Below are 144,179 nucleotides of genomic sequence, written 5' to 3'. Positions count from 1 at the left end.
CTAGGCCCAATTCAGAACTGTGAAAATAGCTCCACCAACTATTTACTGAACTACATAGAATTAATGACAAGTCCTAATCCCATTATCAAAAGGCCATAATGTTGACAGAACATAAGGTAAGGAATATGACTGACACAAATACATGGACTGAAGAGAATCACTCACTATTGCTCAAAGGTTTTTGTTATTGTTGTTGTTTATTTTGTTTTGTGTTCCAGGAAAAGCAGAAGAGGGAATTTTTTTAAACTGTATTCTCTATGCTCCTACAGCACTCTGGGTTGATCTCTAGTATAGCACTGGCCTCACTAATCTCTAAGTTGTATCTATTGACCTGCCTAACCCATTTGATTTTAAGCTATTTTAGAGTAAGAACATTTAGAACTTTGAATCCACAGGACTGACAATACAAGAGGCACTCAATAAATGTTTTGTCCAAAAAAATGAAATGAGTTCTTAAAGTGATTACCTAGTATCATGTTACGTGTTGTTCTATCAATGCAAAACAAAGAAATACATATGCACACACTCGTTTTTGAAGGTCTACCTAAAACATGATCATCCTTCAACCAGGCTATAACTCCACAGGAGCTTAGGAAATGCTCATTGAGGGTCATCTTCTTTTGTGCCTACATCAGACCTCAGAAGAAAGTGTTATTTCATGGTTTCTAAAATACTTATTTGTGAATAGTATTAATAACTATGCAAATGAAAAGTATTCCATTTAACCACTTAAATCAAGAGCAAAAGAAAGAACACCTAATGCAAAAGAAGACCTCTCCCCTTTTAAAGGGTCACTGTCTTAAGGGCTGATAACTCCCTAAGTATCTTTGACTAACTTGAAAAGTCAAGTCAATAGAACCATCTGGATTAGGCAGACTTCTGAAAGCTGGAATTAGGTGAAAGATAATAGTATTTCAAATATCTCTCACCAGGATTGTAAGCACCAGTAAGGAGGTAAGGAAGGGTGCCAGATGGTTAGCTCCTAGCACCTACAGCTTCAGGCTTAGTAGCCAGGGGTGTACAGTTACCTTATATTAACACCCACGTATTGACAGGTGCCAGCGATATGTACACGATAGCGATTCTGGGGTGACACATCCAGCTGTAAGGACTGCTATATTATCAACATATCTCAAAAGGCTGAATGGAAGGGGAGAAAAATCGAAGAGGGAGAGAATGGCTAAAAATGGGGAATGGAAAAGAGCAGTTGAATTATTAGAATATTTCCCTGGGAGGCTATTTTGAATTTTGATGAACTGCCGCTTTCCTACACCACACCAAAAAACTATACATAGTTAGAAAGGAGTGTTCTTGTTGGAAGAGGAGGGGATCCTATCAGTTCCCGCCCTCAGGCAGCAAAAGCTCCGCTCTACATAATTACTCCAACCCCAGCGCAGTACCCAGAAGTGAGGAAAGAGCAAAGGATCAGCAGCTCCTCCACTCCCTTTCTCGAGGGGGAGGGGTTCACGCTCCTTGTGTTCCCCCGACCCCCAAAAGTCGCGGGAGAAAGAGGGTGTGGAGGGAATTCGAGGTCTCCGCGCACTCTCCGGCTGTGGAGGATGTGGAGAAAGAAGGCTCTTACCTGGCTAACAGCGGTCTTTTCTCTGCGCTGCTACCAGCCCTGCTACGGGTCCCTGGCGCTTTGCCTTGCGCACCTGTCGCGACCCAGCTGCAACACCTACAGCTCCCTGCGGCCCCGCCCCGGTCCGGCTCAGAGCCCCGCCCAAGACCCCGCCCACCGGCTCGGGGGCGCGCACGTCAGACCGTCTCCCGCGCGACCTCGTGGTGAGCGTGCGCGCCGCCGGCTGCGTGCTCCTCCTCACGGCTGCTCGCGTTGCTCTGCGGTGCGTCGTCGGCGTGGTGAGGGGCGTGGCTGCTTTTTCCATGCACCGTGTCTCGCTCTTTGTTCTTTGAGGGTTTGACGCACTTGCACGACCTAGAGCTCTGTGCTTCTGTACTTTGGCTTTAACCCGCTGACTCAGAGCTTTTACAGTTTGACTCAAGAGCGACTAGGAGGTTTGTCCTAGGTTCAAGTGTAGGCCAGTCACCAACCAGGTTCCTGGTGCTTTTGGGGTAAGTTCTGTTGTGCAGGGAGGGTGTTCTAGAGGAGGCCGTGGCGTGTAGTGGAAAGAGCTATAAATTCGTCCTGGCTCCACCGCTTGAAGTTCAAGTCGCCTCACCTCACTAGAGCAGAGCTTCTTCACGTAAATGAAGGGGTTGTACAAGGGCAGATCTCCAAGTTCTCCAACAGCTCTAGCCGTTATCATTCCTTCATTTAGAGCTGTGCTCTAAAGGTTTAGCGTACGTCGGGAGGCCTAGCACTTGGCCATCCTGCCCGCACATTGTGCCCCAGGTACGTGTGGCTGCATGAGGGCCCTTCGAGAATGTCCTTTCCTTTTTCTGCGCCCCACCTGTAGTAAGGTTTCAAACCACAAGTTTTCTTAAGCTTTTCAGAATTCATGTAGGTCGATAAACACTATGCGGGGCTCGTGGTAGTAAACACCTGTATTTACACTTTCTAAAGCAGTTAACGAAGATTTCTAATAAATTTCCAATGGCAGATGATGGATAGACCAATCAGTTGTTTTCTTATTCCTTCAGATACCCAGCCCAGGCTAGGTATTCTGAATAGGTATCAAGCATCAAGATTCATATTCCCGTGCTGCCTGACAGTTTTGTTAGAGACTTCTGGCAAATATATAGGATGGTACTGCAGAAAATGCATTCTATTACCTGTGGAGTTCCCCTAGTATATATCACTCCCCCCCCCCGCTTTTTTTTAAACAAGGTTAATAAAGGCCCTTATTCTCTGCTAAGAAGATTAAGAAGCCAAACCGGGGTTAGAAATTTGGACCTAGATTTGAATCTTGACTCAGCCACTTGTCAGGCAAATTACTCCTTGCTCTCCTGGCCTCTTGAAAGTAGAGCTAATAGTACACCACAGTTGGCTTTTACCAGTTTGCAAGGCTGATTGCTATTTTGGGGGGGGATTTTATGAGCTAGTTGTTAAGCATAACCACTGTTAAAATCAAATTACATAAATTAACAAATATGTTCAAAACAGGTAATAAATACTTAAAACATCACTTTTTAAAACTTCATTTTACTAATTATTCTTAAGGTTGTCTATCGTATCTGTAGGATGGAAATACTATATTATGTTGTATGTGTTTCTGCCCAACTCTGTTCATGTTTGTATGTTTGTCACATATGTAGCATGAAATTGGCTGCAATAGGAGTATTTACACCATGGAAATTGGCAAATTCTACAAACCAGGGCTTGGTTTATTGTTGATTTTCTAGACCAAGTGTTTGCAATTTTTTCTGTAAATAGCCGATTAGTAAATATTTAAGGCCTTCTAGTACATATGGTCTTTGTCACAACCGCTCAACTCTTACATTAAAAGTGCGCATGGCTATGTTCTAATAAAGCTGTATTTATAAAAACAGGCAGTAGGGTAGTGGAGAAAATATTAATAATGCAGAACTAAACTTAACAGTGTATCACATCTGTGGCCTTGACATTGTGAGTAGCACAAAAGGTTAAGGAAGTATTGTTCCAGTATTCAAAACTGTTATCCAGTTCAGTAAAGAAGTTGCTCATGTCACTGACATATGAATGAAGCTCCAACAGTGAAGTTCACTGTTTTGCTTTTTTCTTACTACTTAATTAAACAAAAATATCACTCAGCATCCTTATCCAAACTACACTTCTCTGGCAGTGATGTGAGCATCTTTTTTGCTGAATCAAATCATAATCAAGAATTTTTTCTTTTTAGGATTAATCATTATACTATTACAGTTGGGTCTTACTGTAGAACATAATCAAGAATTTATTCATAGTCTGATTTTGTGAGATATTGTTGGAAAAATAATTAAAACTGATAGTAGATATTTAAGAAACAACAAGTCACACTGAAGGTATAGGTAAATACCGAAAAGCACAGTTAGTATTTTAGTTTAAAATTCATGCTAAAGACTCCACTAAAACACAAAGTCTGTTGTGTTTCTATACAGTAGCAGTGAACTATCAGAAAGAGAAATGAAGAAAACAATCCCATTTACAACTGCATCAAAAAGAATAAAATACTTAGGAATAAATTTAATCAGGAAGGTGAAAAACCTATATATTGAAAACTATAAGACAGGGGTTTCCCTGGTGGTGCAGTGGTTGAGAATCTGCCTGCCGATGCAGGGGTCATAGGTTCGTGCCCCGGTCTGGGAAGATCCCACATGCCACCGAGCAACTGGGCCCATGAGCCACAACTACTGAGCCTGTGCGTCTGGAGCCTGTGCTCTGCAACGAGAGGCCGCGACAGTGAGAGGCCTGTGCACCGCGATGAAGAGTGGCCCCCACTTGCCACAAGTAGAGAAAGCCCTCGCACAGAAACGAAGACCCAACACAGCCATAAATAAACAAACAAACAAATAAATAATTTTTTAAAAACTATAAGACATTAATGAAAGAAATGGAAGAAGACACAGATAAATGGAAAAATATTCCATGCTCATGGATTGGAAGAATCAATATTGTTAAAATGTCCATACCACCCAAAGCAATCTACAGATTCAGTGCAATTCTTATCAAAATCCCAATGGCATTTTTCAAAGGAATAGAAATAATCCAAAATTTGAATGGAATCAAACAAAACAAAACAAAACAAAACAAAAAACAAACAAAAAACCTGAATAGCCAAAGCAATCTTGAGAAAGAAGAACAAAGCTGGAGACATCACACTCCCTGACTTTATATTATAAAGCTATTGTAATTAAAACAGTATGGTATTGGCCTCAAAACAGATACATAGATCAGTGGAACAGAATAGAAAGCCCAGAAATAAACCCATGCATATATGGTCAATTAACATATGACAAAGTTACCAAGAATATGTAATGGGGAAAGGATAGTCTCTTCAATAAATGGTGTTGGGGAAGTTGTCTTACACCATAAACAAAAATTAGCTCAAAGGGATTAAAGACTGGAATGTAAAACCTGAAACCATAAAACTACTAGAAGGAAAAATGCAGGCAGTAAGCTCCTTGACATAGGTCTGGTGATGATTTTTTGAATCTGATACCAAAAGCAAAAATAAATAAGTGGGACTGTATCATCCTAAAAAGCTTCTGCACAGCAAAGGAGACCATCAACAAAATGAAAAGGCAACATACTGAATGGGAGATAATATCTGATAAGGATGTAATATCCAAAGTCTATAAAGATACAACTCATACAGCTCAATAGCAAAGAAAAAATCCAATTAAAAAACGGTAGAAGATTTGAATAGACATTTTTCAGTAGAAGACGTACAGAAGGTAAACAGGTACATGAAAAGATGCTCAACAGCGTTAATCATCAGGGAAGTGCAAATCAAAACCGCAATGAGATATCGAAAGCTCACACCTGTCAGAATGTCTGTTATCAAAAAGACAAGAAATAACAAGTATTGGTGAGGATGTGGAGAAAAGGGAACCCTTGTACATTGCTGGTGGGAATGTAAATTGGTGCAGCCACTGTGGAAAACAGTATGAAGATTCCTCAAAAAATTAAAACTAGACTTACTGTATATTACAGCAATTCTACTTCGGAGTATTTTTCCAAAGAAAATGAAAACACTCAAAAAGACATATGCACCCCCATGTTTATTGCAGCATTATTTACAAAAACCAAGATATGGAAACAGCCTAGGTGTCTATCAATTGATGGATGGATAAAGAAAATGTGGTATATATACAATGGAATATTACGCACCCATGAGAAAGAATGACATCTTGCCATTTGTGAAAAGATGGATTGAACTTGAGGGCATTATGCTAAGTGAAATAATACAGAAAAAGACAAATACTGTATGATCTCTCTTACATGTGGATCTTTAAGAAAAAAAAACGAAAAAACAAGTTCATAGATATAGAGAGCAGATTAATGGTTGCCAGAGGCGGGAATGGGGGACAAATGGGTAAAGAGAGTCAAAAGGTTAAAAAAAAATTGATGTAAAACAGGCATATATATGCATATTTATATATACACATATTTTTATATATACTAATGTATATGACATAGGTATATAATATATAAACACAGATGCGTACCTATTATTTCTAAAATAATGGAAACAAAATATCACTTTCTAAATCTTTTAGATGAAACCAAATAGTAGCATATTCTTAGAAGTTTGCATTAAAAAAATTAATATCCAAAGCTAAGAATACCATCTGTGACTTATTTTTACCCAGCTCTACATTTATAAGCAGGGTACAAAATATTGGTTTAGCTAATTACAATGTAGTAAAAAATTTTAATTAAAAAATAAAATTTATGCTATTTCTAAAATCATATTAAAATTATTTTAAAAAATTTTGTTAACCCCCAAGTAGTATTGTGAATTTTACTAACTTAAGATTATTTTCAGATTCAGATCCTTAAAATGCCAAAGTAACTGGGTTACTTATTAAGTTTTTTAAATCTGATGAAGTTTAAAATAGACACAGAAAATGATAGGAGTGAAAATTGTGGGATACCTAAGCTAATGGAAAAAAATTTCAAAGTTGTTGAACAACTGGTCATTGAAGAAACACCATCATGGTTAGCAAAGGAAGTAGATAACCTTGTGCTTCCAGATTGTTGGAATGAAAAGACAAGTGTTTATGTTTTCAGAGCAGTACAAATTGCTTGAAATAAAAGAATATAAACTAGTATGTAAGGATTGTTTGATATTTTAGCGTTAGGGAGGGAGAGCAGAAAAGCATGTTCATATGTCCAAGGAATGGAGGGCATATGGAGTAACCCCAAATGGTACTAATAAAACTACTAGGCACACTTTTCTAAAAAAAAAAAAAATTAGGGAATATGATTTTCCTAAAGACTGCACTAAAATTCACAATTTGTTAAAAGAATCAACTAATGACTCAGTTTCCAATTTAGTGTATAAACTAAATAATAAAAATATTGATACTATCATAGATGTTTTTAATACTCTTCACAGTTTAGTAAAACATAGTAGGCCTTTATCTGATAGTGAGGGCGGCAATAAAGTTGAAAGAGGAAAATGGAATAGACACAGACAATTGTTTACATGCAACAAGAACAGCAGACCATATTGCAAAAGAAATTATGTGAAGATATTTAAGAATATTATAGAAGAGAATGCCAAATAGGTACTATAATTGATCAAGCATCCATACGTTTGAAGAAAAGAACCTAGTGATTTATCTCCAGTGCACAGTTGAATCAGTTTCTGTATTGGTAATGGTATTTGTTGCTGTGTCAGCCACAACAGAGTGTATTTCTTTTTTTTTTTATTTATTTATTTATTTATTTTTTTGCTTTACGCGGGCCCCTCACTGTTGTGGCCTCTCCCTTTGCAGAGCACAGGCTCTGGACGCACAGGCTCAGCGGCCATGGCTCACGGGCCCAGACGCTCCGCGGCATGTGGGATCTTCCCGGATCGGGGCACGAACCCGTGTCCCCTGCATCGGCAGGCGGACTCTCAACCACTGCGCCACCAGGGAAGCCCCCAGAGTGTATTTCTAATACATTATTGTCTACTTAACGTGATTGTGGCCTTGATAATATTTGAAAGCAAACTTAATTGCATTTTGTTCTAATGGTGCTTGTACAATAGTGGAAAGGAAGTCTGGAATAGCTGCAAATTTGTTATAAAATTTTCCTGAAGCCATTATTTGGCACTAAGTCATCAATTGCAATTCAGTATTTGAAACAGAAGTCAACTTTTAAAAATATTCTGGATAAAATTTATTCTATTTATCACCAATCTAACAAAAATAAAATTGATTGGAAACTGTAGCTAAAGAACTTGAAATTGAGATTATGAAAACTGCTCTATAACACCACATTGTAAATCAACTACAGTTTAAAAAAAAAACTGATCTAGTACTGAGATTGAGATGGGTGGCACGTAGTTTACAAACTGCCACTGCTGTATGTCAGGCATATACTTCATCATATATGCATTTTTCTCATTCTTTTTATTCTGGTTTGGCAAAGAGATTAGCTAAGATTAATTTCTTACAAGACCTTGTTTGTTTGTTTGATTTTTTTTGAATTTTATTTTATTATTTTTTTATACAGCAAGTTCTTATTTGTTATCTATTTTATACATATTAGTGTATACATGTCAATCCCAATCTCCCAATTCATCACACCACCATCCCCACCACCCCCACTTTCCCCCCTTGGTGTCTATACGTCTGTTCTCTACATCTTTGTCTCTATTTCTGCCCTGCAAGCCGGTTCATCTGTACCATTTTTCTAGGTTCCATATATACGCATTAATATACGATATTTGTTTTTCTCTTTCTGACTTACTTCACTCTGTATGACAGACTCTAGGTCCATCCACCTCACTACAAATAACTCAGTTTCATTTCTTTTTATGGCTGAGTAATATTCCACTGTATATATGTGCCACATCTTCTTTATCCATTCATCTGTCGATGGGCATTTAGGTTGCTTCCATGATCTGGCTATTGTAAATTGGGGTGCATGTGTCTTTTTGAATTATGGTTTTCTCTGGGTATATGCCCAGTAGTGGGATTGTTGGGTCATATGGTGATTCTATTTTTAGTTTTTTAAGGAACCTCCATACTGTTCTCCATAGTGACTGTATCAATTTACATTCCCACCAACAGTGCAAGAGGGATCCCTTTTCTCCACACTCTCTCCAGCATTTGTTGTTTGTAGATTTTCTGATGATGCCCATTCTAACTGGTGTGAGGTGATACCTCATTGTAGTTTTGATTTGGATTTCTCTAATAATTAGTGATGTTGAGCAGCTTTTCATGCACCTCTTGGCCATCTGTATGTCTTCTTTGGAGAAATGACAAGACCTTGTTTTTTAAATTTTATTTTTGGCTGCATTGGGTCTTCGTTGCTGTGTGTGGGCTTTCTCTAGTTGCGGCGAGCAGGGCTACTCTTTGTTGCAGTGTGTGGACTTCTCATTGTGGTGGCTTTTGTTGTGGAGCATGGACTCTAGGCGCACAGGCTTCAGTAGTTGTGACACGTGAGCTCAGTAGTTGTGGCTCATGGGCTCTAGAGTGCAGGCTCAGTAGTTGTAGGCTTAGTTGCTCCGCGGCATGTGGGATCTTCCTGGACCAGGGCTTGAACCTGTGTCCCCTGCATTGGCAGGCGGATTCTTAACCACTGCACCACCAGGGAAGACCTTGTTTTAATGATTGATATTCTTTGAGATTTTTCATTACTTTCAATTGCATTGCAATGAAGATCAACTACTATTCAGAAAGTTAAAAAAAATTAAATGCATCATAAAAGCTTTAGAAAATTTAAAATTCGTATTAGAAAGCATGACTCTCATGTCAGAGATTTAAGTCAGATAAGTTTAAAGACATTCCATTTATTTTTTTCAACTTTTTTTTTTTTTTTTTTTTGCTGCACTTCATGGCCTGTGGGATCCTAGTTCCCCCACCAGGAATCGAACCCACACCCCCTGCACTGGAAGCACAGAGCCTTAACCACTGGACCACCAGGCAAGTCCCAAGACATTCCGTTTAATAAAAATAAGTTTGAAGCTCTGCCTAGAAGTGTGTTACTAAAAAGTAATGAATTTATGTCTTTTATTAGAAACAAAGCATTTTGAATTATTTTGATTTATTAGAACCATCTCCTTGGCCTTGTGAGGAACTAACTTCACCATGGATTGCTGGTGGGGGAAAATTGTATTATTTAAGTGAAATTTTAAACATGAAATTTTCAGGGATTTGTAGATAATAATGTAGAATTAAACAATGTTACAATCCCTGCAGCTATTCAAAAAGCTAAAAAAAAACCCACTATTGCAATCAATAGTGATAAAGCTGAAAAAAAGCTTCATTTTAATGAATTTGTATGAGGTGAGAAATGGTAGTTCAGTAGTAGGTCATGTATCAAATTTAATGACAAGAAATTTATTGGGAAAAGAGTTAGCAGATTGGGATCATCAAATGATGGTTATACCATGACCCTTTGCTTTCCTCCTGTATTGGGTCCTTCATTTCTTCACTCCTGATTTCTCAACATTTGCACCATTGACATTATTTATTCTTTATTGTGAGGGACTGTCCATATCCATATGTGTAAGTAATTCATTTTTAAATGCTTTGAAGCATTCCATTGAAACATATATCACTGCTGGATATTTACATTATTTCCATTTTTTCACTTTATAAACAATGTTAAGAGGACATCCTTGTACTTATATGCTAGAATTGCTAGGTATATGCCTCCAGTCTATCCTTCCATCTATAGTGTGAGATCTCACTTATCTATATCCTTGCCAAAAGTTGGTATTATCAGACTTAAATCTTTGCCAGTTTGATGGGTATGGAATGACAGTATCATTGGTTTAATTTGTACTTGTCTAATTGATAACAAGAATAAATATGTTTTTTCATGCTTATTGGCCATTTGAATTTCTTTGCTGTGAATTGCTTATTCAAACCCTTTGTTCATTTTCCTCCTAGTTCATTTGCTGTGGTTATTTTTCTATAGTTCCCCCTGGCACTTGTGCATTGGTGTATGTATTTTCCATTGCATAAATACAATCTTTATCTTGTTTCCCTTAACTTCATTCAACTTCTTCTAAGTAAAAGTCATTCATTTTTTCATTCAATAAATATTTATTGAGTGCCTATAATATGCTAGGTACAGTGCCAAGCACTGGGGAATTCACTGGAGAACAAGACGGTGATTCAGTGGGTTAGGGTTAGTAAATAAATTAATAGAATACTTTAGTTAAGTATGTGATTGGGAAAAATATAGGAGGCTGTTATAGCCCTTAGAAAGGTTTGGGACTCAAAAGTCTTCCTAGTGGAATTTATGTCTAAACTGAATGGTAAATAAGAAATAGCAAGGCAGAGGGTTGTGTGTGTTTGATTGGTTCACTGGAAGGATAGATAGATTGGATGGGATCAACTGGGGAGAATAAAGCATGGTTGGGGTATGCTTTCTTTAAAAATGGGGAAATTTTCAGTATAGCTTAACCCTAGAGTATAGGAAGTAGTCACCTATGAAACCAGAAAGGTAAGCAGGGGCCAGATTTTACAGGGCATTGGAAGACATGTTAAGGAGTTTGAACTCCACTGTAGGAGAACTGGGGAGCCATTAAACATTGTGCCTTAAAGTACAGATTACCTACATCAGAATCACCTACAAGTCGTAATAAAATTACCCACTCCTATACTCTACCCCAAACCTACTGAACCAAAATCACTGGGGTAGGGATTTCCCTGCAGTCCAGTTGTTAGGACTCCGCGCTTCCACTGCAGTGGGCATGGGTTCGATCCCTGGTCAGGAAACTAAGATCCTGCATGCCATGGGGCCCGGCCAAAGAAATAAAAATAATAAAAATTTAAAATCATTAGGGTAAAGTTCCCAAATCTATGTTTGTTTGTTTGTTTGTTAACAACAATGCCAAGTAATTTCTTAGGCATATTGAAGTTTGTACAGTAAAGTATTTGAGCCCAGGGAATGATATGATCAGATGTGTATTTGGTTGTAACATGAAGAACAGTTTAGAAGGTGGCAAAACTGGAGGCTAGGAGACCCATTAGGTGACTGTTGGAATAATCTAGGTAAGAGAAGTTGATGACCTGAACTAGATTGGGATTGGAGTTGGAGAAAAGTAGCTGAACGAGAGAGATGTGAATGTCAGATTATTTGGAAGATGAATTGTCAAGACTTGATGGTTTGCTTGGATATGGAGGTAACTTATGCAGCTGCATGAATGCTGGTGCTATTTCCTGATCTGGAGAGAATGCAGGAAAACTAGCAAGTTCCTTATGGTAGTGGTGGAAGAGTAGAAAGGAGAAACCAAGTTCAACTGTGGGCCTGTTAATTTTAACGGAGGAACACAACATTGTAAAGCAACTATACTCCAATAAAAATTAATTAAAAAAATTTAATGGGGGACTTAAAAGGAGAGATATCCAGTAGGCAACTAGAGGACAGCTCAATAGTCGCTAAGAGAAATATCTGGCTGTAAGATACAGCTATAGCAGAGGCAGATTTGCTGTGAAGCTGATGAAGTTACTCCAGGTCTCTTTTGCAAAGTCTCCTTTCAAGGCTCTGCGACAGGCGCTAAGAATTCTATATTTGAAGAGCTATATTAATTTTCTTAAGTTGTGTGAACTTAATTTTTTAATTTCCCAATTGTGTAAGCTTTAGGCCTCAGAAAACCTTGGATCTGTTTCTGAGCTATATAGGTCAAAATTATCAGTATACACATGGTAATGAAGTACCCTGAGAAGATGAGATTGCCTAAGGAGAATGTATAGAGTAAAAAACAACAGAGATCTTAATATGTTACACATTGTTTTCCAGGAATAACTATTATTTTAAATTAGGTATAGAGAAAAATCAGGGGAAAAAAATCTTAAAAAACAATGTAAAAAGAGTTTGTAGTCGTATGATACACTATGATTTAATTGAACTTAAAAGCTTTATATATTTAAAGTATTATATAAATTTGCCTTTTTGGGTAGGCCCATAAAGAATCATTTTGATAACTGTGAATGAAAAAATTAAACTCTCAAGAGTATTTTTTTTCTAAATCTTAAAAGAAGGATGAAGATTTAAGTTAAGAAATATTGTGGTTCTTATCTAAATACTTTTAGAATCAGATAAATACTATATAATGTGTAATAGATCATATATATATCACATATAATATTGGTTTGGCCAAAGAGTTTATTCAATTTTTTCCATAAGATGGCTCTAGTAGCACTTAATTGTCTTTAACTTCATTCGAAACAATTTTGTTAGATTGTATTGTGACAGCTGTCATATCAGCGTGCATTTTAAAAAAAACATCAAAATGGGTGAATTTTTGTGGAGCTATTTTAACATTGAAGATGGAAGAAAAAAGCAATATTTTTGGCATATTGTGCTTTATTATTTCAAGAAAGGTCAAAATGCAACTGAAATGCAAAAAAAAAAGGTTTGTGCAGTGTATGGAGAAGGTGCTGTGACTGATCGAATGTGTCAAAAGTGGTTTGCAAAGTTCCGTGCTGGAGATTTCTCACTGGATGATGCTCCACGGTCGGGTGGACCAGTTTAAGTTGATAGCGATCAAATCGAGACATTAATTGAGAACAGTCAACTTTAAACCATGCGGGAGATAGCTGACATACTCAAAATATCCAAATCAAGCATTGAAAATCATTTGCACCAGCTTGGTTATCGCTTTGATGTTTGGGTTCCACGTAAGTTAAGCGAAAAAAACCTTCTTGGCCGTATTTCCTCATGCGACTGTCAACTGAAGTGTAATGAAAATGTTCCGTTTTTAAAACAAATTGTGACGGGCGATGACAAGTGGATACTGTACAATAATGTGGAACGAAAGAGATCGTGGGGCAAGTGAAATGAACCACCACCAACCACACCAAAGGCCTGTCTTTATTCAAAGAAGGTGATGTTGTGTATATGGTGGGATTGGAAGGGAGTCCTCTATTATGAGCTCCTTCTGGAAAACTGAACAATTAATTCCAACAAGAGCTGCTCCCAATTAGACCAACTGAAAACAGCCCTTGGCGAAAATCGTCTGGAATTAGTCAACAGAAAACACATAATCTTCCATCAGGATAACGCAAAACCGCATGTTTCTTTGATGACCAGGCAAAAACGGTTACAGCTTGGCTGGGAAGTTCTGATTCATCCACCGTATTCACCAGACATTGCACCTTCGGAATTCCATTTATTTTGGTCTTTACAAAATTCTCTTAATGGAAAAAAATTCAATTCCCTGGAAGACTATAAAAGACAGTTCTTTGCTCAAAATGATAAAAAGTTTTGGGAAGATGGAATTATGAAGTTGCCTGAAAAATGGCAGAAGGTAGTGGAACAAAAGGGTGAACACGTTGTTCAACAAAGTTCTTGGTGAGGGACTTCCCTGGTGATCCAGTGGTTAAGACTCTGCGCTTCCACTGTAGGGGGCCTGGGTTCAATCCCTGGTCGGGGAACTAGATCCTGCATGCATGCCACAACTAAGAGTTTGCATGCCCAACTAAAGATCCTGCATGCCGCAACTAAAAGATCCCAGGTGCTGCAACTAAGACCCGGTGCAGTCTAAATAAATATTTTAAAAAATAATAAAGTTCTTGGTGAAAATGAAAAATGTGCCTTTCATTTTTACTTGAAAACTGAAGGCACTTTTTTGCCAACCCAATATATAGATAAGTGTATCATTTACTCTTCGCCTCAAAAAAAATCTATTCTAGTTCAATCAATGGCCTTCTCCTCTTCATTCTTAAAAATTGTCAAGGAAAGGAAATCTTTATAAATTTATTTATTTAATTTATTTTTGGTTGCATTGGGTCTTTGTTGCTGTGCGCAGGCTTTCTCTAGTTTTGGAGAGTGGGGGCTACTCTTCGTTGCAGTGCGTGTGCTTCTCATTGAGGTGGCTTCTCGTTGTGGAGCACGGGCTCTAGGTGCGCGGGCTCAGTAGTTATGGCTCGCGGGCTCTAGAATGCAGGCTCAGTAGTTGTGACGCACGGGCTTAGTTGCTCCGCGGCATGTGGGATCTTCCCGGACCAGGGATCGAACCCATGTCGCCTGTATTGACAGGCGGATTTTAACCACTGTGCCACCAGGGAAGTCCCAGGAAAGGAAATCTTCAATAATGTCTCATGATCAGAAATCCCTTATGTCTAATCTAAATCTCTGATTCTCATGCAGGAAGAGGACCATTTTTTAAAAATCAGCTTTATTGGGCTTCCCTGGTAGCACAGCGGTTGAGAGTCCACCTGCCGATGCAGGGGACACGGGTTCGTGCCCCGGTCCGGGAAGATCCCACATGCCGCGGAGTGGCTAGACCCGTGAGCCATGGCCGCTGAGCCTGCGCGTCTGGAGCCTGTGCTCTGCAATGGGAGAGGCCACAACAGTGAGAGGCCCGCGAACGCACCCCCCCAAAAAAAATCAGCTTTATTGAGGTATGTCTTACATACATTAAAATTCATCAGTTTTAAGTGTACATTTCATTGTGTTTTTGACAAATGTGTACAGCAGTGCAACCACCATGACAATCCAGATATATAATATTTCTGTCACCCTCAAATGGTCCCTGTGCCCCTTTGCCATCAGTCCCCCCCACAGTCTCTCACCCCTGCCCCAGGCAACCACTGATCTGTTTTCTGTCATTGCAATTTTGGCTTCACCAGAATTTCATATAAATGTTTATAGTCTTTTGTGTCCATCTCTGGCTTCTTTCACGTAACACAATGCTTTTGAGATTATCCATGTTGTATCAGTAGTTCATTCCTTTTTAATGCTAAGTAGTATATTCCATTGTATGGATATATCAAAATTTATTGATTCACCAGTTGATGGACATTTCAGTTGTTTCTAGTTGGGGGCTATTATGAATAAAGCTGCTATGAATGTTTACATACCAGTTATATACCAGTTCATATTGACATCTGTTTTCATTTCTCTTGGGCAAATACTCAGGAGTAGGATTGCTTAGGAGTGAGTTGCATTGCAATGTGCATTTAACTTTTTAAAAAACTGCCAGACTTTTCCAAAGTGAATGTAATATTTTGCATTCCCACCAGCAATGTGTGAGTTCTAGTTGCTCCCATTCTCTGCTGCACTTAGTATAGTTAGTCTTTTTAATTACAGTGATTCTAGTGGGTGTAGTGATATCTCGTGGTTAATTTGCATTTCCCTAATAACTAATGATGTGAATCTTTTCATGTGCTTATTTGCATTTCATATATCTTTGTTGGTGGAGTATCTGTTCAAATCTTTTGCCCATTTATTAATTGGATTATTTGTCTTATTGAGTTGTAAAAATTATTTATATATTCTGGATACAAGTCTTTTATCAGATACATGCTTTGAAAGTATTTTCTCCCAGTCTGTGGCTTATTTCTTTTTCTTTTTTAAAAAATTAATTAATTAATTTATTTTTGGCTGCGTTAGGTCTTCGTTGCTGCCCGCGGGCTTTCTCTAGTTGTGGTGAGCAGGAGCCACTCTTCATTGCAGTGCACGGGCTTCTCATTGCGGTGGTTTCTCTTGTTGTGGAGCACGGGCTCTAGGCACTTGGGCTCAGTAGTTGTGGCTCTCAGGCTCTAGAACACAGGCTCAGTAATTGTGGTGCACGGGCTTAGTTGCTCCACGGCATGTGGGATCTTCCCAGACCAGGGAATGAACCTGTGTCCCCTGCACTGGCAGGTGGATGCTTAACCACTGCACCATCAGGGAAGTCCACTGTGGCTTATTTCTTAATTTTTCTTAAGTGTCTTTCAAAAAGCAGAAGATTTTTTTTCTTTTTGGTTTTTTTTTTTACATGTCATACCGTTTATTTTTTAATTGAAATATTGTTGATTTACAATATTATATAAGTTGCAGGTATACAACATAGTGATTCATGATTTTTAAAGGTTATACTCCATTTATAGTTATTATAAAATATTGGCTATATTACCTGTGCTGTACAATATATCCCTGTAGCTTATTTATTTTATACACAGTAGTTTTTAGCTCTTAATCCCCTACCCCTATCCTTCCCCTCTCTGCTTCCCTCTTCCCACTGGTAACCACTAGTTTGTTCTCTCTGAGTCTGTTTCTTTTTTTGTTATATTCACTAGTTTGTTTTATTTCTTAGATTCCACATATAAGTGGTAACATAAAGTATTTGTCTTTCTCTGTCTGACTTATTTCACTAAGCATAATAACTTCTAAGTCCATACATGTTGTTGCAAATCGTGAAATTTCATTCTTTGTTATGGCTGAGTAGTATTCCATTATATATATATATATATATATATATATATATATATATATATACACACACACCACATCTTCTTTATCTGTTCATCTGTTAATGGACACTTAGTTTGCTTCCATATTTTGGTTATCGTAAATAATGCTGCTATGAATGTTGGGGTGCATGTATCTTTTCAAATTAGTATTTTTGTTTTCTTTAGATATATACGAGAAGTGGAATTGCTGGATAATATGGTAGTTCTATTTTTAGTTTTTTGAGGCACCTCCATACTGTTTTCCACAGTGGCTGTACCAATTTACATTCCCACCAACAGTGCAAGAGGGTTCCCTTTTCTCTACATCCTCACCAACATTTGTTATTTGTGGTCTTTTTGATAATAGCCATTCTGACAGGTGTGAGGTTATATCTCATTGTGGCTTTGATTTGCATTTCTCTGATGATTAGTGATGTTGAGCATCTTTTCATGTGCTATTGTTCATCTGTATGTCTTCTTTGGAAAAATGTGTATTCAGGCCTCCTGCCCATTTTTGGATCAAGTTGTTTTTTTTTTTTGATGTTGAATTGTATAAGCTGTTTATATATTTTGGGCATTATCCCCTTATCAGTCATATCAGTTACAAATATTTTCTCCCATTCAGTAGGTTGTCTTTCATTTTGCTGATGGTTTCCTTTGCTGTGCAAAAGCTTTTAAGTTTAATTAGGTCCCATTTGTTTATTTTTGCTCTTGTTTCCTTTGCCTTAGGAGATAGATCCAAAAAAATATTGCTGTGATTTATGCCAAAGACTGTTCTGCCTGTTTTCTTCCAGAAGTTTTATAATTCCTGGTCTTACGTTTAGGTCTTTAATCCATTTTGAATTTATTTTTGTATATGGTTTGAGAAAATGTTCTAATTTCATTCTTTTACTTGTACCTGTCCAGTTTTTCCAGCATCACCTATTAAAGAGACTGTCTTTTTTCCACTGTATATTCCCAGACAAAAAGAAATAAAAGGAATCCAAACTGGAAAGGAAGAAATAAAACTGTCACTGTTCACAGGCAGCATGATACTATACATAGAAAATCCTAAAGATGCCACCAAAAAACTACCAGAGTTCACCAATGAATTTGGTAAAGTTGCAGAATACAAAATTAATATACAGAAATCTGTTGCATTTCTATGCAGTAACAACGAACTATCAGAAGGAGAAATTAAGGAAACAATTCCATTTATAATTGCATCAAAAAGAATAAAATAGATAGAATAAACCTACCTAATGAGGTAAAAGTCCTGGACTAAGAAAACTGTAAGACACTGATGAAAGAAATTGCAGATGACACAAACAGATGGAAAGATATACTGTGTTCATGGATTGGAAGAATTAATATTGTTAAAACGACCATATTACTTGAGGCAATCTACAGATTCAGCGCAATCCCTGTCAAAATACCAATGGCATTTTTCACAGAACTAGAAAAAATAATTTAAAAATTTGTATAGAAACACAAAAGACCTGAAAAAGTCAAAACAATCTTGACAAAAAAGCACAGAGCTGGAGGTATCACGGTCTCTGACTTCAGACTATACTACAAAAAGCAGAAGTTTTAAGTTTTGATAAAGTGCAGTTTATCAGCTTTTTTCTTTTGTGGCTTTGTGCTTTTTGAATTCTATCTAAGAAATCTTGTCTAGTCCAAGGTCACAAAGATTTTTGTCTATGTTTTGTAGTTTTAGAAATTTTATAGTTTCATCTCTTACCTATTCTTTTATGATTCATTTCAAGTTAATTTTTTGGTATATGGTGTGAGGTAAGGGTGAAGGTTTTTCCACACGGATATCTAGATGTTCCAGCACCATTTGTTGAAAAGGTTATCCTTTCCCCCATTCAATTATTTTGGCCCTTTTGTTGAAAATTAAATGAATATATTTGTGTTGGTCTATTTTTGGACATTCTATTATATTCCATTTAACTGTATGTCTATTATAATCTTTTAGTAATGAAAATAATTTATTTTACTTTGGTGGAAAATATTCTCAAGTTATTCTTAGATATTATGAGAAAGGGCTGAATCCTATACATGTGAAAAATTTTCATTCTCCCAAAACACCTATTACTCTAACTGGAAATGTATATGTGTACTAAAGGATTTTCCCATAAGTAATTCCTAGGATAGTAAGTTATTGTAGGGAAGATACATTTTTTTTATGTAATAGACATAATTAGGCATTTTTTGTTTGCTTATAGCTTTATTTTCTCAGAATGTAAAAAAGAGAGTAAAGTAAACTCTTGTCATGTGGAAATCTTTAAAATAACCAAAACTATGTTCTGTTAAGAAAAAAATGAAAAAATATTGAAAATTTCAAAGAATAAAGCAGAATAAACCTGTTCTTTGGGAATAATAGCAACATAAATACTACAAATCAAGGAAGGGGATTTCCTGACTTCTGCTTCCAAGCAGTTCCAATAAATGAAGGAGGAAGTTATTTTCCTTTTTTAAAAAACTTATTGTTGGCAGGATTAGTGTACTTCCTTTCACTCTTTTAGGACTTTAAATACATTTACACTAATGTTACTGAACTTCATAAACCTTTGGGATTTTTGTCAGATTCTTAGTTTGCAGAGTCTTAAATTGTTTCAGTAAAAAGTCACTTTGTTAAAAAAAAAGTCACTCTGTTGTGGAAAAGTCCAGAGCGAGCGAGATGCTGCATTACCAAGAGGGACAGAAACACTCAAACATTAACAATTGACTTGGAGGGTCCCTTGCTCTTGTGAAATAAGCATAGGCTTTGGAACCAGAATACATTTGCATTTAATCTCTTTGACTTCTTAACATGAGTTGGGGGTGGGGGCAAGTTTCCTAACTTCTTTAAGTCTCAGCTTCATCATTGGCAATAATAATACTTGGTTGACCCTGTTGTCATGAGGATTAAATTAAATGACCTAGTACTCTGCTTAGCATATACTACACGTTCAGTAAATATCAAATCCCTTTCCCTCTTCTCCCAGTCCTTCCTCATATAGGTTGAGAAGTTTTCTGGAGGTAAATTGTATACCCCACATCAGAAGCTGATCTGTTTGTTCTTCCTTATTTTTTTGGTAACAAACTGATAGAAGTTTGAAAATTACTGGGGAACAGGAGAACAGATGAGCTCAGGGATCAGACTCTAGGATAAGAAACTAGTTCAGCAGGAAGTTTGCACTGTCAGCCCCTTAAGGATCATATGCTCAAGGTGTCCAATCCCATCTCACATGTTTAATACCTCAAATGTCACTTGATGGTAGAAGACTCTCTAGGGAATTCTGCGAGAACAGTACCCAGCTGTACTGGAAAGCTGACCTGAGAGCACCTTTTAGTCTTTCTCTATCCTTCTTTGTCCTAATGTAATTTAATTATGTCCTCTCTTGCTTCAGCTTTTAAATTCAAAGACACTTATTATTAGAGTTTGTTACCTTAAATTACCAGATTCTGGCCCTCGTCATCTCCTCCCACCTTTATCCTATGAAAGAGACAGTGGCACTGCCTAATTTAAGTTGCTTCTGGTTCCTCTTCCCTGCTTCCCCACACACCTGCCCTTTTACAATTAATTTCATTTCTAAAGGCAGGAAAAAACTTTTCAAAATGCCCAGGTATTTATTGTGAAGACCTCCATATCCCTATTAGCAAACAACAGATCCTCAATTATGTGTGCGGATATCTTAATGTACTTTTTTTGGGATATTGCATAAAAATTATCAATTTTTATTTCGAGAATATCTTTCAAAACTCAAAACACTCTCAATCAGTTAGACTGATTACACTAACTTACTGTTATGTCTGTATCACTATTCCAATTCTAATGAAGAACAAAATGAAGATTAGACTTTCTGTATTGTTTACTCACTTTATTAGACCTTGAGAATATAAAAAGTACAAGATTTGGACTTCATACTTAAGTCATAGGGAAGGCAAGCTAAGATTAGAATTCAAAGGCCCTAATTCTGTTTTCTGGCATGTACAGAAATTCTATTGTATAGTGCATTGGATTTATCTCAAGCATAAAAATATGCAGAGCTCTTCCTCTGATTCTATATATAAGATATATTCATATATATGTACATATATTTAACTTAGACTGTAACACCTATCAAATAATATTTCACTAATTGGTTGACTTCCAAAAGCTCATTCTTTTCTTTGCTCCTTTTATTCATGCATAGATTTGAGCCTGCTCAGATATATATACAAACTTTTTTACACTTTCTGTTACAATGTCACTCAGATGTAGCAACATCATGAGTAAGAAAAACACTCAGTCATTAAACACTCTTTTCTGGAAACAGTTCTTGTTAGAAGAAATAAGTAAAGGTCTTTATGTTTAAGCTATTGCTACATGGATATTCCGGTATGTGCTGCTGAAAGCACCATTGAAGAAATTCAGTCTATAGTTAAAGCATCTGACCTAGATAGGTGTTCTTCCAGATTTTCAAAAACTAGATCATTTAAATCTTATGTAAACATTTCAAGAAATAGAAAAAGTAGAAATACTCTCCAGCTCTTTCCATAAGACCATGATAGCCTTGACACCAAAACAAGACAAGGAGAGAAAGAAAAAGGCCAATCTTATAAAAATTCTAAATAAATTATTAGTAAATTGAATCTAGCAGTGAAGATCATTTCCAACATTAAAATGTTACAAGAATTCTCTCTAAAACCAGGAACAAGATAAGAATATCTACTATATACCACTTCTAATGAGTAGTTTATAGAAAGTCCTAGACAGTCCTTATTAGTCCCATAAGTCAAGGAAAAGAAATAAGAGATAGGAATAAATCTAACTGTGTATTAGATATGGAGAAATTTTAAATTTTATTGAAAACATTAAAGAAGCTATAAATGAATAGAGAAATATCCCATGTTCATGTGTAGGAGGACTCAATGTCAAAAAGATACTCATTTTTGGGACTTCCCTGGTGGTCCAGTGGGTAAGAATCCATGCTCCCAATGCAGGGGACCCAGGTTCCATCCCTGGTCAGGGAACTAGATCCTGCATGCATGCCGCAAGTAAGAAGCCTGCATGCCACAACTAAAGATCCCGAATGCAGCAACGAAGATCCTGAGTGCTGCAACGAAGACCCGGGGCAGCCAGGAATAAATATTTTTTTAAAAGATACTCATTTTTCAAAATTTATAAATTCAATGCAATCCAATCAAAATCTCAACAGTATTTTTCTAGGAACTTCACAAGCTGATTCTAAAAGTTATAGTAGTTAATACACAATATGGTATTATTGGTGCTAAGATTGGTAAATCAATGAAACAATATAGGGCCTAATAACAGATTCCTGCCTATAAGGATTAATTTGATATATGATTAAAGATGACATTTCAGATCACTGGCTGATGAGGTAGTCAATAAAGAGTGTTGGGATAATTGACTTCATATGGAAAAATAGGAAGTAGTATCCTATTCACCTCAAAATAAATTCCAGGTTCAGTAAAGTTCTAATATAAACAGCACTACAAAGCAGAGAATAGAAGGATTTGGAGCTGAGAGACAGTAACTCAATAATTGTTACGTACATCCCACCTGGTACCAGTTGGTACCAGTACATTCCATCTCTCACCTAGATCATGGCATGCACAACTTCATTAGCCAGTTTCCCTATGTCTTGTCTTCTTTCTTGTCCTCCCCAGTCCATTCTCTATACCAATAGAGTATGTGCTCTAAAATGAAAATTTTATTGTTACTCCCCAGCTTAAATTCCATTCATGGCTTCTCATTATCAGTATAAAATCTAAAACCCTCAACATGGCCTGATGCCCGCTTATATCTTTTTTTTTTTTTTTTGCCTGCTTATATCTTTAGCCTCATCTCTTAGTTCTCTACCTTCACTCTCACTTCCCTGCAGGGTAGGTCCCAGCTCTTCTGACCTTCTTTAGTTCTTTAAGTACAATACTCTATCTGGCCTCTGGATCTTCTCATGACATTCTCTTGAACTTGGAATACTTTTTCTTACCCTATTTCACTTGATTAAATCTTCTTTCTCCTTCAGTCCCATCCTAGGAGTCATTCCTCAGGAAAACTTCCTCTGACACACCAAATTTAGATTAAGCATCCCTTCTAAAATATCCCTTATTAACCTGTAAATTTACCCATTATTATTGCATTTATCAAACCGTATGGTAAATGCTTATTTGTTCCCTTACTACTTTCTTCCAATTCATGAAAGCAGGGATTATTTATCTAATTGATCACCAGTGCTTAGCACATAGGTGTATAGGCATTCAAATACTTATTAAATGAATGATCTCAAATATAATTTCCTCATTCTTTTTCTTTTGCCCTTACCTGTCCATAATATGGCTGGCTTTGAAGTGTATACATTTTGATTATTATATTTATCAAAAAATGTTATTTCTAGGGAATTCCCTAGAGGTCCAGTGGTTTGGACTGTGTGTTTCCACTACAGGGGGCACAGGTTCGATCCCTGGTCTGGAACTAAGATCCCGCATGCTGCAGAGAGTGCAGCCAAAAAACAAAAAATAAAAATAAAAAAATGTTATTTCTAGTAATGTTTTCATGATAGCTGAATCCACTAACACATGGGTCAGCAAACTATTTCTATAAAGGGCCAGTTAGTAAATATGTTAGACTCTGTGGGCCACATACAGTCTCTGTTACTTCTCCTCCTTCCTCTTTTTCTTTTACCTTTAAAATTCTTTAAACATGTAAAAACTATTTTAGCTTGTGAACTATACAAAATAGGCCATGGGCCAGATTTGGATCACACGTTATAGGTTGCCAACCCTTGCATTAAAACATACAATTTGAGTTCTGTAGATTTTGTTAAAATTAACTCAGCCAATTGTCATTCACTGTTTATTGTAACCTGATGATTTAGATTGAATATTTACTGTTGCCACTTTAGAAGTTGGAAATTGAAGCAAAGAGAGATTAGATGACTTACCTAAGATCTTACTCTCTGTGTAGTAGACCTCAAACATGTTATTCTCTTGTATCATATGTGTCTTAAATTGGTCCTAAAAATATTCTGCCTTTGTAAATAAACTGGGAAAAGTGGAGTAAAAGGAACTAAAAGTTTTAGTTATTGTAATGGTCAAATATTATTAACATTTTCTAGATCCTAACATTGAAGGAACACCCTAGAACTTGGTCCACTGGGTAAGAGGATGTTGAGGAATATTGTGTGATTAAAGCATGCTGGAATAAATACGTAATGATGCCTTCCCAAGGAGTGAGAAAAGGTCAGCAATCTCATCCAGGCCATAACCTTATGGGAACTGACCTTATCTAGAAGGCAAACTATTTATCCCAATCATTTAAATGTGATGGAAGTTTGTGATAATTGAATTCTGGCAGTTGGTTCTAAATAGTGATCTACAGATTTTTTACCCCAAGAGAAGTCCCAGATGTGTTCAATTTATTTCCTTTCATTGGGAGATTATTTTCATTAGATTTATTAGAGAAGTATAGAATTGTGTTTTAGGGTTGCTTGATTGATTTTGCTTTTTAAGTATGAGTGCCAGGATCTTTAGTAAGCCAGAGTTTTTAAGTAGAAGATGAATTAGAACTATGAACTCCAATTAGCTCATTTACCTAGAAGAATTGGAAGCCAGGGCTTTCGTTTCAGCACTCTTGTAATTATAGATTAGTACTTAAAGACTGACCATATTTCTTTATCTTGATTTCTATTAGGTTACTCATTTGTTGAACAGCTAAACTAGATAGAAAAGAAAGGGAGAAAAGAGATGGTCCTTCCGTAACTTCCCTGGGGGCACAGTGGATAAGACTCAGCACTCCCAATGCAGTGGGCCCTGGTTTGATCCCTGGTCAGGGAGCTAGATCTCACTATGCCTGCCACAAATAAGGAGCCTGTGAGCTTCACCTTCACAACCAAATAAATAAATAAAGATACTAAGGAGATGGTCCTTCATAAGTAGCTTTTATCCTAGTGGGAGATACTGGAGATAATCACAGCTTGTATACAAGAAAGACTTTATACTTATCCTCTCATTTTGTCCTCTGCTTGAGGCTCTTGATCAAGGCAAAGCCCTTTAAACTCACACAGGACCAGGTCCAAAATCTTAAATTGCACTATCCTTAAAAGGTATTTGCCTTCCAAACAAGTCAGATAATGGAGCTTCCCATTAGTGAGTCATGCTGACCAAACATAGTTTCTGTGTTTTTCTTGCCATAACCTTTTAATCTTCCCTTTCTTTCTTCCCTATGCCTATTGAATGACTACTGTGAATGCAAGACTCAAAAGTTAGCAAGTTCTTGCGCACAGTATTTTCATGATTTAAGACATTTCCGTGATCTAGGCATTGACAGCAGACTATATATTCAAAGAACAATTTTTTATTTTAGTAGAAAAACAAATTTTTACTTTTGGTACACCATCTGTGGTGGTTTTAAAACATAATTCACAATTTCTTTGATATTCCTCCCTTCAAAATGTAGGGCCCCTCCCCTGAACATGGATAGTACTTAGGGACTTGCTTCAAATGAATAGAATGTGGCAGAAATGACAGTGTGGTATTTTTGAGACTAGGTCATAAAATGGCATTGTGGCTTCATCCTTTCTGTCTCTCTTGGGTCATTGGTTCTGGGAGAAGCCAGCTACCATGTCCTAAGGATACACAAGAGACTCTGTGGAGAGATCCATATGACTTCAGCCAACAACTACTGAGTGAGCCAATTTGAAAGCAGGTCCTCCAGCCCTAGTCAGGCCTTCAGATGACTGCAGCCCCAGGCAACATCTTAACTGCAGCCTCATGAGAGACCTTGATCCAGACCCAGCCAGCTAAACTGCTTCTGAACTCCTGACCCACAAAAATTGTGAGATAACATGTGTGTTGTTTTAAGCCACTAAATTTTGGAGGTACTTTGTTATTCAGCAATAGAGAACTGACATACCATCATGTAATATTTTGTAGTAAAAGTTTTGATAAACCTTTTATCTGTCTTATAGATAAGCCAACCAACATTGTTTTTAGTTCTCCTAAATTCTTACTTTTTGTTATTATTTCTTTGGACTTTCTTGGACAGAGAGATAGGCATTAAAGTCGTTATTAGCATTATTAGCATTTTTCTGTCTTATTTCTCCAAATTTCTCCTGTAGTTGCTACTTTACAAAAATTGTTGCTGTATTATTTGTTGCATAGATATTTGTGACTATTATATCTTCATAGTGAATTGTAGCTTTTAGCACTATGAAGTGTCCTTCTTTTTCTCATTTGATGCTTTTTTGCTTGAATGTTACCTTGTCTGGTATTAAGATTATAACCCTTGCTTTTTAAAATTTGCCTTTACCCAGTACATCTTTGTTTATTCTTTTTTTTTCTTTTATAAATTTATTTATTTACTTTTGGCTGTGTTGGGTCTTCGTTGCTGCACACGGGCTTTCTCTGGTTGTGGCGAGCAGGGGCTACTCTTCATTGCGGTGCGCTGGCTTCTTACTGCAGTGGCTTCTCTTGTTATGGAGCACGGGCTCTAGGCTCACGGGCTTCAGTAGTTGCGGCACATGGGCTCAGTAGTTGTGGATTGCGGGATCTAGAGCATAGGCTCAGTAGTTGTGGAGCACAGTCTTAGTTGCTCCATGGCATGTGGGATCTTCCCCAACCAGGGCTCGAACCCATGTCCCCTGCATTGGCAGGCGGATTCTTAACCATTTCACCACCAGGGAAGTCCCTCTTTGTTCATTCTTTTAAGCTCTCTTATAACAGCCCAGAATTAGGTTCTATTTTGTGAGTCAATCTGAAAATCTTTTTCTTCTTATAAGTGATTTAAGCCCATATATATATGTGTGTGTAAGCCCATATGTATATATGTGTGTGTATACACACACACACACACACACACACAACTGCTATGTTTGATCTCAATTATGTCATCTTTATAAATACAAAACAATTTATGGTCTTCCAGAAAACTGTGTTCAGTTTTCTTTGCTCTTTGCTTTATTTGTATGTTTTTCTCTTGATATTTAGGAAAATTTGTGGTTTTTGTTCTAATGATTTCCTTTATACCAGTACTCATATAATACCTTGGTCCTCTTTTTCTTTACACATTGACTATTAGTTTCCTGCTTGGAGCAATAATGAATGAACTTGAAACCACCTTCTCTTTCCTGTGTGCCCTCCACCATCCAATTTTAGTTAATAATGTTACTTTTCTTAATGTTTATTTTTGTCCTCCTAAATATGTTATGGTTTATAATATTCAGTAGTTGGCTTTAAATGACATTCTTTAACTCCCACTTTTAAATTTTTAGACAATCAGTGAGATTATTCTACTCTTTTCTCTCTCTGCCATCTCTCATTTTTTTTTAGTTATGACTATATTGTCAGAGCATATAAAATTTATATACTATTCTTATTCCCACCTTTGTTTTAGTCTTAGATATATAGCTAAATATATAATCTCTTTGTTTCACCATTCTTATTTCCATCCTCTGTGTCCTAAATGATATATTTATTCCTAGTTACTCTTTTTTGTTGTTTTAGGTTGCATTTCCTGGGACACAGACTCTGAGACAGAGATTTGTATACATGAAGTTTACTGGAGAGTAACTTTGGGATCAACACTTGTGACAATGTTAAGGAAGGAGTATTGGACAGTCGGAGGAGCTGAGCTGCAATTAGTGGTATTCTGGTGAAGGTTTAACAACCAGTTCTCAAGGTGGGTGGGAAGGCAGGGGCGGGAAGCCCTGATTTGCAGCATTTCCAGCATGTAAATACTTCCATCATGGCCAATTTTAAGCTACCAACATGAGTCGCTGAACATGGATCTGCATAGTAGCACCCATACAGATACAATAGATATAACAGGAGCATAGATAATAGTAAATGTAGTAAAATAATTAGGAAGTAATGAGTATTCATTACCTTGGTTTTGAATATAATTTATTTAATTTTGTTTTATTTAATTTCTTTTAGTAATGGCTATGGTTAACAACCTGCTTGCAAAATTCCTTAAAATGTTAATTGGCTCTCACAAGCCAGTAAGAGCCAGCTCCAGCACATCACTGACCATGACCAGTCACAGCAAAGGTCTTAGCCCATATCATGAAGAGCTTTCAAGTTGGAATGGCCCTTCAGCATGTTCCTCCTTGAGGCAAGGGCCTGTGCATCTTGTCATTGGAGACAGGTGGACCCTGGGGAGAGGGTTAGACCTTGGTTGAGGGAGTTTTCTTTGGCTAAAGGAAGTACTCAGAGGAGGACTCAGCTTCCAGCATTCCAGCAACTTGGGGTATTATGGTGTCAGTCCTAAAGTGGGTATCTGGGGAGCACACCACAGGATCCACTACACTTGTGTCTTGTAGTTTAGTCTTGGTTTCTGTTTTGGGACAGCATTTTTTTCTGGTATATTTTCATCTGTCAAAACTTGTGACTCGTTTCTGTTTTTTGTTCTTTTCTTACAGTAATTTTGTATGGATACTGATTTTTTTTTGGTTACTGTTATTCATGTTTGAATGTTTTGGATTTTTCTGGGTCAGCTTTTACAGATGGATCTTTTGGAGAGAATGGAGAGGGGTTTGAATGCCTTTCCTGGTTTTTCAGCTCAAGTGCTCCCTCTTCTGTTGCTATAGTGAAGAGCAGTTTTCTTTTTTTTTTTTTAATAACAAATTTAATCAGTTATACATATACATATGTTTCCATATCCCCTCCCTTTTGCGTCTCCCTCCCACCCTCCCTATCCCACCCCTCCAGGCGGTCACAAAGCACCGAGCTGATCTCCCTGTGCTATGCGGCTGCTACCCACTAGCTATCTACCTTACGTTTGGTAGTGTATATATGTCCATGCCTCTCTCTCGCTTTGTCACAGCTTACCCTTCCCCCTCCCCATATCCTCAAGTCCATTCTCAAGTAGGTCTGTGTCTTTATTCCTGTTTTACCCTTAGGTTCTTCATGACATTTTTTCTCCTTAAATTCCATATATATGTGTTAGCATACAGTATGTGTCTTTCTCTTTCTGACTTACTTCACTCTGTATGACAGATTCTAGGTCTATCCACCTCATTACAAATAGCTCAATTTCGTTTCTTTTTATGGCTGAGTAATATTCCATTGTATATATGTGCCACATCTTCTTTATCCATTCATCTGATGATGGACACTTAGGTTGTTTCCATCTCCGGGCTATTGTGAATAGAGCTGCAATGAACATTTTGGTACATGTCTCTTTTTTTTTTTTTTTTTTCTTTTTGCGGTATGCGGGCCTCTCACTGTTGTGGCCTCTCCCGTTGCGGAGCACAGGCTCCGGATGCGCAGGCCTAGCGGCCATGGCTCACGGGCCCAGCCGCTCCGCGGCATATGGGATCCTCCCAGACCGGGGCACGAACCCGTATCCCCTGCATCGGCAGGCGGACTCTCAACCACTGCGCCACCAGGGAGGCCCACATGTCTCTTTTTGAATTATGGTTTTCTCAGGGTATATGCCTAGTAGTGGGATTGCTGGGTCATATGGTAGTTATATTTTTAGTTTTTTAAGGAACCTCCATACTGTTCTCCATAGTGGCTGTACCAATTCACATTCCCACCAGCAGTGCAAGAGTGTTCCCTTTTCTCCACACCCTCTCCAGCATTTATTGTTTCTAGATTTTTTGATGATGGCCATTCTGACTGGTGTGAGATGATATCTCATTATAGTTTTGATTTGCATTTCTCTAATGATTAATGATGTTGAGCATTCTTTCATGTGTTTGTTGGCAGTCTGTATATCTTCTTCGAAGAAATGTCTATTTAGGTCTTCTGCCCATTTTTGGATTGGGTTGTTTGTTTTTTTGCTATTGAGCTGCATGAGCTGCTTATGAATTTGGAGATTAATCCTTTGTCAGTTGCTTCATTTGCAAATATCTTCTCCCATTCTGAGGGTTGTCTTTTGGTCTTGTTTATGGTTTCCTTTGCTGTGCAAAAGCTTTGAAGTTTCATTAGGTCCTATTTGTTTATTTTTGTTTTAATTTCCATTTCTCTAGGAGGTGGGTCCAAAAGGATCTTGCTGTGATTTATGTCATAGAGTGTTCTGCCTATGTTTTCCTCTAAGAGTTTGATAGTTTCTGGCCTTACATTTAGGTCTTTAATCCATTTTGAGCTAATTTTTGTGTATGGTGTTAGGGAATGATCTAATCTCATACTTTTACATGTCCCTGTCCAGTTTTCCCAGCACCACTTATTGAAGAGGCTGTCCTTTCTCCACTGTACATTCCTGCCTCCTTTATCAAAGATAAGGTGACCATATGTGCGTGGGTTTATCTCTGGGCTTTCTATCCTGTTCCATTGATCTATCTTTCTGTTTTTGTGCCAGTACCACACTGTCTTGATTACTGTAGCTTTGTAGTATAGTCTGAAGTCAAGGAGCCTCATTCCTCCAGCTCCGTTTTTCGTTCTCAAGATTGCTTTGGCTATTCGGGGTCTTTTGTTTTTCCAAACAAATTTTGAATTTTTTTGTTCTAGTTCTAGTAGATTGCTTTGGGTAGTAGAGTCATTTTTACAATGTTGATTCTTGCAGTCCAAGAACATGGTATATCTCTCCATCTGTTTGTATCATCTTTAATTTCTTTCATCAGTGTCTTATAATTTTCTGCATACAGGTCTTTTGTCTCCTTAGGTAGCTTATTCCTAGGTATTTTATTCTTTTTGTTGCAGTGGTAAATGGGAGTGTTTCCTTAATTTCTCTTTCAGATTTTTCGTCATTAGTGTTGTAGGAATGCCAGAGATTTCTGTGCATTAATTTTGTATCCTGCTACTTTACCAAATTCATTGATTAGCTCTAGTAGTTTTCTGGTAGCATCTTTAGGATTCTGTGTATAGTATCAGGTCATCTGCAAACAGTGATAGTTCTACTTCTTCTTTTCCGATTTGGATTCCTTTTATTTCTTTTTCTTCTCTGATTGCTGTGGCTAAAACTTCCAAAACTATGTGGAATAATAGTGGTGATCTTGTCTTTTTCCTGATCTTAGTGGAAATGCTTTCAGTTTTTCACCATTGAGAACAATGTTGGCTGTAGGTTTGTCATATATGGCCTTTATTATGTTGAGGTAAGTTCCCTCTATGCCTACTTTCTGGAGAGTTTTTATCATAAATGGGTGTTGAATTTTGTCGAAAGCTTTTTCTGCATCTATGGAGATTATCATATGGTTTTTATCCTTCAGTTTGTTAATATGGTGTACCACATTGATTGATTTGGATATATTGAAGAATTCTTGCATTCCTGGGATAAATCCCACTTGATCATGGTGTATGATCCATTTATGGTGCTGTTTGGATTCTGTTTGCTAGTATTTTGTTGAAGATTTTTGCATGTTTGTTCATCAGTGATATTGGCCTGTTGTTTTCTTTTTCTGTGACATCTTTGTTTGGTTTTAGTATCAGGGTGATGGTGGCCTCATAGAATGAGTTTGGGAGTGTTCCTCCCTCTGCTATATTTTGGAGGAGTTTGAGAAGGATAGGTTTAGCTCTTCTCTAAATGTTTGATAGAATTCACCTGTGAAGCCATCTGGTCCTGGGCTTTTGTTTGTTGGAAGATTTTTTATCACAGTTTCAATTTCAGTGCTTGTGATTGGTCTGTTTATATTTTCTATTTCTTCCTGGTTCAGTCTTGGAAGGTTGTGCTTTTCTAAGAATTTGTCTATTTCTTCCAGGTTGTCCATTTTATCGGCATATAGTTGCTTGTAGAAATCTCTCATGATCCTTCGTATTTCTGCAGTGTCAGTTGTTACTTCTCCTTTTTCATTTGTAATGCTGTTGATTTGAGTCTTTCCCTTTTTTCTTGATGAGTCTGGCTAATGGTTTATCAATTTTGTTTATCTTCTCAAAGAACCAGCTTTTAGTTTTATTGATCTTGGCTATTGTGTCCTTCATTTCTTTTTCATTTATTTCTTTTCTGTTTTTTATGATTTCTTTCCTTCTGCTAACTTTGGGGTTTTTTGTTCTTCTTTCTCTAATTGCTTTAGGTGTAAGTTTAGGTTGTTTATTTGAGATTTTTCTTGTTTTTTGAGGTAGGATTTTATTGCTGTAAACTTCCCTGTTAGAACTGCTTTTGCTGCATCCCATAAGTTTTGGATCGTTGTGCTTTCATTGTCATTTGTTTCTAAGTATTTTTTGATTTCCTCTTTGATTTCTTCAGTGATCTCTTGGTTATTTAGTAGTGTATTGTTTAGCTTCCATGTGTTTTTATTTTTTACAGTTTTTTCCTGTAATTGATATCTAGTCTCGTACTGTTGTGGTCAGAAAAGATACTGGATATGATTTCCATTTTCTTAAATTTACCAAGGCTTGATTTGTGACCCAAGATATGATCTATCCTGGAGAATGTTCCATCAGCACTTGAGAAGAAAGTGTATTCTGTTGTTTTTGGATGGAATGTCCTATAAATATCAATTAAGTCCATCTTGTTTAATGTGTCATTTAAAGCTTGTGTTTCCTTATTTATTTTCATTTTGGATGATCTGTCCATTGGTGAAAGTGGGGTACTAAAGCCCCCTACTGTGATTGTGTTACTGTCGATTTCCCCTTTTATGGCTGTTAGCATTTGCCTTATGTATTGATGTGCTCTTATGTTGGGTGCACAAATATTTACAATTGTTATATCTTCTTGGATTGATCCCTTGATCATTATGTAGTGTCCTTCCTTGTCTCTTGTAACATTCTTTATTTTAAAGTCTATTTTGCCTGATATGAGAATTGCTACTCCAGCTTTCTTTTGATTTCCATTTGCATGGAATATTTTTTTCCTTCCCCTCACTTTCATTCTGTATGTGTCCCTAGGTCTGAAGTGGGTCTCTTGTAGACAGCATATGTATGCGTCTTGTTTTTTGTATCCATTCATCCAGTCTGTGTCTTTTGGATGGAGTATTTAATCCATTATACACTTAAGGTAATTATTGATATGTATGTTCCTATTACCATTTTTCTAATTGTTTTGGGTTTGTTTTTGTAGGTCTTTTCTTTCTCTTGTGTTTCCTGCCTAGAGAAGTTCCTTTAGTATTTGTTGTAAAGCTGGTTTGGTGGTGCTGAATTCTGTTAGCTTTTGCTTATCTGTAAGTGTTTTAATTTCTCCGCCAAATCTGAATGAGATCCTTGCTGGGTAGAGTAATCTTGGTTGTAGGTTTTTCCCTTCCATCATTTTAAATATGTCCTGCCACTCCCTTATGGTGTGCAGAATTTCTGCTGAAAGATCAGCTGTTAACTTTATGGGGATTCCCTTATATGCTATTTGTTGCTTTTCCCTTGCTGCTTTTAACATTTTTTCTTTGCATTTAATTTTTGCATTTAATTTTTGATAGTTTGATTAATATGTGTCTTGGCGTGTTTCTCCTTGGATTTATCCTGTATGGACTCTCTGTGCTTCCTGGACTTGATTGACTGTTGCCTTTCCGATAATAGGGAAGTTTTCAACTGTAATCTCTTCAAATATTTCTCAGTCCCTTTCTTTTTCTCTTCTTCTTCTGGGATTCCTATAATTCGAATGTTGGTGTGTTTAATGTGTCCCAGAGGTCTCTGAGACTGTCTTCAGTTCTTTTCATTCTTTTTTCTTTATTCTGCTCTGCAGTAGTTATTTCCACTATTTTATCTTCCAGGTCAGTTATCCGTTCTTCTGCCTCAGTTATTCTGCTATTGATTCCTTCTAGAGAATTTTTAATTTCATTTATTGTGTTGTTCATCATTGTTTGTTTGCTCTTTAGTTCTTCTAGGTCCTTGTTAAACATTTCTTGTATTTTCTCCATTCTATTTCCAAGATTTTGGATCATCTTTACTATCATTATTCTGAATTCTTTTTCAGGTAGACTGCCTATTTCCTCTTCATTTGTTTGGTCTGGTGGATTTTTACTTTGCTCCTTCATCTGCTGCATATTTCTCTGTCTTCTCATTTTGTTTAACTTACTGTGTTTGGGGTCTCCTTTTTGCAGGCTGCAGGTTCGTAGTTCCTGTTGTTTTTGGTGTCTGCCCCCAGTGGGTAAGGTTTGTTCAGTGGGTTGTGTAGGCTTCCAGGTGGAAGGGACTGGTGCCTGTGTTCTGGGGATGAGGCTGGATCTTGTGTTTCTGGTGGGCAGAACCACATCTTGTGGTGTGTTTTGGGGTGTCTGTGAACTTATGATTTTAGGCAGCCTCTCTGATAATGTGTGGGGTTGTGTTCTTGTCTTGCTAGTTGTTTGGCATGGGGTGTCCAGCACTGGAGCTTGCTGGTCGTTGAATGGAGCCGGGTCTTAGCGTTGAGACAGAGATCTCTGGGAGAGCTCTCGCCAATTGATATTATGTGGGCTGTGGCGTCTCTGGTGGTCCAATGTCCTGAAATCAGCTCTCCCACCTCAGAGGCTCAGGCCTGACACCTGGCTGGAGCAGCAAGACCCTGTCAGCCACACAGCTCAGAAGAGAAGGGAGAAAATAAACAAACAAACAAACAAATAAATAAATAAATAGTTATAAAATAAAATTTAAAAATTATTAAAATACAAAATTTTTTAAAGTAAAAAAAAAAAAGGAGAGCAACCAAACCAGTAAACAAATCCACCACTGATAACAAGCGCTAAAAACTATACTATGATAAACATAAAAATCAATGACTAGTCTGTCGCATACAGCAAACCCCAAATCTACAGTTGCTCCCAAATTCCACCACTTCAATTTTGGGATGATTCGTTGTCTATTCAGGTATTCCACAGATGCAGGGTACATCAAGTTGATTGTGGAGATTTAATCCACTGCTCCTGAGGCTGCAGGGAGAAATTTCCCTTTCACTTCTTTGTTCGCACAGTTCCTGGGGTTCAACTTTGGATTTGGCCCCGCCTCTGCATGTAGGTCGCCCTCTGGTGTCTGTTCTTCACCCAGACAGGAGGGGGTTAAAGGAGTGGCTGATTAGGGGGCTCTGGCTTACTCAGGCCCGGGAGAGGGAGGGGTACGGAATGTAGGGCAAGCCTGTGGTGGCAGAGGCCGGCGTGATGTTGCAACAGCCTGATGTGTGCTATGTGTTCTCCCGGGGAAGTTGTCCCTGGCAGTGGCGGGCTGCACAGGCTCCCAGAAGGGGAGGTGTGGATAGTGACCTGTGCTTGCACACAGGATTCTTGGTGGCTGCAGTAGCAGCCTTAGCATTTCATGCCCATCTCTGGTGTCCGCACTGGTAGCCGCAGCTTGCTCCTGTCTCTGAAGCTCATTTAGTTGGTGTTCTGAATCTCCTCTCCTCACACACCTTGAAACAATGGTCTCTTGACTCTTAAGCAGTTCCAGACTTTTTCCCCGACTCCTTACCAGTTAGCTGTGGTAGTGTAGCCCCCTTCAGGCTGTGTTCACACAGCCAACCCCAGTCCTCTCCCTGGGATCTGACCTCCAAAGTCGGAGCCTCAGCTCCCAGCCCCTACCCACCCCGGTGGGTGAGCAGACAAGCCTCTCAGGCTGGTGAGTGCTGGTCGGCCCTGATCCTCTGTGTGGGAATCTCTCTGCTTTGCCCTCTGCATCCCTGCTGCTGAGCTCTCCTCTGTGGCTCCGAAGCTTCCCCCCACCCACCCCACCGTCTTCCACCAGTGAAGGGGCTTCCTAGTGTGTGGAAACTTTTCCTCCTTCACAGCTCCCTCCCAGAGGTGCAGGTCCCATCCCTATTCTTTTGTTTCTGTTTTTTCTTTTTTCTTTTGCCCTACCCAGGTACATGGGGAGTTTCTTGCCTTTTGGGAAGTCTGAGGTCTTCTGCCTGCGTTCAGTAGGTGTTCTCTAGGAGTTGTTCCACATGCAGATGTATTTTTGATGTATTTGTGGGGAGGAAGGTGATCTCCACGTCTTACTCCTCCACCATCTTGAAGGTCCTTCACCTGTTTATTTGTTCTTTTGTCTCTATCTTGTTGTTGCTGTTGTTTTTAAAATTTCTGTAGTGTGCTAGGTCTTAATAGTTTGTATTATTATCCTCTTTTTAATTTTCTTTTTCAAAACTGACTCATCTTTTCATGGGCTACTATTGCATATACATTTTATTTTGGCTGTGCAGCTTGTGGGATCTTAGTTCCCTGACCAGGGATTGAAACCGGGCCCTTGGCAGTGAGAGTGCAGAGTCCTAAACACGGGACCACTAGGGAATTCCCTCCATATCTTTTTTTTTTTTTTTTTACATCTTTATTGGAGTATAATTGCTTTACAATGGTGTGTTAGTTTCTGCTTTATAACAAAGTGAATCAGTTATACATACACATATGTTCCCATATCCCTTCCCTCTTGCGTCTCCCTCCCTCCCACCCTCCCTATCCCACCCCTCCATCCATATCTATTTTAGAATGAGCTTGTCAAGTTTCTAAAAAGTTCCAGCTTACATTTTTAAAAAGATTTGAACTAATTGATTAATTTGGGAAGAGTTGACATCTTTACTAAGCTAAATTGTTTTATCTAAGAATGTAGTTTATCTATTTTTTCCGATCTTCTTTTATATCCTTTATTAAAGTTTCACGTTTTTCAGGGAAAAGTTATTGTGTCATATTTGTGGATTAATTGTTAAATATTTTATAAGTTTTAGCACTGTTGTGAATGGTAGCTTGCCATTTCTGGTTTGTTATTGCTAGTGTAGAGAAATAATATTTGTTTTTCTGCAGAAATTTTAAAATAAATGTTTAACTTTATTACATGTTTTATTCTGCAAGTCTTGGGATGAATATGTGATTTTTTTCTTCTTTAATTCATAGATATGGTCAATAACATTGATAGTTTTCTCATGCTAAGCCATTCTTGTGTTCTTGGAAGAACATCTTGATGGTTGAATTTGGTCATATAATATTTATTTGCATCTATTTTTTAAAATCTATTTTCCTTAGTGACATGGATTATGATTCTCTTTTCTTGTACTGTCTATCTGATTTTGGAATAATTTTTTTCCTTCTTTTCCTATTTTCTGGAACAATTTAATTGATAAAAAGATTACTGTTTCCTTGAAGGCTTGGTAAAACTCACTATAAAACCATATAAGCCTGAGGCTTTTTTCTAGGGATAAGGTCTTAATTACTTTTCAGTTGATTTGTAGCTATTTGGTCTGTTCATATTTTTAATTTCTTTTGCCAATTTTGGCACTTTATAATTTTCCAAAAATCATCTACTTCACTTAAGTTTAGTGAATGAGTCTATAATTAACCATAATATTCTTTCCTATCTCTGTTGTAGCTGTTGCTAGTTCCCTTGATTTCATTATGTGATTTGAGTATTTACATGTTTTTTGCTGATTAACTCATTAGAGAGTTGTCCATCTTACTCATCTTTATAAATAAAATGGCAAAAATCAGTTCTAACGTAACTGAAATTACAATAAATATTAATCAGTTAAATCCATCAATAAGAAGACAGAAACTCAGATTGGAGCTCAGGCTGGATTTAAAAATTAAGGTCTAGCAATATATTATTGTGAGACACACTTAAAATGAAAGAATATGGACAAATTGAAAGTAGAGATATAAGTAGATATTTCAGTCTAATATGAGCAGAAACACCAAACATACAAATGCAGGGACAAAACAGATAGCAGTGTTATATAAGGTTCAATGTACAAATTCAAGATGAAAAGTATCAGGGACAAAGCATAAGGAGTAGGCAGACTATCAGGAGCTTAACCATGTGGTGATATCAAGTGGATAGTTGGATATATAGGACTAGAATTCAGGGGCAAAGTTCAGAAGCAAAATAAAAGCTGAGATATAAATTTGGAGTCATCAGCATATATATGATATTTAAAGCCATAAGACTGAGTGAGACTATCAAGGAAGTGTAAACAAGAAAAGAGGTCCAAGGAGTAAACTCTGAACCACTCCAACGTTCTGAGGTCAGGGAGATGAAGAGGAACCAGCAAAAGGATAGAAGTGGCCAGAAAGATAGGAGCCAAACGAGGAGAGCATCATGTCCTGGAACCACGTGAAAAAATGATTTCAAAGGAAGAGAGTGATTAGCAGTTTCAAATGTTGCTGACAGGCCAAATAAGAGGACGACTGCAAATTGACCTTTGGATTTAACAATCTGGAGGTTGTTGGTGACCTCCCTAGGAGCAAGTTTGATGATGGAGTTGGGGCAAAGACCTGATTAGAGTGGGTTCAAGAGAGGAGAGTAATTTGGGACAGTGAGTTTTCACAGTTTTTTTAAAATTAATTGATTAATTTAGTCAGTTAGTTTGGCTGCGTTGGGTCTTCATTGCTGCATGCGGGCTGTCTCTGGTTGTGGCGAGCGGGGGCTACTCTTCGTTGCGGTGTGCGGGCTTCTCATTGCAGTGGCTTCTCTTGTTGCAGAGTATGGGCTCTAGGCACACGGGCTTCAGTAGTTGTGGCATATGGGCTCAGTAGTTGTGGCTTGCAGGCTCTAGAGCGCAGGCTCAGTAGTTGTGGTGCACAGGCTTAGTTGCTCCGCAGCATATGGGATCATCCTGGACTAGGACTCGAACCTGTGTCCCCTGCATTGGCAGGCGGATTCTTAACCACTGCGCCACCAGGGAAGACCCTACACAGTTTTTAAAAGGAGTTTTGCCGCTAAAGGAAGGAGAGAAATGGGACAGTAACTGGCAGAGGAGGTGGATCTAAGAGAGTTGTTTGTTTGTTTTTAAGTTAAAAGTTAAGAAAAATAACATCATGTTAGAGAAGCAAAAGTCGGTACTGAGAGAAATGGGAGAATTACTGAACCAATGTCCTTGAATAGAAGAGATCTAGTGTGCAAGTAGAGAGGCTGGCATTAAATAGGAGTCATATAGTTCATCCATAGGTAACAAGAGAGAAAGTAGAATATATAAGGACAAATTCAGATAATTAGGGAGATGTGGTGGTTAATAATGTGGAATTAATAATGAGTGCTTCCATTTTCTCAGTGCAGTAGGGAGCTAGGTCATCGGCCAAGAAAGAAGATGGAAGAGAAGGCTACAGAGATCTGAAGAGACAGGAGAAAATACAGAATTTTGTCCAGGAAAGTCAGAGTGAATGGATTAGGGAAACATAGTATATTTGCCAGGCAGCATTATGGGCCACTTGAGGTTAGTGATTATTTAAAGTAAGACCAGTCAGCAAGTTTGAATGTTTTCCTGAAGCTACATTCAGCTTCCAGGGTGCAGCTGTGGAGTAGGCAGAGAAAACTGGATTTAAGTTGGGCTGTGGTCAGCCAGGGAGTATTTCAGAGCAAGAGAAAAACAAATGAGTTCGAGTTGAGAGCGTATACCAGAAACTGATTATAATTATAACTATGGAATTCTAGCTGGGTTACAAAGGAAGTGAGGACATGAAGGGGTGAGAGACAGTAAGAAGGTGGTAGAATTAATGAAGGAAAGGTCTCTGTGGAGTTCAGAAGGATTGTGGAGTTGGGGTACTAGAAGGAGAGAGCTATAAAGAGGTGATGTTTGGAGAATGAATTATTTGAAACCAAGACTATGGAAGGGTTGCAGTTTTCCTTTTTTTTTTTCCATTAGTCATATCCTTGACAGGGTCAAGGATATGACTAATGGGTAGAGGATTAAATCTCTGAAGGAGAACAGATCAAAGCATTGTGAGGCCAGGTGTTGGAAAGAGCTATGTGAATATTGAAATTACCAGGGATTATGACAGATGTACTGGATAAAAGTGACAGTGAGCAAGGAGGAAGTAAATGACTGCAACAGAGAGAGCAATGGGTGGTATACAGTCTCATGACAGGAGATTTAAAGCTGAGTCTTATTAGAGAGTAGGAGAGAAGGATCTGGAAGTAGCATTGAGGAATGAGGAAGATCCCTACCTCATTTCCAGGCCAAGTGTTAAGGGGGATGTGAAAGTTAAAATAGACATCCTTTGAGAGGGCTGCAAGTGAGGCAGTATTATCAGGGGAGAGCAAGGGGTCAGTTATTACTTTGCGTATTTTGAGGATATATTGTTATAAGCATCTATATTAACAATATAGATGTATGATATTATCTCTATATTACACATTTTTGATCTACTGTCTCCCTTTGCCCCTAATGATGCTTCTTGCCTTGAATTCTATTTTTGCCTGTTATTAGATGTCTGCTTGGCTTTGGGGGGGGTTCATATTTGTCTTTTTCTATCTCTTTGTTCTAACTTTGTCCTGTCCTTTTTTTTTTTTTTTTTTTGTGGTATGCGGGCCTCTCACTGTTGTGGCCTCTCCCGTTGCAGAGCACAGGCTCCGGACGCGCAGGCCCAGCGTCCATGGCTCACGGGCCTAGCCGCTCCGCGGCATGTGGGATCTTCCCGGACCGGGGCACGAACCCGTATCCCCTGCATCGGCAGGCAGACTCTCAACCACTGAGCCACCAGGGAAGCCCTGTCCTGTCCTTTTTAAAAAAATTTTATTGGAGTATAGTCAATTTACAATGTTGGGATAGTTTCTGCTGTACAGTAAAGTGAATCAGTTATACATATATCCACTCTTTTTTAGATTCTTTTTGTCCTGTCCTTCTTTTAAGTGTGTCTCTTGTAGACATTATATTCCTAGATCTTGTTTTTAAATTAAATCTGAGGATTCTACCTTATCTTGGTAAATTTAACTAATATATTAAATTCCTTTTACGTTGAACATTTTATTTCTTCTTAGATTAAATTTTCTTTCATTTTTTCTTGCTTATTTACTTATATTAGTTTTTTCTATGGGTTTGAAAAGTATGCATTTTATATTTGTTCTTCCACTGGTTATCTTTAACTTAAGACCCTTACTTGTATTTATCTTTCCCAACTTATGAAACTTATCAACACCTATCTGCATCTTCCTCCATAGTGGGACAAATACTTTAACATACACACTCTTGCCTACCTCTGGATATTGCACTTTGTTATATCTGGTGTGTGTGTGTGTGTGTGTGTGTGTGTGTGCAGTGTATGTATATTTATAATGCTTTTATACACCAACAAGCTTTACAAAATTGTTTTCTCATTTTTACTATCTTATATTTTGTAGCATTTCCTAAAAGTTTCATTTGATAGATCACTTCCTTCAAGAGTATTTTCAAAGAGGATCTTGATACTGCTGAGACCTTGAAGGTCTGAGAATATATTTGTTGTACCCTCACATTTCAGCAATAGCTTAGCTGAATATAGCTTAGATTCAAAGTTCTGTTTTCAATATTTTAAAAATATTTATTATTTTCCTGTCTCTAATGTTGCTCCTGAGAAGTCTGACATTCTGATTCATTCTCTTTGTGGGTGAGCTGCTTTTCTTAGAATTTTCTCTTTGCCTTTGGAGTTCTTAAATTTCATTAAAATATCACTAAGTATTCATTTTTTCTATATCAGCCCTATTTATCCCCACTCCCCATATACCCTTCCAATATCAGTCTTTCTTTGGAGGTTCTCACTTGTTTTTTTCATATATCATCTTCCCTCCATTAACTTTTTCTCTCCTGCTAGGACTCATATTATATAAATGCTGTCTTTTCTATGTCTAGCTTCATTAATCTGTATATTTTTTCATTTCTTTTTCATTCTCAGTGTCTTCTGGAAAAGTTTCTTGACCTGATCTTGGGTTATATTCATTTTGCTCTTTATATCATCTAGTGAGTTTATTTCAATTGTGTATTGAATATTCAGTAATCTTGCTTGGTTCTTCATAATTGTTTGTTTCTGCAGTATCAGTATCCTCTTTGGGGGCTTCCCTGGTGGCGCAGTGGTTGAGAGTCCGCCTGCCGATGCAGGGGATGAGGGTTCGTGCCCTGGTCTGGGAGGATCCCACGTGCCACGGAGCGGCAGGGCCCGTGAGCCATGGCCGCTGAGCCTGCGCGTCCAGAGCCTGTGCTCCGCAACGGGAGAGGCCACAACGGTGAGAGGCCCGCGTAGAGCAAAAAAAAAAAAAAAAAAATCCTCTTTGGGAACATTTATTTGGCCTGTATTCTATTAATTCTTGTCATCTAGAGTAGGTTATTCAATTTATTGTCTTCCTAATTGTCTAGTTATTTTTCCCTGTGAGGTCATTTTCCTTTACGAGTATCAGTTATCTTGGTGGGTAATGGAAGGAGAAAGGGGTGGGAGGAGTCAAGACCCACCTTTAGCTTGTACAACTCCTGGTGAGTGAGAGGGTCCAACTTTGCATATCTTTATATCTATTGCTCTCATCAGAGGGCTTTGCCCCTTAGTGAAGGTCTCTGTACCCTAGGCTTTGTTCTTTTTTTTATTTATTTATTTTTGGCTGCTTTGGGTCATTGTTGCTGTGCGCGGGCTTTCTCTACTTGCAGCGGGTGGGGGCTACCTCCATTGCGGTGCGCGGGCTTCTCATTGTGGTGGCTTCTCTTGTTGTGGAGCGCAGGCTCTAGGTGCGCAGGCTTCAGTAGTTGTGGCACACGGGCTCAGTAGTTGTGGCATGCGGGCTCTAGAGCAGAGGCTCTGTAGTTGTGGCGCATGGGCTTAGTTGCTCTGAGGCATGTGGGATCTTCCCCGGACCAGAGATTGAACCCGTGTCCCTTGCATTGGCAGGAGGATTCTTAACCATTGCACCACCAGGGAAGTCCCCTTAGGCTTTGTTCTTTTCTAAGAATGTATTTGTCTAGCCCCCTGGGTGAAAAGAAAGCCTATGAAGAAAGGTAGGAGGAAACCCTTAGGTGTTTGTTGGCTGAGCCAGCAGTTGCTGGTTTTTTTACCCTACATCCCAGTAGTGTAACCCTACGAACTTGCTTTCTGGTATTGTAGAGGGATGATAGGGAAGGCAGTGATCTACTCTAGGCAATGTAGTGGATAGAAAAGAGCCCAACTCAAAATTTCTCCCCAAATCTCCACGTTGGAAGCCAGGCCCTCCTTTGTCTAGGGCTACTATTTCCCTTCTTTATCAAACCATAACCATCTTCTGACTCTCCAGGGGTTTCTGCTGGTTTCATTTTCTTTCTTTCTTTTTTTTTTTTTGCCCATTCATTTCTTATTTCTGAGGCATCTTTGGGCTTGAGTTGGGTGGGGGAGGTAGACTGTGCCACTTTGCCATCATATCAGGGATCATTTTGTGATAGCCTACCTCAGTGTTTGTTGAAGCTTTGTGTTTCAAGTAATTTAGAGCAGAAGATATTCTTTCTTGAGTGGTTATGGTAGTAGTCTGGAAATGAAGATGTTTAACCTGAAGAACTACAGGCAGAATATAAAAGTATAGGTTGGACAAAGCAATGTATATACATGAAAGAAAGCAAAATAGGCATTTTACTGAAACATTGAAGTTTACTTTCAACATGCTTGTGTTTAATTTTACAGTCACTTGGGAATCTTCCTAAACCTGGAAACAAGATGAGAAAATTAATCTTATTACAAATTGCTCTTGAACACATTTGTGGGAAAACAGATGATTCACAGGGAAATTAAGAGTGCCACCAGAACTCACAAAGTCAAACTAGTAAAATCAGTATGTAATCCATATTTATAAAAGTCACCTTCACAAGGCAGAATGTCTCCCAGGACCAAAATCAGGAAGAGCAGGGCCTGGCAATAGTTTATACTTATTAGACAGTATTCTTACACCTGAAGTTAGAAAACAGCCTAAATATTGACAATGGTTGTTATTTCTGGGCATGGACTTGTCTGTATTTTCCAAATTTTTTATGATGAACATTCATTACTTTTGTAATTGGAAAAAATTATTCTAATGGAATTTTCAAAGCAAAATCATCATATAAGTATACAAACTTGTACAAGGATATTTGCTGCAGCATTGCTTGGAATGTTGAAAAAGATCCAAATTTCTATCAGGAGAACCGTTCAATAAATTATGATAGATCTTTATAAGAAATATCATGCAAACAATAAAGATGATGATATAAGTCTATATTAATATAGAAAATTTTCAAAGATTTACTGTTAAGTGAAACAAAGTAGGTTAAAAGACATGTCTGAAATGAGCCCATTTTGCAACCAAAAAGTAAGTGCACAGAAAGTTTTTGAAAAATATATGCAAAAAATTACTACTCAATCTTAACAGCAAGTAAAAAGTTGAACAAAGTGAAAAATCAATGACTCTTCTTTGATTCTTCGGAGAAGTGAGGTCACAGGGCAAACCATTGCCCCCAAAATTGGAGAGACAGACAGATGATATAGAGAATTACTACTTAACTAGAACAGAAACTCATGAGCAGAAACTTCTGCAGGAACCAGTGCCTGGTAAAAAACCTAAACTGTAATTGATGAATTGCTGGAGGCTCAGTATAAACAAGTCTGAGAGTTAAAAGCTCCAGGGGACCTAGTCAAAGGGACCATCAGAAACTCTACTAGTTCCTGACAGTGAAGATTGGAGAAAAATCCCCTCATGTTTACCCCAGAGGAAGGGGGAAAGTAACCATTCTGAAATACAGCAGAGCATTCTGTTCTTCTTAACAAACCTGCCCTCAGGAGAAACTATTTTACCAGAGTCTAACATGCTGGGGTTTTATCAGGGCCTAACCTACTTGGAGGAAGGGAAATACTCAACTCCAGTCAGCTCTAGCCATCCTGTCCCATCTAAAGTGGAGTGGGAGTCATGGGTACTGAGAAGCACTGGTAAAGTTCATAGTCCAGAGGCATAGGCTCTCCAAAAGACTGAGACCTAATCATAGAACTATAAAATGTTTCCCCTTCTCCCATACTTCACCACACCACTAAAAGCCTATTTACCAGAGTTTCTTTCACCTAGTATATCATGTCTGGATTTTAATTAAAAAATTACAAGGCACACTAAAAGGCAAAAAATACAGTTTGAAGAGGCTGAACACGCATCAGAACCAGAGTCAGATATGGTAGTGATGTTGTAATTATGATAATTATAATCATAATTAACTGTGATTAATATGCTAAGGACTGATGAAAAAGTAGATAGCATGCAGGAACATTGGATAATATGAATTTTCTTCAAAGAAGAACTCTCAAGAGAAATTTTAAAATATTTTGAACTAAATGAAAATGAAAATACAAACTTATCAAAATTTGTGGGATGCAGCAAAAGCGGTGTGCTTAGAGGGAAACTTATAGCATTGAATGCACATGTTAGGAAAGAAAAAAATCTTAAATCAATAATCTAAGCTTCCACCTTGGGAAACTAAAAAAAGAGGAGCAAACTAAATCCAAAATAAGCAGAAGAAAAGAAGTAATAAAAATTAGAGCAGAGGGCTTCCCTGGTGGCGCAGTGGTTGAGAGTCCGCCTGCCGATGCAGGGGACACGGGTTCGTGCCCCAGTCCGGGAGGATCCCACGTGCCGCGGAGCAGCTGGGCCCGTGAACCATGGCCGCTGAGCCTGCGTGTCCGGAGCCTGTGCTCCGCAACGGGAGAGGCCACAACAGTGAGAGGCCCGCATACCGCAAAAAAAAAAAAAAAAATTAAAGCAGAAATCAATAGAGAAAATCAACAGATTTAACTGGGCATCTTGCTCATCCCTCAACCATGAGTTTATGTTGTTTAGAGTTACATATACAGTTAAGTATAAAGCCAAATGTGTAGAAATATTAACAGCAAATTCAGTATAGTGGTTTCTATGGAGCAAGAAGGAGAAAAATGTCATTGGTCAGGGGTACACAGAGGAATTCACTCTTATGTGTGTTTGTATTATGTATTTTTAATTTTTGCTTTTTGGGTTTTTCCTTTTTTTTAATTTATTAAATTTATTTATTTTTGGCTGCGTTGGGTCTTTGTTGCTGCACACAGGCTTTCTCTAGTTGCGGCGAGTGGGGGCTACTCTGCGTTACAGTGCGCCGGCTTCTCGCTGCAGTGGCTTCTCTTGTTGCGGAGCATGGGCCCTAGGTGCGCGGGCTTCAGTAGTAGTGGCTCGCAGGCTTAGTTGCTCCAGGGCATGTGGGATCCTCTCGGACCAGGGCTCGAACCCATGTCCTCTGCATTGGCAGGCAGATTCCTAACCACTGCACCACCAGGGAAGCCCTTTCCTTTCTTTTTTTTTTTTTTTTGCGGTACGCGGGCCTCTCACTGTTGTGGCCTCTCCTGCTGCGCAGCACAGGCTCCAGACGCGCAGGCTCAGCAGCCATGGCTCACGACCGCGGCATGCGGGATCCTCCCAGACCAGGGCACGAACCTGTGTCCCCTGCATCGGCAGGCGGACTCTCAACCACTGCGCCACCAGGGAAGCCCCTCCTTTCTTTTTTAAAGAACATGTTTTATTTCTTTTTCTTTTTATATTTATTTATTTATTTATTTATTTAGGCCACGTCTCACGGCATGTGGGATCTTAGTTCCCCAACCAGGGATCGAACCTGCACCCCCTTCAGTGGAAGTGCAGAACCTTAACCATTGGACCACCGGGAAAGTCCTGGCATGTTTTATTTCTTAAGCTTAGTGTTGCATTTGCAGGTTTTTGAATATTACTGTGCTTTTTGCTGTCTGAAATATTGATAATAAATATCTTTAAAATATTCTGTAGCCCTCTAGATAAAGTCCAAGGAACCTAATATGGATTACAAACACCTTCATGGTTTCTCTGACCCTACTTACCTCTCTAATCTTGCCACTTCCAGTTTGTACACAGTGGTCTGACCAGGCTGACCAATTTTCCTCAAAAGACCTGCAAGCCTTTGCCATTCCTTCTCTCCAGCACAGCCAGCCCTCCTCCCCTTTTCACCCATCTTCCTCTTGTTATTAAATCTTTGCTTAATTGTCCATAGCTTTAGGAAAACTTCTCTGACACTCTGTGTGGGTTGAGTACTTCTTTGTAATTCCAAAACATTAAGTACTTTCACCATCTCTTACCACTTACTCACACCATATTGGAATTGTTGATTTACTTCTCTGTAGCTCCCATTTGAATATAAAAGTATAGAAACTGTCTCATTTATCTTAACATCCTGGCCTCTGCCTAGTACCTGGCAGTAATAGGCCCTCAGTAAATATTCTTCTAGGAGTCAATTAGTTAGTTAATGATGGGCTGGTTTACTTAACATTCTTTTTTTTTTAATTGTATTTATTGTATTTATTTTATTTTTGGCTGCGTTGGGTCTTTTGTTGCTGCATGTGGGCTTTTCTGTAGCTGTGGCGAGCAGGGGCTATTCTTTGCTGCAGTGTGCAGGACTCCCTTTGCGGTGGCTTCTCTTGTTGCAGAGCACGGGCTCTATGCCTGCAGGCTTCAGTAGTTGTGGCACGTGTGCTCAGTAGTTGTGGTTCATGGGCTCTAGAGCACAGGCTCAGTAGTTGTGGTGCACGGGCTTAGCTGCTCTGCGGCATGTGGGATCCTCCCGGACCAGGGCTTGAACCTGTGTCCCCTGAACTGACAGGCAGATTCTTAACCACAGAGCCACCAGGGAAGCCCTACTTAACATTCTTGAGGCATGCTATAATTTAATGTGAACCCTGTTTAATAATCAGTATTTAGTTGGAATCATAAATTTTAACCATCCCATAGTGTGGTTAGAAATAATTACCTGGAAAACAGAAACAAAAATAAAAACAAACAAAACCCAAAACAGAAATAATTACCTGGAATAAAGTTCTCTTCAGTCATTCGTATATATCAAAGTTTGGGTTAAACTAGGTCTTGCTTTTGTTTTTTAGGATTAGCTAATAGTAGGTGTTCATCAGATTGTACAAACCATTCTTAGGCAAATGTGGTAAAGTTCTTAAAGTTGCTTTTTATTTTTATAAATTCAAATTTGATGAGTATAATAGGATTACTCTAATGGATGGTAAGTAAGTACTGATACCACTTGCATTTAGTGAACCTAATAAAAATGCCATTGTTACTTATATTTTCTTCTTAGCCTGCTCTTTTGCTTCATTTTCCTTAGAGTCCATGTGCTGCTAACTAAAGATTGTGATTTACGAACAGCTCCTAACCCCGTATGTAAAAAAACATACTTTTAAAATATATTTATTTATTTATTTATTTATTTGGCTGTTTCGGGTCTTCGTTGCAGCACACGGGCTCTTCATTGCAGCTTGCAGGCTTCTCTCTAGTTGTGGCGTGCGGGTCTTTTTCTCCCTCTAGTGGGCTCTGTAGTCTGCGGCTCATGGGCTCTCTGGTTGAGGCACTCAAGCTCAGTAGTTGTGGCGCACAGGCTTAGTTGCCCTGCAGCATGTGGGATCTTAGTTCCCTGACCAGGGATCAAACCCGCATCCCCTGCATTGGAAGGCGGATTCTTTACCACTGGACCACCAGGAAGATATAATATTGTTTTATATCTTAATAAAATAATACAACTTTCCTTTTCAAACAAAAGTTATATGCCAAAATGTTAGCAGCAGTATTATCCCTGAATGGTGGGGGTCCAAAGTAATTTTTAAATTTTCTTTGTTATACTTTCTTATGCTTTATATATTTTTGAAATATTTATGTAAAAATATATCAAATTATACTTGGAAAAAAGCAATTCCCTGTTTAAAAAAAAACCTTTAAGATATATTTAAATTATTTAGGAAAAAGACTTTAAGTGGAATGGCAGATGGTCAGCATGGAAACAAGAAGCATGGGGTCACAGAAGAGTCTCCGGAGAAGCAGCATGCTGCGTAGCCAGCATAACTGTCCAGGTTGTTGGTCAGGTACATTCTTATGGTGGAGATGAATCCACATCATAATCTTATGTCACAACCATTGATATCACATAAACAGCTGCTTCTGCCCTGATGCTGTATTTGCCAGACAACTTTCTATTTCTGATTTATGTACTAAGTAGTTTTTCCCCCTTTAGGGAAAATGCTCTAATAAGCCAAGGCAAACATCTGGACCATTTCCTTATTTTCAAGTGTGCAAGCCCCCTGCTAGGACCAGCCCTTGGAAAAAATAAAGAATTATGACATAACACACTAGGGACTTCCCTGGTGGCACAGTGGTTAAGACTCCGCACTCCCATTGCAGGGGGCCCGGGTTCGATACCTGGTCAGGGAACTAGATCCCACATGCATGCCACAACTAAGAGTTCTCACGCCACAACAAAGGAGCTGACAAGCTGCAACTAAGGAGCCCGCCTGCCACAACTAAGACTTGGTGCAGCCAAATAAATAAATAAATAAATATTTTTTAAAAAAAAGAATGAATGACATATCACACTTGTGCCAGCTTTCTCTACCCATCTTTTAAACAAAGATTTGAATAGTGAAAGACAGAAAGGCACGTGTACGTGTTTGCTTATGTGTGACACACAGAAAGTGGCAGGGACATAGGGTGAATGACAGAAACAGCAAATCCAGTCATTCTGAGTGACTCTAACCTTTGTCTACTGTATGGTAAGTAAGAATTTTCACATCAGATGGTCTTTATCTCAGAGAGATATTTAAACCATTTAGCTTAAGGTAAATTTCAGGTATCTTTAGTGTGGCATGTAGAACTTGTTTGAAATTCTGGTTCTGCTTCAGCTTCCTATTCTTTAAAATGCTTACTCTCTTTACCTCATCAGGATGGCTGTGAGGTTTAAATTTGATATTAGATTCACTGGTTGTGAAAAGCACCACATTGTGAAGTGTTATTGTTATTACTATTACTTAACAGGTAATAGTACTTCCCTCAATAAAAATTGCACCAGATAGCCTGCAGTTTCCAAAGCTTCCTCTGCCCTAAGAGAGTCCTGTTGGAACTGTTCTTTTGGGAATTCCCAGTGGTTAGGACTCAGCACTTTCACTGCCAGGGCCCGGGTTCAATCCCTGGTCAGGGAACTAAAATCCCACAAGCTGTACAGTGCAGCCAATAAATAAATAAATATTTTAAAAAATATTTTTTAAAAAAGGAAACTGTTCTTTTGAGAGTTGCTGTCTTTTGTAATTCCTCAGTATTTTATCACCCCCTACTTTGATTATTACCTCTTTGGAGAAAGAAACATAGATTTATTCATTCATTCAACATTGAACTTTTTTGGATATCTCTAATGGGTCAAAATGTCAGATCTCCTGGGATACAAAGAGACAGATGCATAAACAGATCATTATAATACATGTGGTAAATACAATGATAGAGTAATAATCTTAGGATATTATGGGAGTTTGGGGAAATGGCACATAAGGGCAATAGGGAAGATTAGGAAAAGCTTTCCTCAGGGGTAAAAAAGTATAAACTGATTAAGTCAGTAATATTTTGTGCTGCAAGTAACAGAATCCCTACCCTCTTGCACTGTTGGTGGGAATGTAAATTGATACAGCCACTATGCAGAACAGTATGGAGGTTCCTTAAAAAACTAAAATCAGAACTACCATGCAACCCAGCAGTCCCATTACTGGGCATATACCCTGAGAAAACCATAATTCAAAAAGAGTCATGTACCACAGTGTTCACTGCAGCTCTGTTTGCAGTAGCCAGGACATGGAAGCAACCTAAATGTCCATCGACAGATGAATGGATAAAGAAGATGTGGCACATATATACAGTGGAATATTACTCAGCCATAAAAAGAAATGAAATTTAGTTATTTGTAGTGAGGTGGATGGACCTAGAGTCTGTCATACAGAGTGAAGTAAATCAGAAAGAGAAAAACAAATACCGTATGCTAACACGTATATATGGAATCTAAAAAAAAAAAAAGGTTCTGAAGAACCTAGGGGCAGGACAGGAATAGAGATGCAGATGTAGAGAATGGACTTGAGGACACAGGGAGGGGGAAGGGTAAGCTGGGATGAAGTGAGAGAGTGGCATGGTCATATATACACTACCAAATGTAAAATAGATAGCTAGTGGGAAGTAGCCGCATAGCACAAGGAGATCAGCTCGTGCTTTGTGACCACCTAGAGGGGTGGGATAGGGAGGGTGGGAGGGAGATACAAGAGAGAGGAGATATGGGAACATATGTATATGTATAGCTGATTCACTTTGTTATACATCAGAAACTAACACACCGTTGTAAAGCAATTATACTCCAATAAAGATGTTAAAAAAAAAAGTAACAGAATCCCTGACTAAGGATGGTTGAAACTAAAAAGTTATTTATTGCTCACTTAACAAAAAGGCCAGAGGCAGGTGTACTCAGGGTTGTTCCAGCAGCTTAATATTATCAAAGATAGGGTTTCATTTATCTTCCTCCTCTGTAATTCTTGGTGTATTGTCTTTTTGTCCTGTGGTTATCACCTCAGGGTTGCCAAAGATGACAATAGCTCCAAGCATCACATGACACATCAAGGCAGGAAGAGAAATTTTAGTTCTAGTCACCTCTGTTGGAAACAGGAAGAAAAGGTACTGGGGAATAGGGAGGTTTTTGTTTTTATATGTTTTTAATTTAAAAAAATCATTTATTTATTTGGCTGCCTTGGGTCTTAGTTGCGGCACATAGGATCTTCGTTGTGGTGCACGGGCCTCTCTCTAGTTGTGGCACGTGGGCTCCAGAGCATGTGGGCCTACTTGCCCCGAGGCATGTGGGATCTTAGTTCCCCGACCAGGGATGGAACCCACATCCCCTGCATTGGAAGGCAGAACCTTAACCACTGGACCACCAGGGAAGTTCCTATATTTTAAATTTTTTAAAAAAATTTTTATGAGATAAAGTAAAAGAAGAAATATGTTATCGGCCCTGGATTTTTGCACATAGTGTTCCTTCTGCCTGGCATCCATGGTCTCTTGAACCCTTTCCACATATTATATCTCAGTGCCTCATTTTAGTACCTGGCACATAGGAAGTAGTAAATATTTTTGAAAGGAAAGCAGGCAGAGCAAAAATAGAGGCAGTTGAACACAACAGGCAGCTAATCTCCTTAAAACATATTGTCTAGGGGCTTCCCTGGTGGCACAGTGGTTAAGAATCCATCTGCCAATGCAGGGGTCACGGGTTCGAGCCCTGGTCCAGAAAGATCCCACATACCACGGAGCAACTAAGCCCATGGGCCACAACTACTGAGTCTGTGCTCTAGAGTTGTGGCTCTGTGAGCCACAACTAGTGTGCCCATGTGCCACAACTACTGAAACCTGCGTACCTAGAGCCCATGCTCCTAAACAAGAGAAGCCACCACAATGAGAAGCCTGCACACCCCATCAAAGAGTAACCCCTGCTCGCCACAACTGGAGAAAGCAGGTGTGCAGCAACGAAGACCCAACGCAGCCAAAAATAAATAAATAAATTAATTAATTAAAAAAAAACATATTGTCTAAAATCAGGGGAGGTAAGTAATAAGGCAATTAAATACAGAATGGTAAGTGCTAAGATAGTATTAATTATAAGACGCTATGGGAGAACACAGGAGTCAGAGAAGACAGCTCGGAAAGAGATTAGGGACTTCCCTGGTGATCCAGTGGTTAAGACTGTGTGCTTCTAATTCAGGAGGCGGGTGTTCCATCCCTGGTCAGGGAACTAGGATCCCACATGCCCTGCGGCATGGGCAAAAAAAAAAAAAAAGTTGAGAAAAAAAAAAAGAGTGATTGTTTAAACTGAGATCCAAAGGATGGTAGAAATAACCAAACCCAGAGGGAAAAAAGTCTCTTGGTTTGGACTATAATTGCCACAAAGTAAAAAAATATATAATCCTCTTTGAGGGAGAAAGACCTTGAAGAGATTCTAGGGAAAAAAAAAGAGGGGGAGGATGGCAAATAATAACGGATCATATAGTGCCCATTATTACTAATTAAAGATGTCTTAAGAATAGGTTTAGTGAAAAATAGAAAAAAATCCAAGTCTTCAATTCTTCTATTTCCTATAATGTCTTATTAAAGTTTTTCACTGTTTTCAGCATCTCCTACTCTGAAAGTTTTCAAACATCTAACTCTATAACTCAGAAACTCCTAATACATATTTTGTATCTAATATCATGTAAAAATGGAAGTTTTGGCAAAGCACAATAGAAGGGTTGCCAGATTAAATACAGGGTGCCTAGTCAAATTTGAACTTCAGATAAATAATATATAATTTTTTACAATTACATGGACCATACTTATACTAAATCATTTGCTGTTTATCTGAAATTAAAATTTAACTGGGTGCCCTACCTTTTTATTTGCTGAATCTGCAACCCTAACAATGGATACCAAATTCCAAAGAGAAGTGCTAGACTAGGATTTACAAAGAAATTAACTCTTAATCTTTTAACTCACTTTGAGGGTATGAGGTGTTCAAGGAGAAGAGGATTTTTTTTTTTTTTTTTTTTTTTGCGGTACGTGGGCCCCTCACCGTTGTGGCCCCTCCCGTTGCGGAGCACAGGCTCCGGACGCGCAGGCTCAGCGGCCATGGCTCACGGGCCCAGCCACTCCGCGGCATATGGGATCCTCCCGGACCGGGGCACGAACCCGTATCCCCTGCATCGGCAGGCGGACTCCCAACCACTGCGCCACCAGGGAGGCCCGAGAAGAGGATTTTGAGAATGCTTCTACCCTTCCTCCACTCCAAGAACTTAACACAAGTCTCCAATTTGGAGGCCCAGTAGACAAGGTCCTGATTCCATACCTGAAAAAAAACCATACCTGACTGATTGGCTAGCTGCTCTAATGGCAGAAACAAAGAAAAAGCTGCTGCGTTGGGATAGGCCTTCAGCCTCAGAGTTTATCTGGACAAAGAAGGCTCAAGTGTTTCCTATAGACTAGATGAGGGCCACACATACATATATACCCAGGAGAGATGACATAGGGCTGTCATGTATTCTGTCCAGGAGAACTGCCTAAATATGCAAACACATATCAGCAGAGAGAAGCTGGGGGTATCACAAATGCAAACAACCAGTTGAAATAGAAATGTACCTGCCATGATGAAGAAATCTGCAGGGAATTCCCTGGCGGCCCAGTGGTTAGGACTCCACACTCTCACTGCCAAGGGCCTGGGTTCCATCCCTGGTCGGGGAACTAAGATCCCACAAGCCGTGGGGTGTGGCCAAAAAGAAAACAACATGCAGAAGAAATCTGCAGATGAGTGATCTCCAGTGATGATGATCACCAAGGAACTCACCAAGTACTCCCATGAGAGTCATCTTCAAAAATCTGTTACATCCAGGAAGCAATGATGTGAGAAAATGCAACAGTGGTAGTCAGTAAGAACTTTCTCTTTCCCTTTCCCTTTCCCTCTCCTCCCTTCTCAGAACTGTAATCCATAAGAGGTCCAATACTAGCAAGCTGGAAAAGTTGGAACAAAAGCAGTAGGCCACAAAAGAGAAAATAAGCTGTTCATGTCCTTCTTCCCTGACTGTTAAGTTGCAATAGTCTAAGCTGGAAGAGAGGAGAACTTTAAAACAAAATTAAAGCTTTATTATACATGGTTCTGGACATTTTAATTACCGACTAGATAAACTTACATTATTAAAAAGTTACCAGAAATGGGGACTTTCCTGGTGATCCAGTGGTAAAGAATCCATCTTCCAATGCAGGGGACACAAGTTTGATCCCTGGTCGGGGAATTAAGATCCCACATGCTGTGGGGCAACTGAGCATGCACACCACAACTACTGAGCCTGAGTGCCTCAACTAGAGAGGCCGTGTGCCCGCAAACTACAGAGCCCACGCTCTCTGGAAGCCCACACGCCCCAGCAAAAGATCCCGCATGCCACAACGAAGATCCCACCTGCCGCAACTAAGAATAAATATTCGCGATGCAACCAAGAATAAAATAAATAAATAAAATAAATATTTAAAAAATACTATATAAAAAAAAAGTTACCAGAAATGTCATGGAACCATCTAGGTTTTCACTTAGAGGTAGGGTAAGAACTAGCTTCACTGAATAAATGTAAAGGGATATAAAATCACTTGGGAAAATACCTTAGCCATTTCTTATAAAGTAAATATACACTTATCATACAACCCAGCAATCCCACACCTGGGTATTTTTCTAGGAGAAGTGAAAACTTACATTCACCCCAAAACCTGTGTATGAATTTTTATAGCAGTTTAATTGCCAAAAACTGGAAACAACTCAGATGTCTTTGACCTGGTGAATGGATAAAGTAATATGGTAGAGCCATACAGTGGAATAATACTAGCCAGGAAGTAAAAGGAAATGAATTACTGATACATGTAACAACATGGATGAATCACATGAATTATGCCAAGTGGAAAAAGCCAGATTCAAAAGATTACATACTGTATACTTCCATTTATACGACATTCTGGAAAAGAGAAAACTATAGGGACCGCAAGCAGATCAGTGGTTGCCATAACTATGCACTTGTCAAGACTCAGAACTGTACCCTAAAGAGGTTAAATGTATATACGTTATACCTTAAAAAAAAAAATCTATGGAAAGCTCCTTGATTCTGAGTACTTCCAAACAGTAAATTGGAAGTAAGAGTCTCACTAACTTCGTAGTCTTTAGCATGAGTAAGAAGTGCATAGTTAGGTCAGTAGTATATCTAATAGTTGAAGCTAGCTGTGGAATGGAGATAAAGGAAATATTATTCAAAGAAAAATTTATACATCTTGTCCCAAGCACTATAGGCATTAAATTAGCAATGTCATCTCTCCAAATAACCTAAGTTAATTAATTTAATTACTCAAAAAATGTAAGGGAAAATGGGAGACAAAAAGAAAGCTGCTTTCTGATTATAACCTATAACTTAGGAGTCATGCTTATTCAACTTAATGGTTACATTTGATTTGGTTACTTTTTTTCTTGAACACTTGTGCTCACGGTATATGATTTTATATTGTATACATTATATAATATTTTTGCTATTATTTTACTTTATTATCGAATTTTAAGTGTCTTATTTCATGGTGTCTGCTACCTAAACAAATTGATGAGTTAACACTATTTCTTCTTACCCCAGGACTTGGATTTCACCAGAATAAATCAGACTGCTCCCACAAACTCTTTCAGGTTACAAAAGTTCCATTTCTGGGCCTCCCTGGTGGCGCAGTGGTTGAGAGTCCGCCTGCCGATGCAGGGGATACGGGTTCGTGCCCCGGTCTGGGAGGATCCCACATGCCGCGGAGCTGCTGGGCCCGTGAGCCATGGCCGCTGGGCCTGCGCATCCGGAGCCTGTGCTCTGCAGCGGGGGAGGCCACAGCAGTGAGAGGCCCGCGTACCGCAAAAAAAAAAAAAAAACAAAACAAAAAAACAAACAAACAAACAAAAAAAAAAAGTTCCATTTCTAAATTCTTAGCTTAGAACATTAAATAATTCTCTTACTTGAAAGAGGTAATGGAGACTCCAAAACTCTTCACTTCCACTAGAATGGTTTCCAATAGTTTCAGTGAGAATCTGGTTTAACAGAATTTGGAAATGTGGAACTACATGACCACCTTACCTGTTCTCTCCAAGTCTCTTCAGTGCATCCTGGGATATAAGCACTGAATTTACTTCAAATTTGGCCTAGATATGACAACTGCATTTAAGGTCATGTTACTGAATCATGAAGTGGGCGAAGGCATTCTACTACGGTCTTTCTGGTTCTTCCAGTAATAAATCCCTAAGGGTGGAATTCAAAGTGGACCTATCTAGTGTTAGATTAGGTTTCATGGTAATTAGGTTTCATGGTATTATAACTGCTTTTTGTCTGTTTGTTTGTTTATATTATTCCAGTAGTGACATCTATAGGCCTATGAAGAGAAACACTAAAAGACTAATGTTGAATTTACCTGTACTATTTTATGGCTGGTGTGAGTCTGACCTCACACCAAAAAACTACTTTTGGCAACTCCCTGGTGCTGTAAGAGAAAATCAAGTTAGGGAAACAAAAGGTATGTGACCAAAGGCCCAATTACCAGAGTGCTCCCTCCCAGTCCTTAACTTACTTTGATTGAATGCATTTAAGAGATCTTCTGAACGTAGAGTGAACATCTAACTGGAGCAGCATAGGAATATCTGGGTACCCACCCAGCTGGGCCCAGAGTGAATACATTGACATCTTCTCTGTTATTGGGTAACTTGAAGTGGATAAATCAGCATTCCAGATGGCTTCCATTTGGTCTTCTTGTCTAGAGAATCAGAGAGCAAGCACCACTTGGAAGCGTCAAACACCCCTGAACTCCATAGCCATTCAAAAGATATAATTCCTATCCTTGCCCCTTCTCTTCACCACCACCGTGTCCTATAAAGCCCCCCTGGCACCAAGGAACATTAGCTATGCCCACTTTGACTGAGAGATGGATTAAAACAGCAGAATTTGCAGAAATAACATTTTTCCCCCTGAAAGTTGCATTTCCATGACTTCACCTAATACGTTTTAAAACGACTTTCTTAGCTTCATGGAGTATACACTCCATATGCAGGCTATGTTTCCCCCACAGCAGTCTTTTCCCCTTCCTTCCCAAAGTTCCTACCTTCTTAAAAAAAAAACAAGACAAGTAATGCTTCTAAGTTTCTTCACTGTGTGTATTAAAATAATTTGTTTCTTCGTAAGGAAGAATCAACTTCATTTTTTTTAAGGAACTCAAAATTAGTTATTAAATATTTAAGTAGAAATAAGCCTTTTGCTAAATTAACTAAGGAAATTAATATTCTCCACTGAACCACATCATAACTGTGGAGAAGGGGAAGCTCTGGGGCAGGGGGAAAAAAAGCATGAGGTCCCAGATACTATCGAAAGAAAGTTTAATGTCAGTCTTTCCTACCACATACCTGAACTTATTGAATATGTCATACTTTTTGTCCTCTTCTTTTAGGATTGGCAGTTGAACAAATTTGGTAGAGGCAGATATTTGCTTCTTTTTGATGATCAAAGGGATAGGTTGATTTAGGTTCAATTTATATATCTCTTGAAGCTAAACATAAATAAATCAGAAAAAGGAAATCATGAAAAGAAAGGGCCAAAGTCTTCAGGAAGGTCTTCCTAGCTGGCCTTAGCTAAACTATGACACTTCCTTTTCCTTGGAAAAGGAATTCTCTTTCTCCATGCCCTTTCTCCCTTCTTCCTGCCACTCCTCAACCTCTGCCTGCCTCCAACACACAATTTCAGTGTTGGCAACTGTGATATATAAAAACTGTGGTCCTGCATTAAGTTCTAGTTTTAGTCCTCTCATTTCCTAGCTTTGTGACTTTGGGTTAGTTGCTAATTTTATCTGCACTTCTTTCTTCTCATTTCTAAAACAAGAATAATAAACACAGGGTTCTTAGGAGAGTTGTGTAAGACAATATATTCATCAGTTGTGAAACATTGTGCAAATATAATGACAGCTAACATTGACTGTCAGGTGCTTTCTATGTATTAATTTATTTGATATTTGCTACCTTAAGAGATAGGGGGCTTCCCTGGTGGCGCAGTGGTTGAGAGTCCACCTGCCGATGCAGGGGACATGGGTTCATGCCCCGGTCCGGGAGGATCCCACATGCCACGGAGCAGCTGGGCCCTGTGAGCCATGGCCGCTGAGCCTGCGCGTCCGGAGCCTGTGCTCCACAATGGGAGAGGCCACAACAGTGAGAGGCCCGTGTACCGCAAAAAAAAAAAAAAAAAAAAAGAGATAGGTGCTATTATTATCCTTGTCTTCTTACATATGGGGATATGAAGCTCAGAAAAGTTAAGTGGCTTGCCCAAGGTCTCTTAGCTAGTATGTGGTGAAGCTGATTTGAACCCAATCTGGTAGCAGAACCAACCTCTTGACCACCACTCTGATTCAGTGTAAGTATTTATTCATTTCTGCCCTTTTCTTCCTTTTTGCTTTTTCCCCTCCCTTCTTGATGCCTTGATACCCACCTCATCATCTAGATTCTGCCTTCCCTGACCCCAGACCCTTATTAATCCTCTGAAATGCCCTAGACATTGTAATTCCTGTTGGATAGTTCATGACACTGCCAATTCATCTTGCTTTACTCCATTTACATTGGTCATATTTTCCAAACCCAGAACTGTCAAAAATATCCAATTTTTGAGGTCAGAGTGTTTTAATGTTTAAAATGTACTTCTAGGGACTTCCTTGGTAGTCCAGTGGGTAAGGCTCGTTGCTCCCAGTGCAGGGGGCTCAGGTTCAATCCCTGGTTGGGGAATGGGATCCCGCATGCATGCCGCAACTAAGACCTGGTGCAGCCAAAATAAATAAATAAAATAAAATGTAACTTCTGGGGAGTTCCCTGATGGCCTAGTGGTTAGGATTCCAGGCTTTCACTGCTGTGGCCTGGATTCAATCCTTGGTCGGGGAACTGAGATCCTGCAAGCCGCGTGGCGTGGCCAAAAAAAAAAAAGAAAAGAAAAAGTAACTTCTGGAAAATTCACAATATGTCTCTAATGAGAAGTCTCTCTGTACCTTCTAGAGTAGCAAGTAAACTAATCTTGTAAATTAATTACTTTAGTAAAAGAAAATGATGTATAAATATAAATATTCCTAGAACTCCATGCTGGAGAAAATAATGTGAGCATATAATCCCAGAGCAAAGAACTCTAATCTCAGCTCTATAACTTTTGGAAAGTATCACTTCCAAAAGCATACTGATGGTCATCTCAGAGAGGGCTCTGAGACATAATTGGGTGGATGTCAGAGTTTAGCAGGATCTTCTGTGCCTGGTGCTATGTAAGCAAGTTAAGTAAACCCTTATCTCCTTTTTTTGTAAATGCATATTAAAACTTGCTTTCTGATAGTTTTGAGGAATGTAACCACCAAGAATCAGCTGGAGAGCAGTGACCTCAAGAGATTTCATATCTAGAGGCTGGTAGATGTGGATTGACTAGGAAGGAGTTGAGCATTTCTGGAAGTCTCTCCTATTCTAATCTTTTCTCATCTAGAGAGTCCAGCCAGTATTCCTATTGTCAATTTAGGAGTTTCACTGAAGTCACAGTGTAGTGGATTGAATGGTGAACTCCCCAGTAGATATATTCACTCAGAACATGTGAATGTGGCCTTATTTGGAAAAAGGGTCTTTACAGATGTAGTTAAGGATCTCAAGATGAGGTCATCCTGGTTTAACCAGATGGGTCCTAAATGCAATGACACATGGCTTTGTAAGAGGAGAACACAAAACACACTAGGAAGAAGGCCATGGGAAAGACAGAGGCAGAGATTGGAGTTATGCAGCTACAAGCCAAGGAATGCCGAGGATTGTCTATAGCCACCAGAATCTCAAAGAGAGACTTGGAACAACTTTCTCCCTCAGAGCCTCCAGAAGGAACCAACCCTGCCAACACCTTGATTTCTCGAACTGGCCTCCAGAACTGTAAGAGAATACATTTCTGTTGTTTTAAGCCATGAAATTTGTAGTATGTTATGGTATCTCCAGGTAACTTATTTTCAAAGCCTGCCACTTTCACTTTTCTTACAACACACTGGGGAGAGGGAAAAGAAAACAGATTACCTGGCTGAATAAGTACATCATTTTCCTCAGGCACTGATTCCGTTTCTGCGGTAGCGACTTCTGCTTCTCTGTGCAGATCTGCATCACCTTTTTTTGATAGTCATCAATTCTCCTCAGCATTATGTAGAGGTTCTGGGTCTCATAACCTCTCCCAGTATTCTGGATGGCTTGTAACCATTTAATTATGTTCTTTCTTGGAAAAATTAACAAGAATGAGATTCATATAATTACTGACACTAACTCAGCAAACCTGGTGTCACCATTCTCATCTCATCCTTAGTAAGTAGAGAGAGATAGTATAGGGGTGGCAGCCTTGCTTAATGAGACCCTCATCTAGGTCCCTATATGACTAAACTTTCAAAACTCTATATGACTGTCAAATTTTCATTAACTCCTCACAGAGTTTTTAGTGTTAAAATAGTGTTGCTTATTATTTTTTAAATATATTATATTTTAGTATTGATATGTATACAACATATAGAAGGTACTTAATACAATTATGAAAAAGAGTGTCCTTGCCTTCAAAGCACTTACAAGCCAGATTAGGAGACTGATAAATTGTGTCAGAGAGAGAATGAAATAAATGCTAAATAGCAATTTAGCTGTTTGAGCAAAAAGGAAAACATAATTCTAACAAGAGGAATAAAGAATGCTTCATAGGAAGATATTGAATAAGGTCTTGAGGAACAGTCATAAAAATGTAGTAGTCTCTTTACTATAATGTAGTAGGCCACAATGTTTGGGCCTCCAAAACATAGTTTTTTGCCATCCCTATTCTACAGGAGAGGAAAAGGATTCTGAGCAAAGTTAAGTAATTTTCTAAAGTCACATAATTGATAAATAACAGATTTGGGAGGCAAACCCAGATCTTTTCTCTTTTCACAATACCAGTATTTCTCAAAGTGTGGACCCTAATCACCTGGACTGAATCATTTTGTTGGGGGTGGGAGGGTGGTGCTTGTTGAAAATGCAGATTCCAGGGTGCATCCCCAGACCTTTTGAATAAAAAATCTTGGTGGTAAGCTTCAGGAGCTGTATTTTTTTTTTTAAATCTCAGGTAAACCTTACAGCCACTGAAGTTTGAGAAAAAGGGGATGAAGAATTCCAGGTTGAGGGAACACTATAAATAAAGGCAAGACAATGAAAGTTATATTTTGGGAGTGGTGAGTAGTCTGGAACTTTTAGACCACAGATATGTGAAAGGATATAGTGGGGGATGAGACTGAAACAGCTGGATTATGAAAGGCTTTAAATAGCATGTTATGGAGTTTGGATTTTGGGGGAGGTAGGCAATGGGAACCCACTGAAGATGTTTTTCTGAAATATGTATTTTATATATAGAGAGAGAGTGGGAAGGGAATAACTCTTAGGTCTCTTTGTGGGTTGTAATAGCTTAGAACCTACTGTATATATGGATCATTTAATACTTAAATATATTAACTATCTGAGTTAATTTTATATATTTTTTTATTATTATTTTTGGCTGCGTTGGGTCTTCATTGCTGCGTCCGGGCTTTCTCTAGTTGTGGTGAATGGGGGCTACTCTTTGTTGCGGTGCAGGGACTTCTCATTGCTGTGGCTTCTCTTGCTGCGGAGCATGGACTCTAGGCACGTGGGCTTCATTAGTTGCAGCACGCGGCCTCAATAGTTGCGGCGAGTGGGCTCTAGAGTGCAGGCTCAGTAGTTGTGGTGCACGGGCTTAGTTGCTCCATGGCATGTAGGATCTTCCCGGACCAGGGGTCGTCCCCTGCATTGGCAGGCGGATTCTCAACCTCTGCGCCACCAGGGAAGTCCCCTTGCAACCATTCTTTGAAGTAATTATCATTACATCAATTTTACAAATTTGAGTCAGCACATTTGAGTCTTAGAGAAGTTCAGAACTGGAAATTCGAGCCAAGGTCTTCCTGACATCAGAGAAAAAGCATGATCAGAATTTGGATATAAAACTATTACTACCCTCCTACACTGTTGGTGGGAATGTAAATTGGTGCAGCCTCTATGGAGAACAGGATGGAGGTTCCCTAAAAAACTAAAAATAGGGTTACCATATGATCCTGCAATCCCACTCCTGGGCATGTATCTGGAGAAAACTCTAATTTGAAAAGATACGTGTTCTTTTGAAAAGATACATGCACCCCAATGTTCATAGCAGCACTATTTACCATAGCCAAGACATGGAAGCAACCTAAAAGTCCATCAACAGATGAATGGATAAAGATGTGGTATATATATATACAATGGAATATTACTCAGCCATAAAAAGAATGAAATAATGCCATTTGCAGCATATGGATGGACCCAAATTTTATCATATTAAGTGAAGTAAGTCAGAGAGAGAAAGACAAATATCATATGATATCACTGATATGTGGCATCTGAAAAAATGGTACAGGGAATTCCCTGGCTGTCCAGTGGTTAGGACTTCATGCTTTCCTGCTTACACTGCAGGGGACATGGGTTCGATCCCTGGTTGAACTAAGATCCTGCAAGCCACATGGCATGGCCAAAAAAAAAAAAAAGATAAAAATGAACTTATTTACAAAGCAGAAATAGACTCATAGACATAGAAAACAAACTTATGGTTACCAAAGTGGTTACCAGGGGGTGGGGGAGATGAATTAGGAGTTTGGGATTAACGTATACACACTACTATATATAAAATAGGTAAACAACAAGGACCTGCTGTATAGCACAGGAAACTATACCCAGTATCTTGTAATAACCTATAATGGAAAAGAATCTGAAAAAGAATATATATGTATATATATTTATATGTATATATGTATAACTGAATCACTTTGCAATGAACACAACATTGTAAATTAACTATATATCAATTTTTAAAAATTAAAAAATAAATAAATAAAAATACTTTATTGCTAAAAAATTCTAACAGTCATCTGAGCTGGCAGAGAATCTTGCCTCAGTGCTGATGGCTGCTGACTGATCAGGTGGTGGTTGCTGAAGGTTTGGGTGGCTTTGGCAATTTCTTAAAAAAAGACAACAATGAAGTTTGCCGCATCCATTGACTTGTCCTTTTACGAATGATATCTCTGTAGCCTGCAAAGCTGTTTGATAGCATTTTTTGTTTGTTTGATAACATTTTATCCATGGTAGAACTTCTTTTAAAATTGCAGTCAGTCCTCTCAAACCCTGCCACTGCTTTAACAGCTAAGTTTATGTAATATTCTAAATCCTTTGTTGTCATTTCAACAGTCTTCCCAGCGTCTTCATCAGAAGAATCTATCTCAAGAAACCACTTTCTTTGCTCTTCCATAAGAAGCAACTCCTCATCTATTCAGGTTTCATCATGAGATGGTAGCAATTCAGTCCCATCTTCAGGCTCTACTTCTAATTCTAGCTCTCTTGCTGTTTCCACCGCATCTTCAGTTACTTCTTACACTGAAGTCTTGAACTGCTCAGTTATCCATGAAGGTTGGAATCAATTTCTTCTAAACTCCTGTTCACGTTGGTATTTTGCCTTCTTTCCATGAATCATGAATGATCTTAATGGCATCTAGAATGGTGAATACTTTCCAGAAGGTTTTTAATTGACTTTCCCCAGATCCATTATCTATGGCAGCTACCGTATAGCCTTATGAAATCTATTTCTTAAATAATAAGACTTGAAAGTTGAAATCACTCCTTGATCCATGGGCTGCAGAGTGGAAGCTGTGTTAGCAGGCATGAAAACAACGTGAATCTTAATGGAGGTTAAGATTAATGGAGCATCTCCATTAGAGCTCTTGGGTGACCAGGTGCATTGTCAATGAGCAGTAATATATATATATATATATATATTTTTTTTTTTTTTTTTTTTTTTTTTTGCGGTACGTGGGCCTCTCAGTGTTGTGGCCTCTCCCATTGCGGAGCACAGGCTCCAGGCACGCAGGCTCAGCGGCCATGGCTCACAGGCCCAGCCGCTCTGCGGCATGTGGGATCTTCCCGGACCGGGGCATGAACCTGTGTCCCCTGCATCGGCAGGCGGACTCTCAACCACTGCGCCACCAGGGAAGCCCAGCAGTAATATTTTGAAAGGAGTCTTTTTTTCTGAGCAGTAGGTCTCAATAGTAGGCCTAAAATATTTAGTAAACCATGTTGTCAATAGTTGTGCTGTCATCTAAGCTTTGTTGTTCCATTGATAGCAGAGTAGATTTAGCATTTTAATTTAGCATGGTTAATGAGCACTGGCTTCAACTTAAAGTCACCAGCTGCATTAGCCCCTAACAAGAGAGTCAGCCTGTCCTTCAAAGCTCTGAAGCCTTGAAGCCAGGCATTGACTAATCCTCTCTAGCTATGAAAGTCCTAGATGGCATCTTCTTCCAATGTAAGGCTGTTTTGTATACATTAAAAATCTGTTTTTTAATATAGCCACCTGCATTACTTATTTTAGCTAGATCTGGATAACTTGCTCCAGCTTCTACATTAGCACTTGCTGCTTCACCTTGCACTTTGATGTTATGAAGAGGCTTCTTTCCTTAAACCTCATAAATCAACCTGTGCTAGCTTCAGACTTTTCTTCTGCAGCTTTCTCACCTCTCTCAGCCTTCATAGAATAGAAGAGACTTAGGGCCTTGCTCTGGATTAGGCTTTCAATTAAGGGAATGTCGTGGCTGGTTTGATCTTCTATCCAGACCACTAAAACTTTCTCCACATCAGCAATAAGGCTGTTTGTCTTTCTTATCATTCATGTGTTCACTAGAGTAGCACTTTCAGTTTCCTTCAAGAACTTTTCCTTTGCATTCACAGCTTAGCTAACTGTGTAAAAGGCCTAGCTTTCAGCCTTTCTCAGCTTTCAACATGCCTTCCTTACTAAGCTCATTCATACCTAGCTTTTGACTTAAAGTGATAAAGTGAGAGACATGAGACTCTTCCTTCCACTTTAACACTTAGAGGCCATTGTAGGGTTATTAATTGGCCTAACTTCAATATTGTTGTGTGTCTCAGGGGATAGGGAAGCCCAAGGAGAGGGAGAGAGATGGGGGAACGGCCGATTCGTGAAGCAGTCAGAACACACAAAACATTTATCATTTAAATTCGCCATCTTATATGGATATGGTTCATCGTGCCCCAAAACAGTTACTGGTTTCCACCGACACACACACACACACACACACACACACACAACTTTGCTTCTTTCTTCCTTTCTTTGTCCTGCTAGACTCTCTACCTTTGCTGCCTTACTGACTTTTACTAGTTCTTTGAGACAGAGTTCAAAGGTCTGGACTCCTAGAAGCTTTACCTAACTCTCCCCTCTCCTCAGTCCTCTTGTATAGAGTAGCTGATACATTCTTTCCACATCATACTATATACTCATCTGTTTGTATGACTGTCTCTTAGTAGACTTTGAGTGCCTTCAAGGCAGGGATATGGCTTATCCATTTTTGTATCCTTCCACCCTCTACCCCCTGGGCCTAACCCAGCCCCTGGCTTGTAGTGGATATTTTAAATGTTGATGAATTAAATGATAAGTTAAATCCTGTTTAGTCACCACATCATTTAGTATCTTTAAGAACTTTCTTCAATATATATGGAAATGAAATGTTTCATTATCAGCATCTGGTGTAATTTTACATTCTTTCCATCATTGCTTTTCAGGTATATTACACTGATCATGTGGTAATACAACTCTAAAACTGTATTTTAGCATTTAAACATGGAATCTTTACTTACAGAGGTTCTACAAAACTTTCTTTATTCAAAAATTGTTTATATTATTATACTTTATGTTTTCTCTCCCATATAATGTTAGAATCTTCTTGACTCAGCCATTTTTATTATGGAATCTTTCATCTGTCAATATTTAATTCCTTGTTATACCTGTTGGTGATTTGATTATTATAACATTAAATATTAAAGAAGAGCTTTCTGAAAAATGAACAAATCGATCCTTGATGGGATTAAAGTTATAAGTGTATAAATTAAATATTGTTGTGAAATGTTGATCTATATATTTCCTTTTTTTTTTTTTTTTTTTTTTGCGTTATGTGGGCCTCTCACCGTTGTGGCCTCTCCCTTTGCGGAGCACAGGCTCCGGACGCGCAGGCCCAGCGGCCATGGCCCACGGGCCCAGCCACTCCGCGGCATGTGGGATCTTCCCGGACCAGGGCACGAACCCGTGTCCCCTGCCTCGGCAGGCGGACTCTCAACCACTGTGCCATGAGGGAAGCCCATATTTCAATTTTTAAATGATTTTACTAAAACATCGTATCACTTAGATCTTCAAAATCTTCACTAAAACTAAACAAACGTAATTGCCATATAAAAATTAAGAAAGTTGTCATAGAATTCCCCCCAAAAGTACCAAGCCCATATAATATCATAGGTGAAATCTACCAAACTTTCAAAGAATAGCTGATTTTATCATTAAACTGTTCCAGAGCATAGAAAATAAATAAGCTTTCACATTTTTTAAATGATATAAACTTAAAATTATACCAAAATTTGACAAAGATAGCACCAAAAGAAGTAAACCACCAAACTTACTAAAGAATATCAATGCAAAGTAAAATCCTAAATAAAATATTAGCAAATGTAACACATTCAAAGAAAGGCACAACAAGGACAAATTCCAGGGATGCGATGATGGGTTTTTTTTTTTTTTTTTTTTTTTGTTACGTGGGCCTCTCACTGTTGTGGCCTCTCCCCTTGCGGAGCACAGGCTCCGGACGCACAGGCTCAGCGGCCATGGCTCACGGGCCTAGCCGCTCCGTGGCATGTGGGATCTTCCCGGACCGGGGCACGAACCTGTGTCCCCTGCATCGGCAGGCGGACTCTCAACCACTGCGCCACCAGGGAAGCCCTATGGTTTTAAATAATTAATCATATTAATAGACCTGAGGAGAAAATATGTTCTCTAATAACCATGAAAATGAAGTGCTGAAATCACATTTAACAAAATGTGATTTAATAAATTTAACAAAATTCAACATCCACTCTTGATTTAAAAAAAATAACAAAACAGGAGCTGATGGATACTTCTTTAATATGATACAATATATTTCAACCCAAAAGCCAGCATTTTTTAATGACATATACTAGAAAGATGTCCACTATCACCACTATAATAATTAGCAATGAAAGGACTTACATTTTGGCATTCTGAGTTACAAAGGAATGGGGAAAATAACCCCCCTCAAAATGAAATTGACTAAGGTTAAAGTTGTTTTGTAACTTTTTCAGAAAGGAGAATATAAATATAAACAATCCTTTTAAATGTTCTTGAAGGTGAGTTTTTCCTAGAAAAAAATAACATGGGACCATGGAAGGGCACTACTAGCTGTTACTCAGGGCGAGTCAGATGAACAAAGATGGCCTTGTGGCCACATCACCAATATTTTTTGATATAGTTCTAAAGGTACTAATCAATTCAGGTAGACAGGGACAGAAATGAGATGTTTAAAAGTTGGAAATTCTAGATGTAAAAAAATATTATTTGCAGGTGATATGATTATGTAATTGGAAAACTCAAGAATATCAACTGAAAAACTATCACATGCTTTTGAATACAGTAAGATGGCTGCATACAAAATTGATATAGAAAAATCTAGCCTTCATTTATACAAATAACAACCAGTTAGAAGGTATCATAGAAGAAGAGAGTCCATTTACAATAGTAACAACAAAAATAAAAACTAGCAAGATATACACATATGGCAGAATATGTAAGAGCTAGATGAAAACTTTAGAATGCTCCAACAGGACACATGCGCACACACACACACACACACGTGCACACACACACACACACACACGAACAAAAACAAAGGTATATCATTTTCTTGAATAGGAAGACTATATTAGTAAAGATTAACTGGGTTTTGCTGTTTGTAAACAAAAGTTTACCTGTTGCTCATACTACAAATCCATCATAGCTTTGCAGGGAACGAGCTTCATTCTTTACTCTCAGGAACACAGGCTAACAGAACAGTCATCACCTTGAACACTATAGGTTATCATACCAGAGGAAAAGGAGACTCTAGAGGATCTCAAACTGACAATGATAAGCTTAGGACAGAAATGATACACATTAATTCTGCTCACATCTCATTGACAAGTACTGGCAAATAGTACTAACTACCACGAAGATTCAGCATCATAAAAATAAAACTACAATAAATAACAGAATAGAAGTAACTCATCTATATGCAATCAGTAAAAAATAATAGAAAATCCAGTTATGGACTTAAATGATACAACAATTTATGACGAAGCTACATTCAAATCAGTGGGGGAAAAGGTAGATTATTTTGTAAATAGTGATGGGGCAACTGTGCAGCCATGTGGGGGAGTGAAAAACATCACACCTATATCTCACAACAGAAAGCTTAGAATCGAAGACTTAAATGTAAAACAAAAAAAAAAAACTAATAACCAACCATAAAAGTACTAAAAGCAACCTAGAAATAATTTTTTTATATTTCTCATAGTGGAGAGGGCCTTTCTAAATATGGTACAAAGCATTATTGCAAATATTGATATAGGGATTTCCATGGTGGTCCAGTGGGTAAGACTCCAAGTTCCCAGTGCAAGAGGCTTGGTTTCGATCCCTGGTCAGGGAACTAGATCCCACATACATGCCACAGCTAAGAGTCCGCGTACCACAACTAAGAAGTCCACATGCCGCAACTAAGACCCAGTGCATCCAAAATAAATAAATTAATATTTAAATAAGAAAATGATATAAACACATAAAAATCAGAATTTTTTTAGAAAGCAGAACCCACCAAAAGCAGAGTCAAAACACAAGTGGGGGAAATTTGGCAATTTATATCACAGACAAGGGACTAATTTTCCAAATATTTGAACAGACCCCACGAATCAATTAAAAAAGCAACTTGACAACCCAGTTGAAAAATGGGCAAAGTATTGAATAGAATCTTCACAGAAAATAAAATACAGATGGCTCTTAAGTCTATGAAAAGATGCTTAACCTCAACCGATAATAAAAGTAATGCAAATTAAAGCATTGAAATGCCATATTTTATCTATTACATTGGCAATGAACCAAAAAATTGATACTATTTCATGTTAGTCTTGATGTGGGGAAGTACTCTTTTATAATGCTGACCAGTGTATAAATTGTTACAACCTCTTTGGAGAACAATTTGACAAAAATCTATCACAATTACAAAATGCTTACCCTTGATCTAGAAATTCTACTTCTAGGAATGAACATATATGAATACATATGTATATACAAGATTGTTAATTGAAATACATTTTTTATAATGCAAAATATTGAAAACAACATAAATGTTCATCAGAGGTTAAGTAAATTCTGGTAAATCTAGACTTTGGACTACTATGAAACTATTAAATGGATGAGTAGCCTCTTTATATATTAATACCTAAATTCTAACTTGTTATAAAAAAATCAAACATTGTAACTTTAAAATTTATAAAATTTATAAAATTTAATAAAATTTAAAAAATTTATAAAGAGAGGGATAAAAGAGCATATATACTTTTCTGCATATGCAGAAAATATTTCTGGGTGGAATACATTAGTAGCCCTAGGGGAGGGGCCTAATGGCCAAGAATAGGACTATTAAGGAGGCTTTTCACTCTACCATTTATATTTTTAAAATATCGTATCAAAAGAAAAATATATTGTACCAGGTGAATGTGCAACTTATTTATTTTAATTTAAATATAACAAAGCAAAAAAGACATAAGGGAACTGGAGAATGACCAGAAACATGTTATTTAAAGTTCTCAAGTGGATGAAAGTGTTTAAAAACACGTAAAAACAGATTTAAAGGGCTAGGAATATTCATTCTGGAAAGAGAAAACTAAAGACAGCTATAGAGCAGAATATTTTTCAACAATTCTAAGATAAGCTTTGAAATGAAAATTTCTGCCTATATACTGGATGTCTTTCTTTTGCACCTTGTTGTTCCAGTGCTTAGTTTTCAAATGAATTCAATCCTCAAAAATGTAAATTTCGTGAGAACAGGGTACTTTGTTTTATTCACTACTGTATCCCTGGCACCTAGAACAAGGCCTGCCACAAAGTACACATTCAACAAATATTTGTTGAATAAATGACATAGAATGTTCCTATAATTAATGATAGCTTTTTCTATCATAGGTCTTAGTTTGGCATCTTGTAATTTTAGGTTAAAAAAATTCTCCATATAAGCTAACACAATATCATAAATCAACTATTAAAAAAAGGGGAAAAAATTCTACAATAAAAAATAACTTTTTTTTTTTTTTTTTTTTTTGCGGTACGCGGGCCTCTCACTGTTGTGGCCTCTCCCGTTGCGGAGCACAGGCTCCGGACGCGCAGGCTCAGCGGCCATGGCTCACGGGCCCAGCCGCTCCACGGCATGTGGGATCTTCCCGGACCGGGGCATGAACCTGTGTTCCCTGCATCGGCAGGCGGACTCTCAACCACTGTTCCACCAGGGATGTCCAAAAATAACTTTTTTTAAATCCCCCAAATAGTAAGTTGGTAACCTCAAACACAAAGTCCAAGGATGGCAGACTGATATTTGCAATTTTAAAAAGGCAGGATGGGCTTCCCTGGTGGCACAGTGGTTGAGAGTCTGCCTGCCGATGCAGTGGACACGGATTCGTGCCCCGGTTGTAAAGGTTTTGTCTCCTGATTTAAGAGAATCAGGTTCTTCCGCTGAGCCTCCACATCAACAAAATAGTTCTGTCTTTGAGCTCTTGGGGATAGGAAGTGGGCACCATCATCTTGGGTTTCTTGGTACCTGAAAGTGAAGTCAGTATCCAGGGCTTATCTATAGGGGGAAATCGGGATTTCTGGTCCCATTCAGAAGGTGAGCTCTGTGATGTTTTGGGTAGTTGAGTAGTAAGAGAAGGTAGTGATATTACAGGCTTAATGAGAGTAGGAAGGGCCCCCTCATCAATGTAAGGGGTTTGGGATACTGGTGTCCTGTAATCAGTGAGATAGGACTTAAATGTTCTAAATTGTTCCATAGCAAAAGGATCTCGGGGTCTCTGGATTTCTTCATAAGTGTCAGAGACCTCTGATATTTGGAACTTCTTAGTGGTGAAAGGGGCTTGAGGTACCTTGAAACTTGGAGCACTGGGATGGACCATTGCTGATTTAGGTTTCAGAGAAGAAATAATTGACAATCTTTCCTTACTTTTCTTAGAGACAGGAGAGGACAAATTTTTCTGGGGCTTTCTAGGGGTTGAGGGAGCCCATAGTGTAGAGGGATGCCCAGGGGTGGGAGGGATCTGTAGTGGGGAAGCTTGCCCAGGAAGGGTCCATGGTGACAGATGCTGCCTAAGGGTAGAAGGGGCTTGTAGATAGGGAGATTGCTCATGGATGGCAGAGGTCTGGAATGCCTGAGGCTGCTCAGAGAGGGTTAAGGGTCCAGATTCCAATAGTTCCTCAGGGGTGGAAGAGGTCCCAGGAACCAAGCACTTCCCAGGAGAGAAAGGAGCCCAGATACTGGGAATCTGTGCAGAGGTGGCTGGGACTCCAGATATAAGGGGCTGTCTGGGGTCAAGAAGGGGCTTCGATATCAGAGGCAACTGGGGAGTCACAATGTCCCTAGATATGAAGAATTGCCTAGAACTAAGAAGGGCCTGGTGCAAGGGGCTGCCCTGGAGTGGGAGAGGGCCCAGATATTGGGCTGGGGACTGGAGCTGGGAACCGAACAGAGGTGGATTGACCCTCAGAAACTGGGGTCTTCTAGAGGAAGGAAAAGTCTGTGGTGCCAGGAGCCTCCTGGGTTCTGAAGGAATCCTCATTCCCAAGGATTTCCCAGGGACAGAGGGGACTTGTGTAAGAGGAGACCTTGATATCTGCAAAGGAGTAGAATATAGGGGACTTCCCAGCAACAGGAGCAGATGATACTGGGGACTGCTTAGGAATGTGAGGAGCACGTGTTGTGATAGATTTATGAATAATGGAAAAGATCCCAACTTCCAGGGTATGCCCTGAAGGAGGACCAGCCCTGGGCGGTAAGGACTGCTCATTAATGAGAAGAGCTCCTAATTTTAGGTCCTGCTCAGACCTGAGAGTAATACCCATGGACTGGGCCTGTCCTGGGGTGAAAGGGGCTCCCAAAGGTTGGATTTGTTCTGGGATGTGGGGAGATTCTAAGGTATAGTTGTTATCTGAGGTGGGAGGAACTCAATTCCTCAAACTGTTCTGGAGAGAGAGAAACCCCCAATGCTTGAGCCTGTCCTAAAGTGAAAGGGGCCCCCAAGTCCTGGGCCTGCTGAGGGGTGACATGGATCCCCAGTGCCTGGGCCTGTTGAGGGGTGAGAGTGATCCCCAGTTCCTGGGTCTGCTGAGCGGTAACATGGGGGACCACCTGTGCCTGGGCCTGCTCAGGGGTGAGAGTTATCCCCAATGCCTGGACTTGCTGAGGGGTGAGAGTGATCCCCAGTGCCTGGGCCTGCTCAGGGGTGACATGAATCCCCAGTTCCTGGGTCTGCTGAGGGGTGACATGGGTCCCCAGGGCCTGGACCTGCTCAGGGGTGAGAGTGATCCCCAGCATCTGGGCCTGCTGAGGGGTAAGAGTGACCCTCAGTGTATGGGCCTGCTCAGGTGTGTGGACTGCTCCCAAACCCTGAGACATCTTAGGAGTAGGGGTTTCCCCCAATTCCTGAACCTGATGAGAGGTGGGGGTGATTCCCAGTGCCTTGGCCTCTTCAGGGGTGAAGTCAATTTCTATTGCCTGGGCCTGCTGAGGGGTAAGAGTAATGGACACTGTGGGAGACTGTCCAGAAATAGAAAAGGCTCCTGGTGAGGAAGATTGTGTAGAGATGGGAGGAATGATTGGTATGGGGTGCTTTCCATCAGCCAGGTTCTCTAATTTCTTAAGATTCCCATTAACTCTCTTCTTTGCTGTAACTGCAATGCCTCTTTTCGTGTGCTCTGCCACCTGGAAGACAATGTCACTGGAGTGTGACTGAGCACCTGTTCTGGTCGTTCAAAAGTTTTCATCTCCTTTGCTGTTTTCTGCTTCTGCCTTTCATGGTCCTCTACCTTTCTCCTTGGCTTCTGCTTCTCCTTCTCTCTCTCCCAACTGCTTTGTTGCTCCAGATATCTCACTGCCTTCAGAACCTGCATAATCTGCTGTCCTTTCTCCTTCTTCAAGGGCACTCCTTGTTCTTTCATTTTTTGCTTCCATGCTTCCCGCTGCTGCTGCTTTGACTTCTGATACCCTTCTTTCTCCTCTTCCCTTTTCTTTTGCTTCTCATCTGGCTCAATATGCTTTTGCATCCTCTGTTTTTGTTGTCCCTTCCACACCTCTTCTTCCTGCCACTGTTTCTGCTTCTGTTGCCCTCGCCTTCCCTCCTTCATTGGGAACCATGCCTCTTCCTTTTCCAAATTCTTATTTATCATCTCATAGCTCCTTTCTTCTAGCCTTTGTTTTTCCTTCTCCTTATGGTCTTTCCCTACTGTTGAGGCTACAGGAGCATCCCTTTCACTTTCTATTTCAGCCAAGATCATTTGTATTAAATTGTCAGTTAGTGGGTCAAGGCTCTCCTGTGAAAGTAAGGTGCTAATTTCCGACTTTGCACTAATCTGCTTCTGAAAATGCAATTCTGGCATAAATGAGACCACCTTTTTTCGTTTCATAGGTTTCTCTCCAATTTGTCCTGCATTTTTTATATCTTTGTATTTTCTCAAGATTTTTATCACAGTTTCAGCCACTTTTTGGAAATATTCCTCAATTTTTGCCTTTATGATTCCTAATTTTTCAACTTCTGCTCTTTTTAATATTAACTCTTCTTTTGACCTAGTCTTTTTATCCAAAGGCTTTCCTATGTTATCAATTTTCTCTTTTAGGAATGACACTATGGCTTTCTGAAATTCTTCTAGGTTACTCTGTTCTCTTTTGCCATCTGGAATTCCTGAAGTCTCTTTAGTTATCCTAGATTGTGATTTAACAAGTTCAAGAGACTTGACTTTCTTGGCGAAGACTGACATATCCTTCTCTTCAGTTTTTTCTTCTTTGCTTATAATGGTTCCTGGAGAGATTTGGTGTTTCTTTCCTTTCATTTTCATTTTCTCAGGGGAATAATCAAGTTGGCTCAACCTGGATGGCTCTGCTTGGCTACTCATCTCACTTCTGCCTTCTTCGTCCATTGACTCAGTGATGAGTTCCTCTTTATTCTCTGAAGAAATTTGACTTTTGCTGTGTGAATATTCAGGTTTGGCTTTCCTGAGTCTTTCCCTTATACTACTTGTTCCACTTTTGCCACCTTGGCTCTTTGTGTCAGAAGGGAAATCAGAAGGAAAATGTTGACTTTTTGATTCAGTGAGTGACTTTGATTTGTCTTCAGAAAAGGATTTTATTTCTTTTCTCTTCTTTTCTAGTGCTTGTATTTCAAAGTGGTGATCAAGTTTGGTCCCTGCGACTTTCTGTTTACCTTTATCATCATTCACATTTGGTTCAGAGGTCTCCTGCACATATGGGCCTTTTGTGCGCTTTCCTTTCTGTGATTGGTACTGATCAGTCCCAACTTTCTGAAAGGCACCGCCTTTCTTCACTGATATCTTATCTGTTATGATATCTTCACTGATCTCTTCAGAAGACTTTTTCTGTTTTTTTTCAGGTAAAGAGTATTGCTGGTCAGTTATATCTGAAATCGTCTCACCTTGGGCTGTATATAAAGGAGATGTGTCCCATTTGATCCCCAAGGCTTTGGTCCCTTTTTGGGGGGCCTCATCTACAACGATTTCAAATTCTTTGGCCAAAATTTTATCTATACTGTCTTCTGTGTCAGCTTGGTTAATGGCTAATTGTGTAGAAGGCTCAGGTAACACTCTCAGTGTTGATGTGGGCAATGCTTCATGTTCTACGCCTTTGGATCGAATAAGGTGTTCATATTTTTCTTCTGCTTCTTGAAGTTTCTGCTGAAGCATTTCATTTTTTTTACTGAGATCTTGTATTATCTTCAGGGAAATCTCTTTTTCTCTTTCACTTGTCTCATTTGTATACATACTGGCACTTTGGAGATTAATAACTTTCACTTCATCATTTAGTGTACTCAAAGCTTTAGAAAGGTTTACTATTGTTGATGATATATATTTAATAGCATTTTTTTCCAATTTATTGAACACTGCAGTACCTATGAGTTCCTCTAGCATATCTTGGATTTCTGAAACCTTTGTATTTGTTGCAAATTGATCACTAATCATCTGATCTGGTCTTAAAGCATGAGCTGTTGCAGGTTGCTTTATAACTCTTTCTTTCCAAGATTTCCATAGAGAATCTCTAGATGCTAGAAGAAATAAATAAATAAATGAATAAAATAATGAGATTGCATTTCTTCTTTTGTGCTGTGCTCTATGTTTAAGCCTAAGGAATTTAGCCTAAATTAACAGACAGATATGGGATAAAGTTTCATCAGGAAAGTTTGGCCCCAAAATAAACAGCATTATTTTCAAAAGAATGACTCTTTTCCCACAATCATCTAGAAGTTCTTCGTCCAGAGTTTAGGAGAAGAACTCAGCTGTGACCTCAACTTCCTTTCGATTACAATTTTGAGATTAGACATAAGGTAAACCAGAACTTTCCTTTGATTTTGATTATGCTTGGTGCTTTCCATTTGCTTTCTTGGGTTCCTATCTTTCTTTTCTCCCTTTTCTGAGTTGAAGCTAACCTTGGTTCTTTCAAAAGGATCACAAAAGAATAGAAGGCAAACATTTGAAGGGATTTCCAAAATGGCTGAATGAGAAACTCAGCAAATTTTTCCTAAAAAGGCAATGAAAAAACTGAGGAAAACTGCCAGAAACAATCATTTTAGGACGTTGGAAACTGACCAAAGGCATACAACAAATTGAGAAGAATTTATTCAAGAAAAATTTGCTATGATGTTTTAGCCTGGAGCTGCTTCCATCTCCAACTCCCTAGCCCTATGGCCTGAGTTCTACCAGAGTGAGGCAGCCTGTGAGGACTGACAGCTCTACTGCCTGAGGGGGTTGATTTGATCTAGAGCAAAGCAATTCTTTAACAATACTACTTTAACCCATACACAGATCCATTAGCAAAGAGTAGAAGCCTTACTGGATCAATCTGGATTAATTAACGATTGACTAATCATTGACTGACAACTAAGCTATGCTGACCCAAAAGTAACCCCTAAAATTCAGGCTTAAAAATAAAAATAAACAAAAAAACACAACTGAGCAGAGATATTAGTGGCTGCCCACTTTGGGGGATACAGACTCCACCAAATTAGTCCAGACAAGTCACTAAAAAACAAACCAAAAAGGCAACAAAAACAAACTCTGGAGGTTGTAAGGAGAATCAAAATCCAGAGTTGCTACAATATATTACCTAAAATGTCCAGTTTTCAACATAAAAAAAAGCATGCAAAGAAACAGAAAAGTGTGACCCATACACAGGAGGAAAAGCAGTCAGTAGAAATTGTCTCAGGGACCAGGGAGAGGAGGTGGGCAGATGTTGGACTTATCAGAAAAAAAGAAGCAGTTATAAATACGTCCAAAAAACTAAAAGAAACCATATTTTAAAATAAAAGTATGATGACAATTACTCGTCAAATAGAGCATATCGTTAAAGAGATGAAAACTGGAAAACCAAGTGGAAAAATTGGAGTTGAGTAGTACAATAACTGAAATGAAAAATTCACCAAAAGGGCTCAACAGCATGTTTGAGCTTACAAAAGAAAATAACCAGCAAACCTGATGCTAGATTACTAGAGATTGTCTACTCTGAAGGACAGGGAGGAAGAAGAATAAAGAAAAATGAACAAAGCCTCAGAGACTTGTAAGATACCATCAAGCATACCAATGTATAAGCAATAGAAGTCCCAGAAGAAGACAGTAGGGCATTAAAAATATTTGAAGAAATAATGGCCAGATCATCCCAAATTTGATGAAAAACATTAATCAACACGTTCAAGAAGCTCAGCAAATTCTAAGTAGGCTAAATACCGAAAGATCGATACCTAGAACATCATAGTCAAACTGTTGAAAGCCAGACAAAGTGAGAATCTTTAAAGCAAAAAGAGAAAAATGATTCATCACAATCAAAGGAGACTCATTTAGAACAGGGGAACCACAGTAAATTTAACAGGTCACTTCTTATCAGAAACCGTGGAGGCAGAAGGCAGTGGGATGGTATATTCAAAGTGCTGAAAGAATAATACTATTAACCAAGAATTCTATATCCAGCAAAACTATTCTTCAAAAATAACCAGCAAACTTGATGCTAGATTACTAGAAGTTAAGACATCCATTCCCTGAAATAACACTCTTCCCAAAGTAGCATGAATGTACAGCCCTCATAACCATCATTATTGCATGTTTTTAAACACTTCTCTAAATGTATTACAGAAGAGCAATCACATCCATTCACTGAAATAACATTCCTGTCAAAGTTGCTTTCAGTGAACACTCATATATCCATAGTTAGTACATGTATTTTTATACTCTTCTCTAAATACAGTACAGAATGTCTGTCACATCCATTCACTGAAGTAAGTACATGCTTCTCAAAGTAGCATGCATGTACAACTCTTTTTTTTTTAATGAAGGTAAGAAATAATATATACTGACAGCAAGTAAGCATATGAGAAGATGCTCAGTATCACTTGTCATTAGAGAATTGAAATTACAATGAGATACTGTTACACACCTATTGAAATATCTAAAATTAAAAAAAAAACAGGTAATACCAATGCTAGCAAGGATATGGAGTAACTGGAACTTTTGTTTATTGCTGGTGGGAATGAAAAATGGTACAGATACTTGAGAAGACATTTTGGCAGTTTCTTACAAAATTACTTACAAAATAATGTAGTCTTTTCTTAAATTTACTACTATTATTTATTTATTTGTTTGTTTGTTTATTTATTTATTTTTGCCTGCATGGGGTCTTTTTTGCTACGCATGGGCTTTCTCTAATCGTGGTGAGTGTGGGCTATACTCTTCGTTGTGGTGCGCGGACTTCTCATGGCTTCTCTTGTTGTGGAGCACAGGCTTTAGGCATGCGGGCTTCAGTAGTTGTGGCACGTGGGCTCAGTAGTTGTGGCTCGTGATCTTTAGAGCGCAGGCTCAGTAGTTGTGGTGCACAGGCTTAGTTGCTCCACGGCATGTGGGATCTTCCCAGACCAGGGATCAAACCTGTGTCCCTGCGTTGGCAGGCGGATTCTTAACCACTGTGCCACCAGGGAAGTCCCAAATATTTATTTATTTATTTGACTGTGCCAGGTCTTAGTTGTGGCACGCACAATCTTTGTTGCGGTGTGCAGACTTCTTAGTTGCGGCATGTGGACTCTTAGTTGCGGCATGTGGGATTTAGTTCCCTGACCAGGGATGGAACCCGGTCCTGCATTGGAAGCATGGAGTCTTGACCACTGGACCACTAGGAAAGTCCCAATGTAGTCTTATATGATTCAGCAATCATGCTTCTAGGTATTTACCCAGTTAATTTGAAAACTTACGTCCACACTAAATACTTGCATGAGAATGTTTATAGTAGCTTTATTCTTAATCACCAAAACCTGGAAGCAGCCAAAACGTCCTTCAATAGGGAGATAAACAAACTGTGGTACATCTATACAATGAAATATTATTCAGCAATAAAAAGAAATAATCTATTAAGCCACAAAAAGTTATGGAGGAAACTTAAATATGTATTGCTAAGAGATAGAAACCTGTCTGGAAAAGCTACATACTGCATAATTCCAATTATATGACATTGTTGACAAGTCAAAACTGTAGGGACTCTAAAAAAGCAGTGGTTGCCAGAGTCTTGGAGAGAGAGGGGAAGGATTAAACACAGGGGAGTTTTAGGATGGAGAAACTATTCTGTATGATAGTCTAATGGTGGATACATGACAATATACATTTGTCAAACCCTACAGAACTCTACAGTACCAAGAGTGAAACTATGTAGGCAAATTTTTAAAAGTAACCATCTAGGAGGTAAGGGGATCCCAGGAAGGAATTCATACTGTGATACGAGAATCTAACCATATTAGAAATGTATGACACAACCTCACTGAAAGAAATGGCAGTGGTGGGGAAGAGGGAGTGTTGCTGACCTAAGTAACTGGAAATGAAAGGATTCTGTAAGACCAAGGCAAAAGGAACTACATATGAGGGCTGTACTGTAGTTGATAAGTTGTTTCCCATAGTAGTATGGGTTAATAATTCTGATATTGCTATACATGTATACTGGACTGAACAATTAAGTAAATGGATGGCAGATGGTAGGAACAGGTTCCTCACTGTTTTGGGTAGGAATTTACTGATAAGCAAGGGGAGGGAGCTAGAATGATCCATGTGATAATGAATTAGAGTTAGAGACATTGACAAGAACTCATGTTTAGCTTAATGTAGTTAGAGATGATTATATACATAAATGTTTATAGATATGTGTATATTCATGGGTCAGCACACGCACACATTTTTTTTGCTCTGTCAGATGAGAGGGCCAAGGGAATTCCCTGGTGCTCCGGTGGTTAGGACTCCAAGCTCTCACTCCCGAGGGCCCAGGTAGAATCCCTGGTCAGGAAACTAAGACCCCACAAGCCAAAAAGAAGAAAAAGAAAAAAAGAAAGATGAGAGGGCCAAACAGAAATAACACCCTAGTAGCAATGACCACACATAGCAACCAGATCTTGGTTTTTAATACTATTCTCTAATTAAAGGAACCAGAAGTCCTTGGAGAAGTGACAGAGTCTAGAACTGGGGCAGGAAATATTCAAGATGAACCTGAAGCATCTTGTAACTTGTAAGTACCAGAAAGTAAGGAAGTGCTAAAAAAAAAGATAGAATAAACCACATTGATGCGGGTATGTGAAAGGGGCACAAGAACCAACTGAAAGAGGTTCTGGTGGCCAGAGCTGGAACTTGAGCAAGAAAATAAAGTAGTATTAGGTTATAACCCAAAGTATTAAATATCTGTGAGTTCATTTTGATATAAATAAATAATCTAATAAATTACTAAATAGGGGCGAAAAGACAAACTCCTGTGCTTAAAAGTTCAAATAATTTATGTAGATACTCCACCCTAGAGGAGGGGGCACATAACTCTCCATTCCTTAAATGTGGGCTGCACATATAGACTTCCTTTTAAAGAGCACAATATGGCAAATGAGGAAAAAACTAACTTTGCAGTGGAGAAACCTGACAAGCACTATTTTAGCTAGGTGATCAAGGTCAACACTGAGTCATAAATCATTTGATAATATGTACCCTTGAAATGATATTGTGACAATAGTACTTTACCTCTGTGATCTTTCTCCCAAAACCCCATAGCCCCAGGGTAAATATGAGAAAAATATCAGATTAATTCCAATAGAGGGGCATTTTACAATACACCTGACTGGTACTCCTCAAACCCATCAGACACATCAAACACAAGGAAAAATCTGAGAAACTGTCACAGCCAAGAAAGCCTAAGGAGACACGGCAACTAAATGTAATCTGGTACCCCGGATGGGCTTCTGAAACAGAAAAAGGACACTAGGTAAAAACAAGGAATTATTAATCAATTACAAACTTTAATTAATAATGTCTCAATATTGGTTTGTTAATTATAACAAATGCATCATACTAATGTAAATATTAATAATAATAAAGTATGGTGAGATAAATGGAACTTTATTATATTCTCAATTTTTCTCTAAATCTAAAACTGCCTGAAAAAAATGAATGTGAAATGAAGACGTTCCCAGATGAGCAACGACTTGGTGCTGGTAGACTGGCCTTACAAGACATAGTAAAGAAGTCTTTTAGGTTGCAAGAAAATGACACCAGAGGATAACGCAATTTCACACAAATAAAGAGCATCAGTATATGTAAGTAAATTAAAAAGATGGTAAAAATATTTTTTTCTTTTTTCTCTCTTTGTCAATTAAAAAGACAATCGTATAAAACAATAATTTATATGGACTTCCCTGGTGGCGCAGTGGTTAAGAATCCTCCCGCCAATGCAGGGGACATGGGTTTAATCCCTGGTTCAGGAAGATCCCACATACCTTGGAGCAACTAAGCCCGTGTGCCACAACTACTGAGCCCACATTCCACAATCACTGAAGCCCACATGCCTAGAGCCTGTGCTCCGCAACAAGAGAAGCCACCACAGTGAGAAGCCTGTGCACTACAATGAAGAGTAGCCCCCACTTGCTGCAACTAGAGGAAGCCCGCGTGCAGCAGCGAAGACCCAACGCAGCCAAAAATAAATAAGTAAATAAATAAATAACGATAATTATAAAACTATATTGTTGGGCATATAATGCGTAAATATGTAATATATATGACAAAGCACAAAGAAGGGGAAGAGAATGGAGCTATTGGAGCAAACATTCTATATTTTGCTGGAATTAAGTTAGTACTAATCTCTAGCAGATTGTGGTAAGTTAAAGTGTATACTGCAATTCCTAGAACAACCACTAAGAAAATCACTCCAAAAATGTAGGAAAAAATAGAATTAAAAAGTAGACTAGAATATCTCTTCAGGGGACTTCGCTGGTGGCGCAGTGGTTAAGATCCGCCTGCCAATGCATGGGACACAGCTTTGATCCCTGGTCCGGGAAGATCCCACATACCATGGAGCAAGTAAGCCCGTGTGCTACAACTACTGAACCTGCGCTCTAGAGCCCACGAGCCACAACTACTGAGCCAGTGCAGCACAACTACTGAAGCCCATGTGCCTAGAGCCTGTGCTCCGCAACAAAAGAAGCCACCGCAATGAGAAGCCCGCGAACCGCAACGAAGAGTAGCCCCTTCTTGCTGCAACTAGAGGAAGCCTGCACGCAGCAATGAAGACCCAACACAGCTGAAAATAAAATAAATAAAAATAAAAATAAAGTATCTGTTTAACACAGAAGGCAGTAAAAGAAGAATAGAAGAAGAAAAAGATATATGAGACATATGGAAAACAGCAAAATAGCAGGTATATATCCAACCATATCAATAATTACATTAAATATGAATTAAACACTCCAGCCAAAAGTCAGAGATTGCCATATTGTATTTTAAAAAAAAGCCCACAAGATCCAACTATAAGCAACACATCCTAGATTCAATCTTGCTAACAGTAACCACAGGGGAGCTAGAGAGACTATACTAATATCAGACAAAATAAACGTTAAGGCAAAAAAAAATGGTTCTAGAGACAACAGAAGACATTTTATAATGATAAAAGGGTCAGTTCATCAGGAAGCTAACACAATTATAAACATATGTGCATCTAACAACAGAGCCTTAAAATACAGGAAGCAAAAAAACTGACAGAATTAAAGAGAGAAATAACAATAATAGTTGGAGAGGTCAATATCCCGCTCTCACTAATGGATAGAACAACTAGATAGAAAAATCAGCAAAGAGATACATAGGAGACTAGAACAACAATATAAACCAACTATAAAACACTGCACCTGACAACAACCAGATATATATTCTTTTCAAGAACACATGGAATACTCTCCAGAATAGCTCATATGCTAGGCTATAAAACAAGTCCCAATAAATTTAAAAGAATTAAAATAATATACAGCATGTTCCTCAATTGCAGTGTGATAGATAGATGGATAGATAGATTATATATAATCTCCTTCTGGTTCTGCTCTCATGGTTGAATGCTGACTGATACAAGTGCATAATACAACACTAAACCCATGATCCATATAAGAAAAAAATGATAAATTGATGGAACATCATCAAAATTAAACACTTTGGGCCTTCAAGGCACCATTAAGAAAATGAAAGACAAGCCACAGACTGGGAGAAAACATTTGCAAATCACTTTTCTGATAAAGGACTTGTATCCAGGATATATAAGGAACTCTTAAAACTCAATAATAAAAATGGCTAAGTATTTGAATAGACATTTCATCAAAGATATAGGAATGACTAATAAGCACATGAAAAAATGCTCAACATCATTAATCATTAGGGAAATGCAAATTAAAACCACAATGAGATACCACTTCATACTTATTAGAAAGGCTATAATAAAAAAGACAGACAATGACAAGTGTTGTTGAGGATGTGAAGAAACTGGAACCCTAATACACTGCTGATGGAAATTGCAATGGTGCTGTCACTTGGGAAATCAGTTAACAATTTCTTAAAAAGTTAAACATAAGTTTACCAGCAATAATAAATAAATGACATAGAAATTCTACTCCTAGGTATGTCCAAAAAGAAATGAAATTTTACATCCACACAAAAACATATACATGTGTGTTCATAGCAGCATTATTCTTAAAAGCCAAAGAGTGGGAGCAATGCAAATGTCCATGCACTGGTAAATGGATAAACAAAGTTTGGTATATGCAAACAATAGTGTACAATTGGCAATAGAAAGGAAGAAACTACTGATACATCCTATAACATGGCTGAACCTCAAGAACATTATGCTAAATGAAAGACACCAGACATAAAAGACTACATAAAATATGATTCCACTTCATGAAATATCCAGGAAAGGCAAATCTATTGAGACAGAAAAGAGATTAGTGGTTGTCTGGGGCTGAGGGTGGGAATGAGGATTGACCGCAAATGGGCCTGAGAGATCTTTGGGGTTTGATAAAAATGTTCTAAAGTTAGATTTTGGTGATAGTTGCACAACTCTAAATTTATTAAAAGTCATTGAATTGTACAATTATCGTGGGTAAATTTTATGGTACATAAATTATAAAGTTCTTTTTTAGAAAAAGTCAAATCTATTTCCAAAGTCTTACAGCACTCTTACCTGTTTTTTTCTTTTGTTTCTTCTTTTCTTCAAGTGAAGATGTACTAATTCTGCTCAGTAGCTTGACATTGCTCTCAATAGCTTTGAGCATTTCTGGTAACATCTCCATTTGTTCTATACAGTGGTGGTGTTCATCAATATCAATTGTAGTCATTTTAGACAAAATGACATCTTGAAGAGAGTAAAAAAAATTACTTTTGTGCAGAAAAATAAATAATTATAACCATATAGGCTTATAATATTGGCTACCTATTCAATATTGTAGTATTGGGAAATATAGGTATCTCTTAATTATTTCTATTCTGAGGCTTCTCTCTATGAAGAAATTAAAAAAAAAAAGAGACTTGGAATAGAAGGCCAAACAGTAAGCCTTGGCCATGAAAATATGGTTAAAATATGGTTAACAGGTGTCTAATTTTTTAGTTCCCTGACTTCAGGGATGGAGATATCTAAAATGTGAACATGTGCTTTAATATTGGGGATCTAAACTCCAATTAACTCCTTTGGTAAGTTTTCTAGTATTTTATAACCCCTGTTACATGAGATTTCTTGTAACTAAATGAAATTTCTCTTTTTTGTATTCTTAGCTTATTCATTCTTTCATCCAACCAGTGTCTCCTCTGTCATGTACTGTTCTAGATCCTGAAGATACAGCATTTAATAAAACAAATCCCCTAACTTCATACTATTTACATTCTAGTGAAAGGACACAGACAAAAAATTTTTAAAAGACACATTAATTATAAAGTATGTCAGATGGTAAGAAATGCTATAGACAAAAATAAAGAAGAGTAAAGAATAATGGACAGTGCCAGTGGGTAGAGAATGGGGATGGTCAGAGAACACCTCATTTTAAAGAGAAATATAAGCAGAGAATGAGCCATGTGGCTACCTGATGGAAAATGTTCCAGGCAAGGGACTAGGAAGCATAAGGACACTGGGCAGGAGTATGCTGGCATGCTTGAAGAAAAGCAAGGAGGCCAGAATAGCTGGTACTAAGTGAGCGAGCTTATATTTTCCTTATTCTATTCTTCCTGGAACAGAGAGCACCTGTTCTCTAAATAACCACCTTAGTCTTTTCTTGTTTAGTCTTCTTCTAATCCTTCATAATTTGCTTATAATTCCATTCTCTAGCTTTTTCATTAACTTTAAATCACTTCTGGAAACTTACTCCATTCTTCCAGCCACGCCAGAATGTAGACAAGAGTCTTTTCTTTAATTTCAGCAGTCTTGGCACAAGTAACTATTTTCTCCAGCAAACTTGCTCTCCATTTCTTATGTTCTGTAAGGGATATTTCCCTTCCAGAGTGCACATTCTCATCCATAGTATAGCGATTTATTATCCACTGCACATTCTGCATGATGTCACCCAGCTGCATATTAAGGTCCTATAAGAATAAGAAGGGAGAATATATTAATAAATCCTCTGTTTGACAGTAAGCTTTGACCACCTTTCTTCCCAGAATGTCAGTGACAGTCACTATAAAGCTGTCTAATCAAAGGCTTGCCAATTCTAGTTTTTTGTTGTTGTTGTCTTTTGTTTGTTTGTTTGTTTTTGGCTGCACGGCATGTGAGATCTTAGTTTCCTGACCAGGGATCAAATCTGCACCCCCCTGCAGTGGAAGCATGTAGTCTTAACCACTGAACCACCAGGGAAGTCCCCTAATTCTAGTTTTTCTGTGAGTCTCAGATTCTCCTCTTAAATTTTTTTTCTCTGCCTTCATCCTAGCATTGCTATAATATAATGAAACCATATCTGGATTCCAACTCTAGCTCTCTCATTAAAATGACTTTTAATAAATCACTTAACAATTCTGAGCTGCCCTGACTCATCTGTAAAATAATGCAGATACTGAGTTTACAGTTGATGTGAGACACGTAAGATGTGTGAAATGCCTTATAAACTGTGGCTGCTATAAACAAACTAATTACTAATTAATTAAAGGAAGTTACTTCTTTTTCTTTTTTTAATCAATGCTTACAACTGGAAAGAAGCTATCAGAATATTCCACGACATGATTTCTACTTCATTATTTCCCCTCCTCAAAAATCTATCAGCAAATTCTCAGTGGGGGTAATTACTGCCTCATATGGGCATTTAGAAATTTGTGGGGACTTCCCTGGTGGCTCAGTGGTTAAGAATCTGCCTGCCAATGCAATGGACACGGGTTCCATCCCTGGTCGGGGAAGATCCCACATGCCGTGGAGCAAATAAGCCCACGCGCCATAACTACTGAGACTGCGCTCTAGAGCCGGCGAGCCACAACTACTGAGCCCACACACTGCAACTACTGAAGCCCGCATGCCTAGAGCCCATGCACCACAACAAGAGAGGCCACTTCAACGAGAAGCCTGTGCACCCCAACAAAGAGTAGCTCCCGCTCACCACAACTAGAGAAAGCCCACACGCAGCAATGAAGACTCAACGCAGCCTAAATAAATAAATAACTTAAAAAAGAAATTTGTGGAAGCATTTTTGGTTGTAACAATGAATGGGAGGGAAGATGTATTTTATTTAGTAAAAGGTGCTAAGGGGTGCCAGCCCACCCAACAGTGCAATGGACAGTACACATGTTAAAGAATTGGCCCAGCCTGCATAAATTTTGACTGTCCCATGGGATATTTACATAGGTTAAAAAAAATCTGTTTATAATTATCTGAGCCTAGAAACTTACTCTTTTTAAAGTATAAATGCAGAATAATTTTTTACGGAGTTTCATTGCTTACTGAAATTTCCAGGAATGCAAATATTTTATAAATCAAAGGAAAATATTTTTTAGAATTTCTCCAATAAAATTTCACCATTCTGAAACACCATAGTACCAACTAGCAATGCACTACTGCTAATAATATGTAGTGCCAGTACAATAAACCTGCATTTGTATCAGCCTATATTTGTAGCTTTCATATTTATTTTAATTCTACATAATTAATACATAATTAATACATAATTAATTCTACATATCTACTTCTTTGTTATGTCTTCTACTGAAGTTTGACTTAGAATTTACACATTGAAATGTGTGTTATTATAAATTAGCACTTATATTTACCCTCACATATTAATTTTTTAAAGTATGAGTATAGATATTTTATCTATGAATTTCACTTCAGAGGAACAAAGGTATGTTAAAAATATTTTAAAAGGGAATGGTAAATCTGATAGATGGAGAATCACTGCTCCATCTTTTCCAAATTTATCAATTACTCTCTCAGTTTGGCTTCAGACAAACTGAACTCTCTCTACACTCCTTACAATAACATTAAGATTTGGATTTTGCAAGCCAAATCACCATGTCAAAAGAGTAATCAGGGCTTCCCTGGTGGCGCAGTGGTTGAGAGTCCGCCTGCCGATGCAGGGGACGCGGGTTCGTGCCCTGGTCCGGGAGGATCCCACATGCTGCAGAGCAGCGGGGCCTGTGAGCCATGGCCGCTGAGCCTGCACATCTGGAGCCTGTGCTCCACAACGGGAGAGGCCACAACAGTGAGAGACCCACATACCGCAAAAAAAAAAAAAAAAAGTAATCAAATGTTAGGTGCTGGAAATACTGCAATCAGAAATAGGTAATGCAGTTGCAGCAAATTATCAAAAATACAGGAGAGCAGAGACAAAGTCTGATAAGCCGTGATGAAGAATAACATTACAAACTAACACACAGCATGGTGATTAAAGAAAGAGTATCACCAACTTCTCATAAATTCTCCCAGAAAATTCAAGAGAAAGGAACCTTTCTCAACTCATTCTTTGTGGCCAGAATTACCCTCATACCAAAGTCAGATAAAGATACTGCAAAACAAAACAAACAAAAAAAAACCCTACAGACCAACATCTCTAAACATTGTTGCAAAAATCCTCAACAAAATACTAGCAAACAGAATTAAACAGCACATTAATAGAATTATATACCATGACCACGTGGGGTTTATTCCAGGGATGCAAAAATGGTTCAACATGTGAAAATCAATGAATGAAATGTACCAAATTTGCAAAATGAAGGGGAAAAATATCATATGATCATCTCAATTGATGCAGAAGAAGCATGTGACAAAATTCAACACCCTTTTGTGATGAAAACTCTCAACAAAGCAGGTATAGAGGGAACATACCTCAATATAATAAATGCCATATATGACAAGCCCACAGCTAACATCATACTGAAAAGTGAAAATCTGAAAATTATTCCTCTAAGATTAGGAACAAGGCAAGGATGCCCACTCTTACCAGTTCTATTTGACATATTACTGGAAGTCCTAGCCAGAGTAATTAGGCAAGAAAAAAGAAATAGGGACTTCCCTGGTGGTGCAGTGGTTAAGAATCCACCTGCCAATGCAGGGGACACGGCCTGGCCTGGGAAGATCCCACATGTTGTGGAGCAACTAAGCCCATGTACCACAATTACTGAGCCTGCGCTCTAGAACCTGTAAGCCACAGCTACTGAACCTGCGTGCCACAACTACTGGAGCCTGCATGCCACAACTACTGAAGCCTGTACACCTAAAGCCCGTGCTCCACAACAAGAGAAGCCTGCGCACAGCAACGAAGAGTAGCCCCCACTCACCGCAACTAGAGAAAGCCCACCAACAGCAGCAAAGACTCAACGCAGCCAAAAATAAATAAATAAATAAATAAATAATTTAAAAAATAAAAAAATAAAAGACATCCATATTGGAAAGGAGGAAATATTATATTTGCAGATGATATAATCTTATATATAGAAAACTCTAAAGATTCCATCAAAAGGGACTTCCCTGGTGGCTCAGTGGTTAAGAATCCACCTGCCAATGCAGGGGACATGGGTTCGATCCCTGGTCCAGGAAGAGTCCACATGCCATGGAGCAACTAAGTCTGTGCACCACAACTACTGAGGCTGTGCTCTAGAACCCACAAGCCACAACTACTGGGCCCGTGTGCCACAACTACTGAAGCCTGCATGCCTAGAGCCCATGCTCCACAAAAGAGAAGCCACCACAATGAGAAGCCCACCGTAACGTAGGGTAGCCTCTGCTTGCCACAACTAGAGAAAGCCTGTGTGCAGCAACGAAGACCCAACACAGCCAAAAAAAAGTTTCCATAAAAAAACAACAGCAACAACAACAAAAAACAAACCTGTTAGAACAAATAAATGAATTCATGAAAGTTGCAGGATACAAAATCATACACAAAAATGTTTAATTTTCTATATACTAATAATGAACTCTCAGAAAGAGAAATTAAGAAAGTAATCCCATTTACAACTTCATCAAAAAGAATAAAATACCTGAGACTAAATTTAACCAAGGAGGTGAAAGACGTGTATATTGGAAACTACAAGACATTAATGAAAGCAATTGAAGACACACATGGAAAAGTATTTCATGCTCACACACTGCAAGAATTAATATTGTTAAAATATCTATACTACCCAAAGCAACCTACAGATTGAATACAATCCTTTTCAAAATTTCAATGACATTTTTTACAGAAATAGAACAAAAAATCCTAAAAATAGAAGAAAAAATCCTGAAATTTTTTTACAGAAATAGAACAAAAAATCCTAAAATTTGATTCTTTTGGAATCATAAAAGACCCTGAAGAGCTAAAGCAATATTGAGAAAAAAGACAAAAGCTGGAGGCATCAAGCTCCCTGATTTCAAACAATATTACAAAGCTATAGAAATTAAAACAGTACAGTATCAGCATAAAAATAGACACATACATCAATGGAACAGAAAAGAGACCCTGGAAATAAACCCACACACACATATCATCAGTTTATGACAAAGGAACCAAGAGTATACAGTGGGGAAAGGAAAGTCTTTTCAATATATGGTGCTGGGAAAATTGGACAGCCACATGCAAAAGAGTGAAACTGGATTTCTGTCTTACACCATACATAAAAATTAACTCCAAATGGATGAAAGACTTGAATGTAAGACCTGGAACTATAAAAATTCCGGAAGAAAACATAGGTAGTAATCTCCTTGACATTGCTCTTGGTGATAATTTTTTGGATTTGACACCAATAACAAAGGTAAAAACAAAAATAAACAAGTGGTACGACATCAAACTAAAAAACTTCTGAGGACTTCCCTGGTTGTCCAGTGGGTAAGACTCCATGCTCCCAATGCAGGGGGTCTGGGTTCAATCCCCAGTCAGGGAACTAGATCCCACATGCATACCATAACTAAGAGACCACATGACACAGCTAAGAGTCTGCATGCCGCAACTAAGAAGTCCGCATGCTGCAACTAAAAGATCCCATATGCTGCAATGAAGATCCCAAGTGCCTCAACTAAGACCTGGTGCAGCCTAAATAGATAAATAAATAGCTTCTGCACAGCAAAGGAAACCATCAACAAAATGAAAAAGCAACCTACCAAATGGGAGAAAATGTTTGCAAATCATATATCTGTTAAGGGGCTAATATTCAAAATATGTAAAGAACTCATACAACTCAATAGCAAAAACCCAAACAATCTGATTAAAAAAATGGACAGAAGATATGCATAGACATTTTTCCAACGAAGACATACAGATGGCCAATGGGTACATGAAAAGATGCTCTACCATTATTAATCATCAGGGAAATGCAAATCAAAACCACAATGAAATGTACCTCACACCTGTTAGAATGGCTATTATCAAAAAGACTAAAATTAACAACACTTCTTAGTGTTGGCAAGGATGTGGAGAAAAGGGAACCCTTGTGCACTGTTGGTGGGAATGTAAATTGGTGCAGCTACTATGGAAAACAAAATGGAGTTTCCTCAAAAGATTAAAAATAGAACTACCATATGATTCAGCAATTCCACTTTTGGGTATTTATCTGAAGAAAACAAAAACACTAATTAGAAAAGATACTTGCACTCCCATGTTCACTGTAGCATTATTTACAATAGCCAAGATATGGAAACAAACCAAGCATACAAAAATATACAATGGAATATTAGTCAACCACAGAAAACAATGAAGTTTTGCCATTTACAACAACGTGGATGGACTTTGAGTGCATTATGCTAAGTGAAATAAGTGAGACAGAGAAACACAAATACCGTATGATCTTTCTTATATGTGCAATCTAAAATAAAACTAAATTCATAGCTACAGAGAACAGTTTGATGGTTACCAAAGGTGGGGGTAGGTACAGTGTGAAAAATGGGTGAACTATTTCTTTTTTTTTTAGTTTAGTTTAAATAAATTGATTTTTAAAAATCAGTTGTGGGGCTTCCCTGGTGGCGCAGTGGTTGAGAGTCCACCTGCCGATGCAGGGGACACGGGTTCGTGCCCTGGTCTGGGAGGATCCCACATGCCGCGGAGCGGCTGGGCCCATGAGCCATGGCCGCTGGGCCTGTGCGTCCAGAGCCTGTGCTCCGCAGCGGGAGAGGCCACAACAGTGAGAGGCCCGTGTACCGCAAAAAAAAAAAAAAAAATCAGTTGTGTTGTTATACACTAACAGTTAACAATCTGAAAAGGAAATTAAGAAAACATTTCTACTTACAGTAGCATCAAAAGAATAAAATACTCATAATAAACTTAACCAAGGAGATGAAAGACAATGTTAAAACATCAGTACTACTGAACCAATCTACAGACAGTATAATCCCTAACAAAACCCCAATGGTGTTTTCTGCAGAAATAGAAAAATCCATCTTTAGGATTCATGTGGAATCTCAAGGTACCCCAAATACCCAAAACCATCTTGAAAAAGAGGAATAGGGCTTCCCTGGTGGCGCAGTGGTTGGGGATCTGCCTGCTGATGCAGGGGACACAGGTTCGTGCCCCGGTCCGGGAAGATCCCACGTGACACGGAGCGGCTGGGCCCGTGCACCATGGCCGCTGAGCCTGCGCGTCCGGAGCCTGTGCTCCGCAACGGGAGAGGCCACAGCAGTGATAGGCCCGCGTACCGCAAAAAAAAAAAAAAAAAAAAAAGAGAAAAAAAAGAAAAAGAGGAATAAAGTTGGAGAGCTCATACTTCTCATTTTCAAATATTACTATAAATCTACAATAATTAAAATAGCATACTGTTGGGCTTCCCTGGTAGCGCAGTGGTTGAGAGTCCACCTGCCGATGCAGGGGACACAGGTTCGTGCCCCGGTCTGGGAAATCCCATGTGCTGTGGAGCAGCTGGGCCCATGAGCCATGGCCACTGAGCCTGCGCGTCCAGAGCCTGTGCTCCACAACGGGAGAGGCCCGTGTACCGCAAAAAAAATAATAATAATAAAAAATAAAAATAGCATACTGTCATAAAAGACATATAGACCAGTAGAATAGAATACAGAGCCCAGAAATAAACTTTTGCATATATGGCCAAATAATTTTTGACAAGAGTGCCAAGACCATTCAATGGGAGAGGACAATCTGTCAACAAATGATGTTGGGAAAACTGGATACCCACATGCAAGAATGAAGTTGGACCCTTATCTTATACTATATACAAAAATTGACTCAAAATGGATCAAAAACCTAAGCATAAGACCTAAAACTATAAAACAGAGGAAATGTAGAGAGAAAAGCTTCATGACGTTGGATTTGGCAATGATTTCTTAGATATGACACCAAAAGTACAGGCAATAAAAGTAAAAATAGATTGGACTAAATCAAAATTTAAAATGTGCATCAAAGGACACAATCCACAGAGTGAAAAGTTAACCTATGGAGTGAAAAAAATTTTTGCAAATCATATATCTAATGAAGGGTTAATATCCACAATATATAAAGAACTCTTGGGACTTCCCTGGTGGCACAGTGGGTAAGACTCCACACTCCCAATGCGGGGGTCCAGGTTCGATCCCTAGTCAAACCCAGTGTGGGATCTGAGAACTAGATCCCACACGCATGCTGCAACTAAGAATTCACATGCCACAACTAAGGAGCCCATGTGCTGCAACTAAGACCCAGTGCAATCATATGAATAAATAAATATTTTTTTTAAAACTTATTTAAAAATAAACTCTCAACATCAAATAAATAAATAACCCAATTCAAAAATGGGCAAAGAACTTGAATAGACATTCAAAGAAGATATATAAAATGGCCAACAGATATATGAAAAAAATCTCAGTATCACTAATCATTAGGGCAATGCAAATCAAAACCACAATGAGATACCACTTCATACCCATTCAGATGGCTACTATCAAAAACAAACAAGTGAAAAATAGAAAATAAATGCTGGCAAGGATGTGAAAATTGGAACTCTTGTGCACTGTTGGTGGGAATACAAAATGATACAGCCATTATGGAAAATGTATGGCAGTTCCTCAAAATATTAAAAATAGAATTACCATATGATCCAGCAATTCTACTTCTGGTTATATACCTGAAATAATTGAAAACAGGGTCCCTAAGAGATCTTAGTACACCTGTGTTCATAGTAGCATTATTCACAATAGCCAAAAGATAGAAGCAACCCAAGTGTGCATTAACAGCTGAATGGATAACAAAATGTGGTATATACATACATTGAAATGTTATTCAGCCTTTAAAAGGAAGGAAATTCTGACACATGGTACATGGATGAACCTTAAAACATTAAACTAAGTGAAATAAGCCAGTCATAAAAAACAAATACTGTATGATTTCACTAATATGAGATATCTAGAATAGTAGAATTTATAGAAACAAGTAAAATGGTGGTTTCCAGAGGCTAAAGGGAAGAGGGAAATAGGGTATTGTTGTTTAATAGGTGTAGAGTTTTAGTTTTGCAAGATGAAAAAGTTCTGGAGGAATCCCCTGGCAGTCCAGTGGTTAGGACTCTGTGCTCTCACTGCCAAGGGCTGTGCAGTGGGGCCAAAAAAAAAAAAGATGAAAAAGTTCTGGAGGCTGATTGCACAACAATGTGATTATACTTAATACTACTGAACTATATACTTAAAAATGGTTAAGATGGTAAAATTTATGTTATGTGAATTCTACCACAATTAAAATTGGACAAAAACATTTTTTAATTAAAATAAGGAGTAATCAGATGTTAAGTGCTGGAAATATTGCAATAAGAAACAGATGATCCAGTTGCAGCCAGTAATTTAAGTCAGGTATACAGGAGAGCAGAGTCAAACTTTGCTAGGTCAAGTGATGAAAAATAACATTACAAGCTAACCAGCTACTCATAAATTCTTCCAGAAAACTGAACAGGAAAGAACATTTCCCAATTTATTCTTTGAGGCCAGCATTATCCTGATACCCAAGCCAGACAAAGACATAAGAAAATAAACTATATGTCAATATTCTATATGAACACAGTCACAAAAATGCTTAAAAAATATTAGAAATTAGATCAAACAATGGACTGAAAAGAAAACATTATGAACAAGTGGAGTTTATTCCTAGAACACAAGGTTGATTCAAAACTGGAAAATTAATAAATGTAAATGACCATATCATTAGTCTAAATAAGAAAAAACATATGATCATCTCAATAGATGCAGAAAAAGCAGCTGACAACATTCATTCATGGTTTTTTTTTTAATTCTATAGCAAACTAGGAATAGAGGATAACTTCCCCAACGTGATGAAGAACATTTACAAAAAATTTACAGCTAGGATTATACTTAATGGTGAAAGTCTAAATTGCTCTAAGGATTCATTTTTATTCAATCTTGTATTAAGGTCCTACCCAATGCAATAAAGTAAGAAAAGGAAATAAAAGAATATTCATTGGAAAGGGAGAAATAAAAGGTTTGTATTTACAGACCAAACAAAAACAAAAATCAAACAAACAAAAAACTGTCTGTGTAAAAACTCCCAAGGAATCTATAAAAAAGAGCTGCCAGAATACAAAAATCAAAATCATATTTCTATACACTAGCAATAAACACTTGGAAATTGAAATTTAATAAAACAGTACCGTTTGCAATTAACACTAAAAACATGAAATACTTAAGTACAAATCTAACAAGATAAGCGCAAGATCTGTACATTGAAAATTACAAAGCATTGATGAAGGAAATCAAAGAAGATCTAAATAAATGATGACAATTCTAAGCACAGACAAAGATGTAGAGCAACTGGAACTCTTATACTTTCCCAGTGGGAATGCAAAATAGTAAAGCTATTTAAGATAACAGTTTGGCAGTTTTTTGTAAACGTATGCTACCATATGACCTAGCAATACCATTCCTAGGTATTTAGCCAAGAGATGAAAACTTATGTTCATACAAGAATTTATACATGAATGTTTGTAGTGACTTTACTTGTAATTGCTCCAAACTGGAAACAACCTCAATATCCTTCAACTAGTGAATGCATGCTTTATGCTAAGACAGATTCAAATGATGTAGGGTATGATTCCCTTTGTGTGGCATTCAGGAAAGGGAAAACTATAAGGACAGAAAACTAATGGCTTCAGGGGTCTATCAGCCAGGGAGGGGTTGGCCACAAAAGGGCATAAGGGGATTTTTTGAGGAGACAGAATTGTTTTAAATCTGAATTTTGATGGTGATGACATGTCTTTGTCAAAACTCTTGAACAGTATACCAAAAAGTGGGAATTTCACCTTAACTAAAAAAAAAAAGTTACAGGCAGTAGAATCAGACTACCTGGATTTTATTTTATTTTTTTAATTTTTTAATTTTTTTGGCTGCATTGGGTCTTCATTGCTGTGAGCGGGCTTTCTCTAGTTTTGGTGAGTGGGGGCTATTCTTTGTTGTGGTGCATGGGCTTCTCATTGTGGTGGCTTCTTGTTGCGGAACACGGGCTCTAGGCACACAGGCTTCAGCAGTTGCAGCACTCAGGCTCAGTAGTTGTGGCGCACGGGATTAGTTGCTCTGCGGCATGTGGGATCTTCCTGGACCAGGGATCAAACCCGTGTCCCCTGCATTGGCAGGTGGATTCCCAACCACTGCACCACCAGGGAAGTCCCACACTACCTGGATTTGATTCAGATCCACCATGTGTAACAACTATGACCTTTAGGCAGGCCTCAGATGGTCTCAGTTTCCCATCCGTGAAATAGGATTAATAGTAATACCTATCCATGTTGAATTATCATGGGAATTAAATGAGATAATCTGTAAATAAACTTTTACCATAGGTAACATGGTAAACACTTTAAATGCTACCAGGTTATTAAGTGCCTACTATATGCCAGAGGGATGAAAGGGTCAAAGTAAGAAGAAGGGTAGAGAAAGCACCATAACCTGGAGCAGAATAGAACGTGAGAAGCAGATAATAGCAATAGCAAAATGAACACAGTGTACCTATTCTCCAGCTGAAAAAACAGAAAATCTTTAAAGTCTCCTGTGTTCCCCATATCAATTGCATCCCTTTCCCAATGCCCAGAGATAAATACTATCGTGAATTTTAATCTCTATACTTTTAACACTGTAGTAAACTGAATGACATCCCCATCCCCCAAAGATATTGTTAAGAGCACAAGTTCCTGCACAGTGAGGCCAAACAAATCTAAATGTCGGAGTTTGGAGCAGAGAAAGGTTTATTGCAGGGCCAAGCAAGGAGAATGGGTGGCTCCTGCCCAGAAACCCACAACTCTCCAATGGTTTGGGGAGAGAAGTTTTTACAGGCAAAATTGGGGGTGAGGGCTGCAGGGTGTGTGACTTTCTTCTGATTAGGTTGGTGGTGAGGCAACAGGGTGGTGCTCTAGGAATCTTGTGTTCAGCCTGAAGTTACCATCCTAAACCTGGGTGGAGGCCTTAGTACCTGCAGAAGAACTCAAAGGTATTGTTATGTATGTTCCTTGCAGAGGAACCAGGACCCTGCCCCAAGGCTGCACTGTTGTTTCTTGACTGCTCCTCCTTTGCTTCTGCATCCCCTCCCTTCCCTGATTAGCAACTATTTGAATCTTCCCTTTAGAACTCAGGGAAGGTCGAGGAGGTTGAAAACTTTGCCTGCAAGTAAGAAAATGGGAGACGGAAAGGATTTGTAACAGGGAGGGCTCCACAGGGTCTTACTCCATTTCAGTATCAGGTCATAATCCCAGGAATGTGTAAAAGTTACTTTATATGGGAAAAGGGTCTTTGCAGATGTGTTTAAATTAATGATCTTGAAGTGGAGAGATTATTCTGGATTATCTAGGAGAGCCCTATTGCAATCACAAGTGTCCTTATAAAAGGGAGGAAGAGGGACAAAATTTTACAGACACATACAGAAGAGAAGGTTCAATGTGAAGATGGAGCAGAGAGAGATTTGAATCTGCTGGCCTTGGAGATTGGAGTGATGTGGCCACAGACAAGGAATGCCAGCAGCTACTAGAAACTGCAAGAGACAAGGAATGGATTCTCAGAGTCCAGAGAGAGTGCAGCCCTGCTGACATCTTGACTTCAGCCCAGTGATGCAGATTTCAGACCTCTAGAATTTCTGACCTTTAGACTTGTGAGGGACTAAATATCTGTTGTTTTATACCATGTGGTTGTGGATATTTGTTACAGCAGTGAAGAAAACCATAATATGTCACCCCAAAATATGCCTCTGACATAAAAATTATTTTGAGCCGAAGGCTATTAAGAATCAGCAAACGTGGGAATCCCCTGGCTGTCCAGTGGTTAGAACTCCTGCTTTCACTGCCGAGGGCCTGGGTTCAATCCCTGGTTGAATCCCCGCAAGCTGTGTGGCGCGGCCAAAAAAAAAAAAAATCAGCAAATGCCGGAAAAGCTCTGTCATCCCCCTGTTCTGCCTAAAGGCAGGATACAAATTCTTTTTACTGGAGATAGACTTATCAGCACCAGAGGAATCTGCAAAGAAACCTTACTCTATTAGTTTCCTCCCATATATTTACCTTCCCACAGTTTGCCACTTTGAAAGCCTAAAACTACTTTCCTTTTTTCTGTCATTTCTCCACAAATTTATTGTTCTTTGTTGAAGATGCTAACATAAGCCACTTGGAGTTACTCTTCCTTTAAATTTCTCCCAGGTGATGTACACTGCACATGTTAGTAAAATGCTTTTCTCTTGTTAATCTGTCTTTTTGTGAAGGAGTACTAGCTGAAAACCTAAAATGGGTGAGGTAAAGTTTTCTCCCCTGTAGTAGAGACCACACACGCACTCACTCATGCATGTGCGCACACACACATCCTTAGACAGTAGATTGTGTAGTTTTGCTTGTTTTTTAATTATTCTCTTTATCCTTCAGTGACTTGCTTTTTTCCCTCAACATAGTGTTGTTTTTAGTTTATACATGTTGAAGTGTATACCTATAGCTTGTTCATTTACACTGTTGTGTGTTTAGTATTTTATTGCACAAATATACTACAATTTACTTATCCATTACTATATTGGTTTGTTTTCAATTTTGTGCTTTTACAGACGATAGTATAAAATTTTTGAACATGCCTCCTTGTACACATATGCAAGAGTTTTTCTAGAGCTATGCTGTCCAATATGGTAGCCACTTGCCACGTGTAGCTACTGAGAAATTTTAATGAGGCAAGTGTGACAGGAAATTAATTTTAATTAAACTAATTGAAATTTTAAAACTAATACGATTCATTTATTGGAAAACCTTTAAGTATTTTGGAAGAACTTGGTATATGAATCTAACTCTTCATCTATAAATTTTATGAAATCTAAATATCGATCAAGTATTTCTGATGAAAATTTAACGTGCAATTTGAGAGGTATTCTAAGAACAAATTACATGCTGAATTTCAGACAGTATGAAAACAGTGTATACCTCTTAATAATTTTTTTTATTGATAAACAACTTCAAGCTTTTTTTTTTTGCGGTACGTGGGCCTCTCACTGCTGTGGCCTCTCCCGTTGCAGAGCACAGGCTCCGGACGTGCAGGCTCAGTGGCCATGGCTCACGGGCCCAGCCGCTCCGCGGCATGTGGGATCTTCCCAGACCAGGGCACGAACCCGCGTCCCCTGCATCGGCAGGCGGACTCTCAACCACTGCACCACCAGGGAAGCCCCAACTTCAAGCTTTGAAGAGTAAATAGCTCTCAACCTAGAACTGTGTATCCAGCAAAATTATCTTTCAAAAGTATGAGGGTTATATGATATTAATATCATAAAAATATGTTGTAAAGAGTTTTCCATTTTTCTCTTCTCTGAAAAATTTGTATAAGTTTAATTTTCCTAGAAAATTTCCCAATTCACCTAAGCTTTCTAAGTTACTGTCCCCAAGTTGTACAATATATTCTATATCCTCTTATCATTTATTCAATCTCTGCTGCATGTACTGTTATATCACCACTTTCATTCTTTTTTTAAAATTATTTATTTATTTATTTGGTTGTGCTGGGTCTTAGTTGCAGCAGGTGGGCTCCTTAGTTGAGGCTACCCCTTTCATTTCTTTTTTTTAAGGTAGAAATGAGTTTTTTAATTAATTAATTAATTTTTTGGCTGTGTTGGGTCTCTGTTGCTGAGTGCGGGCTTTCTCTAGTTGCAGCGAATGGGGGCTACTATTCATTGCAGTGTGCGGGCTTCTCATTGCAGGGGTTTCCTTGTTGCAGAGCACGGGCCCTAGGTGCGTGGGCTTCAGTAGTTGTGGCTCATGGGCTCTAGAGCACAGGCTCAGTAGTTGTGGCTCTTGGGCTTAGTTGCTTCACGGCATGTGGGATCTTCCTGGACCAGGGCTCGAACCTGTGTCCCCTGCATTTGCAAGTGGATTCTTAACCACTGCGCCACCAGGGAAGTCCACCCCTTTCATTCTTAATAGTGTTTATTTGCTCCTTTTCTTTTTTTTCTTGATCAACTGTTACAAAGATTGTTGAATTAGACTACTCAAAGAATCATTTTTTACCTTTCTTAAGCCTCTTCATTATATTTTTTTCTATTTTTTAAATTTGTACTCTTAATTTTTGTTATTTCCTTCATTTTACATTCTCTGGGCTTAATCTGTTGTTTTTTTTCCCCTAACTTCTAAGTTGTCTGTTTAGCTTATGCATTTTTTTTTTTTTTTGTGGTACGCAGGCCTCTCACTGTTGTGGCCTCTCCCGTCGTGGAGCACAGGCTCCGGACGCGCAGGCTCAGCGGCCATGGCTCACGGGCCCAGCCGCTCCGCGGCACGTGGGATCCTCCCGGACCGGGGCACGAACCCATGTCCCCTGCATCAGCAGGCAGACTCTCAACCACTGCGCCACCAGGGAAGCCCTAGCTTATGCATTTTTAACTTTCTTTTCTAATATAAGGTATAAATTTCCCTGTAAGTACTACTTTCATTACATCTCATATGCATTTAACATAGTGCATTTATTGTTATTCTAAGTATGTTATTCTAAGTATTTTCTAATTTCTACTATGACTTCTTTGACTTATGAATTATTTTGGAGTTTTCCCCAATTTGTTTGTTTCTTTTTTTTTTTAGCCAACTTTTGTCCACTAATTTCTAATTTGGTTACATTGTGGTCTGTATGATATCAATTCTTTGAAAATTTTAAAACCTTTAATCTAAAATGTGGCCAACTCTGAGAAATGTTCCATTTGTGCTTAGAGAATATGTATTTTCCAGTTTTAATGTTGATTCCTGAATTTGTCCATTAGATGATGCTTGTTATTGTGTTGTTTAAACCTTTTACATCTTCAATGGGTTTTGTTAGCTTAATCAACCAATTCTATTAAAATAGTAGATTTTTTTTCAATTTCTTCTTGTACTTGTGAAATCTTTTTCTTTGTATATTTTTAAGCTTTGTTACTAGGGGCATAGGCATGCGTGCAGTTTCAGAATTATCACACATGGAATTGAATCTGATCAATTGATAACCCTCCTTCTCTCCAGTAATACTTTTGTTTTTTTGGCTGTATTGTGTCTACATTGCTGCCTGTGGGCTTTCTCTAGTTGCGGCGAGTAGGGGCTACTCTTCGTTGCAGTGCACGGGCTTCTTATTGTGGTGGCTTCTCTTGTTGCAGAGCACAGGCTTTAGTCACGTGGGCATGAGTAGTTGTGGCACGTGGGCTCAGTAGTTGTGGCTCACAGGCTTAGTTGCTCCACGGCATGTGGGAGTCTTCCTGGACCAGGGCTCAAACCCATGTTCCCTGCATTGGCAGGTGGATTCTTAACCACTGCACCACCAGGGAAGCCCTCCAGTAATACTTTTTGACTTAAAGTCTATTTGTCTGATACTAAAACAATTGCACCAACAGTTAATATTTGTCTGGTATATGTTTTGCCATCCTTTTGCTTTCAATTTTTCTGTCTCTTGTTTTAGATATCTTCTAAAGAGCATTTACTGAATTTTTTTTCATCCAGTCTAACAATCTTTGTATTTTAATTTTTACTTTTGCATAGCTATTGAATACATCAGTCAGGGTCTAACCAGAAAAACAGAGAGAACATTACGTATGTAAAGCATTAAAAAAATTTAAAGTAGAGAATTTGTTACATATGTCATAGAAGAGCCAAAAGGCCAAACAGGGAATGAATGTGAGGCAACCAGAGATAGTAACAGCAGGAACAAAAAGAGGAGATTGTGTTACTGAAGCTCAGGTGCTTGGAAGCTGGTATAATAGGCCTGTCATGAACTGGATCCATGAAGGAGATACTCCAGAGACACTGCCCCAGCGAAACAGGGAGGGGGTCTACCTTCCTCCTGCCTTACAGCCTTTTGCTTTGCCTTCCTTTGTCCAAACCCAGTAGAAGCCTGCTGGCATAGTTGCTTGAGAAAGGCAGCATGCAGGGGTCTGTCCACCTCTCCTCAATTCCTTCCCATGCCACATAATTCAGAGAAGACTAAGGGAACAGTAAACAGATCCAGGTCCAGCAGATTGATATATTTGCTTCATTTTTACCATCTATAATCATTCACATTATTTCTAATTAGAATGATTACAAAGCACTAAATAGGATTGATTAGAATACTTACTGTTCTAAGTTTTTCACCTTTCTTGCTGACTTTTGAATTGATTTTTTTCTTTTAGTAATAGCTTCCTTAAAAATTTCAACACATATATTTGTAAATTAACACCGTCTAAGGTAAATCAATATCAATACGCATCTTGGATAGTACAAGTAGCTTAATGCTTTAACACTGATCAATCTCTTTTTCATATGTTATTGTTGTCCAGTATTTTATTTCTATTTTTGTAAAGCTCCACAAGTTAGACATTATTATTGTTTTATTGTTATTGTTTTATATACCTGATTTCTTTATATTTGCCTATGTTTACAATTTTATTTTCTCATTACACCTTTTTTCATATTAAACTTCTCTGTGATTACCTTCCTTCTTCCTCAGAATCATCCTTTAGAAGTTCCTTAAGTGAGGGTCTATTAGTAGCAAACCCTCTAAATTTCTCATTGTCTGAAAATGTCTTTATTTCACCCTCATACTTGAAAGATTTTTTGCTGGATATGCAATTCTAGGTTGAGAGTTGTTTACCCTCAAAGCTTTGAAGTTGTTATCCCATTATCTTTGGTATCCATTGTTACTCTTGAGATAGCTGGGAGCATAAATGCCATTACTTTGTAGGAATCTCACTTTATTCTCTGCCTGCTTTTAAGATGCAATCTTTGTCATTGGTTTTCTGCTGTCTCACAACTATGTATTTAAATATTGATTTGATTTTTGTTACCTTGCTTGGGATTCTTTGGGATTCCTGAATCAGAATATTGATATCTTTATCTAATATGTAAAATTCTCAGCCATTATTTATTTATGTATTACCTCTCTCCGGTCTTTTCTATTTTCTCCTTCTGAAAGTCTGACTAGAATATATTGGATCTTCATGTTGGTTAACCCCTCTTTTGTGGTTTCAATTTTTTCATCTCTCTGAGCTGCATTTTTTTTTTTTTTTTGGCCATGCTGTGTGGCTTGTGGGATCTTAGTTCCCCGACCAAGGATTGAACCCAGGTCCATGGCAGTGAAAGCGCCAAGTCCCAACCACTGGACCACCAGGGAATTCCCCATGAGCTGCATTCTTAATAATTTCTTCACAATTTTCTCAGTTTATTAACTCTTTCTTTAGTGTTTAATCTGCTACTTCACCTGTCTATTGAGCTTGTGAATTTAATGTTTTTATTTTTATGTTTAGAAATTTTATTTGGTGGCTTCCCTGGTGGCGCAGTGGTTGGGAGTCCGCCTGCCAATGCAGGGGATGCAAGTTCGTGCCCTGGTCTGGGAGGATCCCGCATGCTGCAGAGCAGCTGGGCCCGTGAGCCATGGCCACTGAGCCTGCGCGTCTGGAGCCTGTGCTCTGCAACGGGAGAGGCCACAATAGTGAGAGGCCTGTGTACTGAAAAAAAAAAAAAAAAGAATCCACCTGCCAATTATAGGGGACATGGATTCGAGCCCTGGTCTGGGAAGATCCCACAGGCCACGGAGCAACTAAACCCGTGCACCACAACTACTGAGCCTGCACTCTAGAGCCTGCGAACCACAACTACTGAGCCCACGTGCCACAACTACTGAAGCCCACACCTAGAGCCTGTGCTCCGCAACAAGAGAAGCCACCACAATGAGAAGCCCACGCACCACAATAAAGAGTAGCCCCCGCTTGCCGCAACTAAAGAAAGCCCGTGTGCAGCAACGAAGACCCAACACAGCCAAAAATAAATAAATAAATAAATTTATTTATTTAAAAAAAAAGAAATTCTATTTGGTTTGTTTTCAAAACTTCTTGCTCACTTTGAGAGAATTTTAATCTTATCGTATTCTGGTCATTTTTATTTTTTTAAACATGGTAACTGAGCTTAAATTCTACATCTGACAATTTTAAAAATCCAGTGTTGGTGGATGTGATTTCTTAGATTCTTGTTTCTGCTAAATCTTGATCATTGTAGCCTATTTCCTCTTCCATAAAACTTCTTTGCTGGGGACATCCCTGGTGGTCCAGTGGTTAAGACTCTGCCCTTCCAATACAGGGGACGTGGGTTGGATCCCTGGTTGGAGAACTAAGATACCACCTGCCCTGCGTACAGCCAAATAAAAAACAAAACAGAACAAAAAAACTTCATTGCTGAAAATACATTCAGTCTTGTGTTTAAAATACTTCCCTTGGGCAGGGTCTATATATCTATATATTCATTTTTGGCAAGATCCCTTGTGATTTCTTTAAAATTCCAGCTTGATTTTTAGGGGGATACAGCGTTAGCATGAATTCTGGTTCCAAACTCATATGAGCACCAATCTATTGGTAGGCATTCTAAGAGATTTTCTTTTCTTCTCTACCTTCCAGGCCCAAGACTGAACCAGTAAGCTTTCTTATTATTACCTTTGGTAGTACTGGGCAGTGGAATATAGTTAATTTACTGAGGATATTGTCTATCAAAGGTCCCAATTACATGCAAAGTTCTGTGTTCTGACCTCCCACCTTACTTGAACCCCAGACTTGTCTCATTCCCCCAAGCTTGTGTCTAGTTAAAATTCAAGTTCTAATCTCTACTTCACACTGTAAACAAAATTTAATTCCAGGTGGATTGTAGATCTAAATGTGAAAGGTAAACACAACATATAAATATACGTTCATTACTTTTTTCATATATAAAATGCAAGAAGCACTAAGCATAAAGTAAAAGAGAAATAAATTGGATTACATTAAAATTTAAGAAATTGCATTAGTCAATAGGCACAATTAGGAGCATGAAAGGAAATCCACAGAGTAAGAGAAAATAGTTGCAGTCCATATTATTAGTGAAGGACTTGAATCCAGAACATATAAAGAACACTTACAAATTAATAGAACCTGATAGAAAGACTAGGCAAAAGACATGAATGGTATTTCAATAAAGAGAATGTCCAAATGATCAATAATCACAAGAAAATGTGTTCAGTTTCATTAGTCACTAATAAAGTGCAAATTAAAACCATAATAACATAGTATCATATACCCAATGGAATGGCTAAAAATAAAAGACTGTAATATGAAGTACTGGTAATGCTACAGAGTCATGGCATTCTTATAGATTGTTTGTGGAAGTCTAATTGGTACAGCCACTTAAAAAAACTCTTTGGGGGGCTTCCCTGGTGGTCCAGTGGTTAAGAATCTTCTTGCCAATGCAGGGGACACGGGTTCGATCCCTGGTCCGGGAAGATCCCACATGCCAAGGGGCATCTAAGCCCGTGCACCACAACTACTGAGCCTGCGCCCTAGAGCCCATGCACCACAACTACTGAGCCCATGTGCCACAACTACTGAAGCCTGTGTGCTCTGGGACCCATGTGCCGCAGCTACTGAGCCCAAGTGCTGCAACTATTGAAACACTCGCACCTAGAGCCTGTGCTCCACAACAAGAGAAGCCACCACAATGAAAAGCCTGTTCACCACAACGAAGAGTAGCTTCCACTCGCCACAACTTGAGAAAGATCGTGTGCAGCAATGAAGACCCAATGCAGCCAAAAAAATAAAAGAAAAAAAGAATCCACCTTCCAATTCAGGGGATGTGGGTTTGATCCCTGGCTGGGGAACTAAGATCCCACATGCTGCGGGGCAACTAAGCCCGTGTGGTGAAACTACTGAGCCCGCACGTGCTCTGGAGCCTGTGCACGACAACTAAAGAGAAGCCCATGCTCCACAGCAAAAGATCCCGTGTGCCGCATCGAAGATCCCAAGTGCAGCAACTAAGACCCCACACAGCCAAATTAATTAATTAATTAATTAATTAATTAATATTTTTTTTAAAAAAGAACTCTTTGGGACTTCTGGGTAACTGCAAACAATGGAGGTCATGTAGCAAATAATCTTTCTAAATCTCCTTCCTAAAAGATACAGAATAACATCACATGTATGAAAATTCAATGCAAATATATACATACATCGCTGAAAGAGAGTTCTGAAAATGCAAGACGACTGTAAGTAAAAAGAGAGAAAAAAAACCCAAATACCAGTTACCCAGTCACACATACTCCCACCCCACCCCTGCCCTGCCGCAGAGCTTTATAATGAGCAAAGGGAGACTGATCAAAACTACAGGGAAGGTGGCGCAGTGGTTAAGAACCCGCCCGCCAATGCAGGGGACACGGGTTCGAGCTCTGGTCTGGGAAGATCCCACATGCCATGGAGTGACTAAGCCCGTGTGCCAAAACTACTGAGCCTGAGCTCTAGAGCCTGTGAGCCACAACTACTGAGCCCACATGCCACAACTACTGGAGCCCACGCACCTAGAGCCTGTGCTCTGCAACAAGAGAAGCCACTGCAATGAGAAACCCACACACAGCAATGAAGAGTAGCCCCCTTTCACCACAACCAGAGAAAAGCCTGCACGCAGCAACAAAGACCCAACACAGCAAAAAATAAATAAAAATTAAAAAAAACAATAAACAAAAAACTACAGAGAAGGGCTTCCCTGGTGGCTCAGTGGTTGAGAGTCCGCCTGCTGATGCAGGGGACACGGGTTCGTGCCCCGGTCCGGGAGGATCCCACATGCTGTGGAGCGGCTAGGCCCATGAGCCATGGCCGCTGAGCCTGCGCGTCTGGAGCTTGTGCTCCACAATGGGAGAGGCCACAACAGTGAGAGGCCCGCGTACCGCAAAAAAAAAAAAAAAAAAAAAAGCTACAGGGAAGACATAGGAAGGATGCTAGCAAAGATACCTTAGAATGAATTGGAACAATCAAGAAAAATCAAATTCACCTTAAGTCTGAAAATACTTTAAAAAAGAAGTAACTGGGCAGATCAGATCCTAAATTTCATAGAAGAGATTTCAAAGTTTGGGCATCCTGAAGGCCAGCTGCTATAAAGAGTCAAAGCTGGGTTTTAAAAAGATAAACGCCTTTTCCAGATATGAGATTCAAAGAGACAGATACCATACAGCAGGCCAGGCATGGAACTCTACTTAAAGGGGTATGACTTAAAAGGGCAGTCTTCTGGGGGAGAGGGGGAATCCACAGGAAGAAAGAAGCATCTGTTAGTGATTAGGTAGTAAAGCGGAGGGGGGGCAGATAAATTTAGGGTTCTGCAAAACCAAAGAGAACTACAATATCACAGGACTCATAATCCCTCCCCTCACCACAAATGCAAACAAACTAAAATTCTTTAAAATACCTGGATTTTGCTATACTGACAGAAAAGGGCACAATTAAACTGGAAATCTATCACAAAATGAGAGAGAAATCCCTGGCAGTCCAGTGGTTAGGACTCTGTGCTCTCACTGTCAAGGGCCTGGGTTCAGTCCTTAGTCAGGGAACTGCACAGGCATGGACCAAAAAAAAAAAAAAGAGAGAGAGAGAGAAACAGAGAGGCAGAGAAAAAAGAAATCTATAATAAATTACTGCAGAAGATTAGGAAATAAGTTTGCACATAAATCAAGTGAGGAAAATCTCTCTCTCCAAAAACAGTCAGGAAGTCACAGGCAAATTTAAATCCAACTCCAAACAATTAAATACACTCAAACAAGTATCTGAGGATATGAAAAACCACCTTGAATCATAGATTTTAAAACTAAAAACAAATATGGACAAAAACAGGGAGAAATGAAAAAAATGATGAAATGGGAAAGAAATGAAAGAAAAATAAAACTAGAAACAACTTAAGTATCCGTCCACAGATGAATGGATAAAGAAGATGTAGAATATATATATATGTGTGTGTGTGTGTAATATTATTCAGCCATAAAAAATGGAAATCCTAACATTTATGACAACATGGATGGACCTGGAGGGTATTGTGCTAAGTGAAATAAGTCAGAGAAACACAAATACTGTATTATCTCACTTATATGTGGAATCCAAAAAAACTAAGCTCATAAATACAGAGAACAGATTGGTTGTTGCCAGATGTGAGGGTTGGGGGGTGGATGAAATGGGCAAAGGTGGTCAAAGGTACAAACTTCTAGTTGTAACATGAATAAGTTCTGGAGATGTAATGTACAGCATGGTGACTATAGTTAACAGTACTGTATGCATGTTTGAAAGTTGTTAAGAGAGTAGACCTTAAAAATTTTTATCACAAGGAAAAAAATTTGTAACTGTGAAATGATGGATGTTAATTAAATTTATTGTGGTAATCATTTCACAATGTGTACATATAGCAAATCATTATGTTGCACATCTCAAACTAATACAATGTTATTTATCAATTATATCTTAATAAAACTAGAGGGAAAGATTAATAAAAAATAAACTAAAGATATCTGTTGGCTCATCAGGGAAAAAAAGAAAGAAAAATATAAAATTGTCTCAGAAATAAACTATAAATTACAAGGTGCCCCAAGGGAGAATAGACTCAAATGTAAATTTAATAAGGGTCATTGAAGTCAAGAAAAGAACCAATATGATGAAGGACATAAGAGAAAAGTCAAAAAGGACCAGAGAAAAAGTGGATGAAGTTGAAGATAAGCAAATAATTAGTAATATTCATATTTTCAGAATCCCTGAACAATAAAAATTTTTTAAATTGTATTTCTATATACTAGCAATGAACAACTGGAAATTGAAATTGAGAAACAATAACATTCACCAATATTTATAGCAGCTTTATTCATAATAGCCAAAACTTGGAAACAACAAGATGTCCTTCAATAGGTAAATGGATTAACAAACTGTGGTTTGTCCAGACAATGGAATATTATTATTCAGCACTGAAAAAAGAGAGCTATCAAGACATGGAGGAGCCTTAAATGCATGTTACTAAGTAAAAGAAGCCAATTCGAAAAGGCTACATACTCTATGATTCCAACATATCACATTTTGGAAAAGGCAAAAGTGGAGGCAATAAAACGATCAGTGGTTGCCAAGGGTCAGGGAGGATGGTGAGGCATGAACAGGTGGAGCACAGAGGATTTTTGTGTGTGTGTGTGCAGTACGTGGGCCTCTCACTGTTGTGGCCTCTCCCGTTATGGAGCACAGGCTCTGGACGCACAGCCCCAGTGGCCATGGCTCATGGGCCCAGCCGCTCCACGGCATGTGGGATCTTCCTGGACCGGAGCACGAACCCCTGTCCCCTGCATCGGCAGGCAGACTCTCAACCACTGTGCCACCAGGGAAGCCCACAGAGGATTTTTAGGACAATGAAAATACTCTGTATGATACTATCATGATGGATACATGTCATTATATATTTGTCCAAACCTATAAAATGTACAGCACAAAGAATGAACCCTAATGTAAACCATGGACTTTGGGTGATCATGATGTGTCAATGTAGGTTCATCAGTTGTAATAAAGGTACCACTCTCTTGGGGGTTGTTAATAATGGAGAAGGGTATGTATTTTTGAAAGGGGGGTATATGGTAAATCTCTGTACCTTCCTCTTAATTTTGCTGTGGACCTAAAACTGCTCCAAAAAATATAAAGTCTTCTAAAAAATACTCTTCACCATAACATCAAAAATAAGTCTTGTAAAGAATTGGTCCATTTCATCTAGGTTATCAAATTAGGGGGGGCACAGATTTATTCATATTATTCCTTTATTATCCTTTTAACGTTCATGTAATTTGTAGTGGAATGTTGCCACTTTCATCTCTGATATTAGTAATTTGTGTCCTCTCTCTCTCTTTTTTTTTTCCTTAGTTAGCCTGGCTAGAGGCTTATCCATTTTATTGTTTTCAAAAAATGAGCTTTGGTTTCATTGATTTTCTCTATTGATTTCCTGTTTCCAATTTTATTGATTTTGGCACTAATTTTATTTCTTTTCTTCTGCTCTCTTTGGATTTAATTTGCTCTTCCTTTTCTAGCTTCCCAAAGTGAAAACTTAAGTTATTGATTTTAGATCTTTTTCTAATGCTAGTTGGGTTAACATCTATCATGTTTGTTACTGTTTTCTATTTTTTGCCCTCCTTTTTTCTATTTTTGTCTTCCACTCTATTTCTGCCTTTTGTGGTTTTCACTGAGCATTTTATATTATGCTCTTTTCTCCTTAGTATATCACCTATACTTCTTTTTTTTCTTTTACTTTTTTATTTTTAGTGATTGCCTTAGAGTTTTCAATATATTCTTATAACTAATTGAAGTCCATTTTCAAGTAACGTTATATCACTTCACAGGTAGTGTGAGTACCTTATAATAACAAAATAATCCTAATTCCTCCCTCTCATCCTTCGTATTATTGCTATCATTCATTTCCCTTTTATACCAGGACACATAAGCACATATATATACAATATATACACAAGCATACGTAGTCAAATACATTTGTTGCTATTATTTTGAGCAAACTGTTATCTGTTAGAGCAATTAAGAATAAGAAAAATAAAAATTTTGGGACTTCCCTGGTGGCACAGTGGTTGAGAATCCGCCTGCCAATGCAGGGGACATGGGTTCGAGCCCTGGTCCAGTAAGATCGCACATGCCACGGAGCAACTAAGCCCATGCACCACAACTACTGAGCCTGTGCTCTAGAGCCCACAAGCCACAACTACTGAACCCACGTGCTACAATTACTGAAGCCTGTGCTCCTAGAGCCCGTGCTCCGCAACAAAGAGAAGTCACTGCAACGATAAGCCTGCACACCGCAACGAACAGTAGCCCCTGCTCGCCACAGCTAGAGAAAGCCCACGTGCAGCAATGAAGACCCAGCACAGCCAAAAATAAAGTAAATAAATAAATTTATTTTTTTAAAAAAGAAAAAGAAAAGTTTCTATTTTATCTTTGCTTATTCCTTCTACGATGCTCTTTCTGTCTTTATGAAGATCAGAATTTCTGGGCTTCCCTGGTGGTGCAGTGGTTAAGAATCTGCCCACCAATGCAGGGGACACGGGTTTGATCCCTGGCCCAGGAAGATCCCACATGCCGTGGAGCAACTAAGCCCGTGCACCACAACTACTGAGCCTGCACTCTAGAGCCCACAAGCCACAACTACTGAGCCCGCGAGCCACAACTGCTGAAGCCCACATGCCTAGAGCCTGTGTTCCACAACAAGAGGAGCCACTTCAATGAGAAGTCTGTGCACCGCAACAAAGAGTAGCCCTCACTTGCCGCAACTAGAGAAAGCCCACATGCAGCAATGAAGACACAACACAGCCAAAGATAAATACATTTATTTTTTAAAAAAATCAGAATTTCTGATCTATATTATTTTCCTTCCCTCTAAAGAAGTGCTTCAAACATTTCTTGCAGGACAGGTCTATTGGCACCAAATTTCCTCAAATTTCATTTGTCTGAGAAAGTATTTCTCCTTCACTTTTTTTTTTTTTTTGCAGTACGCGGGCCTCTCACTGTTGTGACCTCTCCCGTTGCGGAGCACAGGCTCTGGATGCACAGGCTCAGCAGCCATGGCTCATGGGCCCAGCCACTCCACAGCATGTGGGATCTTCCCGGACCAGGGCACGAACCTGTGTCCCCTGCATTGGCAGGCAGATTCTTAACCATTATGCCACCAGGGAAGTCCCTTCATTCTTTTTTCTTTATTCGGCTTCTCAGCAGTTATTTCCACCACTCTATCTTCCAGCTCACTTATTCATTCTTCTGTCTCAGTTTTTCTGCTATTGATTCCTGTAGTGTATTTTTCATTTCAGTTATTGTGTTATTTATCACTCTTTGTTCTTTAGTTCTTCTAGGTCCTTGTTGAACATTTCTCGTATTTTCTTGACCCGTGCCTCTATTCTCTTTCTGAGATTTTGGATCATCTTTACTATCATTACTCTGAATTCTTTTTCAGGTAGGTTGCCTATTTCCTCTTCGTTTATTTGGTCTTATACGTTTTTACCTTGTTCCTCCTCTGTAACATTTTTTTGTTATCTCATTTTTTTTGATGGATGGGGCTGTGTTCCTGTCCTGGTAGTTGTTTGCCCTCAGGTGTCCAGCACTGGAGTTTGCAGGTAGTTGGTTGGGGCCGGCTCTTGGTGCTGAGATGAGGACCTCCAGGAGATCTCACACCGAGTAATATTCCCTGGGACCTGCAGTTCTCTGTTAGTCCAGCAGCTGGGACTTGGCACTTGCACAACAGGAACTCAGGCCTGACAACCAAGATCCTGCGAGCTGTGCAGTGTGGTTAAAAAAAAAAAAAAAAAAAAAAAATCAACAAAAAGAAAAGAGCAGAACAATAACAAAGAATAAAAAATAAAATATAATTAGAAAAATAATAAATATATTAGAAAAAATAACAATAAAAATGAAAAAACCACAAAACAAAGCAGAACCACAACAGCAAAAAAATTAAAAATAAAATAAAGAAAATAAAAAATATTAAAAAAATAAAAATGAAAGATAAAAAAATAAGATAAAAAAAATTTTTAAATAAAAATTCCCTGGTGCCTCCTCTGTCAGTGTCCTTGCCCTGATGGTGAGCTACAGCCTACTCCCACCTCCCCAGTAGGCCTCCAAGACCTCTAGGTAGGTCTCTGGACCCGCTGTGTCAGCCCCACCTCTGTATGTGTTCCTCTCCCACAGGGGCTGGCACACAGAGGAGGCCTTGGAAGGGGGCGGCGCTTGGCCTGCCTGGACTTACACACAGCCAGAGGAGGCCCTGTCAGGGGCAGCACTTGGGCTGCCAGGATGCACGTGGCCAGAGGAGGCTTTGGTGGGGGTGGGGCTCAGGCCCGGAACCCCCTCGTCTGGAAGAGGCTTTGTTGGGACAGTTCACGGTCTGTCAGGACCTGTGTGGCTTTGTGGGGGTGTTGTGCTCGGGCCGCTGGGACCCGCACGACCCACGGAGGCCTTGTTGGGGGCAGTACTCAGGTCTGCCAGGACCCAAGCAGCCAAAGGAGGCCCCAGCTGGGGCACGGCTGAGGCCCAGGACCCATGCACTCAGAAGAGGCTTGGAGGGGAGTTCAGGCCCAGGACCAGCACAGCCAGAGGGGGCCTCAGTTGGGTGGGGGTTCTAGGCCTGGGACCCCAGCAGTCTTGCTGGGGCCTGAACAGGCAGTGGAGAAGTATTCCCCTCCGATCCCCCAATCCCGTGAAGGTCCCTCTTCATCCCCACTGTCCCATCTCCATGAGTGGGCACCTCTGAGCATGGGAACATTTCCCCTCCCCCATCCCTCCTCAGGGGTGCCAGTCCCATCCCACCTCTGCTTTTTTTTTTTCACACACACTGTATTTTATTTTTACAAGAGATAAACTGACACCAAGGATTGTAAATGGATGACCACAACAAAAGCAACAATGATTTCAATTACCAAACATGAAGCACACTCATACTATGTCATAATATTGACATTCAGTCCAGTATCCTCCACTGTAACAGCTCCTTTACTTTGCAGTGAAAATTGATTTGTATATTTTTTGCCTCTGAGTCCTTATGGGATTTTTTTTATTCAAACAGAAAGTCACAAATATTATAATCATCCTCATCAGTTCACTCAGTCCCATGTAATTAATTTTTTTCATCTTGATCTTTGTTAACACTTTTATGAAGTCATCAGTTTTCCATTAGAGTTCTGAAAATGCTTATTCATTCAGTTCAGCAGTATAGTCAGTTACCAGAAACTCTGTATTTGTCAGAGTCTTTTCCATGAATTCCTTGAAGATGAAACCCTTTTATAGGAACATTTTTGAAAAAGTATCAGAGTACACCCAGAACTGACAAAAGACTTAAAAAAGACCATGGTTAAAGATTTGATGAAAGTTCATAATAATGCAGTTGACAAGGAAATTTAGTTATTTCTGAGATATACATTTTAAAGTAATAACTAGAATTATGACTCATAACATTATACCAGAACATATTAGATTTTTAGAAATTTCATGTAATGTCTGAAACATTTATATTAACATATTTCCATACAAATAACCCAAAGAAAGTTTAGTATTAGTTGTTTTGTTTGTTTGTTTCTTTTTTTATACTGCAGGTTCTTATTACTCATCAATTTTATACACATCAGTGTATACATGTCAATCCCAATCGCCCAATTCAGCACACCACCATCCCCACCCCACCACGGTTTTCCCCCCTTGGTGTCCATACATTTGTTCTCTACATCTGTGTCTCAACTTCTGCCCTGCAAACCAGTTCATCTGTACCATTTTTCTAGGTTCCACATACATGCATTAATATACAATATTTGTTTTCCTCTTTCTGACTTACTTCACTCTGTATGACAGTCTCTAGATCCATCCACATCTCAACAAATGACTCAATTTCGTTCCTTTATATGGCTGAGTAATATTCCATTATATATATGTACCACATCTTCTTTATCCATTCGTCTGTTGATGGGCATTTAGGTTGTTTCCATGTCCTGGCTATTGTAAATAGTGCTGCAATGAACATTGGGGTGCATGTGTCTTTTTGAATTATGGTTTTCTCTAGGTATATGCCCAGTAGTGGGATTGCTGGATCATATGGTAATTCTATTTTTAGTTTTTTAAGGAACCTCCATTCTCCATAGTGGCTGTATCAATTTACATTCCCACCAACAGTGCAAGAGGGTTCCCTTTTCTCCACACCCTCTCCAGCACTTATTGTTTGTAGATTTTTTGATGATGCCCATTCTAACTGGTGTGGGGTGATACCTCATTGGAGTTTTGACTTGCATTTCTCTAATAATTAGTGATGTTGAGCAGCTTTTCATGTGCTTCTTGGTCATCTGTATGTCTTCGTTGGAGAAATGTCTACTTAGGTGTTCTGCCCATTTTTGGATTGGGTTGTTTGTTTCTTTAATACTGAGCTGCATGAGCTGGTTATATATTTGGAGATTAATCCTTTGTCCATTGATTCATTTGTGAATATTTTCTCCCATTCTGAGGGTTGTCTTTTCATCTTGTTTATGGTTTCCTTTGCTGTGCAAAAGCTTTGAAGTTTCATTAGGTCCCATTTGTTTATTTTTGTTTTTACTTCCATTACTCTATGAGGTGGATCAAAAAAGATCTTGCAAAAAAAAAAAAAGATCTTGCTGTGATTTATGTCAAAGAGTGTTCTTCCTATGTTTTCCTCTAAGAGTTTTATAGTGTCCGGTGTTACATTTAGGTCTCGAATCCATTTTGAGTTTATTTTTGTGTATGGTGTTAGGGGGTGTTCTAATTTCATTCTTTTACATGTAGTTGTCCAGTTTTCCCAGCACCACTTATTGAAGAGATTGTCTTTTCTCCATTGTATATCTTTGCCTCCTTTGTCATAGATTAGTTGACCATAGGTGCATGGGTTTATCTCTGGGCTTTCTATCTTGTTCCATTGATCTATGTTTCTGTTTTTGTACCAGTACCATATTGTCTTGATTACCATAGCTTTGTAGTATAGTCTGAAGTCAGGGAGCCTGATTTCTCCAGCTCCGTTTTTTTCCCTCAAGACTGCTTTGGCTATTCAGGGTCTTTTTTGTCTCCATACAAATTTTAAGATGATTTGTTCTAGTTCTGTAAAAAATGCCATTGGTAATTTGATAGGGATTGCATTGAATCTGTAGATTGCTTTGGGTAGTAGAGTCATTTTCACAATATTGATTCTTCCAATCCAAGAACATGGTATATCTCTCCATCTGTTGGTATCATTTTTAATTTCTTTCATCAGTGTCTTATAGTTTTCTGCATACAGGTCTTTTGTTTCCCTAGGTAGTTTTATTCCTAGGTATTTTATGCTTTTTGTTGCAATGGTAAATGGGAGTGTTTCCATAATTATTCTTTCAGATTTTTCATCATTAGTGTATAGGAATACAAGAGATTTCTGTGCATTAATTTTGTATCCTGCAACTTTACCAAATTCATTGATTAGCTCTAGTAGTTTTCTGGTGGCATTTTTAGGATTCCCTATGTATAGTATCATGTCATCTGCAAACAGTGACAGTTTTACTTCTTCTTTTCCAATTTGTATTCCTGTTATTGCTTTTTCTCCTCTGATTGCCATGGTTGGGACTTCCAAAACTATGTTGAATAATAGCAGTGAGAGTGGACATCCTTGTCTCATTCCTGATCTTAGAGGAAATGCTTTCTGTTTTTCACCATTGAGAATGATGTTTGCTGTGGGTTTGTCATATGGCCTTTATTATGTTGAGGTAGGTTCCCTCTATGCCCACTTTCTGGAGAGTTTTTTTCATAAATCGGTGTTGAATTTTGACAAAAGGTTTTTCTGCATCTATTGAGATGATCATATGGTTTCTATTCTTCAATTTGTTAATATGGTGTATCACATTGATTGATTTGTGTATAATGAAGAATTCTTAGATCCCTGGGATAAATCCCACTTGATCATGGTGTATGATCGTTTTAATGTGTTGTTGGATTCTGTTTGCTAGTATTTTATTGAGGATTCTTGCATCTATATTCATCAGTGATACTGGTCTGTAATTTTCTTTTTTTGTAGTATCTTTGTCTGGTTTTGGTATCAGGGTGATGGTGGCCTCATAGAATGAGTTTGGGAGTGTTGTGTCCTCTGCAATTTTTTGGAAGAGTTTCAGAAGGATGCATGTTAGCTTTTCTCTAAATATCTGACAGAATTCACCTGTGAAGCCATCTGGTCCTGGACTTTTGTTTGTTGGAAGATTTTTAATCACAGTTTCAATTTCATTACTTGTGATTAGTCTGTTCATACTTTCTATTTCTTTCTGGTTCAGTCTTGGAAGCTTATACCTTTCTAAGAATTTGTCCATTTCTTCCAGGTTGTCCATTTTATTGGCATAGAGTTCCTTGTAGTAGTCTCTTAGGCTGCTTTGTATTTCTGCAGTGTCTGTTGTAACATCTCCTGTTTCATTTTTAATTTTATTGATTTGAGTCCTCGGGGGAGAGGGGAAGATGGTGGAAGAGTAAGACGTGGAGATCACCTTTCTCCCCACAGATACACCAGAAATTCATCTACACGTGGAACAACTCCTACAGAACACCTACTGATTTGAGTCCTCTCCCTCTTTTTCTTGATGAGTCTGGCTAATGGTTTATCAATTTTGTTTATCTTCTCAAAGAACCAGCTTTTAGTTTTACTGATCTGTGCTATTCTTTGTTTTTATTTCTGCTCTCATCTTCATGATTTCTTTCCTTCTGCTAACTTTGGGTTTTGTTTGTTCTTCTTTCTCTAGTTCCTTTAGGTGTAAGTTTAGATTGTTTATTTGAGATTTTTCCTGTTTCTTGAGGTAGGCTTGTATAGCTATAAACTTCCCTCTTAGAACTGCTTTTGCTGCATCCCATAGGTTTTGGATCATCGTGTTTTCATTGTCATTTGTCTCTAGGTATTTTTTGATTTCCTCTTTGATTTCTTCAGTGACCTCTTGGTTATTTAGTAACGTATTGTTTAGCCTCCATGTGTTTGTGGTTTTTTTCCCTGTAATTCATTTCTAATCTCATAGCGTTGTGGTCAGAAAATATGCTTGATATGATTTCAATTTTCTTAAATTTACTGAGGCTTGATTTGTAACCCCAAGATGTGATCTTTCCTGGAGAATGTTCTGTGCACACTTGAGAAGTGTAATCTGCTGTTTTTGGATGGAGTGCCCTATAAATATCAATTAAATCTGTCTGGTCTATTGTGGCATTTAAAGCTTCTGTTTCCTTATTTATTTTCATTTTGGATGGTCTGTCCATTGGTGTAAGTGAGGTGTTAAAGTCCCCCACTATTATTGTGTTATTGTCGATTTCCTCTTTTATAGCTGTTAGCAGTTGCCTTATGTATTGAGGTGCTCCTATGTTGGGTGCATATATATTTATATTTGTTATACCTTCTTCTTGGATTGATCCCTTGATCATTATGTAGTGTCCTTCCTTGTCTCTTGTAACATTTTTTATTTTAAAGTCTATTTTATCTGATATGAGTATTGCTACTCCAGCTTTCTTTTGATTTCTATTTGCATGGAATATCTTTTTGCATCCCCTCACTTTCAGTCTGTATGCGTCCCTAGGTCTGAAGTGGGTCTCTTGTAGACAGCATATATGTAGGTCTTGTTTTCATATCCATTCATCGAGCCTGTGTCTTTTGGTTGGAGCATTTAATCCATTCACGTTTAAGATAATTATCGATATGTATGTTCCTATGACCATTTTCTTAATTGTTTTGGGTTTGTTTTTGTAGATCCTTTTCTTCTCTTGTGTTTCCCACTTAGAGAAGTTCCTTTAGCATTTGTTGTAGAGCTGATTTGGTGGTGCTGAATTCTCTTAGCTTTTGCTTGTCTGTAAAGCTTTTGATTTCTCCATCGAGTCTGAATGAGATCCTTGCCAGGTAGAGTAATCTTGGTTGTAGGTTCTTCCTTTTCATCACTTTAAGTATATCATGCCACTCCTTTCTGGCTTGTAGAGTTTCTGCTGAGAAATCAGCTGTTAACCTTATGGGAGTTCCCTTGTATGTTATTTGTCATTTTTCCCTTGCTGCTTTCAATAATTTTTCTTTGTCTTTAATTTTTGCCAATTTGATTACTATGTATCTTGGCGTGTTTCTCCTTGGGTTTGTGCTGTATGGGACTCGCTGCGCTTCCTGGACTTGGGTGGCTATTTCCTTTCCCATGTTAGGGAAGTGTTCGACTGTAATGTCCTCAAATATTTTCTCTGGTCCTTTCTCTCTCTCTCCTCCTTCTGGGACCCCTATAATGCAAATGTTGTTGCGTTTAATGTTTTCCCAGAGGTTTCTTAGGCTGTCTTCATTTCTTTTCATTCTTTTTTCTTTATTCTGTTCCACAGCAGTGGATTCCACCATTCTGTCTTCCAGGTCACTTATACATTCTTCTGCCTCAGTTATTCTGCTATTGATTCCTTCTAGTATAGTTTTCATTTCAGTTATTGTATGGTTCATCTCTGTTTGTTCTTGAATTCTTCTAGGTCTTTGTTAAATATTTCTTGCATCTTCTCGATCTTTGCCTCCATTCTTTTTCTGAGGTCCTGGATCATCTTCACTACCATTATTCTGAATTCTTTTTCTGGAAGGTTGCCTATCTCCACTTCATTTAGTTGTTTTTCTGGAGGTTTATCTTGTTCCTTCATCTGGTACATAGCCCTCTGCCTTTTCATCTTGTCTATCTTTCTGTGAATGTGGTTTTCGTTCCACAGGCTGCAGGATTGTAGTTTTTCTTGCTTCTGCACTCTGCCCTCTTGTGGATGAGGCTATCTAAGAGGCTTGATGGGAGGGACTGTTGGTGGGTAGAGCTGACTGTTGCTCTGGTGGACAGAGCTCAGTAAAACTTTAATCCACTTGACTGTTGATGGGTGGGGCTGGGTTCCCTCCCTGTTGGTTGTTTGGCCTGAGGCAACCCAACACTGGAGCCTATCTGGGCTCTTTGGTGGGGCTAATGACAGACTCTGGGAGGGCTCATGCCAAGGAGTACTTCCCAGAACTTCTGCTGTCAGTGTCCTTGTCCCCACGGTGAGCCACAGCCCCCCCACCCCCCGCCGCCTCTGCAGGAGACCCTCCAACACTAGCAGGTAGGTCTGGTTCAGTCTCCCCTGGGGTCACTACTCCTTCCCCTGGGTCCCGATGCGCACACTACTTTGTGTGTGCCCTCCAAGAGTGGAGTCTATGTTTCCCCCAGTCCTGTCCCAGTCCTGCAATCAATTAATTCCCATTAGCCTTCAAAATCTGATTCTCTATGAATTCCTCCTCCCGTTGCTGGACCCCCAGGTTGGGAAGCCTGACGTGGGGCTCAGAACCTTCACGCCAGTGGGTGGACTTCTGTGTTATAAGTGTTCTCCAGTCTGCGAGCCACCCACCCAGCAGTTATGGGGTTTGATTTTACTGTGATTGTGCCTCTCCTACTGTCTCATTGTGGCTTCTCCTTTGTCTTTGGATGTGGGGTATCTTTTTTGGTGAGTTCCAGTGTCTTCCCGTTGTTGATTGTCCAGCAGCTAGTTGTGATTCTGGTGTTCTCGCAAGAGGGAATGAGAGCACATCCTTCTACTCTGCCATCTTGGTTCCCCTCCACTTGTCTTTAAGTTTGTTTACTGGGCAAATGTCCAAGCAGTGACTGGGAGAATGACTCACTCTGGTCTCTGTGAAACTCTAACTTCTCTCTGTTTCTTCCTCTGTAACAGGCCTACCTCCATTTTTCTTTCCTCCCTCCCTCCCACATCCTACCTGGTCACGTGGGGATTCCTCCCGTCCCCTTAGGTATCTGAGGCCCCCACCAGCACTTAGTAGGTGCCCTAGCTGTGAGGAGATGCGAACTCCATGTCCTTCTACTCTGCCATCTTGACTCCATCCCCCAAAATAGACTTTAAATTTTTTAAAAGATTGCAAGAGACTGTAATAAAAAGGTTCAATAGAGGAAGAAGATATAACAATTATAAAAATGTATGCACCTAATAACATACCCTCCAAATATAAGAAGCAAAAATTAACAGACTTGAAGGGAGAAATAAATAGTTCTACAGCAGTAAGGGGAGATTTCACTTTCAGTAATGGACAGAACAACTAGACAGAGATAAATTAGGAAACGGAGGACTTGAACAACCAATAAACCATCTAGATATAACAGATGTATACAGAATACTCCATCAAATAACAGAATACAAGAAAAGGGACTTCCCTGGTGGTCTAGTGGTTAAGACTCCACACTCCCAATGCTGGGGACATGGGTTTGATCCCTGGTGAGGGAACTAAGAGCTCACATGCCTTACCATGTGGCCAAAAACAAACAAAAAAACCCAGAATACACAATTTTTTCAACTGCATGTGGGGCATTCTCCAGGATAGACCATTCTCCAGGATAGACCACAAAATAAACCTCAATGTATTTAAAAATGTATTATACAAAGTATCTTTTCCAACCACAGTGAGATGAAATTATAAATCAACCACAGAAGGAAAACTGGAAAATTCACAAATATGTGGAAATTAACACATTCTTAAACAAGTGAGTCAAAGATGAGATTACAAAGGAAATTAAAAAATACTTAGAGATGAAAATGAAATCACAACATACAAAAACTTATGGGGGGAGGGCTTCCCTGGTGGTGCAGTGTTTAAGGATCCTTCTGCCAATGCAGGGGACACAGGGGACATAGGTTCTTCCCCTGGTCTGGGAAGATCCCACATGCTGCAGAGCAACTAAGCCCATGCACCACAACTACTGAGCCTGAGCTGTAGAGCCTGTGAGCCACAACTACTGAAGCCTGCGCACCTATAGCCCAAGCTCTGCAACAAGAGAAGCCACCACAGTGAGAAGCCCATGCACCACAATGAAGGGCAGCCCCTGCTTGTTGCAACTAGAGAAAGCCCTTGTGCAGCAACAAAGACCCAATGCAACCAAAAATAAATAAATACATTAATTAATTAAAAGAAAACTTATGGGGGGACTTCCATGGTGGTGCAGTGGTTAAGAATCTGTCTGCCAATGCAGGGGACAGAGGTTCGATCCCTGGTCCTGGAAGATCCCACATGCTGCGGAGCCACTAAGCCTGTGCCACAACTACTGAGCCTGTGTGCTGCAACTACTGAAGCCCGTGTGCTCTAAAGCCCGCATGCTGCAACTACTGAGCCCATGTGCTGCAACTACTGAAGCCCACGTGCTCTAAGGCCCACATGCTGCAACTACTGAGCCCATGCGCTTCAACTACTGAAGCCCGTGTGCCTAGAGCCCGTGCTCTGCAACAAGAGAAGCCACTGCAATGAGAAGCCTGTGAACTGCTTGCCACAACTAGAGACAGCCCCCGTGCAGCAACAAAGACCCAACGCAGCCAAAAAAAAAAAAAAAAAAAGAAAGAAAAAAAACTTATGGGATGTAGCAAAAGCAGTGCTAAGAGGGAAATTTATAGGGATAAATATGAAAAAACAAAGGTCTCAAGTCAACAACCTAACTTTATACCTTGAATGAACTAGAGAAAGAAAAATTAACCCAAAACTAGCAGAAAGAAGGATTAGAAAAATTAGAGCAGACTTAAAAAAAAAAAAAGAGTATAGGGACTTCCCTGGTGGTCCAGTGGTTAAGACTCCAAGCTTGCACTGCAGGGGGCACAGGATCAATCCCTGGTTAGGGAACTAAGATCCCACATGCCTCATGGCATAGTCCCAAATAAATAAATAAATAAATAAATAAAGTTTAGAGAATCAGTACAGAAAATCAATTAAACAAAAAGTTGACTCTTCCTCCTAAATCAACAAAATTGACAAACCTTTAATTAGACTGACCAAAAAAGAGATTACTCAAATTACTTACACCAGAAATCAATGTGGGGACATTACTACTGATTCTACAGAAATAAACAGGATTAACAAAAACACAAATTCGAAAAGATACATGCACCCCAATGTTCATAGCAGCATTATTCACAATAGCCAAGAGATGGACACAATCTAAGCATCCATCAACAGATGAATGGATAAAGATGAATGGATAAAGAAGATGTACATAGTGATTTCCCTGGTAGTCCAGTGGTTAAGACTCTGTGCTTCCACTGCAGAGGGTGTGGGTTCAATCCCTGGTCAGGGAACTAAGATACTACATGCCACGTAGTGTGGCCAAAAAAAATAAAAAAGAAAAGAAAATGTACACAAACACACATACACACACAATGGAATACTACTCAACCATAAAAAAGAATGAAATTTTGCCATTTGCAACAATATGGATGGACCTAGAGGGTATTATGCTTAGTGAAATAAGTCAGAGAAAAACAAATACCGTATGGTGTCACTTATATCTGGAATCTAAAAAATACAACAAACTAGTGAATATAACAAAAAAGAAGCATACTCACAGATATAGAGAGCAAACTAGTGGTTACCCGTGGGGAGAGGGAAGGGGGGAGGGGCAATATAGCGGTAGGGGAACAAGAGATACAAGCTATTAGGTGTAAAAGAAGCTACAAGGATGTATTGTACAACACAGGGAATATAGTCAATATTTTATAATAACCATAAATGGAGTATAACCTTTAAAAATTGTGAATCACGGAATGGGTGGGTGAATGGATGGGTGGATAGATGGTTGGGTGGGTGGAAGAAAAATTGTGAATCACTATATTGTACACCCATAACATAAAATATTGTACATCAATTATACTTCAATTTAAAAAAATTTTTAAGAAATAAGTAGGATTACAAGAGGGTACTATGAATGATTGTATGCCACCAAATTGTTAACCTAGATGAAATGGGAAAATTCCTGAAAACACAAAATATATGAAAACTGAATAACAAAGAAATATAAAATCTGAATAGACACATAACTAGAACAGAGAACAAACCAGTAATAAAAAACCTCCCAACAAAGAAAAGCCCTAGACCAAGTGGCTTCACTGGTGAATTCTACCAAACTGGAGAGTTGGTATGTCCTGAGGTAGACCAGTAAAAATGTATTGCTCGCCTTGCCCGCTGAAAGAAAATTGCATCTGGTGGTCCATATTGACAGGTATGGAGAAAAGCCATTTGCCAGATCAGTAGCTGCATACCAGGTACCAGAGTGTGTGATAATTTGCTCAAGCAATGAAACCACATCTGGTACATCAGCTGCAATTGGATTCACCACCTGATTAATTTTACAATAATCCACTGTCATTCTCAAAGGTCCATCTCTCTTCTGCACAGGCCAGATAGGCAAGTTGAATGAGGATGTGGTGGGAATTACCACTCCTGCATCTCTCCCTGATGGTGGCATTTATTTCTGCAATTCCTCTAGAAATGCAGTATTGTTTTTGGTTTACTACTTTCCTAGGTAAAGGCAGCTCTAGTGGCTTCCACTTGGCATTTCCCACCACAATAGCCCTCACTCCACAGGTCAGGAAACTAGTGTGGGGATTCTGCCAGCTGCTGAGTATGTCTTTTCCTTTTATGTATTCCAGAATTGGCAAAATAACCACAAGATGGGTTCAGGGACCCAGTGGGCCCACTGTGATATGGACCTGAGCTAAAACTCTATTAACCACATGACTTCTATAAGTCCCTACTCTGACTGGTAGACCATAGATTACACTTTGGACCTCCTAGAATTAGTGTCAGTTCAGAGCCAGTAGTCCCCAAAAGGTCTGGTTATTTCCTTTTCTCCAATGCACAGTTATCCTGGTAAAAGGCCAGTTCTCTTCAGAGAAGGCTTGGAGAAGGATTAATAGTATTAAATTTTGACAGTGTCCTTCTGCAAGGAAACCCAACCTCCCCTTCATTCAAGGGGTTCTGGGTCTGTAAACTGGCTTAAGTCTGGGAATTGATTGAGGGGCCATCACTCTCTGTTGTTACAATTCAGGTTAGACTTTTGTTCACTTGACCTAGAAATTTTCCACTTATACAGATCAGGTAAGAATTTAGTAGGTTCCTAACTATTTTACTTTTAGTAGGAATACCGTGATCACCTAGCCAATGCCATAGTTCTTCATAAGTCAGACTATTCTGATTGATGCTTTGACTCTGCTGTCCATTATGGTAACCATGCCCACTTGGCCTTTGATGGTTGACTGCCACCACTTGGTCCTTGCCATCTCAGGATCCAATTACTCCCATTGTTTTTAGATTTCCCAATTTCACTGTAAGGTCTGGTCTACAGAGAAGAGTGATCACAGAGTTCTCCAAGGATGCCAAGTCTCCTCTCTTAAATCTGTTTCTCACAGTCACGATGAAAGGTATGTCTTCTGGACTCTCCTAGGTTGGATGAGCAGATCTTAAATGACAAATCCACTTTAACATTCCAATCTCTCTAAGCCTTTTAATTCTTTCCCCTACATTAGACAAGTCTGGAATGTCTAACTTATTCACTGTGAGTAACCTTTTGGTCCATGTTTCAGTCAACCAACCAAACTGTTAGAACCTTTTCTAATTCCCCAAGCTGAAATGTTAAATACTGAATCTCAGCTTAGTGAGTCTACATCAGTTGGCCTGATCCAACTTTATGTTCCTTCCACCATTATCCCACATCTTTAACATCCATTCCCACACATATTCCTTGGATTTCTGCCTGTAAAAATTAGAAAACTCAAGTAGTTCTTTTGGAGTGTAGTGCACTTCCTCATGGGTCACTCTTTGTACCTCACCTTTAGTGGCCTACTGGGATTTGAATCTAGTTATAGATCTGGAAACCAAGAAATGCTGTGGGAGTGGTTCCTGAGGAAACTCAGCCTTGTCTTGCATGACAGCTGCCTCTGGAGAGGTCATTACAGTTTCCTCAGGCAATGCAGGGTTAATACTCTCAGACAGGGGTGGAGTGGCCATTCCCACTGGTGTTGGGTGAAGAGGCCGCTCCCCTGGCAAAGAAGACTTATCAGAATTTAGAGCTTTCAACATCCCAAGCTTTAACTAAGTCTTTCCATACATCCCTGTTCCAACTTTCAGGATCCCATTCCTTTTCAGTCAATGCCCTTACTTTATAAATTTATTTATTTATATTTAGCTGCATTGGGTCTTCGTTGCTGTGTGTGGGCTTCTCATTGCAGTGGCTTCTCTTGTTGCAGAGCACGGGCTCTAGGCACGTGGGCTTCAGTAGTTGTGGCACGTGGGCTCAGTAGTTGTGGCACAAGGCTTCGTTGCTCCTCGGCATGTGGGATCTTCCTGGACCAGGGTTCAAACTCGTGTCCCCTGCATTGGCAGGAAGATTCTTAACCACTGCATCACCAGGGAAGTCCCAATGCCCTCACTTTAACATTAGCCACCCAGTGAGGCTGGGAGATCAACTTGTAATTCAGCTAGTCAGAGAATGAGATTCTCCGTTTAATTTTCATCAGTCTTAGCCAGGAGCTATAGGAGATTAAGGGTCTCCTTCAAGGCACACACAAAAGCTTTCAGGTCATTTATGTGGCAATTGAGCTGGGAATCTGATTCCCTGAACTCATCCTTTTCTTTCCCCACTTTGTTCAGTGACATTAGGAGCAACCAACCAATCTCATTATATTTGTTAATTTGCCAAAAATGTTTGAGAGTGTCATATACACAGTCACCCAGATTCTTGCTTCTTATAAGCAGTGCATTAGGAATATCCAATGGTGACATTTTTCATATCTTAATTGCCAGATCATGCCAAGGATGGAGATAAACAGGATACTGGCTATAAGTAGTTAAGGTGCATGTCAAAGGAATGATTTCAATGAGCCCAGACTCTTGCATCTTCCCAGTTAATGAATTTAGAGAAGTGCAAAATTCATTAACTTGAAATATCTGGTTTTCTTTAATTAACAATAATCTTTTTTGATGTTCCAGCTACCTGTTGTTGTTGGGTTTTTTTAATGCAAAACATCCTATATATCCTTGGTCCTCACTTACCTCTTTATTTTTTGTTTTTTTGGGGTTTTTTTGGGGGGTTTTTTTTTGCAGTACGTGGGCCTCTCACTGTTGTGGCCTCTCCCATTGCGGAGCACAGGCTCCGGACGCGCAGGCTCAGTGGCCATGGCTCACGGGCCCAGCCGCTCCGCGGCATGTGGGATCTTCCCAGACTGGGGCACGAACCCGTGTCCCCTGCATTGGCAGGAGGACTCTCAACCACTGTGCCACCAGGGAAGCCCCTCCCCTTACCTCTTTGGAACAGTCCCTCGCAGCTATCTGAGAGGCTGTCTCCTGGGCTTAAGTTTTCAGCAAGTCCACCAAATAAAACATAATTCTCAACTTTTAGGTTGTGCATTTTTTTCAGTTGATATATATATCTTTTTTTTCTCTTATAATGAATCAGCTCACATGATTGTGGAGGCTAAGAAGTCTCATGATCTCTACTTGGCAAGCTAGAGACCCAGGAGAGCCCAAGGTATAGTTCCAGTCTAAAAGCCAGCAGGTCCAAGACCCAAGAAGAGCTGATGTTTCGGTTCAAGCCTAAAAACTGAAAAGACTAAAGTCCCAGCCCAAGGCAGTCAGACAGGTGGAGTTCCCTGCTACTTAGCCTTTTTTTGTTCTATTCAGGTCTTTAATTGGATAAGACCCACCCACATTAGGGAGGGCATTCTGCTTTATTCAGTCTACTGATTCAAGTGTCAATCTCATCCAGAAACATCTTCACAGACATACCCAGAATATCTGACTAAATGTCTGGGCTCCCTGTGGCCCAGTCAAGTTGACACATAAAATTGACCCGCACAACTATCAACAGAGTAAAAAGGCAATACACAGAATGGGAGAAAATATTTGCAAATCACATGTCTGATAAGTAATTAACATCCAGAATAGATAAAGAATTCCTACAACTCAACAAGAACAAACCTAGTTCCAAAATGGGCAAAAGACTTGAATAGACATTTCTCCAAAGAATATATACACATGACAAGCAAGCACACGAAAAAATGCTCAACATCACTAATCATTTGGGAAATGCAAATCAAAATCGCAATGAGATACTTCAGACCCATTAGGATAGCTATTATGAGAAAAAAAGCCAAAACCTAGAAAATAACAAGTGTTGGTGAGAGTGTGAGGAAATTGGAACCCTTGTGCACTGCTGATAAGGATGTAAAATGGTGCAGCCATACAGAAAACAGTATGGCAGTTCCTTAAGAAATGAAAAATAAAATTACCATATGATCCAGCAATTCTACTCCTGGATATACAAGTAATTGACAGCAGGGACTTAAACAGATATTTGTACTCCTATGTTCATAGCAGCATTATTCACAATGGCAGAGAGGTGGAAGCAACTCGCATGTCCAATGATGAATGAGTGGATAAACAAAACATGATATATACATACAATGGAACAATAGCCTTAAAAAGAAAGGAAATTCTAACAGATAATACAATAGTGATGAACACTGAGGACATGCTAAATGAAATAAACCAGGCACAAAAGGACAAATACTTTATGATTTCACTTAGATAAGGTATCTAGAGTAGGCAAATTCATAGAGACAGAAAGATGAATGGTTGTTGCCAGGGTCTGGGGGAAAAGGGGAATGGGTAGTTACTGTTTAATGGGTCAGTGTTTCTGTTTGGGGTGATGAAAAAGTTCTGAAAATAGATAGTGGTATGGTTATATAACATTATAAATGTACTTAATGCCAATGAATTGTACAATTAAAAATACTTAAAATCACAAATTTTATGTTATGTGTATTTTACCACAATAAAAAATTGAAAAATAGGTAATTGCCTGTTTCAAACAAAAATAATTGGAATGTAATAAATATTGAGTTTATAATACATGTAGAAGTATGATACAACACAGACGTGGAGAACAAACTTATGGATATCAAGGGGGGAAGAGGGGGAGGGGATAAATTGGGAGATTGGGATTGACATATATACACTATTGATACTATGCATAAAGTAGATAACTGATGAGAACCTACTGTATAGCACAGGGAACTCTACTCAGTGCTCTGTGGTGACCTAAATGGGAAGGAAGTCCAAAAAACAGGGGATATATATATATATATATATATATATATATATATATATGGCTGATTCACTTTGCTGTACAGTAGAAACTAACACAGCATTGTAAAGCAATTATACTCCAATAAAAATTTAAAAAAAGTATGATACAAATTTCACATAGGCCAGGAGAGAGAAAAAGGTAGAATATTGCTGTAAGGTTTATACAGTGTTCAAAAGTAGTGTAATACCACGTTAAAGTAAATGGTGGTAAGCTAAACATGTACACTATGAACCCCAAAGCAAAAAGTATAGCTAGTAAACCAGTAAAGGAAATAAAGTGGAATCATACTATAGATCCACTCTAAAGAAGTCAGAAAAAGAATAAAAGGAAACAAAAACCAAAAAAAGGGACAAACAGAAAACAAACAGCAAGATGGTAAATTTAAACCTAACCATATTGATAATTACATTAAACATAAATGGTCTAAACATCCAATTAAAAGGCAGAAATTGTCAGGTTGGATAAAAAAAGAAACCCAATTATATGCTTCCTGTAAGAAACCATTTTAAATATAATAACCCAAATATGTTTAAACCAAAAGAATAGAAAAAGGAAAAGAAGGACTTCTCTGGAGGTCCAGTGGTTAAGACTGCATACTTCCACTGCAGGGGGCATGGGTTTGATCCTTGGTCAGTGAACTAAGATCCCACATGCCATGTGGCACAGCCAAAAAAGAAAAAAAAAGAAAAGGAAAAGGATGGTAACACTCATCAAAGGAAAGCTAGAGTGACTATATATATATATATTTTTTTTTTGGGTACACGGGCCTCTCACTGTTGTGGCCTCTCCCGTTGCGGAGCACAGGCTCCGGACGCGCAGGCTCAGCGGCCATGGCTCACGGGCCCAGCCGCTCAGCAGCATGTGGGATCTTCCCGGACCGGGGCACGAACCCGTGTCCCCTGCATCACCAGGCGGACTCTCAACCACTGTGCCACCAGGGAAGCCCCTAGAGTGACTATATTAATAACAAAGTAAGTTACAGAGAAAAATATATTACTAGAGATAAATAGGGTCATTTCATAACAGTAAAGTAGCCAATTCATTGAGAGAACATAACAATTCTAAACATTTAGGCATCTAGTAGCAGAGATTCAAAGTACATGAAGAAAATTTGATAGACTGTCAGAAGAACTAGAAAAATGCACAGTTACAGTCAAACATTTCTACATCCCTTTTCGATAATTGATAGATAAAGCTGAGAAAAAACAACAGGAGACTTGAAAATACTATCAACCAGCTTGATGTAATCGTTATTTTACAGAGTATTCAACAACAGGACACAAATTGTATTCAATTGCATACGTAACATTTACCAATGTAGACCATATTCTGAGCCATAAAACAAATTTCAAGAAATTTACTAGTATTCAGATCATATCAAACAAGTTCTCTGACTCCAAAGAAACTGAATTAGAAATAAATAAGAGATGGACTTCCCTGGTGGCGCAGTGGTTAAGAATCCACCTGCCAATGCAGGTGGACGCTGGTTCAAGCCCCGGTCCGGGAAGATCCCACATGCCGCGGAGCAACTAAGTCCGTGTGCCACAACTACTGAGCTTGCGCTCTAGAGCCCACGAGCCACAACTACTGAGCCCATGTGCCACAACTACTGAAGCCCTTGCTCCTAGAGCCTGTGCTCTGCAACAAGAGAAGCCACCTCTATGAGAAGCCCGCACACCGCAACCAAGAGTAGCCCCTGCTTGCTGCAACTAGAGAAAGCCCACGCGCAACAACGAAGACCCAACACAGCCAAAAATAAATAAATAAATTTAAAAAAAAGGAAATTTACTAGGATTCAGATCATATGAAATAAGTTCTCTGACCCCAAAGAAATTGAACTAGAAATAAATAAGAGATGGACTTCCCTGCTGGTGCGGTGGTTAAAAATCTGCCTGTCAGTTCAGGGGACACGGGTACAAGCCCTGGTCCAGGAGGATCCCACATGCCATGGAGCAACTAAGCCCATGTGCCACAACTACTGAGCCTGTGCTCTAGAGCCCGTGAGCCACAACTACTGAAGCCCGTGCACCTAGAGCCCATGCTCCACAACAAGAGAAGCCACCGCAATGAGAAGCCCACACACTGCAACAAAGAGTAGCCCCCACTCGCCACAACTAGAGAAAGCCCGTGCACAGCAACGAACACCCAGTGCAGCCAAAAATAAATAAATAAATACATAAATAAATAAATAAATAAATAAATAAATAAATAAATAAGAGAAAAAAGTTTCTAAGTATTTGGAAGCTCAATAACACTCTTCTAAATAACTCATGGGTCAAAGAAAAAATGAAATTATAACATTTAAAACTGAATGAAAATGAAAACAACATTTTCATTTGCAGAGGGGGGATATATGGAACAAAACACTTATTACAACAACAACAAAAAGTTATCAAATCAATGACCTCAGCTTCTACTTTAAGAAACTAGAAAAAAAGAAGAGCAAATTATACCCAAAGCAAATAGTGTAAATGAAATGATGAAGATCAGTGAAGAAATCAGTAAAATAGAAAACAGAAAAGCAGTTAATCTGTGATATCAAAAGTCGATTCTTTGAGGAGATCAGTAAAATTGATAAACCTCTAGCCAGACTGATAAGGAGAGACAGAGAAGGACAAATTACAAATATCAGAAATAAGAGTGACATTACTACAGATTCTACAGATGGTAAAGAGATAATACTATGAATAACTTTAGGTCAATAAACTCAACAACTCAGGTGAAATGGACAAATTCCTTGTAAGACAAACTGTGAAAGCTCACTTAAGAAGAAATAGATAACCAGAATAACTCTATGATTTTTTTTTTTTTTTTTTTTTTTTTGCAGTACACGGGAGTCTCACTGTTGTGGCCTCTCCCGTTGTGGAGCACAGGCTCCGGACGCGCAGGCTCAGAGGCCATGGCTCACGGGCCCAGCCGCTCCGCAGCATGTGGGATCTTCCCGGACCGGGGCACAAACCCGTGTCCCCTACATCGGCAGGCAGACTCTCAACCACTGCGCCACCAGGGAAGCCCATCTATGATTTTATTTTTTTTCATTGAATTTGTAGCTTAAAACTTTCCCAGGAATTAAACCCCAAGTCTAGATGGTTCCACTGATTATTTTTCCCCACCCTACCCAAATATTGGTGGTTTCTTTGTTTTTTAAATTAAATTAAATTAATTTATTTAGTTATTTGTTTGCGTTGGGTCTTCGTTGCTGCATGCGGGCTTTCTCTAGTTGCATCAAGCGGGGGCTACTCTTCATTGTGGTGTGCAGGCTTCTTATCATTGCAGTGGTTTCTCTTGTTGCGGAGCTTGGGCTTTAGGCTCATGGGCTTCAGTAGTTGTAGCACATGGGCTCAGTAGTTGTGGCTCGCTGGCTCTAGAGCACAGGCTCAGTAGTTGTGGTGCACAGGCTTAGTTGCCCTGCAGCATGTGGGATCTTCCTGGACCAGGGATCGAACCTGTGTCCCCTGCATTGGCAGGTGGATTCTTAACCAATGCGCCACCAGGGAAGTCCAACATTGGTGGTTTCTACCAAACATATAAAAGGAAATGCCGGGGGCTTCCCTGGTGGTGCAATGGTTGGGAGTCTGCCTGCCGATGCAGGGGACACGGGTTCGTGCCCTGGCCCGGGAAGATCCCACATGCCGCAGAATGGCTGGGCCCGTGAGCCATGGCCGCTGAGCCTGCGCATCTGGAGCCTGTGCTCCGCAACGGGAGAGGCCACAGCAGTGAGAGGCCCGCGTACAGAAAAAAAAAAAAAAAAAAAAAAAAAAAAAAGGAAATGCCAATACTCAACAAACTCTTACAGAAAATTGAAAAGAATATTCTACCTAAGTCTATAAAGCTACCATTATTCTGATGTCAAAACCAAAGTCATTGTAAGAAAAAATAACTACACACCAACATACTTTATAATTATAGATACAAAAACTGTTAACAAAAATTTAGCTAATCGAATACAACATAGTAAAAAGAATGCTACATCATGAGTAAATGAGATTTACTCTAAAAGTGTAAGGTTGGTTTAACACATAAGTCAATGTAATTCACTATATTGCCAGATTCAGATGGGGGGAAAAATCATGATTATCTCCTTAGATGTGGTAAAAACTTTTGATAAAAGCCAATGCCTATTCCTGATTAAAAACTCACCAGGGGCTTCCCTGGTGGCGCAGTGGTTGAGAGTCCGCCTGCCGATGCAGGGGACACGGGTTCGTGCCCCGGTCCAGGAAGATCCCACATGCCGCAGGGCGGCTAGGCCCGTGAGCCATGGCCGCTGAGCCTGCGCGTCCGGAGCCTGTGCTCCGCAACGGGAGAGGCCACAACAGTGAGAGGCCCGCGTAACGCAAAAAAACAAAAAAACCCGAAAAAACAAAAAAAACCTCATCAAACTAGGAAAAGAAGGAATTTCCTCAACTTGATAAAGAGCCATAAAATACATACAGCTGCTATCATACTTAATGGTAGAAGACCGAATGCTTTCCCCTAAAGCCTAACATCAAGAACAAAGCAAGGATGTCTCATCACTTTTATTCAACTTGATATTGGAGGTCCTAGCCTAACCAATGAGTCAAGAACCAAGTTTAAGTGCACAGAGATATGAAAGGAGGAAATAAAACTGCCTCTATTAGTATATGACAGGATTGTCTATGTAGAAAATCCGAAGACTGTAAAAAGAATATCTATGAGAACTAATAAATTAGGTTTCAGTATACAAGATCGATATACAAAAATTTATTGTATTTCTTTGTTAGTTGTGAACAATCGAGAATAGAAATTAAGGAACAATACTATTTACAATAGTATAAAAAATATGAACCACTTGGGGATAAATCTGACAAAAGATATGCAAAGCACTTCTGAGAAAAATTAGACCTAAATAAATGGAGAGATATGCTATATTCAAGGGTCAGAGACTCAATATTGTTAAGATTTCAATTCTCCCCAAATTGATCTACAAATTCAATACATTCCCAGTCAAAATACCAGTAGGCTTTTTTTTTCCCCAATAGTATTTGACAGACTGATTTTAAATATCCTATGGAAAAGCAAAGGGAGAAAGCAGTGTGGATAAAGACAGTTTTTATTTTTTTAAATAAATTTATTTATTATTTATTTTTGGCTGCTTTGGTTCTTGCTGTACGTGGGCTTTCCCTAGTTGCAGCGAGCGGGGGCTACTTTTCATTGAGGTGCCCGGGCTTCTCACTGTGGTGGCTTCTTGTGTTGTAGAGCACGGGCTCTAGGTGTGCAGGCTTCAGTAGTTGTGGCATGTGAGCTCAGTAGCTGTGGCTCGTGGGCTCTAGAGCACAGGCTCGGTAGTTGTGGTGCAAGGGCTTAGTAGCTCCGTGGCATGTGGGATCTTACTGGACCGAGGCTCAAACCCATGTCCCCTGCATTGGCAGGTGGATTCTTAACCACTGCGCCATCAGGGAAGTCTCAAAGACAGGTTTCAGATTATGAGTGTTTGAGTCTTGAGAGAAAAGCCCAAGAAGAGGAAAAGGAGGTAAAAAAGGAAGATGAGAGAAGTTGGGCACAATTGAAAAAGAACAAAGTTTAGGAATTAAAACTACATGATTTCAAGAATTATTATGAAACCTCAGTAATCAAGACACTGTGGTATTGCAGGACTTCTCTGGTGGCACAGTGGTTAAGAATCTGTCTGCCCGGGCGCGAGCCGCGGCTAAAGGCGCGGACCCCGGAGACGGGCGTGGGATGCTGGGGCTGCTGCTGCCGCCGCCACAAGGCCTGTGTGCAAGCGCAGGTCACTGTCCACCCCGCCTTCCGGGGAGCCTGTGCACCCCGCCACTGCCGGGGTCCCGGGACCCAGGGATAGCTTTCCCGGGAAAGCGCACGGACCGCCTCGGGCTGGTGCAACGTCACATTGGCCTCTGCCGCCGCAGGCCCACCCCACACTGCGCGCCCCTCCCTCCCCTCTGCCTGAGTGAGCCAGAGCCCCCGAATCAGCGGCTCCTTTAAACCCGTCCTGTCTGAGCGAAGAACGGAGGCCCTCCAGCGACCTACGCGCAGAGGCGGGGCCAGGTCCAAGGCTGAGACCCGGGAGCTGTGAGAGCAGAGAAGAGACAGGGAACTCTCTCTGTACAGCCTCGGAGGCAGCGGATTAAAGCTCCACGGTCCGCGTGATGTGCCCTGCGTCTGTGGAGTGCATGAATGGACAGCGAATCATCCCATATTGAGGAAGTGGATTTTGAGGACAAGATTTAAGACTTTCCCCCCTTTTCCTCTTTTTACAACGAATTATCCCAAATTAAGGAGGTGGACTTAGAGAGCAAGATCTCGGACTTTTCGCCCTTTTCCTCTTTTTACAACGAATTATCCCAAATTGAGGAGGTGGACTTGGAGAGCAAGATTTTTGATTTTTCCCCCTGCTCTCTTTTTATGAATGTGTATTTGTATCCTTCTGTGTGAGATTTTCTCTGTATAGCTTTGCTTCCACCATATGTCCCAGGGTTCTATCTGTACGTTTTTTTTTCAATAATTTTTAATTTTAATAACGCTACTATATTTCATACTTTATTCTATTTTACTTTACCTGCTCTTTCTTTTTTTCCTACCTTCCCTTCCTCCCTCCCTCCCTCCACCCCTCCTTTCCTTCTTTCTCTTTCTTTCCTTCCTCCCTCCCTTCTTCCTTTCACTCTTTCTTTTTCTTTCCTTCCTCCCTCCCTCCCTCCTGTCTTTCTTTCTTTCTTTCCTCCCTCCCTCCCTCCCTTCTTCCATTCACTCTTCCTTTTTCTTTCATTCCTCCCTCCCTCCCTCCTTTCTTTCTTTCTTCCTTCCTTCCTTTCTTTCCTTCTTCCTTTCTTTCTCTCTCTCTTTCTTTCTTCTACTAATTCTTTCTTTCTACTTTTTCTCCCTTTTATTCTGAGCCGGGTAGATGAAAGGCTCTTGGTGCTGCAGCCAGGAGTCAGTGCTGTGCCTCTGAAGTGGGAGAGCCAACTTCAGGACACGGGTCCACAAGAGACCTCCCAGCTCCACATAATATCAAGCAGCGAAAATCTCCCAGAGATCTCCATCTCAACACCAGCACCCAGCTTCAGTCAACGACCAGCAAGCTACAGTGCTGGTCACCCTATGCCAAACAACTAGCAAGGCAGGAACACAACCCCACCCATTAGCAGAGAGGCTGCCTAAAAACATAATAAGGCCACAGGCACCCCAAAACACACCACCAGACGTGGACCTGTCCACCAGAAAGACAAAATCGAGCCTCAACCACCAGAACACAGGCACTAGTTCCCCCCACCAGGAAGCCTACACAACCTACTGAAACAACCTTAGCCACTGGGGACAGACACCAAAAACAACGGGAACTACGAATCTGCAGCCTGCAAAAAGGAGACCCCCAAACACAGGAAGATAAGCAAAATGAGAAGACAGAAAAACACACAGCAGGTGAAGGAGCAAGATAAAAACCTACCAGACCTCACAAATGAAGAGGTAATAGGCAGTCTACCTGAAAAAGAATTCAGAATAATGATAGTAAAGATGATCCAAGATTCTATTTCCAAGATCCAAAATCTTGGAAATAGAATAGACAAAATGCAAGAAACAGTTAACAAGGACCTAGAAGAACTAAAGATGAATCAAGCATCGATTAAAAACACAGTAAATGAAATGAAAAATACTCTAGATGGGAACAATAGCAGAATAACTGAGGCAGAAGAACGGATAAGTGAGGTGGAAGATAAAATAGTGGAAATAACTGATGCAGAGCAAAATAAAGAAAAATGAATGAAAAGAACAGAGGGCAGTCTCAGAGACCTCTGGGACAACATTAAACGCACCAACGTTCGAATTATAGGGGTTCCAGAAGAAGAAGAGAAAAAGAAAGGGACTGAGAAAATATTTGAAGAGATTATAGTTGAAAACTTCCCTAATATGGGAAAGGAAATAGTTACTCAAGTCCAGGAGGCACAGAGAGTCCCATACAGAATAAATCCAAGGAGAAATACGCCAAGACACATATTAATCAAACTGTCAAAAACTAAACACAAAGAAATCATATTAAAAGCAGCAAGGGAAAAACAACAAATAACACACAAGGGAATCCCCATCAGGTTAACAGCTGATCTCTCAGCAGAAACTCTACAAGCCAGAAGGGAGTGGCAGGACATAATTAAAGTGATGAAGGAGAGAAGCCTGCAACCAAGATTACTCTACCCAGCAAGGATCTCATTCAGATTTGATGGAGAAATTAAAACCTTTACAGACAAGCAAAAGCTGAGAGAGTTCAGCACCACCAAACCAGCTTTACAACAAATGCTAAAGGAACTTCTCTAGGCAAGAAACACAACAGAAGGAATATACCTACAATAACGAACCCAAAGCAATTAAGGAAATGGGAATAGGAACATACATATCAATAATTACCTTAAATGTAAATGGACTAAATGCTCCCACCAAAAGACACAGATTGGCTGAATGGATACAAAAACAAGACCCATATATATGCTGTCTACAAGAGACCCACTTCAGACCTAGAGACACATACAGACTGAAAGTAAGGGGATGGAAAAAGATATTCCATGCAAATGAAAATCAAAAGAAAGCTGGAGTAGCAATTCTTACATCAGACAAAATAGACTTTAAAATAAAGATTATTAAAAGAGACAAAGAAGGACACTACATAATGATAAAGGGATCGATCCAAGAAGAAGATATAACAATTGTAAATATTTATGCACCCAACATAGGAGCACCTCAATACATAAGGCAAATACTAACAGCCATAAAAGGGGAAATCGTCAGTAACACACTCATAGTAGGGGACTTTAACACCTCACTTTCACCAATGGACAGATCATCCAAAATGAAAATAAATAAGGAAACACAAGCTTTCAATGATACATTAAACAAGATGGACTTAATTGATATTTATAGGACATTCCATCCAAAAACAACAGAATACACATTTTTCTCAAGTGCTCGTGGAACATTCTCCAGGATAGATCATATCTTGGGTCACAAATCAAGCCTTGGTAAATTTAAGAAAATTGAAATTGTATCAAGTATCTTTTCCGACCACAATGCTATGAGACTAGATATCAATTACAGGGAAAGAGCTGTAAAAAATACAAACACATGGAGGCTAAACAATACACTACTCAATAACGAAGTGATCACTGAAGAAATCAAAGAGGAAATAAAAAAATACCTAGAAACAAATGACAATGGAGACACGACGACCCAAAACCTATGGGACGCAGCAAAAGCAGTTCTAAGGGGGAAGTTTATAGCAATACAATCCCACCTTAAGAAACAGGAAACATCCTGAATAAACAACCTGACCCTGCACCTAAAGCAATTAGAGAAAGAAGAACAAAAAACCCCCAAAGTTAGCAGAAGGAAAGAAATCATAAAGATCAGATCAGAAATAAAGGAAAAAGAAATGAAGGAAACGATAGCAAAGATCAATAAAACTAAAAGCTGGTTCTTTGAGAAGATAAACAAAATTGACAAACCATTAGCCAGACTCATCAAGAAAAAAAGGGAGAAGACTCAAATCAATAGAATTAGAAATGAAAAAGGAGAAGTAACAACTGACACTGCAGATATACAAAAGATCATGAGAGATTACTACAAGAAACTCTATGCCAATAAAATGGACAACCTGGAAGAAATGGACAAATTCTTAGAAATGCACAACCTGCCAAGACTGACTCAGGAAGAAATAGAAAATATGAATAGACCAATCACAAGCACTGAAATTGAAACTGTGATAAAAAAATCTTCCAACAAACAAAAGCCCAGGACCAGATGGCTTCACAGGCGAATTCTATCAAACATTTAGAGAAGAGCTAACACCCATCCTTCCCAAACTCTTCCAAACAATTTCAGAGGAAGGAACACTCCCAAACTCATTCTACGAGGCCACCATCACCTTGATACCAAAACCAGGCAAGGATGTCACAAAGAAAGAAAACTACAGGCCAATATCACTGATGAACATAGATGCAAAAATCCTCAACAAAATACTAGCAAACAGAATCCAACAGCACATTAAAAGGATCATACACCATGATCAAGTGGGGTTTATTCCAGGAATGCAAGGATTCTTCAATATACGCAAATCAATCAATGTGATACACCATAATAACAAGTTGAAGGAGAAAAACCATATGATTATCTCAATAGATGCAGAGAAAGCTTTCGACAAAATTCAACACCCATTTATGATAAAAACCCTGCAGAAAGTAGGCATAGAGGGAACTTTCCTCAACATAATAAGGGCCATATATGACAAACCCACAGCCAACATCGTCCTCAATGGTGAAAAACTGAAACCATTTCCACTAAGATCAGGAACAAGACAAGGCTGCCCACTCTCACCACTCTTATTCAACATAGTTTTGGAAGTTTTAGCCACAGCAATCAGAGAAGAAAAAAAATAAAAGGAATCCAAATTGGAAAAGAAGAAGTAAAGCTGTCACTGTTTGCAGATGACATGATACTATACATAGAGAATCCTAAAGATGCTACCAGAAAACTACTAGAGCTAATCAATGAATTTGGTAAAGTAGCAGGATACAAAATTAATGCACGGAAATCTTTGGCATTCCTGTACACTAATGATGAAAAATCTGAAAATGAAATCAAGAAAACACTCCCATTTACCATTGCAACAAAAAGAATAAAATATCTAGGAATAAACCTACCTAAGGAGACAAAAGACCTGCATGCAGAAAATTATAAGACACTGATGAAAGAAATTAAAGAGGATACAAATAGATGGAGAGATATGCCATGCTCCTGGATTGGAAGAATCAATATTGTGAAAATGACTCTACTACCCAAAGCATTCTACAGATTCAATGCAATCCCTATCAAACTACCACTGGCATTTTTCACAGAACTAGAACAAAAAATTTCAAAATTTGTTTGGAAAAACAAAAGACCCCGAATAGCCAAAGCAATCTTGAGAACGAAAAACGGAGCTGGAGGAATCAGGTTCCCTGACTTCAGACTATACTACAAAGCTACCGTAATCAAGACAGTGTGGTACTGGCACAAAAACAGAAAGATAGATCAATGGAACAGGATAGAAAGCCCAGAGATAAACCCACGCACATATGGTCACCTTATCTTTGATAAAGGAGGCAGGAATGTACAGTGGAGAAAGGACAGCCTCTTCAATAAGTGGTGCTGGGAAAACTGGACAGGGACATGTAAAAGTATGAGATTAGATCATTCCCTAACACCATACACAAAAATTAGCTCAAAATGGATTAAAGACCTAAATGTAAGGCCAGAAACTATCAAACTCTTAGAGGAAAACATAGGCAGAACACTCTATGACATAAATCACAGCAAGATCCTTTTGGACCCACCTCCTAGAGAAATGGAAATAAAAACAAAGATAAACAAATGGGACCTAATGAAACTTCAAAGCTTTTGCACAGCAAAGGAAACCATAAACAAGACCAAAAGACAACCCTCAGAATGGGAGAAAATATTTGCAAATGAAGCAACTGACAAAGGATTAATCTCCAAAATTTATAAACAGCTCATGCAGCTCAATAGCAAAAAAACAAACAACCCAATCCAAAAATGGGCAGAAGACTTAAATAGGCATTTCTCCAAAGAAGATATACAGACTGCCAACAAACACATGACAGAATGCTCAACATCATTAATCATTAGAGAAATGCAAATCAAAACTATAATGAGATATCATCTCACACCAGTCAGAATGGCCATCATCAAGAAATCTAGAAACAATAAATGCTGGAGAGGGTGTGGAAAAAAGGGAACACTCTTGCACTGCTGGTGGGAATGTGAATTGGTACAGCCACTATGGAGAACAGTATGGAGGTTCCTTAAAAAACTAAAAATAGAACTACCATATGACCCAGCAATCCCACTACTAGGCATATACCCTGAGAAAACCATAATTCCAAAAGAGACATGTACCAAAATGTTCATTGCAGCTCTATTCACAATAGCCCGGAGCTGGAAACAACCTAAGTGTCCATCATCGGATGAATGGATAAAGAAGATGTGGCACATATATACAATGGAATATTACTCAGCCATAAAAAGAAACGAAACTGAGCTATTTGTAATGAGGTGGATAGACCTAGAGTCTGTCATACAGAGTGAAGTAAGTCAGAAAGAGAAAGACAAATACTGTATGCTAACACATATATATGGAATTTAAAAAAAAAGTCATGAAGAACCTAGGGGTAAAATGGAAATAAAGACACAGACCTACTTGAGAATGGACTTGAGGATATGGGGAGGGGAAAGGGTAAGCTGTGACAAAGCGAGAGAGAGGCATGGACATATATACAGTACCAAACGTAAGGTAGATAGATAGTGGGAAGCAGCCGCAGAGCACAGGGGGATCAGCTCGTTGCTTTGTGACCGCCTGGAGGGGTGGGATGGGGAGGGTGGGAAGGAGGGAGATGCATGAGGGAAGGGATGTGGGAACAGATGTATATGTATGACTGATTCACTTTGTTATAAAGCAGAAACTAAAAAAAAAAAAAAAAAAAAAGAATCTGTCTGCCAATGCAGGGGACGTGGGTTCGAGCCCTGGTCCAGGAAGATCCCACATGCCGCTGAGCTACTAAGCCCATGTGCCACAACTACTGAGCCTGCACTCTAGAGCCTGCGAGCCAGAACTACTGAAGTCTGCACGCCTAGAGCCCGTGTTCTGCGACAAGAGAAGCCAGCGCAATGAGAAGCCTGCGCACCTCAATGAAGAGTAGCCCCCGCTCGCCGCATCTAGAGAAAGCCGCGTGCAGCGGCAAAGACCCAACGCAGCCAAAAATAAATAAATTAAAAAAAAAGACACTGTGGTATTGGCATTAAGATAGACAAATAAATCAAGAGAACAGACTAGAGACTACATTAGCTCACACATATATGATCAACTGCTTTTCAGTAAAGGTGCAAATGCAATTTAATGGAGAAAATGTAGTCTTTTCAACAGAGCTAGAATAATTGTTTAAAAAAATATCAATCCATATCTGATATCATATACAAAGATTAACACAAAAAGGATCATAGACCTAAATGTAAAATCTAAAAGTATAAAACTCCTAGAAGAATACATAAGAGAAAATGTATTGTCTTTGGATTTCTCTTGGCCAATAAACCCCTCTTCCATGAAGTGTTCAGGGGAAAGAAAGAAAAGGAGCTAGAACTCAATCACATTTCTTCTTGTTAATAAGTATTTGATAAAAGCTCAGTAGAGAACAAATTAAAACTATTGACTAAAGTTAGATAACAATATTAGCTATAGATTTTAATTTTTCTTTCACAATCACTCAATAACACATGTGATTTATTTCTTAAAAAGCTTGATTATCTCTGATATGGAAGTGAAAGGAATTAATGTAGAATTGGAACTTGTTATCCACAGAGTCAGGTGAAATCGTCATTTGAAATCAGTGTGGCCTCAAACAATCAAATGTCATGAAAATAAAGTGAAACCTTAAAAAAAAATGTAGCTGGTCATGGAAAGTTTAAAAAGAAAGTTGCAATCTATAAACTTTTCATTTACTACCTACCTCTCTGGCTCGATGGAGCTGTGCTTGCTCAATCCTAGTGATGACATCTTTTACAGTAAATGGGATCTCAAGCTTAGGGTCCTCTGATCTATCATGGACATTTTTGTACATTATGGTGAAATCCAAAGCTTCTTGTTCTCCTTCCTATGCACTGTCTATCTCAGTTGGCATCTGGATAAACGTTTTGGAAGTCGAGTGATTTTCTTTTATTTCTTCGTTTTTCACATAATATAGGCAAATGTTAATAAAGCCGTCCACAAGAAAGCTAGAAGAGGCTTTTCCTGCTCCCAAAGGTTGTGGTGTACCCTGATACTAGCCGTGGTGTTTCAGTCTGGGTGATGTCATAATAGACCCATTGTGACGTTATCATTGACTCAAACATTTAAAGAGTGCTTACTATATGCAGAGAATTAAGCATTCTATATGCTGTGATGGTAGCGGGTGAAGGGGGGAGGGAGGGAAGGAAAGAAAAGACAACAGGAACGCTAAAAGAAATAGAAGGTATAGCCCTGCTTTAAATGAGCTTAAAATCTAGGTGTTAGAATTCAAGATCCAGTGTATCAAATGTAACTTCTGGTTCTTCTCTCCTCCTGAGGTTTTGCTTAAGAATGTTTAAGCTGGTAATGGAATAATTGTGTTACAACTTCCTCAGCTGCCCTTCAACTTTTCCTAGACTTGTAGTAACTTGGAAGGTAGTATTTGGATGAAGATCACACTCTTTGCACTGCCTAGTGGCTCATTTTTCCAAGAAGCCTGACTGAAGAAGGCTTTGACGTTCTGTAGTTGGCTGAGAACTTGAAGGGAACACTTAGAGGCTGCTTTCTAACTGAAAGAAGAGTACTTTGGGCAGCTCCTCTGATTGTAGGGGAGGTGAAAGGATTTAGGACACTACAGCAATTAAAAGGACAGATGGTTTTGTTGGTTGTGTAGATTATTTTTCAATTTAAAAAAATGTGAAAAGTACAGAAAGTAATATAACAAATAGTCATGTGCCTACCACCCAGAATGAACAGATATTAACATTTTGTCATATTTGCTTCAGATATTTTTAAATAAAAGAAAGCATTAGAGATAAAGTTGAAGTCCCCTTTGGTGTTCTCCCCAGACTCCTTCCTTCTTGTTTTTCCCTTTTCAGAGGGCCATAACATGCATGAATTTGATGTATTTATGTCTAGTCTGTGTTTATATAGTTTTACTGCAGGTGTATGTGTTCATAAACTATGTAATATCATTTTGTATGTTTTAGATTTTATATAAATTGTGGATGTATAACAATTTCTCTATGAGAACTTCCTATGTTGAGTCCTTATTGTAACTTAGTCCTATGTTGAGTGCTTGTTGTAAACTTGTAAATTTAAACAATTTGTTTCAGTCCTTCAGAGAAAGGGATACAGGGGATCATAATGTAATTGTTTTTTAAAAATATCAATCAATATGTAAGAGCAAGTTAAATATTTTCCCTTCTAAGATCCTGTTGTCTAAATTACTCCCTCCCGTGTTCCCAAATCATTTTGTAAACTTTGTATTATAGCACTTATCTCATTGAGTGTAACTATTTATTATTTGTTTCTGTCCACCAGTTGGTGAACCTCTCAAAACCAGATGCGGTACTTTAGGTTTCTTTATCTAACATTTGGCATATTCTTCCTCAGTACCTCCATGGAAACTGTCTAAAATTTGGATATTCATTATAATTTAAAACTCCTTTCCTCGTGGAAAATTTTCTAAGTCCCAGAATACTTTCTTTTATTGTTAGACTGCACCCTCCCCCCCAGTCATAAAATATCACTCCCTCCTTTCCTATAAATCACAATTAAGTCTATTTATTCAAGGAAGTTCATAATATTTTCTGAAAGGACCACATTTAAGGAGAATTATTTATTTATATAAATGTGAGCTTTCATTAAAATATCCATCATTACCCAGCATTTCTCAACATAATCAATTAATCTATTAAATTACTTTGTTGATAACAATACTATATTGTGAGATCCTTAAATAACTGTTAATTTCTCTTGATTTCTTTATATTGCTTACCCTAGTGGGCATTCACAAAGCAGCCTACCTACTTGTCAACAAAACTAATTTAGTATTATTGTGCTCTCTCTCTCCTTCATATTTTTTATGCAGCATGGAATTCATCAGCAACTGGAAATGAAGGCCTTTTTTTTTTTTGGTACGCGGGCCTCTCACTGCTGTGGCCTCTCCCGTTGCGGAGCACAGGCTCCGTACGCGCAGTCTCAGCGGCCATGGCTCACGGGCCTAGCCGCTCCGCGGCATGTGGGATCTTCCCGGACCGGGGCACAAACCCGTGTCCCCTGCATCGGCAGGCGGACTCTCAACCACTGCGCCACCAGGGAAGCCCAAATGAAGGGTTTTTAAAGCAAATTTGAAAATCTCTTCAATTTGACAAGCATTTGTTGAGATACTACTATGTGGCTACTATTATACTAGACTGTGAAAAATATATGATAGGGACCTGTGAAGAAACTAAAAAAACAACAAAAAAAATTTAAGATAGAATATAATATTCAATTGCTAACAAGGGACATGAAGAAGAGACCTGTGGGGAGCAGAGTCTTTGGGAGAACCTTATGGAGAGAGATTGACTGACAATGAAGGCATTTCAGATAGGCATTCCAATGAGCCATGGCTTTGGAGGTGACTGCAGTGTCTGTATTTCAGGGGAAAAGTAAGGATACTGGTTTAACTGAGATGAGGTAATGTTAAGTTTACTGCGGATCAGAGTAGGAGAGTATGGGACAGAAATATCAGCAATTCGAAGGGGAAATTAATTTGGTATCTAAATGAAAAATGAAGGGATTCATTTGAGGTTAAGGGAGATTACATAGGATCAGAATGGTAAGGTCTTGAAAGCAAATAATAGCAGTTTGGTGAAAATGAAACCTTCAATTTAGGAAGATTTTTTGAAATAATAGAATAGAAAAAATCCATTGGAGCAGATCAAGACATGACTGTTTCAAACGATGAGGGTCAGAGCTGGGATATAGAAGTGGGACTGATAAGGGAGGGATAAATCCTAGTGAGTGTTGCTAAAGATAATAAGGATTTTGGATCATCTAACAGAAAATTATAAAGATAATTTAAAAAATTTTTGGTTGTATTTCATTTGAATTAATGGCAGAACATCAATGAAGAGGCAATCCAGGCTAAGTACTACCAAATAGGATTATATTGAGCAGAGATGTGGGTACCTAATTCAAGGGAACTTGGGGCAAAGTGTTCTAGAGAGCTCCTTCAACTGTAAAATAGGGATAATAGTATTATTGCGTCGGATTGTTTAGATTAATTCACGTAAAATACTTAGAATAGTGCCAGGCATGTAGTAGGCCTTTAATGTACAGCAGTTACTGTTAATATGTTTACTATTACTGCTGCTTTTTTCCCTTCTCTACTTTTTCCCTGAGAGCCGCCGCCTTTTCGGCAGGG

General features: G+C 39.0%; 1 protein-coding gene across 1 annotated transcript; it reads right to left on the bottom strand.

The window, feature by feature from the left end:
• Positions 1-56,180: 56,180 nt before the first annotated feature.
• Positions 56,181-140,840, bottom strand: FAM186A (family with sequence similarity 186 member A; the record flags this gene model as incomplete). Its single annotated transcript, XM_081250230.1, is given in 13 exon segments — positions 56,181-56,367; positions 57,011-57,153; positions 59,672-59,864; positions 70,258-70,339; positions 70,342-71,150; positions 71,308-71,338; positions 71,341-71,516; positions 71,626-71,790; positions 71,792-72,546; positions 72,651-74,896; positions 83,347-83,517; positions 84,518-84,734; positions 140,730-140,840. Coding segments are annotated over 13 exon segments (5,286 nt in total).
• Between the last annotated feature and the right edge of the window lie 3,339 nt (positions 140,841-144,179).

The sequence above is a fragment of the Mesoplodon bidens genome, assembly GCF_964165515.1.
Source record: "Mesoplodon bidens genome assembly, chromosome: 11".
NCBI lineage: Eukaryota > Metazoa > Chordata > Mammalia > Artiodactyla > Ziphiidae > Mesoplodon > Mesoplodon bidens.
The sequence above is the reverse complement of the archived record's forward strand: the minus strand, read 5'-3'. Positions and strand labels throughout refer to the sequence as shown.